Genomic DNA, 144,179 nt, shown 5'->3' on the forward strand with positions numbered 1-144,179 from the left:
CGGGACTTCCACACAGACTGCAGGGGAGCCATTTTGCAGGCACTTTATAGGCGCTATTTTTAGCCCAAAAGCGCCTGAAAAACGCCCCAATGGGAAAGGTGTGTTAGATCAAGGGGGATAAAAAAAAAAATAATAATAATAAATAAAAAAGGAAAAAAATAAATAAATAAAATAAAATCGGTCTAACATATCGGCCCAAAAAAAGTCGGCATCATATATCGGCTATCGGCCGCCATGATTTCTAAATATCGGCATCGGCCAGAGAAAAACCCATATCGGTCGACCTCTACTTCTAAGGAAGGGGGTGGGGGGGTTGTTGGAGGAGGGGCCCGGGGGCCTGAAGGGCCTCAAGGTCGGCTCCTGGGGGTGCGATTAGGCCACTGATTGACAGCCGTGTAAGGATCCAGCGACCGGGGATGACGTCACAAACCGGGTGGAAGAGGATACTTGTGGTGCACAAGCTGTGGGCAACACTGGGATGGAAGTCAAGCCGAGTGTGCCCAAGAAAAGTAAAAAGCCAGCTGCAAAGACTAGATGTTTTGGGGCAAAAAGACCCTTCTTCAGGTCTTAGGATGCTGGCAAAACGTAAATTGGTGGTTTAAATAGTAAAAAGGAGACTAAAGGGGAGGAGGGGCAGAAGCCGTGTCACTCATGCTGAACAGCCCTCCCCAGGTGGAATACTGCATTTAAAAAAAAAAAAGGGACACTACCAGGCAATTATGTCCATAACGTCTTAAGGTCATGACAAACAATAGTCGAATACTGTAAAGGAAAATAAAGAATACCTATATGTATTTCAATGTGTTCCTAAAATGTGTCCTCCATATGCATATATTGAGATATATTGTTGAGATGTATTTTTCTCCATAGGTATTCTTTTCTTTATTCAACCATTGCTTACTTGTCATTATGTTTGTTATGACCTTAAGAGGTTTTAGACATAAAATTGTCTGGTAGTATCCCAATAAATGTATTATTCCACCTAAAGAGGTCTGTTCGGCATGAGTGACAGTCCTCCTTCCCCCCCCTTCCTTTGGTGTCCCCAGGCAGCAGATTTGCACACCCAGGAGCCGACCTTGCCATAAGCCCTTCCAACAGGCCATTGGCCTGGGACACAGACCTCTATCTCCTCCTCGGGAGTCTGGCTGTGCACTCTCCATCTGACAGCCCAAGCTGGTTGCTTGCAATACGAGGAGCCCCCCGGTCACTCTTGCAGCTCCCACGTCCAGGTACTTTAATTGGGTTGGCAATGCTGCATGCAGCTATCCCTTGCCTCTGTATGCCCCGGTTCATTTAATAAAACGTATCTTTCTAATGAGGAAAGATTTTCACTGGCCCTTGTCTGACATGTTTTACTTCGACCTTGCGGCCCTTCCCATATGCGCTAGATGGATTTAACGATGGCCACTCATTTCGCGGCACCTGCATGTCTCTTAACAGAACGACATCTTCTTGAATGTTCTGTTTGATGGCTTGCCGTTTGCGACTTTCCTGAAGTGTCAAAGTTATTTGCACCTCTAACAGTCCCAAAAGGTGCTAGCGAGGCGCCGCACCTGTCTCCATTGGCGTTTATACATGTTTTTTTTTAAATTTAAAGCGGAGGTCCATCCTAAAGTGGACCTTCCGCTCATTGGAACCCCCCCCCCCTCCAGCACCACAAATTGGCACCTTTCAGGGGGGAGGGGGGTGCAGGTACCTGTACAGTACAGGTATCTGCACCCACTTCCGGGATAGATTCTGCAGAAGGTACGCCCCTTTCCGCAGAATCTACGCCCCTTTCCGAAAGTCCCCCGATCCCAGAGACAGCGGGGACCATCCTTATTGCGCAGCGCGACTCGCGCATGCGCAGTAGGGAACCGGGAAATGAAGCCGAAAGGCTCCACTTCCTGATTCCCATACCCAAGATGGCGGCTGCAGCACCCGAGAGACGATCGAGAGATCGGCTTCGGGTGCCGACATCGCGGGCACGCTGGGCGGGTAAGTGTCACTATTTTAAAAGTCAGCAGCTGCAGTATTTGTAGCTGCTGGCTTTTAAAAAAAATAAAAACGCAGAACTCCAGGTGGACTCCCGCTTTAAGTTCCCGACTGGAGTGGGAATGTCTCCCATCTTCTGTGAGAGGAGCATTGCTGGGGGTCAGAATGCTTGGCGATTCTGGAATCAAAGGCCTTGCGTTGACAATGGCTGACACTTCAGCCATAAATGTGAGGCAAGTCGAGCTAAAACTAGTAGATTTACTTTCTGCCTGAAACGGCTACGCTCAGCTGTGAATGGGAAGTCTCGTTTTCAGGCAGAAAGCCGTGCGTTTTAGGCCACGATTTTGTACAGGTCAAATGGTCACCAATGTAAAAAGAAAAAACATGCCTGTAAAGCTGCCTAAAAAAAAGCTCCAGAACTTGTTTGAGCTTCAGGCGTTTTGGAGTGGGGATGTGCGCCATCTCCATAGACAATACATTCTCTCCTCCTCCGACCCCTCTCCAGCGTTTTGTAGCTTCAGGCTTGCAGCTGCAAAAACGCTCAGGTGTGAATGGGGCCTTATACTGTATAAAATGTTACACATCGGATCAAACTTACTCTGGTTTCTATATCTGTCCACTCCGATTCTGTGCTCTCTGCCAGTTGAGGCCGATTTGTTTCAGAGGATCTCCTCTTGTGACTGTAAAACAAGTTACAAAAAAATAAAAAAAATTTACTAAAAAGCTCAAGAGCGGTTAATGCCTGTAATTCTAGAGCCATCAGAAGATCGCCAACAGAATGCTATAGTTCTTTGTAGATCGCAATCCACAACGTCTGCATGGTGACTGCAGCATACCCATTTCCAGGAGGAGATTCCTGCCTGAGCGTTTCAACGTCTGTGAACTGTACAGACTGACCGCCACCTCGAGTCCGGAAGACGTCACCCTGAAAACAGATTTATACACGGTTAGCCACAAACATAAAACACAGACCGTCACAGACATCATAAAAAAGGTGCTCACCGAATGTGCAGGATAGGACAGGTGTAAAAAAAATACAAATAAAACCACAAACACACCCCACCAAAAATTGACCACATTATAGAATAAAAGTTAAAGATTGCATGCAATACATATTGCTCCTCACATTACTTGCTAGGGCAGTTTTAGATTTTAAAGCATTCTCTTCTTCATACAAAAAAGGAATAATAATAATAATAACAATAACCCACACACTCCTCCTCTTCCCCCCCCCCCCCCCCCACCACCACTTTGAATATCTGTTACCTTAATAAGTTTAGTTTCCATCTCCCCATCCGAGGCCAGCTGCTGGTGCGTCAGCTTGTACTTGTCACACTTGGCCAACGCCTTTTCGCTAGCCACAGATACTTTGATGGCATTGGGGACATGAGGCTGCATAACCGTCTCGGTCTCCACACTACCAGATGGCTTATGGTCTACCCATCTCTCCCCTGCGGAGCGAGAGCGGCGGTGCCTCGTGTGCACCGGGGGAATAGTCTAAGCAGGACCAGAAAAATCAAGATCAAAGACGAACAGAAGAAAAATCAGTCAATAAAAAATTATTCAACATGCAAATGTAGGTGCAGTTGTTACCGGCCTCAAAATGTGAATTAAGAGAGCCGATGATTGTAGACGCGATGAGATAAGGTGATCAGCTTGGCGTGGACTGCAAAGAATCACACAAACAGCATGAGATATGACCACTGACTTTATGGCTGGAAGTAGTTTAATTTCCAGTCACATGGTGTGTGGCCTTATATAGACTCTGTTTGTGTACCTTCTCTGCCATCTACTGGTTATTAATAGAATAGAAGGGACATGTTTAGAAATATAAAAAAAAATGAATATGTACTTTGCTTTGGGGTGTCTGTTTTGTGACCATATAAACCCCAGTCCGTCACACAGTCATCAGGCCTGGTACAGGTCATTGAAAAGGACAGGAAGTTGTGTGTACAGGGGAACCCAGAGTCCAATGTGCTGGAACTGGCTTTGTGGGGGTTGTAGAAGCTCCATTCTCAGTGGTGAAAATTGCACCAAGTGAACAAAACTGGTACTACACCCCCCCCCCCACCCCCACCGGTATACAAGACCTTAACGTGACAAAAATGTACCCATCTGGGTTCAGAATGATACTTTGAACTCATTGTCATCTTGCTTAAAAACAAAAAAACTCCTCACTGCATTTATTACAAAATGAAGCAGAGATCAAAATAACTAGTATGGGTTCCAGTTTCCATCACTCCAGTAATGCATTTCAGCAGTTAAAAAGGACAATGGCATCTAGCTGCGGTGTGGGACCTGGTCATAAGAATACATTCCTGCTCATCACTATATTGGAATAGTAGGGCCCCCTTCACACGGCCAACTAGGCCGGATTCACACCGGTGTTTTGTCAGATTGGACGACCCGTCAGATTTTGTAAGGGAAAGGACGTTCCATCGCCACCATCTTGCTACACCCCGCACTCATCCACAGTAATGATACTGTGAGATGGCGGCAAGCGAACATCTTGTTACACCCACTGGAGTCTTGCAATTCACACTTATTTTTAACAGTAAGCTCAGCTTATATGGTGAAATACAGTATTTAAAAATCTGTTTAGATTTAGAATTTTAAAAGCAGCAAACCTGATCTCAGAGGTTTAATATGACAGACCACTGCTTTGAAAAAAAATAAAAATATAGATCATCAAAACAGTGAAGGATTTCTCAATACTGAATTTCTCAGTTTAATGTTAAAAAGAAGAAGTGTGAAATGCAAGACTCCGGAGGGTGTAACAAGATGTCCGCTTGCCGCCTACTCACTGTATCCTTACTGTGGACGAGTGTGGGGTGTAGCAAGTTAACGGCGATGGAACAAAAATCTGACAATAGTGGGCTTCGATTTTGTGAGCACGTTGTGTGTAAATCAATGGCTATGAGAGATGTCTTGTTGGACCAACTTTGAAAAAGGTTCCTGAACTACTTTGGTCCTACTTTAGCCCACTGAATATCACTGAAGTCGGATCCTTGTCCTCACCATCCAACTTGTGCCATCAGACATGATTACAGTAGCAGTAAAAAGGAATTTGTCACACCAAGATTGTTTTGATTGGTCAAAAAGGACAATTTGGATTATGTCAAAGTTGGAGGAAAATATTATCCTGTTCATTCAAGTCGGATGAAAGTAGGACCGATGTTGCAGGGCAGTCTCGTTGTACCAGTGTGAACCCGGCCTAAACCACATACCAGTTGACTCTTGTGGCTGGACTGACAAGTGCATAAGAATAGTGGCATGTTTCACGTGTAGCTGCACACCACAGGGGGTGGGGTCTACCTGCAGTTGGGGACATCAGTTCTTAAATGCTTGGTGTGTGGCTACATGCAAAGGGTGGCAGCCGATCTCAGCCCTGTCTTTAGTTTATATAGTCCCGGGGTCTCCAAACCTAAACAAAAAAGGGCCAGGTTACTGTACTTTAAGACTTGAGGGTGCCAGACAGTGGCCACTGGGAGTAGAAATGGTCTTGTGTCAGTGCGAGGAACCGTGCCTCATCACCGACATCAGTGCGAGGAACCGTGCCCCATCACCGACATCAGTGCGAGGATCCGTGCCCCATCACCGACATCAGTGCGAGGAACCGTGCCCCATCACCGACATCAGTGCGAGGAACCGTGCCCCATCACCGACATCAGTACGAGGAACCGTGCCCCATCGCCGACATCAGTGCGAGGATCCGTGCCCCATCACCGACATCAGTACGAGGAACCGTGCCCCATCGCCGACATCAGTACGAGGAACCGTGCCCCATCGCCGACATCAGTGCGAGGATCCGTGCCCCATCACCGACATCAGTACGAGGAACCGTGCCCCATCGCCGACATCAGTGCGAGGAACCGTGCCCCATCACCGACATCAGTGCGAGGATCCGTGCCCCATCACCGACATCAGTGCGAGGATCCGTGCCCCATCACCGACATCAGTGCGAGGAACCGTGCCCCATCACCGACATCAGTGCGAGGATCCGTGCCCCATCACCGACATCAGTGCGAGGAACCGTGCCCCATCACCGACATCAGTATGAGGAACCGTGCCCCATCGCCGACATCAGTGCGAGGATCCGTGCCCCATCACCGACATCAGTACGAGGAACCGTGCCCCATCGCCGGCATCAGTGCGAGGAACCGTGCCCCATCACCGACATCAGTACGAGGAACCGTGCCCCATCGCCGACATCAGTGCGAGGAACCGTGCCCCATCACCGACATCAGTGCGAGGATCCGTGCCCCATCACCGACATCAGCGCGAGGATACGTGCCCCATCACCGACATCAGTACGAGGAACCGTGCCCCATCGCCGACATCAGTGCGAGGAACCGTGCCCCATCACCGACATCAGTGCGAGGATCCGTGCCCCATCATTGGCATTGCTGTGGGGTGGTTTTGGGGGACAGTGCCCCCCGACATTGGTATTACGGGGGGGGGACACAAATAGTGCCCCATCATTGGTATTACTGAAGGGGGGGTTGTGGGGTGTGGGTGGACAAATAGTACCCCATCATTGGCATTAGTGTGAGAAATCATGCTTTGTTGATGCAACAGGAATTAAATCCCATCGTTGGTGTCAGTGGAAGGAAACGTGCCCCAAGGGCAGAATTCAAGGCAAACAAAGGGCCGCAGTTTGGAGACCACTGATCTAGACTGAGCGGCCATCGCTATTTGCAGGCACCCGTCATACCAGCTGCAATACTCTGCTGATCCTTGCCGCTGGAATTCAGTTCAAGTGGCTAAATGGCTGTGTGAAGGAGGCCATAAAGTACCAGAAACAGACAGCTGAACTCCAGGCAAACAGCTGAACATACACCTGAAAGGTCACAGGTGTGTGTATTGTTTATCTACTGTGCTAAAAAATAAAAAAATAAAAATAAAATAATCCTGTTCAACCAGGTACCCACAGCAGGCAGCATAGCCAGGTCCTTGGAATCTGCTGTATAATACTGCAGCTGAGAGACACCACCTGGTCTATATGTCTCAATCTGTAACTGTAGAGTAAAATAAGCAGCAATAGAAGCCAAAAGGTCTGCTTGCACTTTCTACTCCTTGGCATTAAAATGACAGGTGTACTATACCAACCCACCCTTTCTTGTCCTGAATCTACACTACAAGCTCCCACCCCAAGCTGCTTATTCGTCTACTCCATGTCTTCATCCTCTGTCACTGGCTGTGACCAGTGGTGAACCGAAATGAAAATTCCAATGCCAAAAACGAAGATTTAGGATGCAGTTGGCCGAAACTGAAAACCGACAGTTAAAAAAAAAAAAATAATAATAATTGAAATGACTGAGGCGGGTGTAATGTTGCATTGAAATCAATGGAATGCGGTTTTACATTGAAGTCAATGGGAGGCAGCATGCCGTTATCAGCACTTCTTTCTCTTCTATCTGCAAAAACGGTGATAACCCCCATTTTTTGTGGAGGCAATGATTTTCGGTGGCCGATATTATCAGTGCATCCCTAGGTGCAACTATTCCACAGACTTTTATAGGTCCATAGTCTAAGATGTTCAGAATAAGGCCCCAATACAAGTCTGATGACTTAATTTGCAGACAGAGCCCACAATGTGGACTATTTTGGCCTGGACAGGATGAAGACAAAGCCGCAGGGGGTGGGGAGTTTTTGGTACATATTTCAGGAGGGCGAGGGATTAAAAAAAAAGGTGTTTTATCTGCCTGGAGTCCAGATATGTCCATTCAATTGGGCTGATTTACTTAGGACCCTTTACACCAGGCATATGCAATTAGTGGACCTCCAGCTGTTGCAAAACTACAAGTCCCATCATGCTTCTGCCTCTGGGTGTCATGCTTGTGGCTGTCAGAGTCTTGCTATGCCTCATGGGACTTGTAGTTCAGCCACAGCTGGAGGTCAGCTAATTGCATATCCCTGCTTTACACGAACGGACAGGCAGACCCGATCAGAACCTCCATGAAGCGGCAGGAGTGAAACGGACACGTGTTAGTCAACGCCCACCCACATCCATTCCAATCAGCCAAAAACAGAAGGATGGGGATAGCAGTCGGGTATAAGAAATGGATAGGAAGTCCATTTACATCCGATCGCCCATAGAGAGGGGGGCGCTGTCTGCTCTGCATAAAAACGGAGAAGGACCTGCCACCCTCCTGCTGAGTAGTGATCAGCGGACCGACCCCCTGCTGGCCGCAGGCGGATTCCACCCAGTGTGAAAAAGGGGCCTAAAGAATTTGAGAATCATCATAACTGCGTAATTATTCGCTTTGGTTATTCAGTCATTCAAAAATCAAAAATTCCAGCTCACTTTGAATACCCAATTGTGAAGATGGAATAAATAGAAAGGGGGTTTGGTTTGGGTGACTGAAGTGAATATTTACAAATGTAATTTGAAATTCTCAATTCCTCTAGTAAGCCAGCCTCATTGCGTGGACAACAGTCTTATAATGCTATTAAAAAAAAATAAAAAAAATAAAAAGTGTAACCAACATTACCAGGCCTAATGAACAGCAACCATACAAAGATTTACATTACATTTTTAAAATAAAAAAAATCATTAATAATCATATTTAGTGACATGCAGCATAATTGAAAGCTAAAGCAACAAGCCGGGTCCTCAAATGAAAGCAGCTCAACCCCCCACCACAGCTCACCCATCAAATAAAGAAAAGCAGAATTTGCTTATTGATCTTTTCAGTATTATGTTAAACAGGATTGATGTACAGATAAGCACACGGTCCCTATGAGTTTTACATCAACAGCCAATGTCCCATATAAATAAATAGGTTTGTTGGATGTTACACACTAGTAAAAACATTAGAGGACACTTTTGTAACTGACATTAATGCAGGAAAAAAAAAAAACACTAGTCCTTTTGGTTTTCAAAAGAGGGCGGCAGTTGGGCAGAGTGAGAGGTCGGCAGTTGGGCAGAATGAGAGGTCGGCAGTTGGGCAGAGTGAGAGGTTGGCAGTTGGGCAGAGTGAGAGGTCGGCAGTTGGGCAGAGTGAGAGGTCGGCAGTTGGGCACAGTGAGAGGTCGGCAGTTGGGCAGAGTGAGAGGTCGGCAGTTGGGCACAGTGAGAGGTCGGCAGTTGGGCAGAGTGAGAGGTCGGCAGTTGGGCAGAGTGAGAGGTCGGCAGTTGGTCCCCAACTCCCCTATATATTCAGCGGCTGGGGCAGAAGGCATCAGAAGTTGACTGACCACTGACCAGTGAGCAGCTTGGCTTTGATCTCTCCTGAGAGATACCTTGTGATATTATTGGATTTGATTTCGGTCAATTCAATTTCATTGCAATTTCTATTGTCATACATTTAAAGCGAGTTTCTTTATTCTTAATAATGAACCGATTTAAATGTAATCAGATTCTTTCTCTGAAAAACACCAAAGAGAAACCCAGCAAAGGAAGGGCCATGGTAGGAGGTATTAGTGAGCAGCCTGCAGATACCCCAACCAAAAAGCCCTCCAAGATGAAGAGGACCCGAGCGTTTGTGCGCGGCTGTTTCAGAGCTGTCGTTGGATGTTTTGGTAAAGCCAATAGACATCGCCGGGATACAGACACTGAGATTGGTAAGTGTTTTTTTCAAAGATTATTTATTTTTTATTTTTTTTCATAAATTTATTTTTTTTCCCCCAAAATTTTTTTTTTCAATTTTTTTTCAAAGTATATTATTTTTTTAAATGTTTTTTTTTTCAAAAAAACATTTTTTTTCATAATTTTTTTTTTCAAAAAAAGATTTTTTTCATAATTTTTTTTTTTTTTCAAAAAATGTTTTGGGGTCACATTCCCATAGGTACAAATGTTTTTTTTAATATTTTTTAAATCAAGTCCTTTTTATGACATTTTTTAGTTACAATCAACATAAGACATACACCAGGGCTCCACAAACCCCAGGCTCCGGGTCGCCAATGCTACCGGAAATCACAACCTGGCGCCTAAGCTGCCACCAGCCCACTCACTATTGATGCCCCAGACATGCAGAGCATTAACACTGACTGCCGTCCTCCTCCCTCCTCCGGCCGGGGTGGGCGGGACCCGGCAGCTATCAAACACCAGCCAATGGAATCTGGGCGGGCCGCTACGTGTATGTGGCCGCGCCTCTTTTCTTAAGCAGCCCAATCGTTGGCCGGTGTTTGATAGCTGCTGAGTCCCGCCCTACCCCGGCCGGGTCCCGCCCCCTACCCCGACATATCCACTGTAGTGTCATATTTTGCTCCCATCATAGAATGCTCCAGAAGGGACGTTGCGGCTAGAAATTTTGCACTGCGCATGCGCGATGCATTCCAGAGGATTTCCGACAATGTAGTTCAGTGAAACCGTCAGATAATGTCACGGGAGTGAGGGGAGGTAATCGTGACATTAACTTTAGACAGAGCAGAGAGCGGCGGAGAGAGAGCGGGTAACTGTGGCTCAGGGAGGGGATTACCTCCCCTCACTTCTCTGACATTATCTGACGGTTTCACTGGTCTGCATTGTGGCAAATCATTTGGAACGCATGGCGCAAGTGTTGGGAACGCATGGCGCATGCGCAGTGCTAAATTTCTGGCCGCAGCGCCACTTCCGGAGCATTCTATGATGGGGAGCAAAATATGACACTACACCGCCTCTCTGTTACTTGTCAGTTTCACACCCCGGCCGAGTCCCGCCCATTCCGACATTAAAGCGGGAGTCCGCCGTTTTTTTTTTTTTAAAAGCCAGCAACTACAAATACTGCAGCTGCTGACTTTTAAAATAAGGACACTTACCCGCCCAGCACGCCCGCAATGTCGGCACCCGAAGCCGATCTCTCGATCGTCTCTCAAGTGCTGCCGCCGCCATCTTGGGTATGGGAATCAGGAAGTGGAGCCTTTCGGCTTAATTTCCTGGTTCCCTACTGCGCATGTGCGAGTCACGCTGCGCAATAAGGATGGTCCCCGCTGTCTCTGGGATCCGTGTGTTTCCCAGCAGGCAGCGGGGGACCTTCGGAAAGGGGCGTGGATTCTGCGGAAAGGGGCGTAGCTTCTGCAGAATCTACGCCGGAAGTGGGTGCAGATACCTGTACTGTACAGGTACCTGCAACCCCTCCCCCCTGAAAGGTGCCAATTGTGGCACCGGAGGGGGGGAGGGTTCCAATGAGCGGAAGGTCCACTTTAGGGTGGAGCTCCGCTTTAAGCTCAATTCTCACAGCTCCTCTGTTACATTTCAGTAACAGAGTGCTCCACATGAAACCTGCCAGTGCCACCGCCAATCAGTGCCACCTGCTGGTGCCAACCAGTGCCACCGCCAATCAATACCACCTGCATCCACCAACCAGTGCCACCTGCCACTACCAATCAGTGCCACCTGCCAGTGCCACCGCCAATCAGTGCCAACTAGTGCCACGCCAACCAGTGCCACCTGCCAACACCAACCAGTGCCACCACCAATCAGTGCCATCTGCCAGTGACAACTAGTGCCACCGCCAACCAGGGCCACCTGCCACTTCCAAACCAGTGCCACCTGCCAATCAGTGCCAGTGCCAATAGTGCTACCTGCCAGTGCCAATATTGCCACCTGCCAGTTCCAAACCAGTGTCACCTGCCAGTTCCAAACCAGTGCCACCTATCGATGCCCACCAGTGCCACCTATCGATGCCCACCAGTGGTGCTAATCATTGACACCTAGAAGTGCTGCCTATCAGTGTAACTGATCAGTGCCCATCACTGACACCCATCGGTGCCCATCAGTGCCACCTCATCAGCGTACATCAATGACAGACAAAAATTACCCGTTATAACATTTAAAAAAAATGTAAAAAAATATGGTTTTAATTCAGTCTTTTTATATTTAAAAAAATAAAAACCGCTGAGGAGATGAAATACCACCAAAGGAAATCTCTATTTGGGGGAACAAATGATACAAATGTCATTTGGGTACAGTGTTGTATGACCGTGTAATTGTCACTCAAAGTGCGACAGCGCTGAAAGCTGAGGATTGGTGTGGATAGGAGGGGGAGGGGGGTTTAAGTGGCCGGTAAGCAAGGGGTTAAACATGACAGCATTTTCTACACATATGAGATGGCTGTGTGCTGTGCAGGTTTTATGCCCCTTACACTGTTAGGAAAATGTTGTCACCCACTCATTTCTTCACAGAGCACACCACCTCCTTTTCCTCTGCTGGCTGAATGTGATGTGGGGGGCGCAGGCTCAGGCCCTGGCTCTTATAGGTGGTAGGGGGCCCAGTCATGTAAGCTGATTTCTAGCAGCGGTCCTGGGTGTGGGCGAATGGCCCTGAATGCAGACAGTGCATGTCATATTAGGAGAAGTGGCTGCGTGCGTGCAGCTGTGCGTTTCTACTCATTGTCAATGGACTGCCTGCATGCAGCACCTGGAAGATACAGATGTTGTAGAAACGTCCCGTTCATGTTATATGGGCCTCATCACCCTTGTAAACAAGGCCAGACAGACGGACAAAACCAACACAAATAAAACCGCACTAATTCATTATCCATCAGCATTTTAAAGAGGAAGTAAACCCCTACAAACAACTTTGACCTACAGGTAAGCCTAGATTAAGGCTTACCTGTAGGTCCAAGAAATATCTCCTAAACCTATATGTAGACAGCGGCGCGCAGGCGCACTAAAGGCGGCAGTTCCAAGAATGGAGATGCCGCATTTGTCGACTCCCGTGCGCTTGCGCGGGAGTGACATCATCGCGGCTTCGCCGAATGACAGCGGCGGAGCTGCGAGACGCCGCTCCCGTGCGTATGCGCGGGTGTGACGTCATCGCGGCTTCGCCGCTGTCATTCGGCGGAGCTGCGAGACGCCACAAGCAAGATGGATGCTGCGGACTACAGGGGACAGCGGTGACTTCGCTGGCTCCTGTGTCAGGTAAGTGACACATAGTAGTCCATTATGCTTTACCTTTGCAGGGAAAAAAAGAGGAAGTAAACTCATCAGGGTTTACTTCCTCTTTAATATGCACTATGCCTTTACCCCAAGTGTTGTCATTAGAAGTGTCTGCGCTCCTAAAGCCGGCCATAGACACTTCCAATCTCACCCGGCTAAGCAAGGACCAGCCAAGATTCTAACCATGTATGGGCAGGCTGATTACGGGCTGGGTACAACCAGCCCCTCTGATTTTTCATGCCATTATTGCCAGCCAGTGGGTCGGGATGAGTGGCAGGCAACCAGCATTTTTATACAAAGTACAACATTAGTCCTCCTTGTGTCCCTGTCCTGTAGAGTTTATTCATGGTCTCTGGCACCAGCGTTTTCATCTCTTCTCTCCATAATTTGATGTTCTACAAAGAAAAATATATGAAATGTAGGTGAAGGTGCTAAATCTAATTCCTCTCTTTTTTTATTGTAGGTGTACGCGGTATTGACTGCGACCAATTCGTGTCCGCTCCTCCAGAGTGCGACCGATTCGTGTCCGCTCCTCCAGAGTGCGACCGATTCGTGTCCGCTCCTCCAGAGTGTGACCGATTCGTGTCCGCTCCTCCAGAGTGCGACCGATTCATGTCCGCTCCTCCAGAGTGCGACCAATTCGTGTCCGCTCCTCCAGAGTGCGACCCGGACGTGTCCGCTCCTCCAGAGTGCGACCCGGACGCGTCCGCTCCTCCAGAGTGCGACCCGGACGTGTCCGCTCCTCCAGAGTGCGACCGATTCATGGCCACTCCACCAGAGTGCGACCCGGACGTGGCCACTCCACCAGAGTGCGACCCGGACGTGGCCACTCCACCAGAGTGCGACCCGGACGTGGCCACTCCACCAGAGTGCGACCCGGACGTGGCCACTCCACCAGAGTGTGCCCAAGACGTGGCCACTCCACCAGAGTGTGCCCAAGATGTGGCCACTCCACCAGAGTGTGCCCAAGACGTGGCCACTCCACCAGAGTGCGACCCGGACGTGTCCACTCCACCAGAGTGCGACCCGGACGTGTCCACTCCACCAGAGTGCGACCTAGACGTGTCCACTCCACCAGACTTTGACCTACATGTGTCCACTCCACCAGAGTGCGACCAAGACATGGCCACTCTACCAGAGTGCGACCAAGACATGGCCACTACACCAACATGCCAGGGGAACGTCTCCAGTGAACATAGGGGCAAGGTTACAAGACAGGATAGGCACATACTAGTGGTAGGGGATTCAGTTATTGGAGGGATACAGAAGGCATTCTGTCACCAATCCCCTTATCGCAAAACAGTATGTTGTTTACCGGGCGCCCGGGTTCGGAATATTGTAGATTGCATTGACGGCTTATTGGATGGGGCTGGGGAGGACCCAGCTGTCATAGTACATATTGGAACCAATGACAACATTAGAAGAAAATGGAGCGCCCTACAAAATGATTTCAGGGACTTAGGGGCTATACTAAAGAAAAGGACCTCCAAGGCAGTATTTTCAGAAATACTGCCTGTACCTCGAGCCACACCAAGGAGGCAGCAGGAGCTTAGAGAGCTTAGCAGGTGGCTGAAGAACTGGTGCAGGAAGGAGGGGTTCGGCTTCATGGAGACTTGGACCGACTTTTCAATTGGTAACTTTCTCTACAACAAGGATGGATTGCACTTAAATGAGCAGGGTGCAAATCTGCTGGGCAAGAAAATAACCAAAAAGTTGGAAAAAATGACAAATCAACCAAGTGTCATTCACATCGAGACCCCTCCAGCATGCAACGACGTGTCCACTCCACCAGAGTGCGACCCGGACGTGTCCACTCCACCAGAGACGGTAACACAAGCAGTGTGAGACGGTAACACAAGCAGTACTGAGTGAGATAATTTGGCACACTGGCAATGATCTCCCTACACCATACATAGAACCATACATAGAATGTATACATAGGGCCATACATACCACCATACTCAGCATGCCCACCTAGTACCAAACATACCACTATACATACCACCATCAGGGCCACCAATAAGGGGGTACCACTGGTTCTCCTGTAGGGGGCTGGGCACAGAAAACATGAGGAATCGGTGCGGCGGGCGGATGCACTGATCAGTGGGGGAGGCACTGATCTGTGCGGATGCTCAATGCATATATTCTGAATGATCCCCAAATATGATTGTAAACAAGCAGGTAGGTGTGTTTTATTGCATACATACCTGCGTATATAGCACCATGCATACCATCATACACAGCATGTCTACATACCACCACCAGGGCCACCAATAACGGGGTACCACCAGTCCTCCTGTAGGGGGCTGGGCACAAAAAACATAAGGTGCGGAGGCACTGATCAGTGTGGGGGCGCTGATCTGTGCGGATGCTCAATGCATATATTCTGAATGAGCCCCAAAGATGATTGTGAGCAAGCAGGTAGGTGTGTTTTATTGCATACATACCTGCAATACATATGTTCTGTATGGTTCTATGTATGGTTTTTTTCTCTATATGAGATGAACTGGGCACCCTAGACTGATGATTCAGGGACAATCCGATCGCCTTAGGGGGTCAGGAAGGAATTTTTCCCCCCCTTGGAGCCCTTGGTGGGTTTTCGCCTTCCTCTGAATCATCTTAAGGTTTAGGCTTAGTGTAAAAAGGCCCTGCCTTTGAGGAGTCCTAGGACAACCGTCACTGATCTCCGATGTTCTCCGAAGCCCGACAATCATTTCCATCTATAGATTTATCTCCAATAAAGATTGGTCGTACCTTAATTGTCTTTGTATGTGTTTTTTTTTCTTCTTTTTTCTAAGAAATATAATGAGGAATGGCAGCAGGGTGAGGAATCTTGCCCCATACTTCACCACTAGGGATGAGCTTCGATTTCAAGAGGAAGATCGAACATTATGGTCCGTTCGTGCCAAATTAGAGCGGCGTGTCACCGCCCATAATGCACTGCGTCATAGCAGTGTATTGCTGGCTGATGATTGGCCAAGCATGCACGATGACCCGCATGCTTTGGCCAATCACAGCTCTGTCAGCGAAGAGAGCCATTATTGGTCACAGGCCAATTTTTGATGCAATACTTTGCAGCAGGGCTCATTCCTGCGCCCCAACTAGAGGATCTGTAAGGGGTTGCAGTGTTGTGGCACCAGTGCCTAAGGCCCAATTTTTCTGCCCCTGTTCAACAGAGGCATGTAATTACAATTCTTGATCTAATATTTCACAGCAGGGCCCATTCCTGCGCCCACCCAGAGTAACTGTGAGGGATTACAGTGTTGTGGCAACACCAACACCTAAGGCCCACATTTTTGCGTTTATATTTTGAGTATATAGGGCAGGCCCCTACTTTCAAACATCCAACTTACAAACAACTCCTACTTTCAAACAGAAGGAGACAACAGGAAGTGAGAGGAAATCTACCCCTAGGAAGGGAAATTCTCTCCTGTAAGAGTTCCTTGTTTCACAAAAAAACACAAATTTTAACAATCCAATTGTCATTGGGACAGAAAGTGAGGTGAAATCTTCTGAACAGGTGCGCACAGACAGCAAAACAAATTATACAGGGGTGATAACCCTTCCCTATGTTTTACAAAAAGCTTAAAAATAGATTTTTGGGCTGGAGCGACACTTTAAAAATGTACCAGTTAAAAATTACAAACAGATTCTACTTAATAACAAACCTACACAGTCCCTGTCTTGTTTGGACCGCCTGTATACTGCTGTTCTGAGTATATAGGGCCTGGGGGCCTCAGGCCTTTCCTTTTTATAATTTGGGTGTGCGGTTCTCCTTAATGTCCATACAAGACCCAAAGGGGCTGGTAATGGGCTTGGGGGCGGGGTACCCATGCCTTTGTTCTCAATGATTTTCATCCATATTGCCGGGACCAGACATTACATTAAAGCCGTAAACAGTTTTAAATGACTTTTATTCCTTTAGAAATGTCATTTTGTGCAGGGACAGTTCTAAACACGGGAAACACAGGCCACTTTACAGGCATACTATAGACACCCCCCAGGCATGATATTTAAAGGAATGTTTCACTTTTATTTTTTCACTTTAAGCATCATTAAAATCACTGCTCCTGAAAAAACAGCAGTTTTTAAAAATTTTGCATTAATACATGTACCCTGGGGCAGGACCCGGGTCCTCAAACCCTTTTTTAGGACAATAACTTGCATATTAGCCACTTCACACTTTTGATTTCTCACGTTCGAGTCCCATAGACTGTAACGGGGTTTGAAAGTTTGCGCAAACTATCGGTCCGTTTGCAAGTTCTGGTGCAAACAGAACCGGGGGGTGTTTGGCTCATCCCTATTCACCACCCTTCAGCCATGGGATAGCGATAGGAAACACCCCAAGTCTAGACTCTGTAAATGAGTCATATTATGACAGCAGGTATAATGTTTGCAGGTACAGGCTGTGTATATATATATACACACATGGAGTGTAGTCTGGGGCCTGATTGTCAGGGCTGGTCAGCCCTTCCTTCTCTGAGCTGGCCGCTCAGCTGTCAGATAATTGGCAGTTCTCATCTCTCTCCACAATTTAGCAGCTGTTGTGGATGTGCTCGTTAGTCCCGCCTACTTAACCACTACAATACAGGACACTTTCGCCCCCTTCCTTCCCAGCCCAATTTTCAGCTTTCATCGCTCTAGCGCTTTCAGTGACAATTGCGCGGTCATGCTACACTGTACCCAAATTAAATTTTTATCATTTTGTTCGCACAAATAGAGATTTATTTTGGTGGTATTTATTCACGTACGCAAATGATCATGTACATATGTGTGCAGGTGATCACGTACATATGTGTGCACATAATCATTGGGACAAGTGATTTTAGTGGGACATATGTGGGGGACATGTTTTTATTATTAGGGACATGTGTTTTTATTTTTGGGGACATGTATGTTTTGGGGACATGTGTGTTATGGGGACATATGTGGGACTGTGTTTACACTGTGTGGTGTGTTGTGTGTTTACACTAGACTGAAGATCAGTGAGTAAAAAGCTGTAAAAAACAGCTCATACTCACTGATCAACAGCCGGCTGCAGCGATCTGCTCTCCTCTCCTCAGCGATGACTTCTGTGTGAGGAGAGGAGGAGCCGATTGCCTAGCAACCGGCTGTTTGTTTACATCACATGACGGCCGTGATTGGACACGGCCGTCATGTGATCAGGAGGGCCAATCACAGAGCCCTCCTGCCGATCTGAGATGCGCCGTGTCCCGGTGACACGGGCGCATCGGGATCGCGCCGCTGCGCGGGCACGCTCGTGCGCGATCCCGCTCCTCCTGATGGACGTTCCTGAACGTCCTATCAGGAGTAGATGGCTCCCACCCGGCCGTATATGTGCATTGGCCGGGTGGGAAGTGGTTAAAGATCTGCAGGTCTCTTCATTCCTGCCTTCGCCTTGGTCACATCACAAGAAACCATCTCCTGCGTTCCTGTTTAACCACTTAACAACCGGCCCATAGCCAAATGACGGCTACAGGGCGGTTGTTTAACTCTGGGAGGCCGTCATATGACGTCCTCCCAGAATTCCGCTCTCGCTTGCGACCCCTGGGGCACGCACTCCAGAGCACCCGCGACCGCCGGGTCCTGTATCACGGATCACGGTAAATGGCCGCTCATCGCGTCAAATGACGGAGTGATCACTTGTAAACAAACCGGCGTCATGTTATGACGCCGGTTCCTCCCTCCCCCTCTCTGTACCGATCGGTACAGAGAGGGGGAAGAGATCGGTGTCAGCAGCGCTGTGGGCTGCATCTGCAGTGCCCACATCGCTGCTCACCGAACTGTAACCCCTCAATTCCCTGCCAATACTCTGCAATACCCGCCAATACGCCAATACTCTGCAATACCCGCTGTGAGGGGGTTCGCTCGGTAGCGGGTGTGTGTGACCCCCTGGATGGGTTCACAACACAAAGTCAGGCACAGCAGACAGCGGTGTAGGTGCAAAAAACAAAAGATCCGGTTTATTTAGGCTACATGCAGTGATACATATAACAGCCAAACAAAATAAAACAAGAAAATAAATCCTGGTCAGCTTGACCTCTAACTACACACGTAGACTCCCTGTCTAACAACTGGGTGCAGCCTTGTGCTGCCCCAGTCCCTGTCTCTATTGTAGGGGTTTGCCACACAGGCGTTAACTCACCGCACAGAACAGATCTCAGACTCCCCAGTCTATACACACAAAACTGGTTCCAGGATGGAGCATCTCCCTATGCATGCTGGGGTTTTTTGTAGAGGTCTTAATGAGCCCACTTACTACAGCTGGGCTCATTAACTCTTCCCCTCTAATTGTAAAAGTCTGCATAAAGCCTGAATCTAGGACACACATATTTCCCATCCTGAATACAACCAGGTGATTTTACCTGCGTGCTGCCACATACCCCCCCCCTCTTGTTTCAACCTTGGGGTTGTAACACAAGCAGCCAGACACGCATGTATCCGAGACAAAGCATCCACATTCCCCATTTTAACACCAGGGCGATGCTTAACTGTAAAGTTAAATTCCTGTAGGGCCAGGAACCACCTATTTACCCTTCTATTGGTCTCCTTGTTTTGAGCCATCCACTTTAAAGGAGCGTGATCAGTCACCAGGTCAAAGTGCCTACCTAGCAGATAGTACCGAAGGGAATCTAGAGCCCACTTCACTGCTAAACATTCCTTCTCAATCGTGGAGTAATTTACCTCATGGGACTTTAACTTCCTGCTGAGGTAAATGACTGGGTGCTCTTCCCCGTTCCAGACCTGGGATAACACTGCTCCTAACCCAACGTCTGATGCATCAGTTTGTACAACAAAGTCCTTAGAGAAGTCTGGTGAGTACAACACTGGCTGGCTACATAAGGCTGTTTTTAAGGACTAAAATGCTTCCTCAGCCTCTGGGGACCATTTAACCATAACCGACTCTTTCCCTTTTGTCAGGTTGGTGAGGGGCACAGCCTGAGAAGCAAAATGGGGAATGAATCGTCGATAATAGCCAGCGATTCCCAGAAAGGCTCGTACCTGTCTCTTGCTGTTGGGACGTGGCCAACTCTGTATGGCCTCGACTTTATTGACTTGGGGTTTTATCACCCCCCTCCCAATAGTGTACCCAAGATATTTGGCCTCCTCCTGTCCAATGGTACACTTCTTTGGATTGGCCGTAAACCCAGCTTCCAGGATAGAGTCTAGGACTGCTTGTACTTTTGGCAAATGTGAGACCCAGTCTGTGCTATGGATAATCACATCATCCAGGTAAGCTGCAGCATATTTATGATGGGGCCTCAGAATCTTATCCATTTTCCGCTGGAATGTTGCCGGTGCATTCTGTAACCCAAAGGGCATTCTCTTATATTGGAATGCCCCATCTGGGGTTACAAACGCAGTTTTCTCCTTGGCCGACTCGGCCAGGGGAATTTGCCAATACCCTTTGGTGAGATCAAGAGTTGTCATATATCGGGCTGTTCCCAGCCGGTCAACCAACTCATCTATACGTGGCATGGGGTAGGTGTCAAATTTTGTAACTTTATTTAATTGTCTAAAATCGTTACAAAAGCGCCAGCTCCCATCAGGTTTGGGCACTAGTACAATAGGACTGGACCAGTCACTCTGGGACTCCTCTATCACACCCAATTCCAGCATCCTTTGAACCTCCCCACGTATTGCCTCCCGTCGGGCCTCTGGTATTCTATAAGGTTTTAGTTTTACCCTTTCTCCTGGCGGGGTGATAATGTCATGCTCTACGCCAGATGTTTGTTCCGGAAGCTCAGAGAAAATCTCTTTGTTACGAAGTACAAACTCTTTAACCTCCTGTTGTTGGGGTTTCGATAAGGTGTCTGCTATTCCAACCTCAGGAACTAAGCAATCAGGCTGTACTTGTGACAAAGTCTCTGCGACTAGGGATTCCCTATCCCTCCAGGCTTTCAGCAGATTGACGTGATAGATCTGCTCCGGCTTTCGCCTTCCTGGCTGTCTAACCCTGTAGTTCACCTCACTAATTTTTTCAATTACTTCATATGGACCTTGCCATTTGGCCAGAAATTTGCTTTCAACCGTAGGGACTAGCACCAAGACCCTATCCCCCGGGGAAAAAGTACGGGTCTTGGCCCCACGGTTGTACACTCTCTGCTGTGCTAACTGCGCTTGGGTTAAATGTTCCTTTACAATTGGCATTACCTGTGCAATTCTATCTTGCATCAGGGCGACATGCTCAATCACACTCCTGTGAGGAGAACTCTCATTTTCCCAAGTTTCCTTGGTGATATCCAGCAGCCCTCTTGGGTGTCTCCCATAGAGCAACTCGAAGGGTGAGAAACCCGTAGAGGATTGGGGTACCTCCTTAATGGCAAACATCAGATAGGGTATTAGACAATCCCAATTCTTTCCATCTCTATCCACCACCTTCTTTAACATTTGTTTTAGGGTTTTATTGAATCTTTCAACCAACCCATCTGTTTGGGGGTGATACACAGATGTACGCAATTGCTTCACTTTGTACAACTTGCATAATTCTTTCATAACCCGGGACATAAAGGGTGTACCTTGGTCCGTAAGCAGTTCCTTACAAATACCCACGCGGCTAAAAACAGGGGATAGCTCTTTGGCTATGGTTTTGGCCGAGGTATTTCGGAGAGGAATTGCTTCCGGATAACGGGTGGCATAGTCCAATATAACCAAAATGTACTGATGCCCCCTAGCGGACTTCATTATCGGAGCTACCAAATCCATTGCGATCCTCTCAAAGGGGACCTCAATGATAGGAAGAGGTACCAGTGGGTTACGGAAATGTGGCATAGGTGCCGACTTCTGACACACAGGGCAGGAGGAACAATACTTTTCTATTTCCTTCATGACCCCAGGCCAATAGAATCTCTGCAGTACCCTCTCTCTGGTTTTCTCTGTCCCCAGATGACCTCCCAGAATGTGTCCATGAGCCAATTCTAACACCAACTTCCTGTAAGGTTTGGGCACCACAAGTTGCTCAATGGTTTCTTCTGCCCTTTGAGCCACTCGATATAGCAGGTCCCTTTCCATAGTGAAGTAAGGATAAGGGCAAGTCTTATCTGGGTTCACTAACTCGCCATCTATTTTCACCACATTTTCCCGTGCTTTTATTAGGGTGGGGTCTTTTAACTGTTCTGTGGCAAAATTTTCCCTGTGAACCTCAAGATCCGAAAACTCCACAGACGGCATGTTTTCATCTGAGGATGTTGGCTCCTCCCCAGTTTCTCGAGTTTCCCCCGCCAATACCGACAAGGGAAATTCAGGAGAGTCCTCACCACTCCCAGAGGAATTCTGGTCATCTTCCTGGTTTATAGGGGCACCAATGGGGGCCTCAGGACAATCCCAGAGTTCCCAGAATTTTGGAAAATCCCTTCCCACAATAGCATCATGTGGTAACTGAGACACTAACCACACCTGATGAGAGAGGTTACCTTTGGGGGTCTCAAAAAACACTGAAGTTACAGGATACTCTCGGGTGTCCCCATGCACACAAATAACAGCCACCCTGTTCTTCCCAGAGACCTCTGTAGTAACTAATTCAGCTTTTATCAATGTTACCAGGCTACCTGAATCTAGCAACCCATCAACATGTCTACCATTAATACACATTTTACATAAATGTTTCTCAGGTCCCCGAATGGCAGTGCATGCAACTGTCGCAAACAGCGACTGACGTCTCTCCCTTATAAAGTCACATTGCATAGGCTCATCCACAACTGGGCAATTGGCTGCAATATGTCCCTCTTGCCGGCAGCGGTAGCAAATAATTTTTTTCGCTGCCTCTTGCAGCATGGGCTTCCTGGGCTGCTCCCGCCAGACCTTAGGTAGAACTCCCACCCTCTCACTCTCTCCACCCTCACCCCTTGGAGTCATCTTACCCGCCACTGGGGATGATCTGGTCTTAGGGGGGAAAGTCCGTGAGTCCCTGGAAGAGGTGGTCAGGTTCTCTGTAGCCAAGTACCTCTCAACCAGATCCACAAGTTTATCTGCATTTTCTGGGTCTCCATGGCTTACCCATTTTTGGATGGCAGTAGGAAGAGCTCTCAGGAAACGATCCATAACAACACGTTCCACAATGTTTGGTGCGGTCAAAATCTCTGGCTGCAGCCACTTCCTGCTCAGGTGAATGAGATCATACATTTGAGACCTGGGAGGTTTTCCAACCTGAAAAGTCCAGTTATGCACACGCTGAGCCCGGACTGCCAGGGTGACACCCAGCCGTGCCAATATTTCTGCTTTTAGCACCACATAGTCTTTTGCTTGGTCAGGCTCTAGGTCATAATAAGCTTTCTGCGATTCCCCAGTTAACAGAGGGGCCACCAGTCCAGCCCATTGCTCCTTAGGCCACTTTTCCCTTTCAGCAGTCCTTTCAAATGTGGTCAAAAACACCTTCGGATCATCCTCTCCAGTCATTTTTGTCAGTAAACGGCTCACACCAAAGGTTGCGGTATTATTGTACCCACTTGCTTCATTGGTCTGCGGACGTTGCTGTATCAATGTCTCTATTTGCTGTTGAAAACTCTGCTCTTGCTTCTGCAACAGGTCTATGAAGCGGGCTTCAGATCGCTGCTGGGCTTGTTGCTGAGCTTCCAAACTCTGCTGCAAAGTTGCATTTGTCTGCTGCTGATTTGCATTTGCCTGCTGCTGGGCTTGTTGTTGAGCTGCAAGGCTCTTTTGTAAAGCTGCATTTGTTTGCTGCTGGTTTGCATTTGCTAGAGCCAGCTGTCTCAGTATCTCCTCCATGCTGGCCTTAACAAAAAAAAAAAAAAAAACTGCCAAAATTATCCACCAACTGTGAGGGGGTTCGCTCGGTAGCGGGTGTGTGTGTGACTCCCTGGATGGGTTCACAACACAAAGTCAGGCACAGCAGACAGCGGTGTAGGTACAAAAAACAAAAGATCCGGTTTATTTAGGCTACATGCAGTGATACATATAACAGCCAAACAAAATAAAACAAGAAAATAAATCCTGGTCAGCTTGACCTCTAACTACACACGTAGACTCCCTGTCTAACAACTGGGTGCAGCCTTGTGCTGCCCCAGTCCCTGTCTCTATTGTAGGGGTTTGCCACACAGGCGTTAACTCACCGCACAGAACAGATCTCAGACTCCCCAGTCTATACACACAAAACTGGTTCCAGGATGGAGCATCTCCCTATGCATGCTGGGGTTTTTTGTAGAGGTCTTAATGAGCCCACTTACTACAGCTGGGCTCATTAACTCTTCCCCTCTAATTGTAAAAGTCTGCATAAAGCCTAAATCTAGGACACACATATTTCCCATCCTGAATACAACCAGGTGATTTTACCTGCGTGCTGCCACACCGCCAATACTCTGCAATACCCGCAAATACTCGGCAACACCCGCAAATACTCCGCAACACCCGCAAATACCCTGCAGTACCAGCAAAAACTCTGCAATACCCGCCAATACTCTGCAATACCCGCCAATACTCTGCAACACCCGCCAATACTCTGCAACACCCGCCAATACTCTGCAACACCCGCCAATACTCTGCAACACCCGTCAATACTCTGCAATACCAGCCAATACTCTGCAATACCAGCTAATACTCTGTACTACCCTCCAATACTCTGCAGTACCCGCCAATACTCTGCAATACCCTGCCATAAATTGCCATACTCGGAGATACCCAGCCATACTCAGATATACCCAGCTATACCCAGCCATAGTCGGAGATACCCTGCAATACCCAGCCATAGACATCCCCCCCTCCCGCCGCCCTCCGTTGCTTCTACCGACTCGCCAATACGATCAAAGCCAGAATCTTTTTTTTTTTTTTTTTTTCAGGCTTTCCAGCCTAGAGGTGAGATGTGGGGTCTTATTGACCCCATATCTCACTGTAAAGAGGACCTGTCATGCCATATTCCTATTACAAGGGATGTTTACATTACTTGTAATAGGAGTAAAAGTGATCAAAAAATGTATTTTTGGGGAAAAAAATGTCAAACTAAAATAAATAAAGTAAAACGAACAATAACATTTTTTTTTTAAAGCGCCCCTGTCCTCATGTGCCCCCCCCGGGGGCCGGGCGGTTGCGGGTCCCCCCCCCGGGGGCCGGGCGGTTGCGGGTCTCCTCCATGTCGGCGATCGGAGAGGAAGAACGAGGAGATGACAGAACACCGATCCATCTCTGTGATCAGTGACGTGTCACACACAGCCCCTCCCCCCACAGTTAGAATCACTCCCTAGGACACACTTAACCCCTTCATCACCCCCTAGTAATTAACCCCTTCCCTGCCAGTCACATTTATCCAGTAATCAGTGCATTTGTATAGCGCTGATCGCTGTATAAATGACAATGATCCCAAAATGGAGTCAAAAGTGTCTGATGTGTCCGCCGTAATGTCGCAGTCCCGATAAAAATCGCTGATGGCCGCCATTACTAGTAAGTCCATAAATCTCTCCTGTATTTTGTAGACAATGTAACGTTTCCACAGACCGATCAATAATCACTTATTGGGATTTATATATTTATTACCAGAAATCTGTAGAAGAAAACGTGTCGCCTGAACTGAGGAAATGATTTTATATTTTATTACAGCAAAAAGTAAAAAATCAAATCCCACCAATAGAGATCTCTGTGTGGGGGAAGGGCGTCCGCTGTGATTGGGAGCCGCGTCACACCACCGCGCAATTGTCAGCTAAAGCGACGCCGCGCCGAATCACAAAAACTGCTCTGGTCTTTGGGCAGCCAAATAGTCGGGGGATGAAGGGGTTAATACAAAGCCCCGCCTCTTATGATGGACAGAACAGTCGTCCAATGGCAGCCCAGGAAGGGGGACTTCTTATGAGATGTGTCCATTTATGAAGCGCAGTAGATCTCTTCTCCTCCGAGTGCCAGTTTATGAAGAGCAGTACATCTCTTCTCCTCCGAGTGCCAGTTTATGAACCAGAGATCTCCTCCAATCATCGTACAGAAGAGAGAAGAGAAGATTGTACGAGGTGACGGTCTATGGAGGAGACATCTCTACCCCCCCCTCTACACCACTTCGATCACTCTATAGCCGCCATCTTCCTCCTCCCATACCACTTCCGGGATCTCACCTCCACCGGAAATACATCACCGGCTGGAACTTCCTGTCACCCTCAGCCGCCATTTTCCTCCTCCCATACCACTGCCGGTGTTCTAAAATTTCCTGCGACTTGTGAAAAACACTCATCCCGTCACTTCTGATGCGGCTCCGTCACTGTAACAGCTGACCGCGGGCCGTTAATGCGCATGCACCAAGTCCGTGATATTAACGGCGCATGCGCAACATCTTTATTTAAGCGGTGGTTAAAAATTATACACTCAAGTGGGCGGAGACTTGCGGGTGGGCGGGCGGAGCTGAACAGATGCTTAGAACGTCAGCAGCAGCCCCGCCCACCCCACTAACATGCCCCTGAATCGCTGGATGTTTGTTTATGGGTCGAGAAAATTTATGGCTTCAGCTGCTATTAACAGCAATCGCGCATGCGCGGGATCTTTGTTTACTGACCAGAAAAATTATGCACTCAAGCACATTCTTATTGGTGATGAAAATTGATAGACTCGGGCGGGCGATGGCTTTATTATATCATCGGCAGCACCAATATGTATAGTATTTATTAAAGCGGGACTCCGCCGGGACTCCGCGTTTTTGTTTTTTTTAAAAGCCAGCAGCTACAAATACTGCAGCTGCTGACTTTTAAAATAGTGACACTTACCCGCCCAGATCGTCTCTCGGGGTGCTGCCGCCGCCATCTTGGGTATGGGAATCAGGAGGTGGAGCCTTTGCGGCTCCATTTCCCGGTTCCCTACTGCGCATGCGCGAGTCGCGCTGCGCAATAAGGACGGTCCCCGCTGTCTCTGGGACCCGTGTGTTTCCCAGCAGGCAGCGGGGGACTTTCGGAAAGGGGCGTAATCTACGCCCCTTTCCGCAGAGAGCTATCCCGGAAGTGGGTGCAGATACCTGTACTGTACAGGTACCTGCACCCCCCTCCCCCCTGAAAGGTGCCAATTGTGGCGCCGGAGGGGGGAGGATTCCAATGAGCGGAAGGTCCACTTTAGGGTGGAGCTCCGCTTTAAATCAGCAGAATATGCAGAGTGAATACACTAGGGGGGGGGGACTCTGGTGACCAGAGACCACCTTCCGCAGACTGAATACACTAGGGGGGGGGGGGTGTTACTGAGATGATGGGAAACCTTTATATGAGTGCCCTCTTGTCACTGACCTCCTCTCCAGTGCAGGGCTCAGTTAGACGGCTCCAGGTTGGTGCTTCTGGTTTTTATTCTATAGTCTCTTCTCCACAGTCCATACACATCTGACTCCTCGCGTAATCCCAATCCCGGCGGTGCTCTCACTCTTGATTCCTCTCCAGACTCCCCCTAAGAGACTGCAGACATGTTAAAAGACAAGAGATAGTGAGAGATTGCAGACAGGACACAGGAGGTGGCTAGAGGCTACAGACAGGACACAGGAGGTGGCTAGAGGCTACAGACATGGTACAAGAGGGGGTCGGAACATGTGCACAGGATACAGGAGGCAGTCAGTGGATGTGAAAATGGTACAGGGAGTGGTCAGAGTATGCAGACATGTAGAGGGAGCAAACAGAGGGGTTCCCTGTGTAAGTTTTGGACACAGAGGGATCAGTCATGTAGGGGGATCACACAGTGGGGTGAAGTCCTTATAAGAGCTGTCACAGGAGGGCCCTCACACAGGACACATGGCTGGCAGGGCAGTGAGGTTGGCGCACACAGGGTGATCAGGTTCCTGTTCTTAGGGGAGGTGGGGTCCTGATCCCCAGGGCAGATGGGGTCCCTAGGTGAGATGAAGTCCCCTTTCCCAGGGGAGATGGAGTTCCTGTCTCCAGGAGAGAAAGGGGTCCCTGTCCCCAGGAGAGAAGGGGTTCCCTGTCCCCAGGAGAGAAGGGGGCCCCTGTCCCCAGGAGAGAAGGGGGTCCCTGTCCAAGAGAGAAAGGGGTCCCTGTCTCCAGGAGAGAAGGGGGTCCCTGTCCCCAGGAGAGAAGGGGGTCCCTGTCCCCAGGAGAGAAGGGGGTCCCTGTCCCCTGGAGAGAAGGGGGTCCCTGTCCCCAAGAGAGAAAGGGGTCCCTGTCCCCAGGAGAGAAGGGGGCCCCTGTCCCCAGGAGAGAAGGGGGTCCCTGTCCCCAGGAGAGAAGGGGGCCCCTGTCCCCAGGAGAGAAGGGGGTCCCTGTCCCCAGGAGAGAAGGGAGTCCCTGTCCCCAGGAGAGAAGGGGGTCCCTGTCCCCAAGAGAGAAAGGGGTCCCTGTCCCCAGGAGAGAAGGGGGTCCCTGTCCTCAGGGGGGAGAAGGGGGTCTCTGTCTTGGGGGGAGGGGGTCCTCAGAGGGGGGGGTTCCCTCTCCTGGGGGGGGGGGGTTGGAAGGGGGTCCCTGTTCTGGGGAAAGATGGAGTGGGATATGGGATGGTCTCACTTACCATGACATGCAGGTCCCTCATTTATGCCCGTCTGGGCTCCCTCCAGCAGCACAGATGGGTGATCAGCATAACCCCAGGGAGCACAGCTACGGCTTGACAATCTGGCAGCAATTGATGGGTACAGTGGCTGTGTTTGATAGCACAGTGGTGGCAATTTATGGGCACAGTGGTTGCGTTTGAAGGGCACAGTGGGCCAGGGTTTGCTGGGCACGGTGAGGCGGTGTTTGCTGGGCGCAGTGAGGCATATTTATTGGCAGAACAATGTACTGTATATGTAGTCAGTGCTATGCGCGGGGCCCCGCCCCCCTCTCCAAGTCCCGCCCCCCTTTCTAAGCTCCGCTCTATCTCTCCCTCCCAGCAAGTCTCCGCCCGCTTGAGTCCATAATTTTGGTCGACCGCTGAACAAATATCCCGCGCATGCGCTAATACAGCTTGAAGCCATAATTTTTCTTGACCAGTGAAGAAAATCTTGGGGTGGGCGGGGCTGCTGCTGACGCCCGCTTACCCGCAAGTCTCCGCCCACTGGAGGCTGGAACGCAGGCATTGTGCCGCAAACGCACACACTGTCCCCAAACGCAGGCATTGTGCCCCAAACGTACACACTGTCCCCAAACGCAGACATTGTGCCCCATACACTGCATATTCTTCTGATTTAATAAATACTATACATATTGGTGCTGCCGATGATATAATAAAGCCATCGCCAGTCTATCAATTTTCATCACCAATAAGAATGTGCTTGAGTGCATAATTTTTCTGGTCAGTAAACAAAGATCCCACGCATGCGCGATTGCTGTTAATAGCAGCTGAAGCCATAAATTTTCTCGACCATAAACAAATATCCAGCGATTCAGGGGCATGTTAGTGGGGTGGGCGGGGCTGCTGCTGACGTTCTAAGCATCTGTTCAGCTCCGCCCGCCCACCCGCAAGTCTCCGCCCACTTGAGTGTATAATTTTCAACCACCGCTTAAATAAAGATCTTGCGCATGTGCCGTTGATATCACGGACTTGGCGCATGCGCAGTAAAGGCCCGCCTTCAGCTGTTACAGTGACGGAGCCGCACCGGAAGTGACGGGGTGAGGGTTTTTCATAAGTCGCAGGAAATTTTACCACACCGGAACTTCCTGTCACCCTCAGCCGCCATTTTCCTGGAGATTTATTCTTCCTCTGTAATGACACATTCAGCGACCAGGCGCCCTTTGCTACGGAAGTGACGTTCCGGTGTAGTAAATTTTCTGCGACGCATGCAGAAAACATGCGCGGGAGCTGATCCAGAAATAGTATGCTCTCACGCTGCGAACTGCACATGCGCGAAACGTATGTACGTACAGGGTCCAGAAAAATTATGGACTGGAGGGGGAGGGCGGAGAGTTGGTTGGAGAGGGGGCGGGGCCCCATGCATAGCACTGAGTACATGTACAGTACATTGTTCTGCCAATAAATACGCCTCACTGTGCCCAGCAAACGCCTCCATTTCAGCCATGGGACTGTAAGGGTTAAATCTCATTCACAATAACATGTTCTCCCAGGAGCCGTATATCCCTATTACATCCGTATACCCATCCTACAGGCTGAATTCACAAAGCTCACAAATAAGGACGTGGCCCTTTAAGAAAAATCGCCAGTTAATTTTTTTTAAAAAAAGGATGTGGCCCCTTTAAGAAAAATTGTCAGTTATTTTTTTTAGAAAAAGGACGTGGCTCCTTTAAGAAAAATTGTCTGTTAATTTTTTCAAAAAAAGGACGTGGCTCCTTTAAGAAAAATCGTCAGTTAATTTAAAAAAAAAGTCACATGATTTCATTGGCTGAGTCACTGTGATTTCATTGGCTGAGCCAAAGTCACTGTGATTGGCTGAGCCAAAGTCACTGATTTCATTGGCTGAGCCAAGAAAAAAAAACAGCTGAGTCCCCTATATATATTCAGCGGCTGGGACAGAAGGCATCAGAAGCTGACTGACCACTGACCAGTGAGCAGCTTGGCTTTTATCTCTCCTGAGAGATACCTTGTGATATTATTGGATTTGATTTCGGTCGATTCAATTTCATTGCAATATCTATTCTCATACATTTAAAGCGAGTCTCTTTATTCTTAATAAGGAACCGATTTAAATGTAATCAGATTCTTTCTCTGAAAAACACCAAAGAGAAACCCAGCAAAGGAAGGGCCATGGTAGGAGGTATTAGTGAGCAGCCTGCAGATACCCCAACCAAAAAGCCCTCCAAGATGAAGAGGACCGGAGCGTTTGTGCGTGGCTGTTTCAGAACCGTTGTTGGATGTTTCGGTAAAGTCAATAGACATCGCCGAAATACAGACACTGAGATTGGTAAGTGTTTTTTTTCAAAGATTATTTTTTTTTTTCATAGATTTTTTATTTTTATTTTTTCAAAATTTTTGTTTTTTTTCAACATTTTTTTTTTTCAATTTTTGTTTTTTTTTCAAAAAATGTTTTGGGGTCACATTCCCATAGGTACAAATGTTTTTTTTTTATATTTTTTAAATCAAGTCCTTTTTTATGACATTTTTTAGTTACAATCAACACAAGACATACACCAGGGCTCCACAAACCCCAGGTGCCAGGTCGCCAATGCCACCAGAAATCACAACCTGGCGCCTAAGCTGACACCAGCCCACTCACTATGTGGAATCAGGAAGTGGAGCCTTTTCGGCTTCATTTCCCGGTTCCCTACTGCGCATGCGCGAGTGGCGCTGCGCAATAAGGATGGTCCCCGCTGTCTCTGGGATCCGTGTGTTTCCCAGCAGGCAGCGGGGGACTTTCGGAAAGGGGCGTGGATTCTGCTGAATCTATGCCTGAAGTGGGTGCAGATACCTGTACTGTACAGGTACCTGCACCTCCCTCCCCCCTGAAAGGTGGCAATTGTGGCGCCGGAGGGGGAGAGAGTTCCAATGAGCGGAAGGTGCACTTTAGGGTGGAGCTCCGCTTTAAGCTCAATTCTGACAGCTCCTCTGTTACATTTCAGTAACAGAGTGCTCCACGTGAAACCTGCCAGTGCCACCTGCCAGCGCCAACCAGTGGCATCTGCCAGTGCCACCGCCAATCAGTGCCACGTGCTAGTGCCAACCAGGGCCACGGCCAATCAGTGCCACCTGCCACCACCAATCAGTGTTGTATGACCGTGTAATTGTCACTCAAAGTGCGACAGCGCTGAGGATTGGTGTGGATAGGAGGGGGAGGGGGGTTTAAGTGGCCGGTAAGCAAGGGGTTAAACATGACAGCATTTTCTACACATATGAGATGGCTGTGTGCTGTGCAGGTTTTATGCCCCTTACACTGTTAGGAAAATGTTGTCACCCCCTCATTTCTTCACAGAGCACACCACCTCCTTTTCCTCTGCTGGCTGAATATGATGTGGGGGGCGCAGGCTCAGGCCCTGGCTCTTATAGGTGGTAGGGGGCCCAGTCATGTAAGCTGATTTCTAGCAGCGGTCCTGGGTGTGGGCGAATGGCCCTGAATGCAGACAGTGCATGTCATATTAGGAGAAGTGGCTGCGTGCGTGCAGCTGTGCGTTCTACTCATTGTCAATGGACTGCCTGCATGCAGCACCTGGAAGATACAGATGTTGTAGAAACGTCCTGTTCATGTTATATGGGCCTCATCACCCTTGTAAACAAGGCCAGACAGACGGACAAAACCGACACAAATAAAACCGCACTAATTCATTATCCATCAGCATTTTAATATGCACTATGCCTTTACCCCAAGTGCTGTCATTAGAAGTGTCTGCGCTCCTAAAGCCGGCCATAGACACTTCCAATCTCACCCGGCTAAGCAAGGACCAGCCAAGATTCTAACCATGTATGGGCAGGCTGATTACGGGCTGGGTACAACCAGCCCCTCTGATTTTTCATGCCATTATTGCCAGCCAGTGGGTCGGGATGCGTGGCAGGCAACCAGCATTTTTATACAAAGTACAACATTAGTCCTCCTTGTGTCCCTGTCCTGTAGAGTTTATTCATGGTCTCTGGCACCAGCGTTTTCATCTGTTCTCTCCATAATTTGATGTTCTACAAAGAAAAATATATGAAATGTAGGTGAAGGTGCTAAATCTAATTCCTCTCTTTTTTTATTGTAGGTGTACGCGGTATTGACTGCAATCAATACGTGTCCGCTCCTCCAGAGTGCGACCAATTCGTGTCCGCTCCTCCAGAGTGCGACCAATTTGTGTCCGCTCCTCCAGAGTGCGACCAATTCGTGTCCGCTCCTCCAGAGTGCGACCGATTCGTGTCCGCTCCTCCAGAGTGCGACCAATTCGTGTCCGCTCCTCCAGAGTGCGACCCGGACGTGTCCGCTCCTCCAGAGTGCGACCAATTTGTGTCCGCTCCTCCAGAGTGCGACCAATTCGTGTCCGCTCCTCCAGAGTGCGACCAATTCGTGTCCGCTCCTCCAGAGTGCGACCCGGACGTGTCCGCTCCTCCAGAGTGCGACCCGGACGTGTCCGCTCCTCCAGAGTGCGACCCGGACGTGTCCGCTCCACCAGAGTGCGCCCAAGACGTGGCGGCTCCACCAACATGCCAGGGGAACGTCTCCAGTGAACATGGGGGCAAGGTTACAAAAAAGGATAGACACATACTAGTGGTAGGGGATTCAGTTATTGGAGGGATACAGAAGGCATTCTGTCACCAATCCCCTTATCACAAAACAGTATGTTGTTTACCGAGCGCCCGGGTTCGGAACATTGTAGATTGCATTGACGGATTATTGGATGGGGCTGGGGAGGACCCAGCTGTCATGATACATATTGGAACCAACGACAACATTAGAAGAAAATGGAGCGCCCTACAAAATGATTTCAGGGACTTAGGGGCTATATTGAAGAAAAGGACCTCCAAGGCAGTATTTTCAGAAATACTGCCTGTACCTCGAGCCACCCCAAGGAGGCAGCAGGAGCTTAGAGAGCTTAGCAGGTGGCTGAAGAACTGGTGCAGGAAGGAGGGGTTCGGCTTCATGGAGACTTGGACCGACTTTTCAATTGGTAACTTGCTCTACAACAAGGATGGATTGCACTTAAATGAGCAGGGTGCAAATCTGCTGGGCAAGAAAATAACCAAAAAGTTGGAAAAAATGACAAATCAACCAAGTGTCATTCACATCGAGACCCCTCCAGCATGCAATGATTCTGTTGAGACTCGGGCAGAATGTAACGTTCCCACTAAGACACCGGCAGATTGTTTCCTTACCACTGAGACTGAAGAGAGAATCTTCAATTAAAGCCCATCACCAAAATCCACCATGTCATCAATCTCTTGAAAGATTCTCATCAGCAGCTTCTGAATCACAAACTATCATTGGAATTGGACAAACAAAACAATTGGCCCTCCATTTTTGTTTTTGGAACTTCTAAATCACCATCGATGTAGCGGGACAAACAAGACAATTGCCTGTTCCTAGAAGAAGACTCAACAAAAAGTCTGAGGAACCTTCAAACAAATCACATTCTAAAAGGGAAAGTTAGAACAAAGGGAGTATGGAAGAGGGAGAGAGGGAGGAAAAGGGGGGGAGGGAAGGTTGGAGGAAGAAGGGGGATGAGGGTTGGGGGGAACCCCCACACCCCTTCCTTACCCCCAATCTCCCACCCCCTCCTTTCCTCCCTCTCTTCCTCTTCCATACACCCCCTCCCCCTTATACCTTTCCCAAGTTTGGAGGCTGATAGGCTTTTGAGGCATGTGCTGGACCGCCAATGGGGGGAGGTTGGAGGCCGGTATGTTTTTGAGGTGTGTGTTGGACCGGCTAAAGGGGAGGTTGGAGGCCGGTATTTTTTTAGGGTGTATGAATCTGTAACCCATGTGGGGGCTGTGTTTACCCTAAAAAGGACACCCATGCGGGTGAAGTTGCCCGAACGCGGGCCGTGCACTGGCACCCACACAGATGTCACATTGGGTACAGCCGCTACACCCCAGTTGACAGCAATGGGACTGCCTACACAGGATGCTGCGAACACCTGTGCATCCGTCTTTCCGGTAAACGCAGCCCTCACACGGGGTACAGATTCATACCCTCCATGTAAATAAGACCTAAGTGTGAATGGAATAATTTGCTCCATTGTTTTACCTTGACAACCCTTTGGATTTTTTCCAGAGGTGCTTTGAGTGGACATAACTGATGTACTCTGCTCAGCGGGGGAGGGCCTTAGAGAACAGAGGAAGCATGTGGGCAGCACAGAGGCTTAGGGGTTAGTCTTGCAGCACTGGGGTCCTTGTTCCAGATTCTGACCAGGACACTATCTGCATGGAGTTTGCATGTTCTCCCTGTACTCGCATGAGTTTCCTCCAGGTACTCCGGTTTCCTTCCACAATACAAAGACACGCTACCTTGCGTTGGTGGTGCAGTGGTGAGCATAGCTGCCTTTCAAGCAGCTGACCCGGGTTCGATTCCCGGCCAACGCCATCTCCAATACTTGGAGTCCTCAGAGAGGAAAGCGCTATACAAGGTCAATGCGGGTTATATATTAGCGGTGGAATAAAGAGCGAATGTGTGGAATGTTTGAGGAAGAATCTATAGAAGGTGAACCCAACAACTGATAGAAGACGCTTAGGCTGCAATCACACCTAGGCCTTCCGGATCGCGGGCGCAATTACTGATTGTGATCCCATTACTTTCAATGGCATCCCAATCACGGGACAATATTGTCACCTGACAAATCACACCAACAAAATCCTGGGCCGCCTGTTTACCAGAAGAAATCCTGTCATTTTGTTGCAATTTGTCAGGGGACAATCACGGCAAAATCACCCCTCAATTGGGGCAATATTGAAATTAAAGGGATTTCAAGTGTGTGCCATGTGACCAGATCCTCGCCGTGTCCATCAGACAAAGAACTTCCTACCCAGATGCCCCCCCAACATGAATATTACACCCATACCCCCCAACATGAATATTACACCCATACCCCCCCAACATGGATATTACACCCATACCCCCCAACATGAATATTACACCAATACCCCCCCAACATGAATATTACACCAATACCCCCCCAACATGAATATTACACCCATACCCCCAACATGAATATTACACCCATACCCCCCCAACGGGAATATTACACCCATACCCCCCCCCCCCCAACATGAATATTTCACCCATACCCCCCCAACATGAATATTACACCCATACCCCCAACATGAATATTACACCCATACCCCCCAACATGAATATTACACCCATACCCCCCCAACATACATATTACAACCACACCCCCCAACATGAATATTACACCCATACCCCCCCAACATGAATATTACACCCATACCCCCCCCAATATGAATATTACACCCATACCCCCCCAACATGAATATTACACCCATACACCCCAACATGAATATTACACCCATACCCCCCCCCAACATGAATATTACACCCATAGCCCCAACATGAATATTACACCCATACCCCCCCAACATGAATATTACACCCATACCCCCCCAACATGAATATTACACCCATACCCCCCCAACATGAATATTACACCCATACCCCCCAACATGAATATTACACCCATACCCCCCCCCCAACATGAATATTACACCCATACCCCCCAACATGAATATTACACCAATACCCCCCCAGCAGAAATATTACACCCATACCCCCTGAAAGGTTATGTTAAGCATCCATCTTGTTTCTGTCAGCCATCTTAATATTCACAAACTTCCATTTTACAATATGTACAGTTTGAACACCCCTTTAACTTCTCAGATAACTGTCTCAACATGAGATTCTTCTAACTCATGTGTTCTCACACACTTATCTATAACCTTCACACTGTTTCTCAGGCCGCGTACACACGCGGGGACTGTTCGCTCGTGTGTGGGCTTTCAGCGGACAGTTTCAGCGGACAGTCTGCTAAACAAAGTTTTTCGGAAATTCCGAAAAACTGTCCGCTGAAACTTTGTTTCAGCGAACAGTCCCCTCGTGTGTAGGCTTGTTCGTCAAACTAAGTTCCGCGCATGCTCAGAAAGGATTTACACGCCGAAGTTTGCATTGCAGTGTATAGGACGTCGTTTTCTAGTCCCGTCGTACGTGCCGTTCACGTCATCGCGCACGGTTTCAGCGGACTGTTCGTTCGTCGTGTGTGGGCAAGTCCGTCCATGCTAATTTTGAGCGGACTGTCCGCTGAAACTGTTTGACGGACAAAGTTGGGCGAACAGTCCCCGCGTGTGTACGCGGCCTCAGCATTCTTTAGCTACAGAAGGAATTATGTATCTTTTCTTATATTAATTCAGCTAGCTTAGAACAAAGAACAATAGCGTTTTTGTCTTGACCAGCTGTAATCGTCTTGATGTCTACTGCGCATGTTTTATTCTGTATGACGTGAAATATACTATATCAACTGCTTTGTAATAACTCAATACAATTAGTTATCGAAGGACGCCATGGTGTGTGTGTGGTTTTATTTGTCCTTTGAGAATTGATTCCAGAGCGCTCTGAATTTATACAATACATTGGATCTAAGGTCTGAGAGGTTGAAGGGACCACCCTAGACACAGGATTAACCCTTTCAGAACTGGGGGCTTGTCCCCGGATGGATGTTTATTTACCCTTAACGGACGTGGAAAGCTCGGTAAGTGAATTCTATTCTTATTGAGTGAAATTGACTTGCCGGGGTCCGGGTGTCAGGTGTGTGACTTGGCTTCCATCCCACAGAGATTGCTGTTGGGTTATAGAACCTCTTATAAGTATACATAAGTTGACCGGTCATGACCTTGGGGGTCATATAGTGTTTTGGGGACACTTGTAAAGATTTTGGTAATCTTAAAAGAATAGGTTTTGGGACCTAGAAAAATTTACAGAGTACTCTAGAGTTTTAGTTCTGTTCGGGACAGAACTGGTGACTGATGATCAATGTATTGTGTAAACTTTGTGTATGATTGTATAACTGCTTCGCTTTAAAAGTATCACGCTGAATGAATTGCGCTGAGTGTGTATATGTGGACTGCTATTTTGTTTCCAGAACCAAAAGGCATACTTGGTGAGTAGTATTCCCGGAGGTTATAAAGTTATAATTTGGGTAAAGTTATTTTGTGAAAGGTAAACAGATTCATGTACATTGCAAGTTAAATTCATCTGTGGTTTAAATTTGTCTGAAACAAAACAGCAGCTCCATGAGCAAGATTGTGCGTTTATTGTATGTCTGAAATACTCTTGAACTTGTTCCAAATTTATTCTGTTGCAGTCTTGAAGTGATTGTAGCTGTATTAGTATAAAAAAAGTATCACGGACAGTACTGATTTCTTTTTGTTAAAGGAATCTAAGTTGAGTTATTGTCTGATTGATTCACACCGTTGTCTGATTGTCTGCACCGTTAGGTGGCAGTCAAGCATGGTAAATTGTTTTGTTTTCATAGGAAAATTAAATGTGCGGAGCAATGCCTAGTTAACCCTTGGGTGGATCATATGGCAGGATGGACAGAAAGCCGGTTTGGGTGTTCTGACAATTTTGGATCCATTATTGATCCAGACTTTCCTGAGTAATCTCAAACCCCATTTAGTGGTCCCAGTCAAACAAATGATTACTGAATGGTCAACACTTTCTAGAACTGACTTTGGCAAAGCTCTTTCACAGAAAGATGCAGCACAACATTTCCAAGGGAATACGAAGGGGAACTTTAGAGGCAGAGGAAATTTTAGAGGCAGATTTAAAGGCAGAAATGGAAGAGGGATGAGTCGCTCTAGAAACAATGGATGTTTCAATTGCGGGGCTGAGGATCACTGGGTGAGTCAGTGTCCTCACCCCACCCCTTCTCAGACTCCCGATTCCAGCTCTGTCCCTAACCAGACACAACAACCACAGGCATCCATCCAACAAGGTCCAACATTTCCAATCAAATAGGGAAATCAACAACAATGATGGGGTCCGGAGGGTAGTGTCCCAGCTTTTCCTTTTGTCTCAGATGATTTCACTGACAGTCCAATGGTTGCTATTTCAATAAATGGGATACTCCTCCCCTATCTCGTTGATAGCGGGGCCACTAGGAGTACTATTTGTGAAGATCATTTCAGAGGCAAGTGGGAACCAGCGGAACCCTCTTTGGGAATTAATGGGATACTGACAAAAACATATAGGACTCCACCCCTACCAATAGAAGATGATGAAGGGTACACCATATGCACACATTCTTTCAGGATAATACAAAGGTGTCCTGTAAATTTGTTGGGAAGAGACTTGTTTGGGCCACTAGGAATCACAATTAGAACCAACTCAGAAGGAGGTCTAGACATTTCCTCAGATAAAATCACTATAGTAGCATGCAAACCAGGTTTTTTTGATGCTGTCACAAGAAAATAGTGAAGAAGATTTTGAGGATATAGACCCCCAGGTCTGGTCTACATCAGATCTGGATGTAGGACTTGTTTCATGCACACCATACAGGGCCACTCTCAAAGAAGGTGCATTTCCTATCTATTACAAACAGTATCCACTTTCTAAAGAAAAAATGGATGGCATAGTGCCAATGGTGAAAAGGTTTCTGCAGGATGGAATCCTGGAAGAAATTATTTCTCCATACAACACACCTGTTAACCCTGTAAAGAAGCCGGATGGCTCCTTCAGATTTGTACAGGACTTGAGGGCCATAAATGACCTCATAGTCCCAATAGCACCCATTGTACCTGATGTTCCATCTCTACTGTCCTCCATTCCAGCAACAGCCAAATGTTTTACTGTAATTGATTTAAAGAATGCTTTTTTTCTCTGTCCTTGTAGACAAGGAGACAAGGCCACTCTTTGCTTTTACTGTGTCGATTGACCAACACAATCGCCAGTTTACCTGGTGTAGAATGCCCCAGGGATATATAGACTCACCTGTGGTCTATTCTATAGTACTCCAAGCCACCCTCAGGCCTTGGACTGCCCCTCATGGTTCTGTACTGTTGCAATATGTTGATGATCTTTTGATTTGTAGTTCTTCAGAGGAGGACTGCCGAGCTGATAGCCTATCCTTATTGAAATGGTTACATACGTGTGGTCACAAAGTGTCTAAGAAAAAATTACAATGGTGTAAACAGGAGGTTGAGTACCTAGAGTTTGTGCTGTCTCCGGGAGTTAGGAAAGTCAGTCACAAAAGAACTGTTGCTATAGTGGGTCTGCCCCGCCCACTTACCAAGAAAGACCTGCTAACCTTTCTTGGAATGATTGGTTACTGCCGCCAATGGATACCTGACTGTTCTTTCTATGACAATATATTGAGACAAGCAACCCTCTCTGAAATGTCTGATATTGTAAAATGGTCTGATGAAATGTTAAATGCTTTTACCATGTTGAAAAGTGCAATGGTTACCAGCCCGAGCCTCGGCCTCCCTGATTTTAGCAAAATCTTTCACTTGTTTGCTAGGGAAAATTGCAGAACCATGGCGGGAGTACTGGCCCAGGAACATGGTGGGAGACTGCGCCCTGTAGCTTTTTTCTCAAAGGTGGTTCCAGTACAGGTGCAAGGCATGCCTGCTTGTCTCGTTGAAGCTTGAAGCGTTGGCTTCTTGTTCTATGGTTGTAGAGTTGGCAGCACCATTTACCTTGGGCCATAACACTACTTTACACACCTCACACAACGTTACCACACTCCTCAAAACTCAGCATATGTCAGCACAAAGATTGAGTGGGTATGAAGTCATCCTCCTGTCCATTCCAAACCTGAAAATAAAAAGTTCAAACATAAACTCTGGCCCAGCTCCAATTTTGAATGCCTTATTAGGTCTTAAAGGAGAACAGGATGACTTACCACCACCTCATGACTGTATACAATCAATACATCAGGACACTTCACCTAGAGCAGATATGCTTTCAGTACCAATTCCTACTGCACAAACTGTTTTTGTTGATGGCTCTTGCAGCAGACCAAGTGATAATGTCTATCATGCAGGATATGCTGTTGTCCAACTGCCGGATACTGTCCTCAAGGCCAATCCAATACCCTATCAGTCTGCACAAGCTGCTGAATTGATAGCATTAACCCGTGCATGCCAGCTGTTTGCAGGAAAAGAGGTAAACATTTACACTGATTCCAGGTATGCTCATGGTGTGGTTTGAGACCATGGTGTAATATGGCTTCGCAGAGGATATGTGGCAGCAGATGGAAAGAGCATCTCACACTCTGACCTAGTCACAGCATTACTAGATGCAATTCAGTTGCCTCCAAAACTAGCTATCATGCACTGTAAGGCACATACAGGCCAAATGACTGATATAGCCAAAGGTAATGCACTAGCTGACAGAATAGCTAAAGAAGCTGCATCTACACAAAAGGCAAACATTCAAATGCCCATGCTAACACCTCAGCCATGTTCCCTGAAAGAGACACATTGGCTCACGGAACTACAGGCTTTTGCCACCCCTGATGATATTGCGCAATGGAACTGTGATGGGATGGTACAAAAGGATCCTAAAACAGGATTAATCTGCAAAGAGGGGAAGCCCTGTATTCCTGTTGCTAGCGCCCCCCTGTTCATTGCACAATACCATGGACTGGGTCACAAGGGATGGCAGGCCACATGTGAACTTCTAGATGCAGATTTTTTCATTGCAGGATTACCTAATCTAGTCAAAGCTTTTGTAAGGGGATGTGTCACTTGCATTAGGAACAATCCAACAAACCCAAAGAAATCAAAGCATGAACATCTTGAGTACCCAACAACACCGTTTACCCATTTACAGATAGACTTTACACATATGCCCAAAGAAGGAAAGAAACAACAATATCTTTTGGTCATAGTGGACATAATGTCACGCTGACCAAAAAATCTTTGTCACCAACAATGAAAACGCACAAACTGTAGCGAAGATCAGGGCCGGATTAACATAGGGGCTGATGGAGCTGCAGCACCAAGCCCCTGCCTTAAAATAGGCCCACCCAGCCAGCAGCATAAGCCCGATTTTTTTTTTTTTCCTGTCCATAAACTTCTATGGGACAGGAGAAGTGTGTGTAAATGTAGGGGTGTCTGGCTGCATCTGTGTTTGCTCACTGTGGTTATTACAATGTCACAGTGCACAGTTCCCCCCCTACACAAATGGGAGAGGCTGAGTCGGCTCTGCCTTTCCCCTCCCCCTCTGTGAAGTCTATGCAGTGAAGGAGCCGTGTGGGTGGGAAACACCGGCAGATAGAAGGTGAACAGGATATCTCTGAGTGAGGAGCCTCCAGGGACCGTCCACATGTGAGCTCAGTGACTGGTTTCTTATATCCCTTTCCCTCGTTTTTAACTTTTTTCTCCAGCAGTAGCTGTTAGAACTGCAGCCAAAGTGTTTAGAATTGTGTCATCAGCCTGTGGCAGTGCTTGGTGGCCCCTTGTGCTTTTAGGTGGTTCACACTGATTTGCTGTGTTTTGGCCCATTGCTGGTGTATCCACAGTTTTCCTGCGTTTTACCCCCAGTCCTATAGATTTCTATTAGGTTGTTTGTTTTTTCTGCATTTTCTGAAAGCGCACCAAAATTCCTGCATGCTGCATCTTTGGCACACTGTCAGAAAATGCAGCAAAAACCTGCAACCTGATATAAATCAATAGGACTGCAGCTAAAACTGCAGATACATGAGCAGTGCAGCCAACTGCAGCACACCAGTGTGAGCCCAAAAGCTTGCACACACAACCCTGTACAACTTGGTCTAAACAAAAGTCCTGGCATACAGCCATACCATCCCAGCTCAGGAGGGGTGGGGGCTCCAGGGATTTGATTGACTATGCAGGCCCTGTCTCTTCTATCCAATTGGGGAGAGTCTTGGAGGCAGTGGCAGGCTGCTGGTGGTAAGTGGCACACTGTATCTGGTGACAGGCTGTGGGTGGCGAGTGGCACACTGTATCTGGTTGCATGCTGGTGGCAAGTGGCACACTGTATCTGGTGGCAGGCTGCTGATGGCAAGTAGCACACTATCTTGTGGAAGGCTGCTGGTTGCACACTGCTGCTGGTGGCAAGTAGCACACTATCTGGTGGAAGGCTGCTGATGGCACACTGCTGGTGGCAAGTGGCACACTGTATCTGGTGGCACACTGCTGGTGGCAAGTGGCACACTGTATCTGGTGACAGGCTGCTGGTGGTAAGTGGCACACTGTATCTGGTGACATTCTGCTGGTGGCAAGTGGCACATGCTGCTGGTGGCAAGTGGCACACTGTATCTGATGGCAGGCTGCTTGTGGCAAATGGCACACTGTATCTGATGGCAGGCTGCTTGTGGCAAATGGCACACTGTATCTGGTGGCATGTTGCTTGTGTCAAGTGGTACACTGTATCTGGCATGCTGCTTGTGGCAAGTGGCATGCTGCTTGTGGCAAGTGGCACACTGTATCTGGTGGTACACTGCTGCTGGTGGCAGGCTGCTGATGGCAAGTAGCACACTGTATCTGGTGGCAGGCTGCTGATGGCAAGTAGCACACTGTATCTGGTGGCAGGCTGCTTGTGGCAAGTAGCACACTGTATCTGGTGGCAGGCTGCTTGTGGCAAGTGGCACACTGTATCTGGTGGAAGGCGGCTTGTGGCAAGTGGCACACTGTATCTGGTGGAAGGCGGCTTGTGGCAAGTGGCACACTGTATCTGGTGGAAGGCTGCTTGTGGCAAGTGGCACACTGTATCTGGTGACATGCTGCTGGTGGCAAGTGTCACACTGTATCTGGCATGCTGCTGGTGGCAAGTGTCACACTGTATCTGGCATGCTGCTTGTGGCAAGTGGCACACTATATCTGGCAGGCTGCTTGTGGCAAGTGGCACACTGTAACTGGTGGCAGGCTGCTTGTGGCAAGTGGCACACTGTAACTGGTGGCAGGCTGCTTGTGGCAAGTGGCACACTGTAACTGGTGGCAGGCTGCTTGTGGCAAGTGGCACACTGTAACTGGTGGCAGGCTGCTGTTGGCAAGTGGCACACTGTATCTGGTGGCATGCTGCTGGTAGCAAGGGGCACACTATCTGGCATGCTGCTTGTGACAAGTGGCACACTGTAACTGGTGGCAGGCTGCTGTTGGCAAGTGGCACACTGTATCTGGTGGCATGCTGCTGGTAGCAAGTGGCACACTATCTGGCATGCTGCTTGTGACAAGTGGCACACCGTATCTGGTGGCATGCTGCTGGTGGCAAGTGGCATGCTGCTGGTGGCAAGTGGCACACTGCTTGTGACAAGTGGTACACTGTATCTGGTGGCAGACTGCTGGTGGCAAGTGGCACACTTAAAGAGGGATTCCGCCCAAAAAAAAATATTAAAAGCCAGCAGCTATAAATACTACAGCTGCTGACTTTTAATAAATGGACACTCACCTGTCCCGGGTTCCAGCGATGCCGAGGCCGATCGACCGCTCGTGCCTCGGCTGCTGCCGCCACCATTCTAGGTGAGGGAATCAGGAAGTAAAGCGAATCGGCTTCACTTCCCGGTTCCCTACTGCGCGAGCTGCGCCGCGCAATAGGAAATCTCCGCGCTGTCACTGGGACCCGTGTGTGTCCCAGCAGACAGCGCGGCAGGGCAGGAAATGGCGTAGACTCCCGTGGGAGTCTATGCCCGGAAGTGGGTGAAAATACCCCCCTCCCCCCTGAAAGGTGTCAATTGTGACACCGGATGGGGGGGGGGGTTCCGATCAGCGGAGGTTCCACTTTAGGGTGGAATCCCGCTTTAATCTGGTGGCATGCTGCTGGTAGCAAGTGGCACACTATCTGGCATGCTGCTTGTGACAAGTGGCACACCGTATCTGGTGTCAGGTTGCTAGTGGCAAGTGGCACACTGTATCTGGTGGCAAGTGGCACACTGTATCTGGTGGCAGGCTGCTAGTGGCACTGTATCTGGTGGCACACTGTATCTGGTGGCAAGTGGCACACTGTATCTGGTGGCAGGCTGCCAGTGGCACACTGTATCTGGTGACAGGCTGCTGGTGGCAAGTGGCACACTGTATCTGGTGGCATGCTGGTGGCAAGTGGCACACTGTATCTGGTGGCAGGCTGCGGGTGGCATCTGGCAGCAGGCAATGGTGGCAAGCGACACACTGCATCTGGTGGGAAGTGACAAGCTCAGGTTCCCACTGATAATGCATCATGGTGAGTTGAACTATTTCACTATATATTACAATGTAGTAATAGAAATAATGGAATTTGATCATCCCGATGCCATATCAAGCATAGCGTCAGGATGATTTTAAGTGCTAAGTGCCATTTGCCTGAAAAATCACCCCCCGCCACCTATTTCCCCATCAACCCGAGACTACATCCCCCCTCTTTTTTTTTTTGGAAAGGGGGGGATCTCCCTGAATGGCAGTTTGGAAATGTGGTCTCCTATGTTGCTGCTGTTGAGAGACCGCATAGCAGGTGGTATTGGGGGTGTTCCTGCTGCTCAAAGGCTGCACGGCCGATATTACTGGTGAAAGTATATTTAATTTGTTTTAGCAAAACATTTTTGCATTTTCATTTTGTTTCCGTAAAAAAGGCCCACCAAAATCCTCAGCACCAGGCCCATGATGCTGTTAATCTGGCCCTGGCGAAGATCCTCACACAGGAAATTATTCCTAGATGGGGATGTCCATTGCAAATAAATTCAGACAATGGCCCAGCTTTCACAGCTAAAATTTGCCAAGATCTTGTAAAAGTACTAAAAATAGACTGGAAATTTCACCTCCCCTACCATCCACAGAGTTCAGGAATTGTAGAGAGAATGAATAGAACAATTAAAGACAGGATAAGGAAAGCTACGGGTGGGAATTTTGGCAAGTGGAAAAAAGTTCTCCCAGCTGTATTAGCTGAAATCAGAATGACCCCTCACAGTGTGACGGGTTATTCCCCCTTTGAGGTACTCATGGGTAGGCCATTCCCCACACCGTGGGCTAATCATCCCTTGATGGTAGAGAAAGGTGATTTGGAACAAATACTGGAGGAATATGTAAAAAAACTGATTGAAACTCTTGATATTGTTGAAAGAAGAGTTGCTCGCACCTCTCCTTCTTCTTCACAGGTACCAACCCACCCGTTCCAGGTCGGTGATCAAGTTGTGGTCCAGAGGCTTCAGAAAGGTCGAAAGCCGCAAGAGGTTCCATTCGGACCAGTGACCAAAGTGGTAGCCGTCACCAGGACCGCCATCCTTACAGAGGAAAGTCCTACTTGGATCCATGCCAGCAGAGTAAAGAAGGTTGATCTAAGCCCAGGAATTCAAGAAAGGCTGAAAAGAGGTGAAGCAGGTGTTTTAAGTCCTCAAAAGACAAGCACAGACATAAAGGACAGTGATGTCACTCATTTCACCACAGACTTCTGGGAAGGCCTTTTGCCTTCTGGTGATGTTTCTACTTCTGATCTTTGTCCCAGTGTGGATAATAACTAACTGTATCTTTCATCCTGAAGACTTAGGTGCCTTGAAACTCATATGTGGTAAAAGCGAAATACACACCAACCATACTGACTTTCACCTCAGAAATCGCAGTAAAAGAGATGTCTCTAATGAATTGATCAAAGAAACAAGTTTTTTCTGAAAAAATGTTACTGTTAAAATTTAAATATGCTTATGCTAGAAAGTCAGGATATGAAAAATGCTGGATTTGTAGTAAGTTGCACCCAGAAACTGCTGTCCCTCTGAACCTCAAGTCATTATTGGAAAATACTCTAGTCTTAAGTATTAAGAATGTCTCGGAAGGGTACCACAATCAGAGTATTATGTTTTACACTTTAGGAAAGACACATGAACCTGAGTGGTGTGTTCAGTTAGGCAATACATCCAACGGAATAGATATGTGTTCCAAGTCTGTATTTAACATTTCAAAGGGTATTCCCTTCCACACCAGTAACATTATCATAGGTCATATGTGTAGTTACAAAAATCAATCCCTTAACAACACCATTAGTGAACTTACTACATACAGGAACACAACATCTGGGATACTTGTGAGTAAACTTGTAAGTGCTGCATTTGAGGCTGGAACTGAGCCCCAACGTAGTTCTCTAAGAAGTTTTTCATTGGGAAACAATACATACGTATGCTGTGCTAAAATTTGTTACCCATGGATCCCCGCAGGAGTGAAAGGATGGTGTTATTTAGCACAGTTGGTACCAGTCATGTCAGCCCTAGGCCAGAATCAGGAACATCACATACAAGTTACTTCAAGTCCAGTACATAGGTTAACTTATAAATACAAGAGAGAAACCCCACCTATGTTTTCTACTTCAGATAAGTCATGGACATGGTTTCCATCCTGGACAGGATGGGGCATAACCATGATGGACAAATTAAATAACTACACTAGTTTAATAAATGATGTTATGGAAAAAAACTCCCAAGATATAGGACTACTCAATGTCGAGCTCAAAGCAATTAGAAGACAACTAGAGTTACACGAATTGGCTATTGAAAGCTGAGTGCAGCTCTGACAGGTTTATGCGAAATGACCCAAGATTATGAATGTTGTACATGGTTTCACAATACCAGCCTGGAAATTCCAGACTACTATGATGTTATTAGTCAACACCGAACACAGGTAAATGAATTAATGAAACAAGCAAGGGACATAGGTAATTATGGTTGGAACCCCTTTTCTAGTTTGGGTTTAGGTGGAATGTTTTCATGGTTAAAGGACATAGTGATTATGATTATCATAGTACTATTGTTAGGATTGATAGGCTACCTGATTTTCAAGCTTATTCTACTTTGTATTAGCAAGTGTACTACACCAGACCAACCTTCTCACGCATATACACAATATCTGCAGCTTTATGTAAATGAATATAACAAACGTAGCAAGAACCGTAGATTTCAGGTGGCTGCGGATCTGTAGAAGTCATTCCATGACTTAAGAGGGGGTTGAAAGGTTATGTTAAGCATCCATCTTGTTTCTGTCAGCCATCTTAATATTCACAAACTTCCATTTTACAATATGTACAGTTTGAACACCCCTTTAACTTCTCAGATAACTGTCTCAACATGAGATTCTTCTAACTCATGTGTTCTCACACACTTATCTATAACCTTCACACTGTTTCTCAGCATTCTTTTAGCTACAGAAGGAATTATGTATCTTTTCTTATATTAATTCAGCTAGCTTAGAACAAAGAACAATAGCGTTTTTGTCTTGACCAGCTGTAATCGTCTTGATGTCTACTGCGCATGTTTTATTCTGTATGACGTGAAATATACTATATCAACCGCTTTGTAATAACTCAATACAATTAGTTCTCGAAGGACGCCATGGTGTGTGTGTGGTTTTATTTGTCCTTTGAGAATTGATTCCAGAGCGCTCTGAATTTATACAATACATTGGATCTAAGGTCTGAGAGGTTGAAGGGACCACCCTAGACACAGGATTAACCCTTTCACCCCCCATCAGGTATATATGGGAGATATAGTATATAGAGATATATACATAGGACAGTGGATATATAATATATATCCCTTTCATGACTAAGCCTATTTTTGACATTTGATGTTTACAAGTTAAAATACATATTTTTTGCTATAAAATTACTTGGAACCCCCAAACATTATCTACATTTTTTTAGCAGAGACTCTAGAGAATAAAACGGCGATTGTTGCAATATTTTATGTCACATGGTATTTGCGCAGCGGTGTTTTAAACACAACTTTTTGGGAAAAGGGACACTTTCATGAATTAAAAAAAATTAAACAGTAAAATTAGCCCAATTTTTTTGCATAATGTGAAAGATAATGTTACACCGAGTAAATAGATACCAAACATGTCACACTTTACACCTAAAAATCTCAATAGGCGATGCTTTAAAAAAAAATTCTGGTTACCAGGTTACAGTTACAGAGGAGGTCTAGTGCTAGAATTATTGCTCTCGCTCTGACGATCGTGGCGATACCTCACATGTGTGATTTGAACACCGTTTACATATGTGGGCGGGACTGAATGTAGAAGAATGTAAACATCCCTTGTGACAGTAATAGGTGGTGACAGGCACTCTTTATGGAGAGATTGGGGATCTAAAAGACCTACATATGACATTAAAGACATATGCCGCGTACACACGAGCGGATTGTATGGCGTACTTAGTTCGTCATACAATCCGACGGACAGTCCGTCGTACTTTCCACTGAACGGACTTGACCACACACGGATGCACAAACAGTCTGTCGAAAGCTTGCGCGATGACGTGTACAGCACGTACGACGGGACTAGAAATAGGAAGTCCAAGACACAGCAAAGCACCCTTCCGCCGTGTAAATCCTTTCTGGGCATGCGCCATTCTTAGTCCGTCGAACTAGCATACTGACGACCGTACTGTCCGCTGAAACCAAAGTACGATGGACAGTATTTCGGAAAAACCGAAATTCTTAGTACTCCGGACTGCACGCTGAAAAGTCCGCTGAAGCCCACACACGAGCGGATTGTCCGCTGAAATGTGTTTCGAAGGACTAAGTACGCCATACAATCCGCTCGTGTGTACGCGGCATAAGTCTAAGTTCACACTTATATATACCCCTATTCCTGAGCACCCTCATACCACCCCCAGAGCCCCATCCCCTTTATACTGCAGGGGAGAAAAGCCCACGTCTGCTGTCAACTGGCCCTAGAAATCACAGCGATCGAGATGTTGCGGAAGGTCATCTTCCGAGGTCCTGGCTGCCCGTCACATTTCCATACAAGTGTATAGACCCCTGGTGCCAAACCTGCATCCTGAGGGCAACATGTGGCCCTTGGGTACTTTGTGTGTCCCTCAGGGCCCCTCCAGATACTAACCCGTGTTTTCCTATAGCAATGGTTATAGTTTTGATTTCTAGCAGCCTGCCCCAACGCGCGCCCCCGACCCAGCCTGCCCCAACGAGCGTCCCCGACCCAGCCTGCCCCAACGAGCGCCCCTGACCCAGCCTGCCCCAATGCGCGCCCCCAACCCAGCCTGCCCCAACGAGCGCCCCTGACCCAGCCTGCCCCAACGCGCGCCCCCGACCCAGCCTGCCCCAACGAGCGTCCCCGACCCAGCCTGCCCCAACGAGCGCCCCTGACCCAGCCTGCCCCAACGAGCGCCCCCGACCCAGCCTGCCCCAACGAGCGCCCCCGACCCAGCCTGCCCCAACGAGCGTCCCCGACCCAGCCTGCCCCAACGAGCGCCCCCGACCCAGCCTGCCCCAACGAGCGTCCCCGACCCAGCCTGCCCCAACGAGCGTCCCCGACCCAGCCTCTGAACATCTTACACCATGTCTGCACTTGAGGTCCCCCATATCAAGAAAGTTGACCATCACTGGTGTAGACAGACTTGCTTCTATTGGCCAACTCTGACGACAGTAAATTTAACAATGGTGCCAATTATGATCGCTATAAGCTTCTTTAGCAATTGAGGTACATAAAAAAAAAAAAAAAACACAAAAAAAAAAAAACACACACACCACACAACCATAAAAGATATTCAGTCATCCTGAACCAGTTTCCACATATCAAAAACGGAAAGATTTAGATAGCTGCAATGATTTTCTTTCACCGCCCCTTTGAGTTTTGGCCTGGGTTCACACTAGACTGTGGTGCCAGAAACTTGCACTTCATTCAAAATTGCACCGCCCTTGTGATCCGCAGCAAGTGACAATGCAATCCTGACACCCCAAACACAGATAAAGGGTTTGCATGCACCGTTCACATGGTCCAAATCAAATGCTGTGGTCAGTGGCGGCTGGTGAAGTTTTTGGATGGGGGGGCGCAAGACCCCGCCCATCATGACCCCGTCCATCATTTTGGCCCCTCCCACTTCTCACAAACCACGCCCCTTATGTAATCCACCTAATCCGTCCCCTGTATTCCACTTCCTTCCACCCATAGTGTCACGAGTATACAGCTCAGATCACAGGACAGAGTATACAGCCCCAGAATCACAGGACAGATTATATATCTGGATAAAATATTGAAAATGTCAATGTTTAAACCAACTGTTAAAGAATGCAATAAAGGTACCACGAATCAGTGATTTTTTTTTACAACAGAAAACAAACTTTATTGTACAACAAACAACAAAAAGACTCAGAGTAAAGGTGACTGAATACAAATTCACTTTAGCAACAGTCCAACTATTTGAAAATAAATTTTGCTCTCCTTTCTTTCTGGCTTGCAAATTTCTCAATGACCTTCTGGTTGAAGTCAGTCATCTCTGTCACCACTCTCTTTTCCATTGACAGCATGGCCAATGCATTCAGCCTTTCCTGGGTCATGCTATTTCTCAGAAAAGTCTTTATTCTTTTTAAGGTTGAGAAGCACCTCTCAGCTTCTGCTGTGGTCATGGGTGTGGTGATGAGGATCTTTAGCAAAGTCACAGTCTCTCTAAATACATGAGCAAGATTGTTGTCCACAAACAGCTGGAATAGGTCCAAAGCACCATTACACTTTTTGAACTCTTGTGTGCGGTAGATGAGACCAAGCTCTGTCTTTAACTTATTTTTATTCAGAACTGGATAGGCCTTCAAAGTCTCACTCAGTGCATCCTCGGGAAACTCCACTGCGTACTGTTCAAACCTGTCTGCTTGAAGCAAAGTGGCACTAACAAGGTGTTTTGTGAAGGAGAAACGTTGCATGGTGTGCAATAGTATGGTATCACAGACCTATAGAGTGAAGGATAAAAACAAAAATTAGGCAGTGATGTCAATTAGGGGTGTCAATGTCATCTCTGTTAGCTCCCTGACCATCATAAATGCATGCAACCTGACATATTTACTAAGAATTTCTTGTCCATGTGTATGGAGTCATAACTTAAAACTGGTCATTTTAAAATGTTCACTTTAAAGTTATAAAGGGAGATCAGTTTCAGTGGTTTGGAATCCATAATTTCTCAGCACTCCATACACATGGACATTGGACAACAAGACATTCTTAGTAAATATGTCAAGTTTCATGCATTTCTGATGTTCAGGCAGCTAACACAGATGAAGGTTGTAATACTAATGTTATCCACTAGAGGGAATAACAAATCCTTTTAGATCACATCATTTTTATATGACTATTGTAAGAAAAATATTTTTCTTTCCAATCTTCATATCTATAAGGGAGCTATCAAAAAGACAAATATTGCAACAAATAAACACTCACCTCAGATGCAATGCGTTTATGGTCTCCTGGATTCAGTGAGCCCCGCCTCTTCGGATGAGAACCACCTTGCTTTCGTCAACCAGGGATGGGATAGAATCTCTGCAAAATGTATGAGCAATAATAATTAAAAAAATAATAATAATAACAACAACAACAACACATGGAAAAAAGGAGGATTACGGCTGCTACCTGATCATCTGTATGTCCCGCTGGAACTGCTGGATGCTCCCCTTAATGTGGACTGAATCTATGTCCTTCTTCTGGAGTTTGGCATAAAGGAGGTCAACATGCGGCATAATGTTGTGGAAAAGCGCAAGAAAATATTTAAAATCCTGATCCTCCAGCAGCACGGCAAAGCCTGCTGCTTCTCTCATGGTAACTGAGTCAAAATCACCTGAGTCTCTCATGGTTTCAAAACAGCAGATGAGGTCCTCTCTGTGCTCAAACACTGTATTGACGGCACGGCTGTGGAAGTTCCATCTAACACTGCTTGATGTTGGTAGTCTATGGGCAACTACTTTATCAAGTACATCTGTGCGCTTGGGTGATCTGGCAAAAAAGCTGGCAAATCCTCCAAGGTTTGCAAAAAAAAGTCTCACTTTGGGCATTTGAGAAGTGGCCTGTTGCATTATCAGATTGAGCTGATGTGCATAGCAGTGGATGTAATGGGCATTTGGGTAAATATCCTGAATCTTCTTTTGAACCCCTGAAGTGGCACCCCTCATCACGCTGGCTCCATCATATGCTTGGGAGATGAGCTTATGTTTCTGATCCCCTGGAAGGATGACAGCAAGGCGCTCTTGTAGTGCTGTAGCAATGGAATCTGCATTAGCGGAATGTAGAGGAATAAACTCAAAAAACCTCTCTTGTACATTGTTTTTGTCATCTATGTAGCGCAGTACAAGCACAAGTTGGCAATGGGTGGCAATATCAGTGGTCTCATCGGCCTGGATTGAGATGAAATTGCTGCTCTGTGCTTCTTGGATAATGTGCTCCTTCACTACAGACAGCATACAGTCCAACAGCTCGTTCTGCACAGTTTTTGAAGTGCCCTTAAAAACAGTGACATTCTCAAGGTGCTCTTTCAAAACTCCATCAAGAGAAGCAACAAAATCAACCAAGCCACGGAATATCCCACGATTTTCGGAGCTCTCACTCTCATCATGACCACGCAAAGCCAGCTCAAATGCACCACAAAATTTCACACAGTCTATTATCCTAGACAGGATGTGTCGATTTTTTGTGACCTCTTCATTGTGTCTTCTAATGGAAATTCTGTAGCCTGCATCTAGCTGTTCACCAATGCTATGCTTTCCAAAAAACTCAAGCCTCATAACATTGTCAAGATGGCTTTGGGTAGTTTCATGCCGCTTGCATTTTTCAGTGAGATGCTTTAGGTCGTTAACCCCTGTTGATATCCACAGCGTGTCGGTGCCATGACTTTGGAATAGCAAACATGGAAAACAATAATATGCATGAGTCACATCACATCCAGCTAGCCAACTCCATTTATTATAAGAAGTGGTGGAAAAGCTTCGCGTGTAAACTCGACCACGATCACTTGACCTCTGCTGAATTTGCAGTTTGGGTTGATATGGTCCAAGCTCCTTTAACCTCATTTTTTCCTCATCTGTACGGCTTGTGAAGGGAAATAGTTTCAAAGATGGAACCGAATTTTTCAGTCATTTTGAAAATAAATTGCACAATGTTCAATACCTATGAGTCAAATGAAAGTATGGGTAAGTTTAAAAGAGAGATTATGGCGCTGCCAAATGCAAGTGTCTATTTCATCAAATGCAGCCTCACCTTGCCCATCAATTGCAGCCTCACTGTGCCCATAATGAGGGGTTCCCACCATGGCTGTGCTGAGTTCCCGGGCCTGTACAACTGCTGGCTGCTGTGCCCATTATAAGTGGTTCCCCCCATCCCTGTGCTGAGTTCCCGGGCCTGTACAGCTGCTGGCTGCTGTGCCCATTATAAGGGGTTCCCCCCATCCCTGTGCTAAGTTCCTGGCTGGCTTTTATACAGTGGCAATAGACTTCAGAGGACTAGTGTACAGGGTACATAATGTAGGTTCAATCTGATCACAACATTTTTCCTGCTGTTCTGGATGCATATTTATTCAATATTGCCATGTGAAAAACACAGCCAGAAATTTGAAGTTTATCTTGGAAAAACAATAGCTATCAGTTATTATTATACACCATACCAGGCTCTACATTATACACAGGACCCTGCACATCATATATAGATTTGTGGGTCCAGCCTTTTGCATCGGAAGTTCATCCTTTTACATAAAAATAAATAAATACATAAATAAATAAAAAAGCTTTAATATTGATTGGACCCTGGGCAAAAATTTGTATTTGGTATGATATACATATGAATGGCCACTCTATTATTTACATATCAATGCCACCAGTCCGCCGCTATTTACATATGAATGCCTGTATTTACATGTAAACACAGGGTCTGCACTCTGCAGGTGAGTTATCTGTACACAACAATAGGGCTGGGCAGCTTTAGTAACAGAACTTCACACTGAGATATTGGGACATAGCACAGGACTAAAACCTCAAGGGACAAGGGAATTTAAACTGGGATAGTTTGCAAGTATGAGTCAGCTGCTTGGGGACATACAACAATGCCAGGGCCCAGGGCAGCTGCCCTTTTTTCCCTTTTTTTTTCTAACACCCTAGAGAATAAAATTGCGGTCATTGCAATACTTACTGTCATACTGTATTTGCACAACGGTCTTACAAGCGCACTTTATTATGAAAAAAAATAATTTTTTTAAATAAAAAAATAAGATAACAGTAAAGTTACCCCAATTTTTAGATATATTCCGAAAGATAATGTTACGCCGAGTAAATTGATACCCAACATGTCACGCTTCTAAATTGCGCCCGCTCATGGAATGGCGTCAAACTTTTACCCTCAAAAATCTCCATAGGCAACGTTTAAAAAATTCTACAGGTTGCATCTTTTAAGTTATAGAGGAGATCTAGGGCTAGAATTATTGAGCTCAGTCTAACGATCGCGGCGATACCTCACATGTGTGGTTTGACCGCCGTTTTCATATGCGGGCGGCCGGGCGCAGTACTCACGTATGCGTTCGTTTATGCACGCGAGATCGTCGGGACTAGGTGCTTTAAAAAACATTTTTTTCACAGTTTTAAAAAATAAATGGTGTCACTTTTATTCCTATTACAAGGAATGTAAACATTCCTTGTAATAGAAAAAAGCATGACAGGTCCTCTCAAATATGAGATCTGGGTCAAACAGTCCCCAGATCTCACATTTACACTAAAATACAAAAAAGGTTTATAAAATGTCTTTGCCAGCAAATTAACTGTGAGTAACAACAAGCAACAGAGCATCAGCAGACCATTACTTTTTGCACTTTGCTGAATAAGAATACCGCATTGAGGCTGGGTTCACACTGGAGCGATGCGGGAACGCCGCGAATCCGCAGCGTTTTCCCGCATCGCATGCCTCCCACCGGCAGTTCACACTGCCCTATGCGGATTGCTGGGAGTGTCAGTGAAATGTTAATGACACCCCCAGATCAGTTCGCATATCGCAGTGCGATCTGCAAACTCGGACAGGAATCGGATCGCATGGTCTGAACACCCATGCGATCCGATTCTGCTGCGGAGCAAAAAAAGGGTCCCGTGCGAGTTTGCGGCGGGTGCGATGCAAATTCAGCCATACTATCTGTATGGCTGAACTCGCATCGCACAGAGATCGCATGTGATTTGCACTGCAGTGCGGTGCGAATAACATCCGGTTCTCGCTGCCGCAGCGGTGACAACCCAGCCTCAGAGGGAACTATTAGGGGATTTAGAGCTGGAGGGACCCAATACAGCTAGACTGCTCCCCCTGTGTATGGGATTTCCCATGTCATGCTGCAAAGCAGGAACAGCACTCAGGTCAGGAGAATATAAGGCAAGTTCTTGAGTACTCCTAAATGGGATGCATGTAGCAGGAGAGCTTTAGGTGACATGGGTGACTAGGCCACTAGCAGTATTAGTAAGGACTAGCAAAGGTTAAAATGTATATTTCGTGTGATTAGGAGCAGTGGCAAGAAGGGAGGCCAGGAGTCCTGACTGAAGACATTTTTTTTAAAACAGTAAAAACTTTCTTCAGTGGAAAAAAGGTGTCTATAGTATTTTATTATCTTAAATTTCAATGTGGTATACAAAAGATTCTTCAACCTCTGTGCAAAAAATGTTCTAGACAAGCAGATCATGAGATACCAGTTTTCTAAAGCGATTAATTTCCACCCATGACCTTGGACACACACCATAAGGCTCGATTCTCACAGGGGCGACTGCGATCCGACTTCAGGTCACCCCTAAAAGGGGAACTCCACGCCAAATTTCTGAAAAAAAAATTGGCGTGGGTTCCCCCTCCGAGAGCATACCAGGCCCTTAGGTCTGGTATGGATTCCAAGGGGAACCCCCTACGCCGAAAAAACGGCGTGGGGGTCCCCCCCAGATCCACACCAGACCCTTATCCGAGCACGCTACCCGGCCGGCCAGGAAGGGGGTGGGGACGAGCGGGCGCCCCCCCCCCCTGAGCCGTACCAGGCCGCGCGTCCTCAACATGGGGGGGTGCCTTGGGGGAGGGGGGGCGTGCGGCCCCCCCACCCCAAAGCACCTTGTCCCCATGTCGATGAGGACAAGGGCCTCTTCCCGACAACCCTGGCCGTTGGTTGTCGGGGTCTGCGGGCGGGGGGCTTATCGGAATCCAGGAGCCCCCTTTAATAAGGGGGCCCCCGGATATCGGCCCCCCACCCTATGTGAATGAGTATGGGGTACAATGTACCCCACCCATTCACCTGTGAAAAAAAAGTACAAAAAAAAAACACAACACAGGGTTAAAATATTTTATTGCACAGCTCCGGGGGTCTTCCGTCTTCGGGGGTCTTCTCGCCAGACTCCTCCGCTATCTTCTTGTAGCTCTTTTGCTAGCGGAGGAGTCCGGCTTTCTTCCTCCCCGCCGGGAGGCGCGGTGGCCCGGCAGAAGAACCGAAGAGGGGGACAAGACCCCCGAAGTCGGAAGAAGAGGCCGGCGGGGAGGAAGAAAGCCGGACTCCTCCGCTAGCAAAAGAGCTACAAGAAGATAGTGGAGGAGTCCGGCGAGAAGACCCCCGAAGACGGAAGACCCCCGGAGCTGTGCAATAAAATATTTTAACCCTGTGTTGTGTTTTTTTTTTGTACTTTTTTTCACAGGTGAATGGGTAGGGGTACATTGTACCCCATACTCATTCACATAGGGTGGGGGGCCGGTATCCGGGGGCCCCCTTATTAAAGGGGGCTCCCGGATTCCGATAAGCCCCCTGCCCGCAGACCCCGACAACCAACGGCCAGGGTTGTCGGGAATAGGCCCTTGTCCTCATCGACATGGGGACAAGATGCTTTGGGGTGGGGGGGCCGCACGCCCCCCCTCCCCCAAGGCACCCCCCCATGTTGAGGGCACGCGGCCTGGTACGGCTCAGGAGGGGGGGGCGCCCGCTCGTCCCCACCCCCCTTCCTGGCCGGCCGGGTAGCGTGCTCGGATAAGGGTCTGGTGTGGATCTGGGGGGGACCCCCACGCCGTTTTTTCGGCGTAGGGGGTTCCCCTTGGAATCCATACCAGACCTAAGGGCCTGGTATGCTCTCGGAGGGGGAACCCACGCCAATTTTTTTTCAGAAATTTGGCGAGGAGTTTCCCTTTCAGAGCTCATTCTCTGATTGGCCACGGCAAAAGTCGCCTGGCCTGGGGAAACCTTTCTGGCTGTGAAGTGTGAAAGCTTTTTTTCCATTCATTCAGCTAAATGCATGAACATTTAACAAAGTAGAAACTATAAGGTCTTTATGCGGTGACTTGACTCACCTCCTGCCTGTCTTGCAGCTCCACTCGGGCTGAGGAACGGAGCTGCCGATGTCACTTCCGGGTTTCGTAAAGCAGCCGAAAGCCGGAAGTGACGTGCCTGTCTAAGAATGACAATGCTACCGCCCGTAGAATCACAGTGATTTTACGGGCGGAAGCCAGTCGGCGTTCTGCAGTGCGCCGCAAGGCGGGTTTTTAACCCGCAAATGAAGCGCCATGGATGCAATCTTGTGATTGCATCGACGTGGCGCTTCTCATAGTGCACTGTGACCGGCGCCACAGTACACTATGTCAAATTGTTAAATGACATTTTTTTTTTTTAAATGTCTTAAAGGGCCCGTTTTTATTTTTTTATTTATTTTATTTTTTTAAACTTTTTTTAAACTTTTTATTTTTTTTTTTACTTTTTATTTTTTTACACCTGGGGGAGGGGGGGCGGCGCCCGGGCGCCCCCTATGGGCGGGCCGCCACTGGCTGTGGTAATTGTTGGAATATTTGCTACACCTTAAAAATGAAACAAGCAGAATTTCTTTGGACTGGGGAGGAGACAAGCACCGTCACATTTACTCCATGCATCTCATCTCCATTTAGCAGGGAATGGAGCTTACGGTTTTATTGACTTACTTCGGACTAGCGTGATGCTGATATCCGGGCCCCAGATTAGAGCCGGCTCTCATCTCCATAGCAACAGAGCACTGCAAGGGAAAGAAATACAGTAAGATATCGATTGCTAGAATGTTTTTTTTTTTTGGGAGGGTACGTGTGATGTGATTGGCACAGGGCCAATTAGCACTGTCCAGTCAGGATAATGAAAACTCCTCCTACAAGCTTAGTTTAAGCAGACACTAACAGAAGTCACAAGACTGCTATATACTGCTGCTGAGAAAAAAGGTATTTAGCAGTTTATATTTACTAAAAATAATTGCATTTCCATGTTCTGTGTACTGTAGGAGACGAGATATAATGCATGCAGGCTCCTGGGTTTAGTAGCACTTTAAAAAAAAAACACACACAAAAAGTCCAGGCACACGAGTCACTGTTCAAAATGGAAAAATGCATTAACTGAAGGTTGCTGCTGTCCTAATATTCATAACCATTGAGATCGATAGAAAAAAACAAAAAATTTGAAAAAAAGTGCTGACCACAGAAGAGGAGTTATGCTGTTCCTCACTAAAAGCATAAACGTTTATCAATAAATCAATGCATACAGAGGCAAGAGATGGCTGCATGCAGCATCGTCAACCCAATTGAAGTACCTGGAAGCGGGGGCTGGAAGCGTGACCGGGTGGATCCGTGTACCAGCTTGGGCTATCAGATGGAAAGTGTGCACAGCCAGACTTCTAAGGAAGGGGGTGGGGGGGTTGTTGGAGGAGGGGCCCGGGGGCCTGAAGGGCCTCAAGGTCGGCTCCTGGGGGTGCGATTAGGCCACTGATTGACAGCCGTGTAAGGATCCAGCGACCGGGGATGACATCACAAACCGGGTGGAAGAGGATACTTGTGGTGCACAAGCTGTGGGCAACACTGGGATGGAAGTCAAGCCGAGTGTGCCCAAGAAAAGTAAAAAGCCAGCTGCAAAGACTAGATGTTTTGGGGCAAAAAGACCCTTCTTCAGGTCTTAGGATGCTGGCAAAACGTAAATTGGTGGTTTAAATAGTAAAAAGGAGACTAAAGGGGAGGAGGGGCAGAAGCCGTCTCACTCATGCTGAACAGCCCTCCCCAGGTGGAATACTGCATTAAAAAAAAAAAGGGACACTACCAGGCAATTATGTCCATAACGTCTTAAGGTCATGACAAACAATAGTCGAATACTGTAAAGGAAAATAAAGAATACCTATATGTATTTCAATGTGTTCCTAAAATGTGTCCTCCATATGCATATATTGAGATATATTGTTGAGATGTATTTTTCTCCATAGGTATTCTTTTCTTTATTCAACCATTGCTTACTTGTCATTATGTTTGTTATGACCTTAAGAGGTTTTAGACATAAAATTGTCTGGTAGTATCCCAATAAATGTAGTATTCCACCTAAAGAGGTCTGTTCGGCATGAGTGGCAGTCCTCCTTCCCCCCCCCCCCTTCCTTTGGTGTCCCCAGGCAGCAGATTTGCACACCCAGGAGCCGACCTTGCCATAAGCCCTTCCAACAGGCCATTGGCCTGGGACACAGACCTCTATCTCCTCCTCGGGAGTCTGGCTGTGCACTCTCCATCTGACAGCCCAAGCTGGTTGCTTGCAATACGAGGAGCTCCCCGGTCACTCTTGCAGCTCCCACGTCCAGGTACTTTAATTGGGTTGGCAATGCTGCATGCAGCTATCCCTTGCCTCTGTATGCCCCGGTTCATTTAATAAAACTTATCTTTCTAATGAGGAAAGATTTTCACTGGCCCTTGTCTGACATGATAGTAAAAATAAAAATATAGAAGAACCGCGCTATTCAACAACAGGAGTAGCTTAAGCCAGATCAGTATAAAACCTCTGTATAAATATAGTATACCTGTATGTAAAACACTATATAGGCTGCTGCCCCCCGGAAAAAAAGGGAATCCCAAACTACATATACAACCTAATGCGATTATAAATCAAGTCGCAGAAATGCGAAAAAAATGCAAAAAAAATTGTCACTCAATGGTAAACCTGCTACCAACAATACCATAGGTCCCCTATACCAATGTAAAGTGATAAAGGTATATATGTATATTTAATGTAACGTTCATTAATAGTCAACCTAGAATCACATAGGTATACTCAAACAGTGTTTAGTGACAAAAAATATATATATATCAGCCTAAAACAGTGTTTATGTTAAACCAGTGTTTAGTGACAAAAAAAAATATATATAGACCTAATAACTAAATATAAGGAATATGTAAACACTTCACAAACCAGAACCCATGGCAATTATAAATAAGAAATGTGTGTGTATTGGTGCACACAAGGGGTGAAAGATACGATAATAAAAAACCTTTTAGCGATAAAAGCTAAAAAAATTCTCTAAACCATAAAAAATATGTGAAAAGTGCATATACACATAAAAAAGTGAAAAAATAACACTAAAAATAAAAATAAAAAATATAAAAATAAAGTGCAGAAAAATACAAAAAAATATATATATATGAAGTATACAGGACAAAAAATATATATATAAAATAAGTCCCAAATAAAAGTTCAATGGTGCTAATCCAGAAAAATCCTTAAAAATCCTTAAAGTGACTTTTGTGCTTCCTATGCAGTCTTCACTGTGACTTCTCTGCTCCCCACCAGGAATCCTACTCACCAGAAGTAAATACCCCTGCAGGGGTTGTACGCCTTAAAGATCAATCTCCAGATATCCCGTTCTTTACTTTGTAATAGATGACTGAGCATGTATCAGCATGGATTCCATAAGTCCTCATGAGAAAAAAATGGAAGCCTCCATAGTGTAATCCGTATAAAAATGATTTATTGGAACAGTAAATATAAAAATATATATGTAAAAAACAACCATAAGAGGCAAAAAAACAGCACAACAAAAAAATCAAAACAAGAAAAAACAAAAAATACTAAAAAATGGCCACAACTCTCATAAAGTGAGTTATATTGTGAGACCACAGTTCATCAGGGGGTTGGTGTAATAATCTCCCCAAAAAATTCCGGATTGACCCCAGAAAATACCATAAAAAATATATATAATATTGCTACGAACATAAACGTAAAGTGGAGTCACTATCTAGGGAAACCAGAACAAACCTCCCTATAGAGGTGATGGATCTCAGCTGTGTTCCCCCTGGGATAGAGTCCTTTCCGTAGTGTTCAAAACCAAAGCACAATTCTTCCTCGGGAACCGTATGATGGATACGCGGTTTGCGCTCCACCTGCGTACCAAACACCGACGGCAACCCGGAAGTGACGTAAAAGCGTAGCTCAGTCGGACGCGTTTCGTCATAGACGTCTTCAGCGGCGGTGCCACGCTACCACGTCCCATACGTTATATAGAAAAAATTCCAGATGATCTAATTGGCCATTGCTCAGGTACAAGGTCCAATCAGGCACCAGCGGGGAAAACCTAGTATACGAGCGGGCAAGCAATCTTTCCACACAAATGGCAGTAAGCTCATACAGGAGAACAGTCTTACCCCCCTGGAGAGCGAACGGGCCCGGTGCATATTCCCGATCCGACCCAATAAAAACTTTCGCTCCTACGGTTTCGAAGGAATAATGGAGCCTATTCCATGAACTCCTAATTAAAAATAATAAAAAAATAAAAATAAAAATAAAAATAGATTTGGCCAACTCATATATGGTAATGAGTAAAAGAGTAAAAGAAAACCGTGTCAAAGTCAAATGCAATTTATCATATTAGAACACCATTCAGGTCTATCGACCCAAAGGGTGATCTATCCCAAGGGGGAATACAGCACCAATTTTACTACACCTTTCTTATAAACCATAAAGGCCCTTGGTTGTTTTATAAAAGTTTTATGAAACTGAATAATTTAACTAAGTAAATTACCGGCCATTTTACGAATAACCTCAAAAAGGGTTCAGTATTCCAGGAATGTTTAAACGGAAAACTTATATCTATCTAATTACAGTTAACCTATTATGCAATAAAGATGTTAGTACATGTTAAACAAACACCTTCTAGGAGTAATTCCCAAAAAATTGTTTCCTCATTACGACTAAAGGAATTTCTTTAAAAAGTGATGATTAATTAAAAAGAGTACTATATGCGACACAATACAGGACAGCTATTAAGCGATAATCCTCACCAACTGCAGGTTAGTCAATATTTGCGTCATATTGTACAGGACACAACTAAATACTTCACAATGGACATTTTCGTCCACACCATGCAGAATCTGCATTATACACTTACACTATACGTGCAAAAAATTATTATTATTTATATGCAGACTGGCATTTCCTCTCTCTGCACATAAAAACCGTATATTTCTCTCCATACCATGTGAACTTGGAGTAGCAAACGGAAAACAAAAATAAAGGTGTGGCACTTAATGTCCGAAATTTTTTTTTAACAGAAATATCTATATGAAAAACCATGGGAGCTCGCTATGCTCCTAGTGTGGTGAATCTCATGATGAACATGTGGGAGGAGGAGTATATCTATGGTAGGAATTTACCTCAGTTGAGGTTCTACCGTAGATATATAGATGACCTCATCATATTATGGGATGGCACCCCAGCAGATCTTGATGTATTCCTGAACAATCTTGATAACAACGTTTATGGATTGACCTTCACTGGCAAATATAACAAGCATAGTGTTGATTACCTAGACCTTCAAATCTCAAAGAAGGACGGGATTTTTTATACCAAGACCTTTTTCAAAACAACCGATAGAAATAGCTATATCCCAGTTACCAGTTGCCATCACCCTAAATGGAAAAACAACATTCCGAAGGGTCAGCTGCTAAGACTGAGAAGAAATTGTCACAGAAGATTACCATCGGCAAGCAGATTTGATCATAGAGAGATTTCAAGAGAAAGGATATAAGTTGGAACCCCTCCTACAACTAAAGAACAACATCGGAGATTTAGAGAGGAATTCGTTACTTGAGAAACAAAAGAAGAAAGAGGAAAAGAGGGAACTAGCATTTATTACTGGGTTTAATACTCAATACAGAGATCTAGAAAAAATTATTAAAAAATACTGGCCCATACTTCAAGAAGATAAAGTATTATCTAAGGTTCTTCCCAAAAAGCCTCTTTTTGTATACAAAAGGGCCCCTACCTTACGCTCTTTCTTAGTACATAATGCTATTGATCCACCAAGACAAATAAAAATATCGAATGATCTGAAGGGTTTTTATAGATGCCAGAAATGTCTTCCATGTAAAGTCAGCAAGAAACAGCCGCGGAGGAAAGAAACTTTTAAAGCAAAGACAGATTTTAAGGAGTACAGAATAAAAGAATTAATCACTTGCCGGAGCACACATGTAACATATGTTATAGAATGCCCATGTAATTTACAGTATGTGGGCAGGACCACACGCCCCCTTTTCGTTAGGATTAGGGAACATATTAATAATATCAAGAAAGGGTTTCCAAATCATAACCTTTCTCGTCACTTTGATGAATTCCATAAAAGAGACCCGTCTGGTCTAATATTCTATGGGATAGATTGTGTGAAAGGCAATTGGAGGGGAGGGAACAAAACCACCCTCATCTCGCAGAACGAAACCGCTTGGATATACAGGTTGGGTTCTCTGGTGCCGCGGGGCCTCAACCTGGATATAGACCTGAACTGTTTCATAGCCAACCCATAGTTTGTTCTGGTTTCTTTCCTTTTAAGGGGGTTCCCACATTATTGTAAGTTACGCCCCTTAATCAGTCTTATTTTATTTTATTTATTTCTATCTTTCAATCTTTATACCTTGACATTATGGTGTATGGTGTTGCAGGTGTTGAGTAATGGCATTTTGGTCCATTGCATTCTAGAACACACTAATCTTGTTCATTTGCTTTTTTCCGTGATAGGTTTTGACTATGCGTATGTTTGGGTCATATCTTCCTCTTCTGTTCCTCCTCTGTGTGATGCATGAATTTTCCCATGCACATTTATACATGTATATGCATTAGTATATATATATATATATATGCATGCACTTTTTGACGTATAGTTCTACAGATATGAGCATTGATGGTTATGTTTCTGGGTCTCCAACCCCCTGGTTTTTCATATAGATATTTCTGTTAAAAAAAAATTTCGGACATTAAGTGCCACACCTTCGTTTTCCGTTTGCTACTCCAAGTTCATATGGTATGGAGAGAAATATACGGTTTTTATGTGCAGAGAGAGGAAATGCCAGTCTGCATATAAATAATAATAATTTTTTGCACGTATAGTGTAAGTGTATAATGCAGATTCTGCATGGTGTGGACGAAAATGTCCATTGTGAAGTATTTAGTTGTGTCCTGTACAATATGACGCAAATATTGACTAACCTGCAGTTGGTGAGGATTATCGCTTAATAGCTGTCCTGTATTGTGTCGCATATAGTACTCTTTTTAATTAATCATCACTTTTTAAAGAAATTCCTTTAGTCGTAATGAGGAAACAATTTTTTGGGAATTACTCCTAGAAGGTGTTTGTTTAACATGTACTAACATCTTTATTGCATAATAGGTTAACTGTAATTAGATAGATATAAGTTTTCCGTTTAAACATTCCTGGAATACTGAACCCTTTTTGAGGTTATTCGTAAAATGGCCGGTAATTTACTTAGTTAAATTATTCAGTTTCATAAAACTTTTATAAAACAACCAAGGGCCTTTATAGTTTATAAGAAAGGTGTAGTAAAATTGGTGCTGTATTCCCCCTTGGGATAGATCACACTTTGGGTCGATAGACCTGAATGGTGTTCTAATATGATAAATTGCATTTGACTTTGACACGGTTTTCTTTTACTCTTTTACTCATTACCATATATGAGTTGGCCAAATCTATTTTTATTTTTATTTTTATTTTTATTTTTTTATTATTTTTATTTTGGAGTGCATGGAATAGGCTCCATTATTCCTTCGAAACCGTAGGAGCGAAAGTTTTTATTGGGTCGGATCGGGAATATGCACCGGGCCCGTTCGCTCTCCAGGGGGGTAAGACTGTTCTCCTGTATGAGCTTACTGCCATTTGTGTGGAAAGATTGCTTGCCCACTCGTATACTAGGTTTTCCCCGCTGGTGCCTGATTGGACCTTGTACCTGAGCAATGGCCAATTAGATCATCTGGAATTTTTTCTATATAACGTATGGGACGTGGTAGCGTGGCACCGCCGCTGAAGACGTCTATGACGAAACGCGTCCGACTGAGCTACGCTTTTACGTCACTTCCGGGTTGCCGTCGGTGTTTGGTACGCAGGTGGAGCGCAAACCGCGTATCCATCATACGGTTCCCGAGGAAGAATTGTGCTTTGGTTTTGAACACTACGGAAAGGACTCTATCCCAGGGGGAACACAGTTGAGATCCATCACCTCTATAGGGAGGTTTGTTCTGGTTTCCCTAGATAGTGACTCCACTTTACGTTTATGTTCGTAGCAATATTATATATATTTTTTATGGTATTTTCTGGGGTCAATCCGGAATTTTTTGGGGAGATTATTACACCAACCCCCTGATGAACTGTGGTCTCACAATATAACTCACTTTATGAGAGTTGTGGCCATTTTTTAGTATTTTTTGTTTTTTCTTGTTTTGATTTTTTTGTTGTGCTGTTTTTTTGCCTCTTATGGTTGTTTTTTATATATATATTTTTATATTTACTGTTCCAATAAATCATTTTTATATGGATTACACTATGGAGGCTTCCATTTTTTTCTCATGAGGACTTATGGAATCCATGCTGATACATGCTCAGTCATCTATTACAAAGTAAATAACGGGATATCTGGAGATTGATCTTTAAGGCGTACAACCCCTGCAGGGGTATTTACTTCTGGTGAGTAGGATTCCTGGTGGGGAGCAGAGAAGTCACAGTGAAGACTGCATAGGAAGCACAAAAGTCACTTTAAGGATTTTTAAGGATTTTTCTGGATTAGCACCATTGAACTTTTATTTGGGACTTATTTTATATATATATTTTTTGTCCTGTATACTTCATATATATATTTTTTTGTATTTTTCTGCACTTTATTTTTATATTTTTTATTTTTATTTTTAGTGTTATTTTTTCACTTTTTTATGTGTATATGCACTTTTCACATATTTTTTATGGTTTAGAGAATTTTTTTAGCTTTTATCGCTAAAAGGTTTTTTATTATCGTATCTTTCACCCCTTGTGTGCACCAATACACACACATTTCTTATTTATAATTGCCATGGGTTCTGGTTTGTGAAGTGTTTACATATTCCTTATATTTAGTTATTAGGTCTATATATATTTTTTTTTGTCACTAAACACTGGTTTAACATAAACACTGTTTTAGGCTGATATATATATATTTTTTGTCACTAAACACTGTTTGAGTATACCTATGTGATTCTAGGTTGACTATTAATGAACGTTACATTAAATATACATATATACCTTTATCACTTTACACTGGTATAGGGGACCTATGGTATTGTTGGTAGCAGGTTTACCATTGAGTGACAATTTTTTTTGCATTTTTTTCACATTTCTGCGACTTGATTTATAATCGCATTAGGTTGTATATGTAGTTTGGTACACGTGGTTTTCAGGTTTTTGGCCTAAACTTATAATTTATTTGAGATTGAGGGTTTGATTATATTTTGTAAGGATGTATTCGGGCCTGTTCCAACATCATCAGTTCCTGATATTTCCGCTGCTTTGGAGACTTAATATGTAATGGGTTTGATTATTAGTCCCCGATATTAGAATTCTATGTTTTGTGACCACTGTCCCTGGTGGCCTATAGATTTATTACACTCACTGTTTGATATAATCTTCTCTGGGTGAAGCTGATGTTCTTTCTGTTTTCCTGAGTTTATCAACATAGAGTTTAATTAGTATTAGGCTGAGGGAGACTATTGGGTTCTTTGGAAAAAAGACCTTGGCCTTTATTGCTATCTATTTATCCTCTACGAGTCCACTTTGGAATGGAAACCTGTTTTTAGGTAGCGCCACTTAACCCGATACCATTTCAGTTATTCCTTGTCTGACATGTTTTACTTCGACCTTGCGGCCCTTCCCATATGCGCTAGATGGATTTAACGATGGCCACTCATTTCGCGGCACGTGCATGTCTCTTAACAGAACGACATCTTCTTGAATGTTCTGTTTGATGGCTTGCCATTTGCGACGTTCCTGAAGTGTCAAAGTTATTTGCACCTCTAAAGCCCCGTACACACGAGAGGACTTATGTCCGACAGACTTCCGAAGGAGTCCTGCCGGAGTTCCGACAGAGTTCTGACGGACTTTTCGACTGAGCGGACTTGGCCACACACAATCACACTAAACTCCGACGGATTGGAACGTGATGACGTACGACTGGACTCGAATAAGGAAGTTCATAGCCAGTAGCCAATAGCTGCCCTAGCGTCGGTTTTAGTCTGTCGGAATAGCACACACACGAGCGAATTTTTCGAAGGGACTGGGTCCGGCGGAGTTCCCTCGGAAAAATTTGAAGCATGTTCCATTTTCTAAAGTCCGTCGGACTTTTGCGAATCAAAAGTCCGTTGCAGCCCACACACGATCGAATAGTCTGACGGAATCATTCCGTCGGACTTTGGATGTTGAAAAGTCCGCTCGTGTGTACGTGGCATAACAGTCCCAAAATGTGCTAGCGAGGCGCCGCATCTGTCTCCATTGGCGTTTATACATGTTTTTTTTTAAATTTAAAGCGGAGGTCCATCCTAAAGTGGACCTTCCGCTCATTGGAACCCTCCCCCCCCTCCGGCACCACAAATTGGCACCTTTCAGGGGGGAGGGGGGTGCAGGTACCTGTACAGTACAGGTATCTGCACCCACTTCCGTTGTAGATTCTGCAGAAGGTACGCCCCTTTCCGCAGAATCTACGCCCCTTTCCGAAAGTCCCCCGATCCCAGAGACAGCGGGGACCATCCTTATTGCGCAGCGCGACTCGCGCATGCACAGTAGGGAACCGGGAAATGAAGCCGAAAGGCTCCACTTCCTGATTCCCATATCCAAGATGGCGGCTGCAGCACCCGAGAGACGATCGAGAGATCGGCTTCGGGTGCCGACATCGCGGGCACGCTGGGCGGGTAAGTGTCACTATTTTAAAAGTCAGCAGCTGCAGTATTTGTAGCTGCTGGCTTTTAAAAAAAAAAATAAAAAAAAAATAAAAAAAACGCAGAACTCCTGGCGGACTCCCACTTTAAGTTCCCGACTGTCTCCCATCTTCTGTGAGAGGAGCATTGCTGGGGGTCAGAATGCTTGGCGATTCTGGAATCAAAGGCCTTGCGTTGACAATGGCTGACACTTCAGCCATAAATGTGAGGCAAGTCGAGCTAAAACTAGTAGATTTACTTTCTGCCTGAAACGGCTACGCTCAGCTGTGAATGGGAAGTCTCGTTTTCAGGCAGAAAGCCGTGCGTTTTAGGCCACGATTTTGTACAGGTCAAATGGTCACCAATGTAAAAAGAAAAAACATGCCTGTAAAGCTGCCTAAAAAAAAGCTCCAGAACTTGTTTGAGCTTCATGACATCTATAGGACTAAGCCCAGTGTATTATAAACCTTTTACTCCTCCAAATACCTTTAACCACTTCCCGTGACCCACCTTAAACAAACAACTGGACTACATATGGATTAAATGGCCAATTAAATGTTATTTAACAAATCTGTTTCATAAATAACATAAATAACTTTAAATAAACGTAAACCTTCCCAGCCTCTAAACGGGTCATGGGTACTAGCATAATAACATACTGGTCACTGCAAACGACTTTTGAACTTTGACCTCTTGACCTCCAGATGGAAACCCCTGTCTCGGAGGCTATACCTAAATCGTCGCAGTGACCTACCCCTTTTAACCCTTCCAGGTTAACCCCTCGTAACCTGGAAGTACCAATAAACCACCCCCATCCATGGATGGGTACAACAGTTCACTACCCGTACCTCCCATTATTACTTTAAAACTGCCAAAGAACCGCCTGTCTCCCCTTGTATCATTAACAAACCTCCCAACAAAAGGACCCTCATTCCACAACCAGGGAGGGTGGGTGGGGATCACTTCCTCCTCCGCTCGTGTGACTGAGCGCAGCACGTCCTGACTCACGGAGCTACGCGCTAGGCTCCGCCCCTGGCTCCGCCCACCTGGCCTCCTTAAAGCAGCCCTGCTCTACACTAAAGACGGCGACTGTGCAGTCCAGCACATGTCATGCCGTCCCTACGCCCACCCCCTGCGGCTGCTAGCTCCGGGACTCTCTGGCGTTTTGGAGTGGGGATGTGCGCCATCTCCATAGACAATACATTCTCTCCTCCTCCGACCCCTCTCCAGCGTTTTGTAGCTTCAGGCTTGCAGCTGCAAAAACGCTCAGGTGTGAATGGGGCCTTATACTGTATAAAATGTTACACATCGTATCAAACTTACTCTGGTTTCTACATCTGTCCACTCCGATTCTGTGCTCTCTGCCAGTTGAGGCCGATTTGTTTCAGAGGATCTCCTCTTGTGACTGTAAAACAAGTTACAAAAAAATAAAAAAAATTTACTAAAAAGCTCAAGAGCGGTTAATGCCTGTAATTCTAGAGCCATCAGAAGATCGCCAACAGAATGCTATAGTTCTTTGTAGATCGCAATCCACAACGTCTGCATGGTGACTGCAGCATACCCATTTCCAGGAGGAGATTCCTGCCTGAGCGTTTCAACGTCTGTGAACTGTACAGACTGACCGCCACCTCGAGTCCGGAAGACGTCACCCTGAAAACAGATTTATACACGGTTAGCCACAAACATAAAACACAGACCGTCACAGACATCATAAAAAAGGTGCTCACCGAATGTGCAGGATAGGACAGGTGTAAAAAAAATACAAATAAAACCACAAACACACCCCACCAAAAATTGACCACATTATAGAATAAAAGTTAAAGATTGCATGCAATACATATTGCTCCTCACATTACTTGCTAGGGCAGTTTTAGATTTTAAAGCATTCTCTTCTTCATACAAAAAAGGAATAATAATAATAATAACAATAACCCACACACTCCTCCTCTTCCCCCCCCACCACCACTTTGAATATCTGTTATCTTAATAAGTTTAGTTTCCATCTCCCCATCCGAGGCCAGCTGCTGGTGCGTCAGCTTGTACTTGTCACACTTGGCCAACGCCTTTTCGCTAGCCACAGATACTTTGATGGCATTGGGGACATGAGGCTGCATAACCGTCTCGGTCTCCACACTACCAGATGGCTTATGGTCTACCCATCTCTCCCCTGCGGAGCGAGAGCGGCGGTGCCTCGTGTGCACCGGGGGAATAGTCTAAGCAGGACCAGAAAAATCAAGATCAAAGACAAACAGAAGAAAAATCAGTCAATAAAAAATTATTCAACATGCAAATGTAGGTGCAGTTGTTACCGGCCTCAAAATGTGAATTAAGAGAGCCGATGATTGTAGACGCGATGAGATAAGGTGATCAGCTTGGCGTGGACTGCAAAGAATCACACAAACAGCATGAGATATGACCACTGACTTTATGGCTGGAAGTAGTTTAATTTCCAGTCACATGGTGTGTGGCCTTATATAGACTCTGTTTGTGTACCTTCTCTGCCATCTACTGGTTATTAATAGAATAGAAGGGACATGTTTAGAAATATAAAAAAAAATGAATATGTACTTTGCTTTGGGGTGTCTGTTTTGTGACCATATAAACCCCAGTCCGTCACACAGTCATCGGGCCTGGTACAGGTCATTGAAAAGGACAGGAAGTTGTGTGTACAGGGGAACCCAGAGTCCAATGTGCTGGAACTGGCTTTGTGGGGGTGTAGAAGCTCCATTCTCAGTGGTGAAAATTGCACCAAGTGAACAAAACTGGTACTACACCCCCTCCCCCCCCCCACCCCCACCGGTATACAAGACCTTAACGTGACAAAAATGTACCCATCTGGGTTCAGAATGATACTTTGAACTCATTGTCATCTTGCTTAAAAACAAAAAAACTCCTCACTGCATTTATTACAAAATGAAGCAGAGATCAAAATAACTAGTATGGGTTCCAGTTTCCATCACTCCAGTAATGCATTTCAGCAGTTAAAAAGGAAAAATGGCAACTAGCTGCGGTGTGGGACCTGGTCATAAGAATACATTCCTGCTCATCACTATATTGGAATAGTAGGGCCCCCTTCACACGGCCAACTAGGCCGGATTCACACCGGTGTTTTGTCAGATTGGACGACCCGTCAGATTTTGTAAGTTAAAGGACGTTCCATCGCCACCATCTTGCTACACCCCGCACTCATCCACAGTAATGATACTGTGAGATGGCGGCAAGCGAACATCTTGTTACACCCACTGGAGTCTTGCAATTCACACTTATTTTTAACAGTAAGCTCAGCTTATATGGTGAAATACAGTATTTAAAAATCTGTTTAGATTTAGAATTTTAAAAGCAGCAAACCTGATCTCAGAGGTTTAATATGACAGACCACTGCTTTGAAAAAAAATAAAAATATAGATCATCAAAACAGTGAAGGATTTCTCAATACTGAATTTCTCAGTTTAATGTTAAAAAGAAGAAGTGTGAAATGCAAGACTCCGGAGGGTGTAACAAGATGTCCGCTTGCCGCCTACTCACTGTATCCTTACTGTGGACGAGTGTGGGGTGTAGCAAGTTAACGGCGATGGAACAAAAATCTGACAATAGTGGGCTTCGATTTTGTGAGCACGTTGTGTGTAAATCAATGGCTATGAGAGATGTCTTGTTGGACCAACTTTGAAAAAGGTTCCTGAACTACTTTGGTCCTACTTTAGCCCACTGAATATCACTGAAGTCGGATCCTTGTCCTCACCATCCAACTTGTGCCATCAGACATGATTACAGTAGCAGTAAAAAGGAATTTGTCACACCAAGATTGTTTTGATTGGTCAAAAGGACAATTTGGATTATCTCAAAGTTGTAGGAAAATATTATCCTGTTCATTCAAGTCGGATGGAAGTAGGACCGATGTTGCAGGGCAGTCTCGTTGTACCAGTATGAACCCGGCCTAAACCACATACCAGTTGCAAGGATCGATTGACTCTTGTGGCTGGACTGACAAGTGCATAAGAATAGTGGCATGTTTCACGTGTAGCTGCACACCACAGGGGGTGGGGTCTACCTGCAGTTGGGGACATCAGTTCTTAAATGCTTGGTGTGTGGCTACATGCAAAAGGTGGCAGCCGATCTCAGCCCTGTCTTTAGTTTATATAGTCCCGGGGTCTCCAAACCTAAACAAAAAAGGGCCAGGTTACTGTACTTTAAGACTTGAGGGTGCCAGACAGTGGCCACTGGGAGTAGAAATGGTCTTGTGTCAGTGCGAGGAACCGTGCCTCATCACCGACATCAGTGCGAGGAACCGTGCCCCATCACCGACATCAGTGCGAGGATCCGTGCCCCATCACCGACATCAGTGCGAGGAACCGTGCCCCATCACCGACATCAGTGCGAGGAACCGTGCCCCATCACCGACATCAGTACGAGGAACCGTGCCCCATCGCCGACATCAGTACGAGGAACCGTGCCCCATCGCCGACATCAGTGCGAGGAACCGTGCCCCATCACCGACATCAGTGCGAGGATCCGTGCCCCATCACCGACATCAGTGCGAGGATCCGTGCCCCATCACCGACATCAGTGCGAGGATCCGTGCCCCATCACCGACATCAGTGCGAGGATACGTGCCCCATCACCGACATCAGTGCGAGGAACCGTGCCCCATCACCGACATCAGTGCGAGGAACCGTGCCCCATCACCGACATCAGTGCGAGGAACCGTGCCCCATCACCGACATCAGTGCGAGGATCCGTGCCCCATCACCGACATCAGTGCGAGGATCCATGCCCCATCACCGGCATTAGTGCGAGGATCCGTGCCCCATCACCGACATCAGTGCGAGGATCCGTGCCCCATCACCGACATCAGTACGAGGAACCGTGCCCCATCGCCGACATCAGTGCGAGGAACCGTGCCCCATCACCGACATCAGTGCGAGGATCCGTGCCCCATCATTGGCATTGCTGTGGGGTGGTTTTGGGGGACAGTGCCCCGACATTGGTATTACGGGGGGGACACAAATAGTGCCCCATCATTGGTATTACTGAAGGGGGGGTTGTGGGGTGTGGGTGGACAAATAGTACCCCATCATTGGCATTAGTGTGAGAAATCATGCTTTGTTGATGCAACAGGAATTAAATCCCATCGTTGGTGTCAGTGGGAGGAAACGTGCCCCAAGGGCAGAATTCAAGGCAAACAAAGGGCCGCAGTTTGGAGACCACTGATCTAGACTGAGCGGCCATCGCTATTTGCAGGCACCCGTCATACCAGCTGCAATACTCTGCTGATCCTTGCCGCTGGAATTCAGTTCAAGTGGCTAAATGGCTGTGTGAAGGAGGCCATAAAGTACCAGAAACAGACAGCTGAACTCCAGGCAAACAGCTGAACATACACCTGAAGGGTCACAGGTGTGTGTATTGTTTATCTACTGTGCTAAAAAATAAAAAAATAAAAATAAAATAATCCTGTTCAACCAGGTACCCACAGCAGGCAGCATAGCCAGGTCCTTGGAATCTGCTGTATAATACTGCAGCCGAGAGACACCACCTGGTCTATATGTCTCAATCTGTAACTGTAGAGTAAAATAAGCAGCAATAGAAGCCAAAAGGTCTGCTTGCACTTTCTACTCCTTGGCATTAAAATGACAGGTGTACTATACCAACCCACCCTTTCTTGTCCTGAATCTACACTACAAGCTCCCACCCCAAGCTGCTTATTCGTCTACTCCATGTCTTCATCCTCTGTCACTGGCTGTGACCAGTGGTGAACCGAAATGAAAATTCCAATGCCAAAAACGAAGATTTAGGATGCAGTTGGCCAAAACTGAAAACCGACAGTTAAAAAAAAAAAAAAAATTGAAATGACTGAGGCGGGTGTAATGTTGCATTGAAATCAATGGAATGCGGTTTTACATTGAAGTCAATGGGAGGCAGCATGCCGTTATCAGCACTTCTTTTTCTTCTATCTGCAAAAACGGTGATAACCCCCATTTTTTTTGGAGGCGATGATTTTCGGTGGCCGATATTATCAGTGCATCCCTAGGTGCAACTATTCCACAGACTTTTATAGGTCCATAGTCTAAGATGTTCAGAATAAGGCCCCAATACAAGTCTGATGACTCAATTTGCAGACAGAGCCCACAATGTGGACTATTTTGGCCTGGACAGGATGAAGACAAAGCCGCAGGGGGTGGGGAGTTTTTGGTACATATTTCAGGAGGGCGAGGGATTCAAAAAAAAGGTGTTTTATCTGCCTGGAGTCCAGATATGTCCATTCAATTGGGCTGATTTACTTAGGACCCTTTACACCAGGCATATGCAATTAGTGGACCTCCAGCTGTTGCAAAACTACAAGTCCCATCATGCTTCTGCCTCTGGGTGTCATGCTTGTGGCTGTCAGAGTCTTGCTATGCCTCATGGGACTTGTAGTTCAGCCACAGCTGGAGGTCAGCTAATTGCATATCCCTGCTTTACACGAACGGACAGGCAGACCCGATCAGAACCTCCATGAAGCGGCGGGAGTAAAACGGACACGTGTTAGTCAACGCCCACCCACATCCATTCCAATCAGCCAAAAACAGAAGGATGGGGATAGCAGTCGGGTATAAGAAATGGATAGGAAGTCCATTTACATCCGATCGCCCATAGAGAGGGGGGCGCTGTCTGCTCTGCATAAAAACGGAGAAGGACCTGCCACCCTCCTGCTGAGTAGTGATCAGCGGACCGACCCCCTGCTGGCCGCAGGCGGATTCCACCCAGTGTGAAAAAGGGGCCTAAAGAATTTGAGAATCATCATAACTGCGTAATTATTCGCTTTGGTTATTCAGTCATTCAAAAATCAAAAATTCCAGCTCACTTTGAATACCCAATTGTGCAGATGGAATAAATAGAAAGGGGGTTTGGTTTGGGTGACTGAAGTGAATATTTACAAATGTAATTTGAAATTCTCAATTCCTCTAGTAAGCCAGCCTCATTGCGTGGACAACAGTCTTATAATGCTATTAAAAAAAAATAAAAAAAATAAAAAGTGTAACCAACATTACCAGGCCTAATGAACAGCAACCATACAAAGATTTACATTACATTTTTAAAATAAAAAAAATCATTAATAATCATATTTAGTGACATGCAGCATAATTGAAAGCTAAAGCAACAAGCCGGGTCCTCAAATGAAAGCAGCTCAACCCCCCACCACAGCTCACCCATCAAATAAAGAAAAAGCAGAATTTGCTTATTGATCTTTTCAGTATTATGTTAAACAGGATTGATGTACAGATAAGCACACGGTCCCTATGAGTTTTACATCAACAGCCAATGTCCCATATAAATAAATAGGTTTGTTGGATGTTACACACTAGTAAAAACATTAGAGGACACTTTTGTAACTGACATTAATGCAGGAAAAAAAAAAAACACTAGTCCTTTTGGTTTTCAAAAGAGGGCGGCAGTTGGGCAGAGTGAGAGGTCGGCAGTTGGGCAGAATGAGAGGTCGGCAGTTGGGCAGAGTGAGAGGTCGGCAGTTGGGCAGAGTGAGAGGTCGGCAGTTGGGCAGAGTGAGAGGTCGGCAGTTGGGCAGAGTGAGAGGTCGGCAGTTGGGCAGAATGAGAGGTCGGCAGTTGGGCAGAGTGAGAGGTCGGCAGTTGGGCAGAGTGAGAGGTCGGCAGTTGGGCAGAGTGAGAGGTCGGCAGTTGGGCAGAGTGAGAGGTCGGCAGTTGGGCAGAGTGAGAGGTCGGCAGTTGGTCCCCAACTCCCCTATATATTCAGCGGCTGGGGCAGAAGGCATCAGAAGTTGACTGACCACTGACCAGTGAGCAGCTTGGCTTTGATCTCTCCTGAGAGATACCTTGTGATATTATTGGATTTGATTTCGGTCAATTCAATTTCATTGCAATTTCTATTGTCATACATTTAAAGCGAGTTTCTTTATTCTTAATAATGAACCGATTTAAATGTAATCAGATTCTTTCTCTGAAAAACACCAAAGAGAAACCCAGCAAAGGAAGGGCCATGGTAGGAGGTATTAGTGAGCAGCCTGCAGATACCCCAACCAAAAAGCCCTCCAAGATGAAGAGGACCCAAGCGTTTGTGCGCGGCTGTTTCAGAGCCGTCGTTGGATGTTTTGGTAAAGCCAATAGACATCGCCGGGATACAGACACTGAGATTGGTAAGTGTTTTTTTCAAAGATTATTTATTTTTTATTTTTTTTCATAAATTTTTTTTTTTTTTCCCAAAAATTATTTTTTTCAATTTTTTTTCAAAGTATATTATTTTTTTAAATGTTTTTTTTTTTCAAAAAAAAAATTTCTTTTCATAATTTTTTTTTTTCAAAAAAATTTTTTTTTCATAATTTTTTTTTTTTTTCAAAAAATTTTTTGGGGTCACATTCCCATAGGTACAAATGTTTTTTTTAATATTTTTTAAATCAAGTCCTTTTTTATGACATTTTTTAGTTACAATCAACACAAGACATACACCAGGGCTCCACAAACCCCAGGCTCCGGGTCGCCAATGCTACCGGAAATCACAACCTGGCGCCTAAGCTGCCACCAGCCCACTCACTATTGATGCCCCAGACATGCAGAGCATTAACACTGACTGCCATCCTCCTCCCTCCTCCGGCCGGGGTGGGCGGGACCCGGCAGCTATCAAACACCAGCCAATGGAATCTGGGCAGGCCGATACGTGTATGTGGCCGCGCCTCTTTTCTTAAGCAGCCCAATCGTTGGCCGGTGTTTGATAGCTGCTGAGTCCCGCCCTACCCCGGCCGGGTCCCGCCCCCTACCCCGACATATCCGCTGTAGTGTCATATTTTGCTCCCATCATAGAATGCTCCAGAAGGGACGTTGCGGCTAGAAATTTTGCACTGCGCATGCGCGATGCGTTCCAGAGGATTTCCGACAATGTAGTTCAGTGAAACCGTCAGATAATGTCACGGGAGTGAGGGGAGGTAATCGTGACATTAACTTTAGACAGAGCAGAGAGCGGCGGAGAGAGAGCGGGTAACTGTGGCTCAGGGAGGGGATTACCTCCCCTCACTTCTCTGCCATTATCTGACGGTTTCACTGGTCTGCATTGTGGCAAATCATTTGGAACGCATGGCGCAAGTGTTGGGAACGCATGGCGCATGCGCAGTGCTAAATTTCTGGCCGCAGCGCCACTTCCGGAGCATTCTATGATGGGGAGCAAAATATGACACTACACCGCCTCTCTGTTACTTGTCAGTTTCACACCCCGGCCGAGTCCCGCCCATTCCGACATTAAAGCGGGAGTCCGCCGTTTTTTTTTTAAAAGCCAGCAACTACAAATACTGCAGCTGCTGACTTTTAAAATAAGGACACTTACCCGCCCAGCACGCCCGCGATGTCGGCACCCGAAGCCGATCTCTCGATCGTCTCTCAAGTGCTGCCGCCGCCATCTTGGGTATGGGAATCAGGAAGTGGAGCCTTTCGGCTTCATTTCCTGGTTCCCTACTGCGCATGTGCGAGTCGCGCTGCGCAATAAGGATGGTCCCCGCTGTCTCTGGGATCCATGTGTTTCCCAGCAGGCAGCGGGGGACCTTCGGAAAGGGGCGTGGATTCTGCGGAAAGGGGCGTAGCTTCTGCAGAATCTACGCCGGAAGTGAGTGCAGATACCTGTACTGTACAGGTTCCTGCAACCCCTCCCCCCTGAAAGGTGCCAATTGTGGCGCAGGAGGGGGGGAGGGTTCCAATGAGCGGAAGGTCCACTTTAGGGTGGAGCTCCGCTTTAAGCTCAATTCTCACAACTCCTCTGTTACAATTCAGTAACAGAGTGCTCCACATGAAACCTGCCAGTGCCACCGCCAATCAGTGCCACCTACTGGTGCCAACCAGTGCCACCGCAATCAATACCACCTGCATCCACCAACCAGTGCCACCTGCCACTACCAATCAGTGCCACCTGCCAGTGCCACCTGCCAGTGCCACCGCCAATCAGTGCCAACTAGTGCCACGCCAACCAGTGCCACCTGCCAACACCAACCAGTGCCACCACCAATCAGTGCCATCTGCCAGTGACAACTAGTGCCACCGCCAACCAGGGCCACCTGCCACTTCCAAACCAGTGCCACCTGCCAATCAGTGCCAGTGCCAATAGTGCTACCTGCCAGTGCCAATATTGCCACCTGTCAGTTCCAAATCAGTGTCACCTGCCAGTTCCAAACCAGTGCCACCTATCGATGCCCACCAGTGCCACCTATCGATGCCCACCAGTGGTGCTAATCATTGACACCTAGAAGTGCTGCCTATCAGTGTAACTGATCAGTGCCCATCACTGCCACCCATCGGTGCCCATCAGTGCCACCTCATCAGCGTACATCAATGACAGACAAAAATTACCCGTTATAACATTTAAAAAAAATGTAAAAAAATATGGTTTTAATTCGGTCTTTTTATATTTAAAAAAATAAAAACCGCTGAGGAGATGAAATACCACCAAAGGAAATCTCTATTTGGGGGAACAAATGATACAAATGTCATTTGGGTACAGTGTTGTATGACCGTGTAATTGTCACTCAAAGTGCGACAGCGCTGAAAGCTGAGGATTGGTGTGGATAGGAGGGGGAGGGGGGTTTAAGTGGCCGGTAAGCAAGGGGTTAAACATGACAGCATTTTCTACACATATGAGATGGCTGTGTGCTGTGCAGGTTTTATGCCCCTTACACTGTTAGGAAAATGTTGTCACCCCCTCATTTCTTCACAGAACACACCACCTCCTTTTCCTCTGCTGGCTGAATGTGATGTGGGGGGCGCAGGCTCAGGCCCTGGCTCTTATAGGTGGTAGGGGGCCCAGTCATGTAAGCTGATTTCTAGCAGAGCGGTCCTGGGTGTGGGCGAATGGCCCTGAATGCAGACAGTGCATGTCATATTAGGAGAAGTGGCTGCGTGCGTGCAGCTGTGCGTTCTACTCATTGTCAATGGACTGCCTGCATGCAGCACCTGGAAGATACAGATGTTGTAGAAACGTCCCGTTCATGTTATATGGGCCTCATCACCCTTGTAAACAAGGCCAGACAGACGGACAAAACCAAGACAAATAAAACCGCACTAATTCATTATCCATCAGCATTTTAAAGAGGAAGTAAACCCCTACAAACAACTTTGACCTACAGGTAAGCCTAGATTAAGGCTTACCTGTAGGTCCAAGAAATATCTCCTAAACCTATATGTAGACAGCGGCGCGCAGGCGCACTAAAGGCGGCAGTTCCAAGAATGGACCTGCCGCATTTGTCGACTCCCGTGCGCATGCGCGGGAGTGACGTCATCGCGGCTTCGCCGAATGACAGCGGCGGAGCTGCGAGACGCCGCTCCCGTGCGCATGCGCGGGTGTGACGTCATCGCGGCTTCGCCGCTGTCATTCGGCGGAGCTGCGAGACGCCACAAGCAAGATGGATGCGGCGGACTACAGGCGACAGCGGCGACTTCGCTGGCTCCTGTGTCAGGTAAGTGACACATAGTAGTCCATTATGCTTTACCTTTGCAGGGAAAAAAAGAGGAAGTAAACTCATCAGGGTTTACTTCCTCTTTAATATGCACTATGCCTTTACCCCAAGTGTTTTCATTAGAAGTGTCTGCGCTCCTAAAGCCGGCCATAGACACTTCCAATCTCACCCGGCTAAGCAAGGACCAGCCAAGATTTTAACCATGTATGGGCAGGCTGATTACGGGCTGGGTACAACCAGCCCCTCTGATTTTTCATGCCATTATTGCCAGCCAGTGGGTCGGGATGAGTGGCAGGCAACCAGCATTTTTATACAAAGTACAACATTAGTCCTCCTTGTGTCCCTGTCCTGTAGAGTTTATTCATGGTCTCTGGCACCAGCGTTTTCATCTCTTCTCTCCATAATTTGATGTTCTACAAAGAAAAATATATGAAATGTAGGTGAAGGTGCTAAATCTAATTCCTCTCTTTTTTTATTGTAGGTGTACGCGGTATTGACTGCGACCAATTCGTGTCCGCTCCTCCAGAGTGCGACCGATTCGTGTCCGCTCCTCCAGAGTGCGACCGATTCGTGTCCGCTCCTCCAGAGTGCGACCGATTCGTGTCCGCTCCTCCAGAGTGCGACCCGGACGTGTCCGCTCCTCCAGAGTGCGACCGATTCGTGTCCGCTCCCCCAGAGTGCGACCGATTCGTGTCCGCTCCTCCAGAGTGCGACCCGGACGTGTCCGCTCCTCCAGAGTGCGACCCGGACGTGTCCGCTCCTCCAGAGTGCGACCCGGACGTGTCCGCTCCTCCAGAGTGCGACCGATTCGTGGCCACTCCACCAGAGTGCGACCCGGACGTGGCCACTCCACCAGAGTGCGACCCGGACATGGCCACTCCACCAGAGTGCGACCCGGACGTGGCCACTCCACCAGAGTGCGACCCGGACGTGGCCACTCCACCAGAGTGTGCCCAGGATGTGGCCACTCCACCAGAGTGTGCCCAAGACGTGGCCACTCCACCAGAGTGTGCCCAAGACGTGGCCACTCCACCAGAGTGCGACCCGGACGTGTCCACTCCACCAGAGTGCGACCCGGACGTGTCCACTCCACCAGAGTGCGACCTAGACGTGTCCACTCCACCAGACTTTGACCTACATGTGTCCACTCCACCAGAGTGCGACCAAGACATGGCCACTCTACCAGAGTGCGACCAAGACATGGCCACTACACCAACATGCCAGGGGAACGTCTCCAGTGAACATAGGGGCAAGGTTACAAGACAGGATAGGCACATACTAGTGGTAGGGGATTCAGTTATTGGAGGGATACAGAAGGCATTCTGTCACCAATCCCCTTATCGCAAAACAGTATGTTGTTTACCGGGCGCCCGGATTCGCAATATTGTAGATTGCATTGACGGCTTATTGGATGGGGCTGGGGAGGACCCAGCTGTCATAGTACATATTGGAACCAATGACAACATTAGAAGAAAATGGAGCGCCCTACAAAATGATTTCAGGGACTTAGGGGCTATACTAAAGAAAAGGACCTCCAAGGCAGTATTTTCAGAAATACTGCCTGTACCTCGAGCCACACCAAGGAGGCAGCAGGAGCTTAGAGAGCTTAGCAGGTGGCTGAAGAACTGGTGCAGGAAGGAGGGGTTCGGCTTCATGGAGACTTGGACCGACTTTTCAATTGGTAACTTTCTCTACAACAAGGATGGATTGCACTTAAATGAGCAGGGTGCAAATCTGCTGGGCAAGAAAATAACCAAAAAGTTGGAAAAAATGACAAATCAACCAAGTGTCATTCACATCGAGACCCCTCCAGCATGCAACGACGTGTCCACTCCACCAGAGTGCGACCCGGACGTGTCCACTCCACCAGAGACGGTAACACAAGCAGTGTGAGACGGTAACACAAGCAGTACTGAGTGAGATAATTTGGCACACTGGCAATGATCTCCCTACACCATACATAGAACCATACATAGAATGTATACATAGGGCCATACATACCACCATACTCAGCATGCCCACCTAGGACCAAACATACCACTATACATACCACCATCAGGGCCACCAATAAGGGGGTACCACCAGTCCTCCTGTAGGGGGCTGGGCACAGAAAACATGAGGAATCGGTGCGGCGGGCGGATGCACTGATCAGTGGGGGAGGCACTGATCTGTGCGGATGCTCAATGCATATATTCTGAATGATCCCCAAATATGATTGTAAACAAGCAGGTAGGTGTGTTTTATTGCATACATACCTGCATATATAGCTCCATGCATACCATCATACACAGCATGTCTACATACCACCACCAGGGCCACCAATAACGGGGTACCACCTGTCCTCCTGTAGGGGGCTGGGCACAAAAAACATAAGGAATTGGTGCGGCGGGCGGAGGCACTGATCAGTGTGGGGGCGCTGATCTGTGCGGATGCTCAATGCATATATTCTGAATGAGCCCCAAAGTTGTGAACAAGCAGGTAGGTGTGTTTTATTGCATACATACCTGCAATACATATGTTCTGTATGGTTCTATGTATGTTTTTTTTCTCTATATGAGATGAACTGGGCACCCTAGACTGATGATTCAGGGACAATCCGATCGCCTTAGGGGGTCAGGAAGGAATTTTTCCCCCCCTTGGAGCCCATCTGGCCGGGGGGGTTTTCGCCTTCCTCTGAATCATCTTAAGGTTTAGGCTTAGTGTAAAAAGGCCCTGCCTTTGAGGAGTCCTAGGACAACCGTCACTGATCTCCGATGTTCTCCGAAGCCCGACAATCATTTCCATATATAGATTTATCTCCAATAAAGATTGGTCGTACCTTAATTGTCTTTGTATGTGTTTTTTTTTTCTTCTTTTTTCTAAGAAATATAATGAGGAATGGCAGCAGGGTGAGGAATCTTGCCCCATACTTCACCACTAGGGATGAGCTTCGATTTCAAGAGGAAGATCGAACATTATGGTCCGTTCGTGCCAAATTAGAGCGGCGTGTCACTGCCCATAATGCACTGCGTCATAGCAGTGTATTGCTGGCTGATGATTGGCCAAGCATGCACGATGACCCGCATGCTTTGGCCAATCACAGCTCCGTCAGCGAAGAGAGCCATAATTGGTCACAGGCCAATTTTTGATGCAATACTTTGCAGCAGGGCTCATTCCTGCGCCCCAACTAGAGGATCTGTAAGGGGTTGCAGTGTTGTGGCACCAGTGCCTAAGGCCCAATTTTTATGCCCCTGTTCAACAGAGGCATGTAATTACAATTCTTGATCTAATATTTCACAGCAGGGACCGTTCCTGCGCCCACCCAGAGTAACTGTGAGGGATTACAGTGTTGTGGCAACACCAACACCTAAGGCCCACATTTTTGCGTTTATATTTTGAGTATATAGGGCAGGCCCCTACTTTCAAACATCCAACTTACAAACAACTCCTACTTTCAAACAGAAGGAGACAACAGGAAGTGAGAGGAAATCTACCCCTAGGAAGGGAAATTCTCTCCTGTAAGAGTTCCTCGTTTCACAAAAAAACACAAATTTTAACAATCCAATTGTCATTGGGATAGAAAGTGAGGTGAAATCTTCTGAACAGGTGCGCACAGACAGCAAAACAAATTATACAGGGGTGATAACCCTTCCCTATGTTTTCCAAAAAGCTTAAAAATAGATTTTTGGGCTGGAGCGACACTTTAAAAATGTACCAGTTAAAAATTACAAACAGATTCTACTTAATAACAAACCTACACAGTTCCTGTCTTGTTTGGACCGCCTGTATACTGCTGTTCTGAGTATATAGGGCCTGGGGGCCTCAGGCCTTTCCTTTTTATAATTTGGGTGCGCGGTTCTCCTTAATGTCCATACAAGACCCAAAGGGGCTGGTAATGGGCTTGGGGGCGGGGTACCCATGCCTTTGTTCTCAATGATTTTCATCCATATTGCCGGGACCAGACATTACATTAAAGCCGTAAACAGTTTTAAATGACTTTTATTCCTTTAGAAATGTCATTTTGTGCAGGGACAGTTCTAAACACGGGAAACACAGGCCACTTTACAGGCATACTATAGACACCCCCCAGGCATGATATTTAAAGGAATGTTTCACTTTTATTTTTTCACTTTAAGCATCATTAAAATCACTGCTCCTGAAAAAACAGCAGTTTTTAAAAATTTTGCATTAATACATGTACCCTGGGGCAGGACCCGGGTCCTCAAACCCTTTTTTAGGACAATAACTTGCATATTAGCCACTTCACACTTTTGATTTCTCACATTCGAGTCCCATAGACTGTAACGGGGTTTGAAAGTTTACGCAAACTATCGGTCCGTTTGCAAGTTCTGGTGCAAACAGAACCAGGGGGGTGTTTGGCTCATCCCTATTCACCACCCTTCAGCCATGGGATAGCGATAGGAAACACCCCAAGTCTAGTCTCTGTAAATGAGTCATATTATGACAGCAGGTATAATGTTTGCAGGTACAGGCTGTGTATATATATATACACACATGGAGTGTAGTCTGGGGCCTGATTGTCAGGGCTGGTCAGCCCTTCCTTCTCTGAGCTGGCCGCTCAGCTGTCAGATAATTGGCAGCTCTCATCTCTCTCCACAATTTACCAGCTGTTGTGGATGTGCTCGTCAGTCCCGCCTACTTAACCACTACAATACCGGGCACTTTCGCCCCCTTCCTTCCCAGCCCAATTTTCAGCTTTCATCGCTCTCGCGCTTTCAGTGACAATTGCGCGGTCATGCTACACTGTACCCAAATAAAATTTTTATCATTTTGTTCGCACAAATAGAGATTTATTTTGGTGGTATTTATTCACAACTCCGTTTTTTATTTTTTGCGATATAAGCGCAAAAAAGCGGAAATTTGGAAAAAAAACAATATTTTCTTTTTTCTATTTTAAAAGAAATCCAATAAAATCAAATTTTGTCATAAATTTAAGCCAAAATGTATTCTGCTACATGTTTTTGGTAAAAAAAATTCCGTTAAGTGTATAATAATTGGTTTGTGTGATCACGGACATATGTACGCAAATGATCATGTACATATGTGTGCAGGTGATCACGTACATACGTGTGCAGATAATCATTGGGACAAGTGATTTTAGTGGGACATATGTGGGGGACATGTTTTTATTATTAGGGACATGTGTTTTTATTTTTGGGGACATGTATGTTTTGGGGACATGTGTGTTATGGGGACATATGTGGGGACTGTGTTTACACTGTGTGGTGTGTTGTGTGTGTTTACACTAGACTGAAAATCAAAAGCTGTAAAAAACAGCTCATACTCACTGATCAACAGCCGGCTGCAGCGATCTGCTCTCCTCTCCTCAGCGATGACTTCTGTGTGAGGAGAGGAGGAGCCGATTGCCTAGCAACCAGCTGTTTGTTTACATCACATGACGGCCGTGATTGGACACGGCCGTCATGTGATCAGGAGGGCCAATCACAGAGCCCTCCTGCCGATCTGAGATGCGCCGTGTCCCGGTGACACGGGCGCATCGGGATCGCGCCACTGCGCGGGCACACGCGTGCGCGATCCCGCTCCTCCTGATGGACGTTCCTGAACGTCCTATCAGGAGTAGACGGCTCCCACCCGGCCGTATATGTGCATTGGCCGGGTGGGAAGTGGTTAAAGATCTGCAGGTCTCTTCATTCCTGCCTTCGCCTTGGTCACATCACAAGAAACCATCTCCTGCGTTCCTGTTTAACCACTTAACAACCGGCCCATAGCCAAATGACGGCTACAGGGCGGTTGTTTAACTCTGGGAGGCCGTCGTATGACGTCCTCCCAGAATTCCGCTCTCGCTTGCGACCCCTGGGGCACGCACTCCAGAGCACCCGCGACCGCCGGGTCCTGTATCATGGATCACGGTAAATGGCCGCTCATCGCGTCAAATGACGGAGTGATCACTTGTAAACAAACCGGCGTCATGTTATGACGCCGGTTCCTCCCTCCCCCTCTCTGTACCGATCGGTACAGAGAGGGGGAAGAGATCGGTGTCAGCAGCGCTGTGGGCTGCATCTGCAGTGCCCACATCGCTGCTCACCGAAATGTAACCCCTCAATTCCCTGCCAATACTCTGCAATACCCGCCAATACGCCAATACTCTGCAATACCCGCCAATACTCTGCAATACCCGCAAATACTCGGCAACACCCGCAAATACTCGGCAACACCCGCAAATACTCTGCAGTACCAGCAAAAACTCTGCAATACCCGCCAATACTCTGCAATACCCGCCAATACTCTGCAACAACCCGCCAATACTCTGCAACACCCGCCAATACTCTGCAACACCCGTCAATACTCTGCAATACCAGCCAATACTCTGCAATACCAGCTAATACTCTATACTACCCTCCAATACTCTGCAGTACCCGCCAATACTCTGCAATACCCTGCCATAAATTGCCATACTCGGAGATACCCAGCCATACTCAGATATACCCAGCTATACCCAGCCATAGTCAGAGATACCCTGCAATACCCAGCCATAGACATCCCCCCCCTCCCGCCGCCCTCCGTTGCTTCTACCGACTCGCCAATACGATCAAAGCCAGAATCTTTTTTTTTTTTTTTGACCCCATATCTCACTGTAAAGAGGACCTGTCATGCCATATTCCTATTACAAGGGATGTTTACATTACTTGTAATAGGAGTAAAAGTGATCAAAAAATGTATTTTTGGGGAAAAAAATGTCAAACTAAAATAAATAAAGTAAAACGAACAATAACATTTTTTTTTTTTTTAAGCGCCCCTGTCCTCATGTGCCCCCCCCCCCCCCCCGAGGGCCGGGCGGTTGCGGGTCCCCCCCCCGGGGGCCGGGCGGTTGCGGGTCCCCTCCATGTCGGCGATCGGAGAGGAAGAACGAGGAGATGACAGAACACCGATCCATCTCTGTGATCAGTGACGTGTCACACACAGCCCCTCCCCCCACAGTTAGAATCACTCCCTAGGACACACTTAACCCCTTCATCACCCCCTAGTAATTAACCCCTTCCCTGCCAGTCACATTTATCCAGTAATCAGTGCATTTGTATAGCGCTGATCGCTGTATAAATGACAATGATCCCAAAATGGAGTCAAAAGTGTCTGATGTGTCCGCCGTAATGTCGCAGTCCCGATAAAAATCGCTGATGGCCGCCATTACTAGTAAGTCCATAAATCTCTCCTGTATTTTGTAGACAATGTAACGTTTCCACAGACCGATCAATAATCACTTATTGGGATTTATATATTTATTACCAGAAATCTGTAGAAGAAAACGTGTCGCCTGAACTGAGGAAATGATTTTATATTTTATTACAGCAAAAAGTAAAAAATCAAATCCCACCAATAGAGATCTCTGTGTGGGGGAAGGGCGTCCGCTGTGATTGGGAGCCGCGTCACACCACCGCGCAATTGTCAGCTAAAGCGACGCCGCGCCGAATCACAAAAACTGCTCTGGTCTTTGGGCAGCCAAATAGTCGGGGGATGAAGGGGTTAATACAAAGCCCCGCCTCTTATGATGGACAGAACAGTCGTCCAATGGCAGCCCAGGAAGGGGGACTTCTTATGAGATGTGTCCATTTATGAAGCGCAGTAGATCTTTTCTCCTCCGAGTGCCAGTTTATGAAGAGCAGTACATCTCTTCTCCTCCGAGTGCCAGTTTATGAAGAGCAGTACATCTCTTCTCCTCCGAATGCCAGTTTATGAACCAGAGATCTCCTCCAATCATCGTACAGAAGAGAGAAGAGAAGATTGTACGAGGTGACGGTCTAAGGAGACATCTCTACCCTCCCCCCTCTACACCACTTCGATCACTCTATAGCCGCCATCTTCCTCCTCCCATACCACTTCCGGGATCTCACCTCCACCGGAAATACATCACCGGCTGGAACTTCCTGTCACCCTCAGCCGCCATTTTCCTCCTCCCATACCACTGCCGGTGTTCTAAAATTTCCTGCGACTTGTGAAAAACACTCATCCCGTCACTTCCGGTGCGGCTCCGTCACTGTAACAGCTGACGGCGGCCCGTTAATGCGCATGCACCAAGTCCGTGATATTAACGGCGCATGCGCAACATCTTTATTTAAGCGGTGGTTAAAAATTATACACTCAAGTGGGCGGAGACTTGCGGGTGGGCGGGCGGAGCTGAACAGATGCTTAGAACGTCAGCAGCAGCCCCACCCACCCCACTAACATGCCCCTGAATCGCTGGATGTTTGTTTATGGGTCGAGAAAATTTATGGCTTCAGCTGCTATTAACAGCAATCGCGCATGCGCGGGATCTTTGTTTACTGACCAGAAAAATTATGCACTCAAGCACATTCTTATTGGTGATGAAAATTGATAGACTCGGGCGGGCGATGGCTTTATTATATCATCGGCAGCACCAATATGTATAGTATTTATTAAAGCGGGACTCCGCCGGGACTCCGCGTTTTTGTTTTTTTTAAAAGCCAGCAGCTACAAATACTGCAGCTGCTGACTTTTAAAATAGTGACACTTACCCGCCCAGATCGTCTCTCGGGGTGCTGCCGCCGCCATCTTGGGTATGGGAATCAGGAGGTGGAGCCTTTGCGGCTTCATTTCCCGGTTCCCTACTGCGCATGCGCGAGTCGCGCTGCGCAATAAGGACGGTCCCCGCTGTCTCTGGGACCCGTGTGTTTCCCAGCAGGCAGCGGGGGACTTTCGGAAAGGGGCGTAATCTACGCCCCTTTCCGCAGAGAGCTATCCCGGAAGTGGGTGCAGATACCTGTACTGTACAGGTACCTGCACCCCCCTCCCCCTGAAAGGTGCCAATTGTGGCGCCGGAGGGGGGGGGGAGGATTCCAATGAGCGGAAGGTCCACTTTAGGGTGGAGCTCCGCTTTAAATCAGCAGAATATGCAGAGTGAATACACTAGGGGGGGGACTCTGGTGACCAGAGACCACCTTCCGCAGAGTGAATACACTAGGGGGGGGGGTGTTACTGAGATGATGGGAAACCTTTATATGAGTGCCCTCTTGTCACTGACCTCCTCTCCAGTGCAGGGCTCAGTTAGACGGCTCCAGGTTGGTGCTTCTGGTTTTTATTCTATAGTCTCTTCTCCACAGTCCATACACATCTGACTCCTCGCGTAATCCCAATCCCGGCGGTGCTCTCACTCTTGATTCCTCTCCAGACTCCCCCTAAGAGACTGCAGACATGTTAAAAGACAAGAGATAGTCAGAGATTGCAGACAGGACACAGGAGGTGGCTAGAGGCTACAGACAGGACACAGGAGGTGGCTAGAGGCTACAGACATGGTACAAGAGGGGGTCGGAACATGTGCACAGGATACAGGAGGCAGTCAGTGGATGTGAAAATGGTACAGGGAGTGGTCAGAGTATGTAGACATGTAGAGGGAGCAAACAGAGGGGTTCCCTGTGTAAGTTTTGGACACAGAGGGATCAGTCATGTAGGGGGATCACACAGTGGGGTGAAGTCCTTATAAGAGCTGTCACAGGAGGGCCCTCACACAGGACACATGGCTGGCAGGGCAGTGAGGTTGGCGCACACAGGGTGATCAGGTTCCTGTTCTTAGGGGAGGTGGGGTCCTGATCCCCAGGGCAGATGGGGTCCCTAGGTGAGATGAAGTCCCCATTTCCAGGGGAGATGGAGTTCCTGTCTCCAGAAGAGAAAGGGGTCCCTGTCCCCAGGAGAGAAGGGGTTCCCTGTCCCCAGGAGAGAAGGGGGCCCCTGTCCCCAGGAGAGAAGGGGGTCCCTGTCCCCAGGAGAGAAGGGGGTCCCTGTCCAAGAGAGAAAGGGGTCCCTGTCCCCAGGAGAGAAGGGGGTCCCTGTCCCCAGGAGAGAAGGGGGTCCCTGTCCCCAGGAGAGAAGGGGGTCCCTGTCCCCTGGAGAGAAGGGGGTCCCTGTCCCCAAGAGAGAAAGGGGTCCCTGTCCCCAGGAGAGAAGGGGGCCCCTGTCCCCAGGAGAGAAGGGGGTCCCTGTCCCCAGGAGAGAAGGGGGCCCCTGTCCCCAGGAGAGAAGGGGGTCCCTGTCCCCAGGAGAGAAGGGAGTCCCTGTCCCCAGGAGAGAAGGGGGTCCCTGTCCCCAAGAGAGAAAGGGGTCCCTGTCCCCAGGAGAGAAGGGGGTCCCTGTCCTCAGGGGGGAGAAGGGGGTCTCTGTCTTGGGGGGAGGGGGTCCTCAGAGGGGGGGTTCCCTCTCCTGGGGGGGTTGGAAGGGGGTCCCTGTTCTGGGGAAAGATGGAGTGGGATATGGGATGGTCTCACTTACCATGACATGCAGGTCCCTCATTTATGCCCGTCTGGGCTCCCTCCAGCAGCACAGATGGGTGATCAGCATATCCCCAGGGAGCACAGCTACGGCTTGACAATCTGGCAGCAATTGATGGGTACAGTGGCTGTGTTTGATAGCACAGTGGCGGCAATTTATGGGCACAGTGGTTGCGTTTGAAGGGCACAGTGGGCCAGGGTTTGCTGGGCACGGTGAGGCGGTGTTTGCTGGGCGCAGTGAGGCGTATTTATTGGCAGAACAATGTACTGTATATGTAGTCAGTGCTATGCACGGGGCCCCGCCCCCCTCTCCAAGTCCCACCCCCCTTTCTAAGCTCTGCTCTATCTCTCCCTCCCAGCAAGTCTCCGCCCGCTTGAGTCCATAATTTTGGTCGACCGCTGAACAAATATCCCGCGCATGCGCTAATACAGCTTGAAGCCATAATTTTTCTTGACCAGTGAAGAAAATCTTGGGGTGGGCGGGGCTGCTGCTGACGTTCTAAGCATCTGTTCAGCTCCGCCCGCTTACCCGCAAGTCTCCGCCCACTGGAGGCTGGAACGCAGGCATTGTGCCGCAAACGCACACACTGTCCCCAAACGCAGGCATTGTGCCCCAAACGTACACACTGTCCCCAAACGCAGACATTGTGCCCCATACACTGCATATTCTTCTGATTTAATAAATACTATACATATTGGTGCTGCCGATGATATAATAAAGCCATCGCCCGCCCGAGTCTATCAATTTTCATCACCAATAAGAATGTGCTTGAGTGCATAATTTTTCTGGTCAGTAAACAAAGATCCCACGCATGCGCGATTGCTGTTAATAGCAGCTGAAGCCATAAATTTTCTCGACCATAAACAAATATCCAGCGATTCAGGGGCATGTTAGTGGGGTGGGCGGGGCTGCTGCTGACGTTCTAAGCAGCTGTTCAGCTCCGCCCGCCCACCCGCAAGTCTCCGCCCACTTGAGTGTATAATTTTCAACCACCGCTTAAATAAAGATCTTGCGCATGTGCCGTTGATATCACGGACTTGGCGCATGCGCAGGAAAGGCCCGCCTTCAGCTGTTACAGTGACGGAGCCGCACCGGAAGTGACGGGGTGAGGGTTTTTCATAAGTCGCAGGAAATTTTACCACACCGGAACTTCCTGTCACCCTCAGCCGCCATTTTCCTGGAGATTTATTCTTCCTCTGTAATGACACATTCAGCGACCAGGCGCCCTTTGCTACGGAAGTGACGTTCCGGTGTAGTAAATTTTCTGCGACGCATGCAGAAAACATGCGCGGGAGCTGATCCAGAAATAGTATGCTCTCACGCTGCGAACTGCACATGCGCGAAACGTATGCACGTACAGGGTCCAGAAAAATTATGGACTGGAGGGGGAGGGCGGAGAGTTGGTTGGAGAGGGGGCGGGGCCCCATGCATAGCACTGAGTACATGTACAGTACATTGTTCTGCCAATAAATACGCCTCACTGTGCCCAGCAAACGCCTCCATTTCAGCCATGGGACTGTAAGGGTTAAATCTCATTCACAATAACATGTTCTCCCAGGAGCCGTATATCCCTATTACATCCGCATACCCATCCTACAGGCTGAATTCACAAAGCTCACAAATAAGGACGTGGCCCCTTTAAGAAAAATCGCCAGTTAATTTTTTTTAAAAAAGGACGTGGCCCCTTTAAGAAAAATTGTCAGTTATTTTTTTTAGAAAAAGGACGTGGCTCCTTTAAGAAAAAATGCCCGTTAATTTTTTCTAAAAAAGGACGTGGCTCCTTTAAGAAAAATCGTCAGTTAATTTTTTTAAAAAAAGTCACATGATTTCATTGGCTGAGTCACTGTGATTTCATTGGCTGAGCCAAAGTCACTGTGATTGGCTGAGCCAAAGTCACTGATTTCATTGGCTGAGCCAAGAAAAAAAAACAGCTGAGTCCCCTATATATATTCAGCGGCTGGGACAGAAGGCATCAGAAGCTGACTGACCACTGACCAGTGAGCAGCTTGGCTTTTATCTCTCCTGAGAGATACCTTGTGATATTATTGGATTTGATTTCGGTCGATTCAATTTCATTGCAATATCTATTCTCATACATTTAAAGCGAGTTTCTTTATTCTTAATAAGGAACCGATTTAAATGTAATCAGATTCTTTCTCTGAAAAACACCAAAGAGAAACCCAGCAAAGGAAGGGCCATGGTAGGAGGTATTAGTGAGCAGCCTGCAGATACCCCAACCAAAAAGCCCTCCAAGATGAAGAGGACCCGAGCGTTTGTGCGTGGCTGTTTCAGAGCCGTTGTTGGATGTTTCGGTAAAGTCAATAGACATCGCCGGAATACAGACACTGAGATTGGTAAGTGTTTTTTTTCAAAGATTATTTATTTTTTTCATAGATTTTTTATTTATTTTTTTTCAAAATTTTTGTTTTTTTTCAACATTTTTTTTTTTCAATTTTTTTTTTTTTTTTCAAAAAATGTTTTGGGGTCACATTCCCATAGGTACAAATGTTTTTTTTTTATATTTTTTAAATCAAGTCCTTTTTTATGACATTTTTTAGTTACAATCAACACAAGACATACACCAGGGCTCCACAAACCCCAGGTGCCAGGTCGCCAATGCCACCAGAAATCACAACCTGGCGCCTAAGCTGCCACCAGCCCACTCACTATGTGGAATCAGGAAGTGGAGCCTTTTCGGCTTCATTTCCCGGTTCCCTACTGCGCATGCGCGAGTGGCGCTGCGCAATAAGGATGGTCCCCGCTGTCTCTGGGATCCGTGTGTTTCCCAGCAGGCAGTGGGGGACTTTCGGAAAGGGGCGTGGATTCTGCTGAATCTATGCCTGAAGTGGGTGCAGATACCTGTACTGTACAGGTACCTGCACCTCCCTCCCCCCTGAAAGGTGGCAATTGTGGCGCCGGAGGGGGAGAGAGTTCCAATGAGCGGAAGGTGCACTTTAGGGTGGAGCTCCGCTTTAAGCTCAATTCTGACAGCTCCTCTGTTACATTTCAGTAACAGAGTGCTCCACGTGAAACCTGCCAGTGCCACCTGCCAGCGCCAACCAGTGGCATCTGCCAGTGCCACCGCCAATCAGTGCCACGTGCTAGTGCCAACCAGGGCCACGGCCAATCAGTGCCACCTGCCACCACCAATCAGTGTTGTATGACCGTGTAATTGCCACTCAAAGTGCGATAGCGCTGAGGATTGGTGTGGATAGGAGGGGGAGGGGGGTTTAAGTGGCCGGTAAGCAAGGGGTTAAACATGACAGCATTTTCTACACATATGAGATGGCTGTGTGCTGTGCAGGTTTTATGCCCCTTACACTGTTAGGAAAATGTTGTCACCCCCTCATTTCTTCACAGAGCACACCACCTCCTTTTCCTCTGCTGGCTGAATGTGATGTGGGGGGGCGCAGGCTCAGGCCCTGGCTCTTATAGGTGGTAGGGGGCCCAGTCATGTAAGCTGATTTCTAGCAGCGGTCCTGGGTGTGGGCGAATGGCCCTGAATGCAGACAGTGCATGTCATATTAGGAGAAGTGGCTGCGTGCGTGCAGCTGTGCGTTCTACTCATTGTCAATGGACTGCCTGCATGCAGCACCTGGAAGATACAGATGTTGTAGAAACGTCCCGTTCATGTTATATGGGCCTCATCACCCTTGTAATCAAGGCCAGACAGACGGACAAAACCAACACAAATAAAACCGCACTAATTCATTATCCATCAGCATTTTAATATGCACTATGCCTTTACCCCAAGTGCTGTCATTAGAAGTGTCTGCGCTCCTAAAGCCGGCCATAGACACTTCCAATCTCACCCGGCTAAGCAAGGACCAGCCAAGATTCTAACCATGTATGGGCAGGCTGATTACGGGCTGGGTACAACCAGCCCCTCTGATTTTTCATGCCATTATTGCCAGCCAGTGGGTCGGGATGCGTGGCAGGCAACCAGCATTTTTATACAAAGTACAACATTAGTCCTCCTTGTGTCCCTGTCCTGTAGAGTTTATTCATGGTCTCTGGCACCAGCGTTTTCATCTCTTCTCTCCATAATTTGATGTTCTACAAAGAAAAATATATGAAATGTAGGTGAAGGTGCTAAATCTAATTCCTCTCTTTTTTTATTGTAGGTGTACGCGGTATTGACTGCAACCAATACGTGTCCACTCCTCCAGAGTGCGACCGATTCGTGTCTGCTCCTCCAGAGTGCGACCAATTTGTGTCCGCTCCTCCAGAGTGCGACCGATTTGTGTCCGCTCCTCCAGAGTGCGACCAATTCGTGTCCGCTCCTCCAGAGTGCGACCCGGACGTGTCCGCTCCTCCAGAGTGCGACCAATTTGTGTCCGCTCCTCCAGAGTGCGACCAATTTGTGTCCGCTCCTCCAGAGTGCGACCAATTCGTGTCCGCTCCTCCAGAGTGCGACCTGGACGTGTCCGCTCCTCCAGAGTGCGACCCGGACGTGTCCGCTCCTCCAGAGTGCGACCCGGACGTGTCCGCTCCACCAGAGTGCGCCCAAGACGTGGCGGCTCCACCAACATGCCAGGGGAACGTCTCCAGTGAACATGGGGGCAAGGTTACAAAAAAGGATAGACACATACTAGTGGTAGGGGATTCAGTTATTGGAGGGATACAGAAGGCATTCTGTCACCAATCCCCTTATCACAAAACAGTATGTTGTTTACCGAGCGCCCGGGTTCGGAACATTGTAGATTGCATTGACGGATTATTGGATGGGGCTGGGGAGGACCCAGCTGTCATGATACATATTGGAACCAACGACAACATTAGAAGAAAATGGAGCGCCCTACAAAATGATTTCAGGGACTTAGGGGCTATATTGAAGAAATGGACCTCCAAGGCAGTATTTTCAGAAATACTGCCTGTACCTCGAGCCACCCCAAGGAGGCAGCAGGAGCTTAGAGAGCTTAGCAGGTGGCTGAAGAACTGGTGCAGGAAGGAGGGGTTCGGCTTCATGGAGACTTGGACCGACTTTTCAATTGGTAACTTGCTCTACAACAAGGATGGATTGCACTTAAATGAGCAGGGTGCAAATCTGCTGAGAAAGAAAATAACCAAAAAGTTGGAAAAAATTACAAATCAACCAAGTGTCATTCACATCGAGACCCCTCCAGCATGCAATGATTCTGTTGAGACTCGGGCAGAATGTAACGTTCCCACTAAGACACCGGCAGATTGTTTCCTTACCACTGAGACTGAAGAGAGAATCTTCAATTAAAGCCCATCACCAAAATCCACCATGTCATCAATCTCTTGAAAGATTCTCATCAGCAGCTTCTGAATCACAAACTATCATTGGAATTGGACAAACAAAACAATTGGCCCTCCATTTTTGTTTTTGGAACTTCTAAATCACCATCGATGTAGCGGGACAAACAAGACAATTGCCTGTTCCTAGAAGAAGACTCAACAAAAAGTCTGAGGAACCTTCAAACAAATCACATTCTAAAAGTGAAAGTTAGAACAAAGGGAGTATGGAAGAGGGAGAGAGGGAGGAAAAGGGGGGGAGGGAAGGTTGGAGGAAGAAGGGGGATGAGGGTTGGGGGGAACCCCCACACCCCTTCCTTACCCCCAATCTCCCACCCCCCTCCTTTCCTCCCTCTCTTCCTCTTCCATACACCCCCTCCCCCTTATACCTTTCCCAAGTTTGGAGGCTGATAGGCTTTTGAGGCATGTGCTGGACCGCCAATGGGGGGAGGTTGGAGGCCGGTATGTTTTTGAGGTGTGTGTTGGACCGGCTAAAGGGGAGGTTGGAGGCCGGTATTTTTTTAGGGTGTATGAATCTGTAACCCATGTGGGGGCTGTGTTTACCCTAAAAAGGACACCCATGCGGGTGAAGTTGCCCGAACGCGGGCCGTGCACTGGCACCCACACAGATGTCACATTGGGTACAGCCGCTACACCCCAGTTGACAGCAATAGGACTGCCTACACAGGATGCTGCGAACACCTGTGCATCTGTCTTTCCGGTAAACGCAGCCCTCACACGGGGTACAGATTCATACCCTCCATGTAAATAAGACCTAAGTGTGAATGGAATAATTTGCTCCATTGTTTTACCTTGACAACCCCTTTGGATTTTTTCCAGAGGTGCTTTGAGTGGACATAACTGATGTACTCTGCTCAGCGGGGGAGGGCCTTAGAGAACAGAGGAAGCATGTGGGCAGCACAGAGGCTTAGGGGTTAGTCTTGCAGCACTGGGGTCCTTGTTCCAGATTCTGACCAGGACACTATCTGCATGGAGTTTGCATGTTCTCCCTGTACTCGCGTGAGTTTCCTCCAGGTACTCCGGTTTCCTTCCACAATACAAAGACACGCTACCTTGCGTTGGTGGTGCAGTGGTGAGCATAGCTGCCTTTCAAGCAGCTGACCCGGGTTCGATTCCCGGCCAACGCCATCTCCAATACTTGGAGTCCTCAGAGAGGAAAGCGCTATACAAGGTCAATGCGGATTATATATTAGCGGTGGAATAAAGAGTGAATGTGTGGAATGTTTGAGGAAGAATCTATAGAAGGTGAACCCAACAACTGATAGAAGACGCTTAGGCTGCAATCACACCTAGGCCTTCCGGATCGCGGGCGCAATTACTGATTGTGATCCCGTTACTTTCAATGGCATCCCAATCACGGGACAATATTGTCACCTGACAAATCACACCAACAAAATCCTGGGCCGCCTGTTTACCAGAAGAAATCCTGTCATTTTGTTGCAATTTGTCAGGTGACAATCACGGCAAAATCACCCCTCAATTGGGGCAATATTGAAATTAAAGGGATTTCAAGTGTGTGCCATGTGACCAGATCCTCGCCGTGTCCATCAGACAAAGAACTTCCTACCCAGATGCCCCCCCAACATGAATATTACACCCATACCCCCCAACATGAATATTACACCCATACCCCCTACCCAACATGAATATTACAACCATACCCCCCCAACATGAATATTACACCCATACCCCCCAACATGAATATTACACCAATACCCCCCCAACATGAATATTACACCCATACCCCCAACATGAATATTACACCCATACCCCCCCAACGGGAATATTACACCCATACCCCCCCAACATGAATATTACACCCATACCCCCCCAACATGAATATTACACCCATACCCCCAACATGAATATTACACCCATACCCCCCCAACATGAATATTACACCCATACCCCCCCAACATGAATATTACAACCATACCCCCCAACATGAATATTACACCCATACCCCCCCAACATGAATATTACACCCATACCCCCCCCCCAATATGAATATTACACCCATACCCCCCCAACATGAATATTACACCCATACACCCCAACATGAATATTACACCCATACCCCCCCCCAACATGAATATTACACCCATACCCCCAACATGAATATTACACCCATACCCCCCCAACATGAATATTACACCCATACCCCCCCAACATGAATATTACACCCATACCCCCCCAACATGAATATTACACCCATACCCCCCAACATGAATATTACACCCATACCCCCCCCCCCAACATGAATATTACACCCATACCCCCCAACATGAATATTACACCAATACCCCCCCAGCAGAAATATTACACCCATACCCCCTGAAAGGTTATGTTAAGCATCCATCTTGTTTCTGTCAGCCATCTTAATATTCACAAACTTCCATTTTACAATATGTACAGTTTGAACACCCCTTTAACTTCTCAGATAACTGTCTCAACATGAGATTCTTCTAACTCATGTGTTCTCACACACTTATCTATAACCTTCACACTGTTTCTCAGGCCGCGTACACACGCGGGGACTGTTCGCTCAACTTTGTCCGCTGAACAGTGTTTCGGCGGACAGTCCGCTCGTGTGTGGGCTTTCAGCGGACAGTTTCAGCGGACAGTCTGCTGAACAAAGTTTTTCGGAAATTCCGAAAAACTGTCCGCTGAAACTTTGTTTCAGCGAACAGTCCCCTCGTGTGTAGGCTTGTTCGTCAAACTAAGTTCCGTGCATGCTCAGAAAGGATTTACACGCCGAAGTTTGCATTGCAGTGTATAGGACGTCGTTTTCTAGTCCCGTCGTACGTGCCGTTCACGTCATCGCGCACGGTTTCAGCGGACTGTTCGTTCGTCGTGTGTGGGCAAGTCCGTCCATGCTAATTTTGAGCGGACTGTCCGCTGAAACTGTTTGACGGACAAAGTTGGGCGAACAGTCCCCGCGTGTGTACGCGGCCTCAGCATTCTTTAGCTACAGAAGGAATTATGTATCTTTTCTTATATTAATTCAGCTAGCTTAGAACAAAGAACAATAGCGTTTTTGTCTTGACCAGCTGTAATCGTCTTGATGTCTACTGCGCATGTTTTATTCTGTATGACGTGAAATATACTATATCAACCGCTTTGTAATAACTCAATACAATTAGTTCTCGAAGGACGCCATGGTGTGTGTGTGGTTTTATTTGTCCTTTGAGAATTGATTCCAGAGCGCTCTGAATTTATACAATACATTGGATCTAAGGTCTGAGAGGTTGAAGGGACCACCCTAGACACAGGATTAACCCTTTCACCCCCCATCAGGTATATATGGGAGATATAGTATATAGAGATATATACATAGGACAGTGGATATATAATATATATCCCTTTCATGACTAAGCCTATTTTTGACATTTGATGTTTACAAGTTAAAATACATATTTTTTGCTAGAAAATTACTTGGAACCCCCAAACATTATCTACATTTTTTTAGCAGAGACTCTAGAGAATAAAACTGCGATTGTTGCAATATTTTATGTCACATGGTATTTGCGCAGCGGTGTTTTAAACACAACTTTTTGGGAAAAGGGACACTTTCATGAATTAAAAAAAATTAAACAGTAAAATTAGCCCAATTTTTTTGCATAATGTGAAAGATAATGTTACACCGAGTAAATAGATACCAAACATGTCACACTTTACACCTAAAAATCTCAATAGGCGATGCTTTAAAAAAAAATTCTGGTTACCAGGTTACAGTTACAGAGGAGGTCTAGTGCTAGAATTATTGCTCTCGCTCTGACGATCGTGGTGATACCTCACATGTGTGATTTGAACACCGTTTACATATGTGGGCGGGACTGAATGTAGAAGAATGTAAACATCCCTTGTGACAGTAATAGGTGGTGACAGGTACTCTTTATGGAGAGATTGGGGATCTAAAAGACCTACATATGACATTAAAGACATATGCCGCGTACACACGAGCGGATTGTATGGCGTACTTAGTTCGTCATACAATCCGACGGACAGTCCGTCGTACTTTCCACTGAACGGACTTGACCACACACGGATGCACAAACAGTCTGTCGAAAGCTTGCGCGATGACGTGTACAGCACGTACGACGGGACTAGAAATAGGAAGTCCAAGACACAGCAAAGCACCCTTCCGCCGTGTAAATCCTTTCTGGGCATGCGCCATTCTTAGTCCGTCGAACTAGCATACTGACGACCGTACTGTCCGCTGAAACCAAAGTACGACGGACAGTATTTCGGAAAAACCGAAATTCTTAGTACTCCGGACTGCACGCTGAAAAGTCCGCTGAAGCCCACACACGAGCGGATTGTCCGCTGAAATGTGTTTCGACGGACTAAGTACACCATACAATCCGCTCGTGTGTACGCGGCATAAGTCTAAGTTCACACTTATATATACCCCTATTCCTGAGCACCCTCATACCACCCCCAGAGCCCCATCCCCTTTATACTGCAGGGGAGAAAAGCCCACGTCTGCTGTCAACTGGCCCTAGAAATCACAGCGATCGAGATGTTGCGGAAGGTCATCTTCCGAGGTCCTGGCTGCCCGTCACATTTCCATACAAGTGTATAGACCCCTGGTGCCAAACCTGCATCCTGAGGGCAACATGTGGCCCTTGGGTACTTTGTGTGTCCCTCAGGGCCCCTCCAGATACTAACCCGTGTTTTCCTATAGCGATGGTTATAGTTTTGATTTCTAGCAGCCTGCCCCAACGCGCGCCCCCGACCCAGCCTGCCCCAACGAGCGTCCCCGACCCAGCCTGCCCCAACGAGCGTCCCCGACCCAGCCTCTGAACATCTTACACCATGTCTGCACTTGAGGTCCCCCATATCAAGAAAGTTGACCATCACTGGTGTAGACAGACTTGCTTCTATTGGCCAACTCTGACGACAGTAAATTTAACAATGGTGCCAATTACGATCGCTATAAGCTTCTTTAGCAATTGAGGTACATAAAAAAAAAAAACACACACACCACACAACCATAAAAGATATTCAGTCATCCTGAACCAGTTTCCACATATCAAAAACGGAAAGATTTAGATAGCTGCAATGATTTTCTTTCACCGCCCCTTTGAGTTTTGGCCTGGGTTCACACTAGACTGTGGTGCCAGAAACTTGCACTTCATTCAAAATTGCACCGCCCTTGTGATCCGCAGCAAGTGACAATGCAATCCTGACACCCCAAACACAGATAAAGGGTTTGCATGCACCGTTCACATGGTCCAAATCAAATGCTGTGGTCAGTGGCGGCTGGTGAAGTTTTTGGATGGGGGGGCGCAAGACCCCGCCCATCATGACCCCGCCCATCATTTTGGCCCCTCCCACTTCTCACAAACCACGCCCCTTATGTAATCCACCTAATCCGTCCCCTGTATTCCACTTCCTTCCACCCATAGTGTCACGAGTATACAGCTCAGATCACAGGACAGAGTATACAGCCCCAGAATCACAGGACAGATTATATATCTGGATAAAATATTGAAAATGTTAATGTTTAAACCAACTGTTAAAGAATGCAATAAAGGTACCACGAATCAGTGATTTTTTTTTACAACAGAAAACAAACTTTATTGTACAACAAACAACAAAAAGACTCAGAGTAAAGGTGACTGAATACAAATTCACTTTAGCAACAGTCCAACTATTTGAAAATAAATTTTGCTCTCCTTTCTTTCTGGCTTGCAAATTTCTCAATGACCTTCTGGTTGAAGTCAGTCATCTCTGTCACCACTCTCTTTTCCATTGACAGCATGGCCAATGCATTCAGCCTTTCCTGGGTCATGCTATTTCTCAGAAAAGTCTTTATTCTTTTTAAGGTTGAGAAGCACCTCTCAGCTTCTGCTGTGGTCATGGGTGTGGTGATGAGGATCTTTAGCAAAGTCACAGTCTCTCTAAATACATGAGCAAGATTGTTGTCCACAAACAGCTGGAATAGGTCCAAAGCACCATTACACTTTTTGAACTCTTGTGTGCGGTAGATGAGACCAAGCTCTGTCTTTAACTTATTTTTATTCAGAACTGGATAGGCCTTCAAAGTCTCACTCAGTGCATCCTCGAGAAACTCCACTGCGTACTGTTCAAACCTGTCTGCTTGAAGCAAAGTGGCACTAACAAGGTGTTTTGTGAAGGAGAAACGTCGCATGGTGTGCAATAGTATGGTATCACAGACCTATAGAGTGAAGGATAAAAACAAAAATTAGGCAGTGATGTCAATTAGGGGTGTCAATGTCATCTCTGTTAGCTCCCTGACCATCATAAATGCATGCAACCTGACATATTTACTAAGAATTTCTTGTCCATGTGTATGGAGTCATAACTTAAAACTGGTCATTTTAAAATGTTCACTTTAAAGTTATAAAGGGAGATCAGTTTCAGTGGTTTGGAATCCATAATTTCTCAGCACTCCATACACATGGACATTGGACAACAAGACATTCTTAGTAAATATGTCAAGTTTCATGCATTTCTGATGTTCAGGCAGCTAACACAGATGAAGGTTGTAATACTAATGTTATCCACTAGAGGGAATAACAAATCCTTTTAGATCACATCATTTTTATATGACTATTGTAAGAAAAATATTTTTCTTTCCAATCTTCATATCTATAAGGGAGCTATCAAAAAGACAAATATTGCAACAAATAAACACTCACCTCAGATGCAATGCGTTTATGGTCTCCTGGATTCAGTGAGCCCCGCCTCTTCGGATGAGAACCACCTTGACTGCTTTCGTCAACCAGGGATGGGATAGAATCTCTGCAAAATGTATGAGCAATAATAATTAAAAAAATAATAATAATAACAACAACAACACATGGAAAAAAGGAGGATTACGGCTGCTACCTGATCATCTGTATGTCCCGCTGGAACTGCTGGATGCTCCCCTTAATGTGGACTGAATCTATGTCCTTCTTCTGGAGTTTGGCATAAAGGAGGTCAACATGCGGCATAATGTTGTGGAAAAGCGCAAGAAAATATTTAAAATCCTGATCCTCCAGCAGCACGGCAAAGCCTGCTGCTTCTCTCATGGTAACTGAGTCAAAATCACCTGAGTCTCTCATGGTTTCAAAACAGCAGATGAGGTCCTCTCTGTGCTCAAACACTGTATTGACGGCACGGCTGTGGAAGTTCCATCTAACACTGCTTGATGTTGGTAGTCTATGGGCAACTACTTTATCAAGTACATCTGTGCGCTTGGGTGATCTGGCAAAAAAGCTGGCAAATCCTCCAAGGTTTGCAAAAAAAAGTCTCACTTTGGGCATTTGAGAAGTGGCCTGTTGCATTATCAGATTGAGCTGATGTGCATAGCAGTGGATGTAATGGGCATTTGGGTAAATATCCTGAATCTTCTTTTGAACCCCTGAAGTGGCACCCCTCATCACGCTGGCTCCATCATATGCTTGGGAGATGAGCTTATGTTTCTGATCCCCTGGAAGGATGACAGCAAGGCGCTCTTGTAGTGCTGTAGCAATGGAATCTGCATTAGCGGAATGTAGAGGAATAAACTCAAAAAACCTCTCTTGTACATTGTTTTTGTCATCTATGTAGCGCAGTACAAGCACAAGTTGGCAATGGGTGGCAATATCAGTGGTCTCATCGGCCTGGATTGAGATGAAATTGCTGCTCTGTGCTTCTTGGATAATGTGCTCCTTCACTACAGACAGCATACAGTCCAACAGCTCGTTCTGCACAGTTTTTGAAGTGCCCTTAAAAACAGTGACATTCTCAAGGTGCTCTTTCAAAACTCCATCAAGAGAAGCAACAAAATCAACCAAGCCACGGAATATCCCACGATTTTCGGAGCTCTCACTCTCATCATGACCACGCAAAGCCAGCTCAAATGCACCACAAAATTTCACACAGTCTATTATCCTAGACAGGATGTGTCGATTTTTTGTGACCTCTTCATTGTGTCTTCTAATGGAAATTCTGTAGCCTGCATCTAGCTGTTCACCAATGCTACGCTTTCCAAAAAACTCAAGCCTCATAACATTGTCAAGATGGCTTTGGGTAGTTTCATGCCGCTTGCATTTTTCAGTGAGATGCTTTAGGTCGTTAACCCCTGTTGATATCCACAGCGTGTCGGTGCCATGACTTTGGAATAGCAAACATGGAAAACAATAATATGCATGATTCACATCACATCCAGCTAGCCAACTCCATTTATTATAAGAAGTGGTGGAAAAGCTTCGCGTGTAAACTCGACCACGATCACTTGACCTCTGCTGAATTTGCAGTTTGGGTTGATATGGTCCAAGCTCCTTTAACCTCATTTTTTCCTCATCTGTACGGCTTGTGAAGGGAAATAGTTTCAAAGATGGAACCGAATTTTTCAGTCATTTTGAAAATAAATTGCACAATGTTCAATACCTATGAGTCAAATGAAAGTATGGGTAAGTTTAAAAGAGAGATTATGGCGCTGCCAAATGCAAGTGTCTATTTCATCAAATGCAGCCTCACCTTGCCCATCAATTGCAGCCTCACTGTGCCCATAATGAGGGGTTCCCACCATGGCTGTGCTGAGTTCCCGGGCCTGTACAACTGCTGGCTGCTGTGCCCATTATAAGTGGTTCCCCCCATCCCTGTGCTGAGTTCCCGGGCCTGTACAGCTGCTGGCTGCTGTGCCCATTATAAGGGGTTCCCCCCATCCCTGTGCTAAGTTCCTGGCTGGCTTTTATACAGTGGCAATAGACTTCAGAGGACTAGTGTACAGGGTACATAATGTAGGTTCAATCTGATCACAACATTTTTCCTGCTGTTCTGGATGCATGTTTATTCAATATTGCCATGTGAAAAACACAGCCAGAAATTTGAAGTTTATCTTGGAAAAACAATAGCTATCAGTTATTATTATACACCATACCAGGCTCTACATTATACACAGGACCCTGCACATCATATATAGATTTGTGGGTTCAGCCTTTTGCATCGGAAGTTCATCCTTTTACATAAAAATAAATAAATACATAAATAAATAAAAAAGCTTTAATATTGATTGGACCCTGGGCAAAAATTTGTATTTGGTATGATATACATATGAATGGCCACTCTATTATTTACATATCAATGCCACCAGTCCGCCACTATTTACATATGAATGCCTGTATTTACATGTAAACACAGGGTCTGCACTCTGCAGGTGAGTTATCTGTACACAACAATAGGGCTGGGCAGCTTTAGTAACAGAACTTCACACTGAGATATTGGGACATAGCACAGGACTAAAACCTCAAGGGACAAGGGAATTTAAACTGAGATAGTTTGCAAGTATGAGTCAGCTGCTTGGGGACATACAACAATGCCAGGGCCCAGGGCAGCTGCCCCTTTTTCCCTTTTTTTTTTCTAACACCCTAGAGAATAAAATTGCGGTCATTGCAATACTTACTGTCATACTGTATTTGCACAACGGTCTTACAAGCGCACTTTATTATGAAAAAAAATTATTTTTTTAAATAAAAAAATAAGATAACAGTAAAGTTACCCCAATTTTTAGATATATTCCGAAAGATAATGTTACGCCGAGTAAATTGATACCCAACATGTCACGCTTCTAAATTGCGCCCGCTCATGGAATGGCGTCAAACTTTTACCCTCAAAAATCTCCATAGGCAACGTTTAAAAAATTCTACAGGTTGCATCTTTTAAGTTATAGAGGAGGTCTAGGGCTAGAATTATTGAGCTCAGTCTAACGATCGCGGCGATACCTCACATGTGTGGTTTGACCGCCGTTTTCATATGCGGGCGGCCGGGCGCAGTACTCACGTATGCGTTCGTTTATGCACGCGAGATCGTCGGGACTAGGTGCTTTAAAAAACATTTTTTTCACAGTTTTAAAAAATAAATGGTGTCACTTTTATTCCTATTACAAGGAATGTAAACATTCCTTGTAATAGAAAAAAGCATGACAGGTCCTCTCAAATATGAGATCTGGGTCAAAAAGTCCCCAGATCTCACATTTACACTAAAATACAAAAAAGGTTTATAAAATGTCTTTGCCAGTAAATTAACTGTGAGTAACAACAAGCAACAGAGCATCAGCAGACCATTACTTTTTGCACTTTGCTGAATAAGAATACCGCATTGAGGCTGGGTTCACACTGGAGCGATGCGGGAACGCCGCGAATCCGCAGCGTTTTCCCGCATCGCATGCCTCCCACCGGCAGTTCACACTGCCCTATGCGGACTGCTGGGAGTGTCAGTGAAATGTTAATGACACCCCCAGATCAGTTCGCATATCGCAGTGCGATCTGCAAACTCGGACAGGAATCGGATCGCATGGTCTGAACACCCATGCGATCCGATTCTGCTGCGGAGCAAAAAAAGGGTCCCGTGCGAGTTTGCGGCAGGTGCGATGCAAATTCAGCCATACTATCTGTATGGCTGAACTCGCATCGCACAGAGATCGCATGTGATTTGCACTGCAGTGCGGTGCGAATCACATCCGGTTCTCGCTGCCGCAGCGGTGACAACCCAGCCTCAGAGGGAACTATTAGGGGATTTAGAGCTGGAGGGACCCAATACAGCTAGACTGCTCCCCCTGTGTATGGGATTTCCCATGTCATGCTGCAAAGCAGGAACAGCACTCAGGTCAGGAGAATATAAGGCAAGTTCTTGAGTACTCCTAAATGGGATGCATGTAGCAGGAGAGCTTTAGGTGACATGGGTGACTAGGCCACTAGCAGTATTAGTAAGGACTAGCAAAGGTTAAAATGTATATTTCGTGTGATTAGGAGCAGTGGCAAGAAGGGAGGCCAGGAGTCCTGACTGAAGACATTTTTTTTAAAACAGTAAAAACTTTCTTCAGTGGAAAAAAGGTGTCTATAGTATTTTATTATCTTAAATTTCAATGTGGTATACAAAAGATTCTTCAACCTCTGTGCAAAAAATGTTCTAGACAAGCAGATCATGAGATACCAGTTTTCTAAAGCGATTAATTTCCACCCATGACCTTGGACACACACCATAAGGCTCGATTCTCACAGGGGCGACTGCGATCCGACTTCAGGTCACCCCTAAAAGGGGAACTCCACGCCAAATTTCTGAAAAAAAAATTGGCGTGGGTTCCCCCTCCGAGAGCATACCAGGCCCTTAGGTCTGGTATGGATTCCAAGGTGAACCCCCTACGCCGAAAAAACCTTGGACACACACCATAAGGCTCGATTCTCACAGGGGCGACTGCGATCCGACTTCAGGTCACCCCTAAAAGGGGAACTCCACGCCAAATTTCTGAAAAAAAAATTGCCGTGGGTTCCCCCTCCGAGAGCATACCAGGCCCTTAGGTCTGGTATGGATTCCAAGGTGAACCCCCTACGCCGAAAAAACGGCGTGGGGGTCCCCCCCAGATCCACACCAGACCCTTATCCGAGCACGCTACCCGGCCGGCCAGGAAAGGGGGTGGGGACGAGCGGGCGCCCCCCCCCTCCTGAGCCGTACCAGGCCGCGTGCCCTCAACATGGGGGGGTGCCTTGGGGGAGGGGGGGCGTGCGGCCCCCCCACCCCAAAGCACCTTGTCCCCATGTCGATGAGGACAAGGGCCTCTTCCTGACAACCCTGGCCGTTGGTTGTCGGGGTCTGCGGGCGGGGGGCTTATCGGAATCCAGGAGCCCCCTTTAATAAGGGGGCCCCCGGATACCGGCCCCCCACCCTATGTGAATGAGTATGGGGTACAATGTACCCCTACCCATTCACCTGTGAAAAAAAGTACAAAAAAAAAAACACAACACAGGGTTAAAATATTTTATTGCACAGCTCCGGGGGTCTTCCGTCTTCGGGGGTCTTCTCGCCGGACTCCTTCGCTATCTTCTTGTAGCTCTTTTGCTAGCGGAGGAGTCCGGCTTTCTTCCTCCCCACCGGCCTCTTCTTCCGACTTCGGGGGTCTTGTCCCCCTCTTCGGTTTTTCTGCCGGGCCACCGCGCCTTCTTATAGCTCTTTTACAGGCGGTGGCCCGGTCTTCTGTCGCTGCCGCCGCCGCCGCCTTCCATTCTTCTTCTTCTTCTTCTCCTCCAGGAGATGTTGACTCGACGAGCTCTCCGGCCGCAATGCCAGAGCCGCGCTGTGCTGCCACTTATATAGGGACAATGGGGCGGTGTCACATGGGTTGATGTCACATGGGTTGATGTCACATGGACTGTCGCCATGTGACATAAACCCATGTGACCAACCCATGTGACATCAACCCATGTGACACCGCCCATTGTCACTATATAAGTGGCAGCGCAGCGTGGCTCTGGCATTGCGGCTGGAGAGCTCGTCGAGTCAACATCTCCTGGAGGAGAAGAAGAAGAAGAAGAAGAACAAGAAGAAGAAGAAGAAGAACGGAAGGCGGTGGCGGCGGCGGTGACAGAAGACCGGGCCACCGCCTGTAAAAGAGCTATAAGAAGGCGCGGTGGCCCGGCAGAAGAACCGAAGAGGGGGACAAGACCCCCGAAGTCGGAAGAAGAGGCCGGCGGGGAGGAAGAAAGCCGGACTCCTCCGCTAGCAAAAGAGCTACAAGAAGATAGCGGAGGAGTCCGGCGAGAAGACTCCCGAAGACGGAAGACCCCCGGAACTGTGCAATAAAATATTTTAACCCTGTGTTGTGTTTTTTTTTGTACTTTTTTTCACAGGTGAATGGGTAGGGGTACATTGTACCCCATACTCATTCACATAGGGTGGGGGGCCGGTATCCGGGGGCCCCCTTATTAAAGGGGGCTCCCGGATTCCGATAAGCCCCCCGCCCGCAGACCCCGACAACCAACGGCCAGGGTTGTCGGGAAGAGGCCCTTGTCCTCATCGACATGGGGACAAGGTGCTTTGGGGTGGGGGGGCCGCACGCCCCCCTCCCCCAAGGCACCCCCCCATGTTGAGGGCACGCGGCCTGGTACGGCTCAGGAGGGGGGCACCCGCTCGTCCCCACCCCCCTTCCTGGCCGGCCGGGTAGCGTGCTCGGATAAGGGTCTGGTGTGGATCTGGGGGGGACCCCCACGCCGTTTTTTCGGCGTAGGGGGTTCCCCTTGGAATCCATACCAGACCTAAGGGCCTGGTATGCTCTCGGAGGGGGAACCCACGCCAATTTTTTTTCAGAAATTTGGCGAGGAGTTTCCCTTTCAGAGCTCATTCTCTGATTGGCCACGGCAAAAGTCGCCTGGCCTGGGGAAACCTTTCTGGCTGTGAAGTGTGAAAGCTTTTTTTCCATTCATTCAGCTAAATGCATGAACATTTAACAAAGTAAAAACTATAAGGTCTTTATGCGGTGACTTGACTCACCTCCTGCCTGTCTTGCAGCTCCGCTCGGGCTGAGGAACGGAGCTGCCGAAGTGACGTGCCTGTCTAAGAATGACAATGCTACCGCCCGTAGAATCACAGTGATTTTACGGGCGGAAGCCAGTCGGCGTTCTGCAGTGCGCCGCAAGACGGGTTTTTAACCCGCAAATGAAGCGCCATGGATGCAATCTTGTGATTGCATCGACGTGGCGTTTCTCATAGTGCACTGTGACCGGCGCCACAGTACACTATGTCAAATTGTTAAATGACATTTTTTTTTTAAATGTCTTAAAGGGCCCGTTTTTATTTTTTTATTTATTTATTTTTTTTAAACTTTTTTTAAACTTTTTTTTTTTTTTTTCCTTTTTTTTTTTTACACCTGGGGGAGGGGGGGCGGCGCCCGGGCGCCCCCTATGGGCGGGCCGCCACTGGCTGTGGTAATTGTTGGAATATTTGCTACACCTTAAAAATGAAACAAGCAGAATTTCTTTGGACTGGGGAGGAGACAAGCACCGTCACATTTACTCCATGCATCTCATCTCCATTTAGCAGGGAATGGAGCTTACGGTTTTATTGACTTACTTCGGACTAGCGTGATGCTGATATCCGGGCCCCAGATTAGAGCCGGCTCTCATCTCCATAGCAACAGAGCACTGCAAGGGAAAGAAATACAGTAAGATATCGATTACCAAACCTGAACAGGTTATGTAGAGTATGCAAGGGGGTACCAGATGAACATTGCTGGAAAACATTTATAAAAAAGGCAAAGTATGGTGGGGGGGTCCTCCTTCAGAGCAATGCGTTTTACATTTTTTTGTCCCCAGCCAGTGGTAATCCCATATAGAGCCATTGACTCCCTTCAGTGTTGCTAGCAGCATTTCTCAGCATATTTGATGGCTTCCTCTGTAGAGGTTGCAATGTAGCTAATGGCGGGTACGATTGATTCATCATTGTCTTGTTTAGTCTTAGGCAGTAACGCATGCTTGTTATACTCACTGTGGAACCTAAGGGGGTTAATCCTCTACATTATGTAACAAGGCCGTTTGATCCTGTTATCCGATCCTCCCCTTTTTCTGTCCCCAATCCATCTCCTGATAGAATAAAGCCTTGGGGGGCATTCTGCACATGCTCAGTTTAGTGTGTATTGCTAGAATGTTTTTTTTTTTTTGGGAGGGTACGTGTGATGTGATTGGCACAGGGCCAATTAGCACTGTCCAGTCAGGATAATGAAAACTCCTCCTACAAGCTTAGTTTAAGCAGACACTAACAGAAGTCACAAGACTGCTATATACTGCTGCTGAGAAAAAAGGTATTTAGCAGTTTATATTTACTAAAAATAATTGCATTTCCATGTTCTGTGTACTGTGGGAGACGAGATATAATGCATGCAGGCTCCTGGGTTTAGTAGCACTTTAAAAAAAAAACACACACAAAAAGTCCAGGCACACGAGTCACTGTTCAAAATGGAAAAATGCATTAACTGAAGGTTGCTGCTGTCCTAATATTCATAACCATTGAGATCGATAGAAAAAAACAAAAAAATTTGAAAAAAAGTGCTGACCACAGAAGAGGAGTTATGCTGTTCCTCACTAAAAGCATAAACGTTTATCAATGAACCAATGCATACAGAGGCAAGAGATGGCTGCATGCAGCATCGTCAACCCAATTGAAGTACCTGGAAGCGGGGGCTGGAAGCGTGACCGGGTGGATCCGTGTACCAGCTTGGGCTATCAGATGGAAAGTGTGCACAGCCAGACTTCTAAGGAAGGGGGTGGGGGGGTTGTTGGAGGAGGGGCCCGGGGGCCTGAAGGGCCTCAAGGTCGGCTCCTGGGGGTGCGATTAGGCCACTGATTGACAGCCGTGTAAGGATCCAGCGACCGGGGATGACGTCACAAACCGGGTGGAAGAGGATACTTGTGGTGCACAAGCTGTGGGCAACACTGGGATGGAAGTCAAGCCGAGTGTGCCCAAGAAAAGTAAAAAGCCAGCTGCAAAGACTAGATGTTTTGGGGCAAAAAGACCCTTCTTCAGGTCTTAGGATGCTGGCAAAACGTAAATTGGTGGTTTAAATAATAAAAAGGAGACTAAAGGGGAGGAGGGGCAGTAGCCGTGTCACTCATGCTGAACAGCCCTCCCCAGGTGGAATACTGCATTAAAAAAAAAAAAGGGACACTACCAGGCAATTATGTCCATAACGTCTTAAGGTCATGACAAACAATAGTCGAATACTGTAAAGGAAAATAAAGAATACCTATATGTATTTCAATGTGTTCCTAAAATGTGTCCTCCATATGCATATATTGAGATATATTGTTGAGATGTATTTTTCTCCATAGGTATTCTTTTCTTTATTCAACCATTGCTTACTTGTCATTATGTTTGTTATGACCTTAAGAGGTTTTAGACGTAAAATTGTCTGGTAGTATCCCAATAAATGTATTATTCCACCTAAAGAGGTCTGTTCGGCATGAGTGACAGTCCTCCTTCCCCCCCCCCCCCTTCCTTTGGTGTCCCCAGGCAGCAGATTTGCACACCCAGGAGCCGACCTTGCCATAAGCCCTTCCAACAGGCCATTGGCCTGGGACACAGACCTCTATCTCCTCCTCGGGCGTCTGGCTGTGCACTCTCCATCTGACAGCCCAAGCTGGTTGCTTGCAATACGAGGAGCCCCCCGGTCACTCTTGCAGCTCCCACGTCCAGGTACTTTAATTGGGTTGGCAATGCTGCATGCAGCTATCCCTTGCCTCTGTATGCCCCGGTTCATTTAATAAAACTTATCTTTCTAATGAGGAAAGATTTTCACTGGCCCTTGTCTGACATGTTTTACTTCGACCTTGCGGCCCTTCCCATATGCGCTAGATGGATTTAACGATGGCCACTCATTTCGCGGCACGTGCATGTCTCTTAACAGAACGACATCTTCTTGAATGTTCTGTTTGATGGCTTGCCATTTGCGACGTTCCTGAAGTGTCAAAGTTATTTGCACCTCTAAAGCCCCGTACACACGAGAGGACTTATGTCCGACAGACTTCCGAAGGAGTCCTGCCGGAGTTCCGACAGAGTTCTGACGGACTTTTCGACTGAGCGGACTTGGCCACACACAATCACACTAAACTCCGATGGATTGGAACGTGATGACGTACGACTGGACTCGAATAAGGAAGTTCATAGCCAGTAGCCAATAGCTGCCCTAGCGTCGGTTTTAGTCCGTCGGAATAGCACACACACGAGCAAATTTTTCGAAGGGACTGGGTCCGGCGGAGTTCCCTCGGAAAAATTTGAAGCATGTTCCATTTTCTAAAGTCCGTCGGACTTTTGCGAATCAAAAGTCCGTTGCAGCCCACACACGATCGAATAGTCTGACGGAATCATTCCGTCGGACTTTGGATGTTGAAAAGTCCGCTCGTGTGTACGTGGCATAACAGTCCCAAAATGTGCTAGCGAGGCGCCGCACCTGTCTCCATTGGCGTTTATACATGTTTTTTTTTTAAATTTAAAGCGGAGGTCCATCCTAAAGTGGACCTTCCGCTCATTGGAACCCTCCCCCCCTCCGGCACCACAAATTGGCACCTTTCAGGGGGGAGGGGGGTGCAGGTACCTGTACAGTACAGGTATCTGCACCCACTTCCGGTGTAGATTCTGCAGAAGGTACGCCCCTTTCCGCAGAATCTACGCCCCTTTCCGAAAGTCCCCCGATCCCAGAGACAGCGGGGACCACCCTTATTGCGCAGCGCGACTCGCGCATGCGCAGTAGGGAACCGGGAAATGAAGCCGAAAGGCTCCACTTCCTGATTCCCATACCCAAGATGGCGGCTGCAGCACCCGAGAGACGATCGAGAGATCGGCTTCGGGTGCAGACATCGCGGGCACGCTGGGCGGGTAAGTGTCACTATTTTAAAAGTCAGCAGCTGCAGTATTTGTAGCTGCTGGCTTTTAAAAAAAAAAAAAAAAAAAAAAAAAAAAACGCAGAACTCCCGGCGGAGTCCCGCTTTAAGTTCCCGACTGGAGTGGGAATGTCTCCCATCTTCTGTGAGAGGAGCATTGCTGGGGGTCAGAATGCTTGGCGATTCTGGAATCAAAGGCCTTGCGTTGACAATGGCTGACACTTCAGCCATAAATGTGAGGCAAGTCGAGCTAAAACTAGTAGATTTACTTTCTGCCTGAAACGGCTACGCTCAGCTGTGAATGGGAAGTCTCGTTTTCAGGCAGAAAGCCGTGCGTTTTAGGCCACGATTTTGTACAGGTCAAATGGTCACCAATGTAAAAAGAAAAAACATGCCTGTAAAGCTGCCTAAAAAAAAGCTCCAGAACTTGTTTGAGCTTCATGACATCTATAGGACTAAGCCCAGTGTATTATAAACCTTTTACTCCTCCAAATACCTTTAACCACTTCCCGTGACCCACCTTAAACAAACAACTGGACTACATATGGATTAAATGGCCATCCGGCCGTATTTTATTTAACAAATCTGTTTCATAAATAACATAAATAACTTTAAATAACCGTAAACCTTCCCAGCCTCTAAACGGGTCATGGGTACTAGCATAATAACATACTGGTCACTGCAAACGACTTTTGAACTTTGACCTCTTGACCTCCAGACGGAAACCCCTGTCTCGGAGGCTATACCTAAATCGTCGCAGTGACCTACCCCTTTTAACCCTTCCAGGTTAACCCCTCGTAACCTGGAAGTACCAATAAACCACCCCCATCCATGGATGGGTACAACAGTTTACTACCCGTACCTCCCATTATTACTTTAAAACTGCCAAAGAACCGCCTGTCTCCCCTTGTATCATTAACAAACCTCCCAACAAAAGGACCATCATTCCACAACCAGGGAGGGTGGGTGGGGATCACTTCCTCCTCCGCTCGTGTGACTGAGCGCAGCACGTCCTGACTCACGGAGCTACGCGCTAGGCTCCGCCCCTGGCTCCGCCCACCTGGCCTCCTTAAAGCGGCCCTGATCTACACTAAAGACGGCGACTGTGCAGTCCAGCACATGTCATGCCGTCCCTACGCCCACCCCCTGCGGCTGCTAGCTCCGGGACTCTCTGGCGTTTTGGAGTGGGGATGTGCGCCATCTCCATAGACAATACATTCTCTCCTCCTCCGACCCCTCTCCAGCGTTTTGTAGCTTCAGGCTTGCAGCTGCAAAAACGCTCAGGTGTGAATGGGGCCTTATACTGTATAAAATGTTACACATCGGATCAAACTTACTCTGGTTTCTACATCTGTCCACTCCGATTCTGTGCTCTCTGCCAGTTGAGGCCGATTTGTTTCAGAGGATCTCCTCTTGTGACTGTAAAACAAGTTACAAAAAAATAAAAAAAATTTACTAAAAAGCTCAAGAGCGGTTAATGCCTGTAATTCTAGAGCCATCAGAAGATCGCCAACAGAATGCTATAGTTCTTTGTAGATCGCAATCCACAACGTCTGCATGGTGACTGCAGCATACCCATTTCCAGGAGGAGATTCCTGCCTGAGCGTTTCAACGTCTGTGAACTGTACAGACTGACCGCCACCTCGAGTCCGGAAGACGTCACCCTGAAAACAGATTTATACACGGTTAGCCACAAACATAAAACACAGACCGTCACAGACATCATAAAAAAGGTGCTCACCGAATGTGCAGGATAGGACAGGTGTAAAAAAAATACAAATAAAACCACAAACACACCCCACCAAAAATTGACCACATTATAGAATAAAAGTTAAAGATTGCATGCAATACATATTGCTCCTCACATTACTTGCTAGGGCAGTTTTAGATTTTAAAGCATTCTCTTCTTCATACAAAAAACGAAGAATAATAATAATAATAACAATAACCCACACACTCCTCCTCTTCCCCCCCCACCACCACTTTGAATATCTGTTACCTTAATAAGTTTAGTTTCCATCTCCCCATCCGAGGCCAGCTGCTGGTGCGTCAGCTTGTACTTGTCACACTTGGCCAACGCCTTTTCGCTAGCCACAGATACTTTGATGGCATTGGGGACATGAGGCTGCATAACCGTCTCGGTCTCCACACTACCAGATGGCTTATGGTCTACCCATCTCTCCCCTGCGGAGCGAGAGTGGCGGTGCCTCGTGTGCACCGGGGGAATAGTCTAAGCAGGACCAGAAAAATCAAGATCAAAGACAAACAGAAGAAAAATCAGTCAATAAAAAATTATTCAACATGCAAATGTAGGTGCAGTTGTTACCGGCCTCAAAATGTGAATTAAGAGAGCCAATGATTGTAGACGCGATGAGATAAGGTGATCAGCTTGGCGTAGACTGCAAAGAATCACACAAACAGCATGAGATATGACCACTGACTTTATGGCTGGAAGTAGTTTAATTTCCAGTCACATGGTGTGTGGCCTTATATAGACTCTGTTTGTGTACCTTCTCTGCCATCTACTGGTTATTAATAGAATAGAAGGGACATGTTTAGAAATATAAAAAAAAAATGAATATGTACTTTGCTTTGGGGTGTCTGTTTTGTGACCATATAAACCCCAGTCCGTCACACAGTCATCAGGCCTGGTACAGGTCATTGAAAAGGACAGGAAGTTGTGTGTATGTTACCGGCCTCAAAATGTGAATTAAGAGAGCCGATGATTGTAGACACGATGAGATAAGGTGATCAGCTTGGCGTGGACTGCAAAGAATCACACAAACAGACTGAGATATGACCACTGACTTTATGGCTGGAAGTAGTTTCATTTTTACATAACAATACATCTTTTACATTTTTATAGTCACATGTTTATAACCATTAACAATATATATAATACCGATTTTAACTAAAGTATTTTAAAACGTAGTTATAACAATGAACATTACTAAATTTAATAACATATATATCCCTGTTATTCAGTGTTATAGATAATTATCTTTATCTCTCTGGTACACTTTAAGTGTGCAATAATCATACTAGCAATGCATTGCTTTAATACAAATATTTTCATGGTAGTACTCTTTTTTAACCACTAGATGGTGCACATTGCATGTCTGTATGATGCAATGCATAAGCTTTACATACAATAGGTTTTTCTATATTAAATAACAGAAAACATGTGCTTCTATAAATCTATGCCATTTCCAATAAATCAGGTTTAAACATACCTATTTAGAAAGGTTTAGTGTTTATCATAGACATTTGTTCTGACTAATGCAGTATTTTCATGTTCTTATGCACTTTTCACTTGTTTCTGACACATGCTGTTCTAAACTTCTAATTACAGCAAAACTATAGCATAAAATCTGCTGAGACTTTTTCTGCATCTGCTCAAGATGTTTAGAAATCTTTCTATCACAGGTTAATACAGATTAGGAACGATTTAGAGTACATACCTACAAAGAATCACACAAACAGACTGAGATATGACCACTGACTTTATGGCTGGAAGTAGTTTAATTTCCAGTCACATGGTGTGTGGCCTTATATAGACTCTGTTTGTGTACCTTCTCTGCCATCTACTGGTTATTAATAGAATAGAAGGGAGATGTTTAGAAATATAAAAAAAAAATGAATATGTACTTTGCTTTGGGGTGTCTGTTTTGTGACCATATAAACCCCAGTCCATCACACTCTCCCCTCCTTCAGTTAATGGCTCCCGACATTAAACTCAATTGGTATCTGAACACTATTTAGTGATTTAAGTAACCCAAATAGGTACTTGTTGCCACCAAGGAGCTACGTTAACTACCTGGCATGTCATGGGAGTAGCTAGCATTGTAGGAGTTTGTATGGTGTGAACCTGACTTGGTCTGTATCTTGGCTGACCTAGTGTGTCATATGTAAAGATCTCTTTAGGCTTAACTTGTCTGGTAGATCTTCTGACAGGAGTTGAGTCTTCTCCATCAACATCATTTTCCATTTGCATATCTTGGTTCACAGGTAAGTCTTGACTTAATGAGGGTAATTCTGCAGTGTCTAGTCCCACCATATCTGTAGCCCAGATTTGGTCGCCAACTACTGTTCCATCATTTTGTTCTTATTCAAGATTGGGTGTGGTAGTTGTAGGATAGAACTCTTCAGCAGAAACTCTTAATGGGATTTTCTGTACGTTTTGAGAGTTTTGTTGAGACACAACACGATCATGACTTTCTGTAGTCTCTGGTATATAAGGATAATACCATCTTTCTTCATCTGAACATTCCTCCTCCTGGTCCAGATCCATTCTGGTATCCTTTCTGTTACTTGATTGTCTTTGTTTCATCGGTACTCTTGGAATGTGTCCTTCAATTGGTAGGTCATTTACTGGTAGTAAAAGATTTCTGTGCAGTACTCGAATAGTCTTTTTACCACTTTCAGGCTGAATTTTGTACACAGGCCCATCTTTGATTCTTTCTACCACTTTGTGTACTGATTCTTCCCAGTATGAACAAAGTTTACCAGGTCCTGCTCTTTCAGAGAGATTTCGTACTAAGACCCGATCACCCGGTTGAAGAGGTGCTCCTTTTATCTTTTTGTCATAGTACTTCTTCCCTTTAGCAGATGATTTTTTGCTATTCTCGGATGCGATTTTGTAAGCTTCTTGCATTCTAGATGCCCATTTCTGAGTAAATGTTGGTTGACTTTCTGATTCCTTTTCCAAATTTAGGTTGAGCATTAGGTCAATTGGCAAACGAGGAGATCTTCCATACAATAGAAAGAATGGCGAGTATCCTGTGGCTTCATGCCTGGTGCAATTATATGCATGAACCATATGTGGAAGATGTTCTTTCCAATCTGACTTTTTCTCTTCCTCTAAGGTGCGAAGCATCTGTAACAAAGTACGGTTCAGTCTCTCCACTGGGTTACCCTGTGGATGGTATGGAGTAGTTCTTGAATGAGAAATCCCTGCCAATCGTTGCAATGTCTGAAATAAGTTGTTTTCAAATTCTCTTCCTTGGTCATGGTGGAGTTTCTCTGGATAGCCAAAACGTGGTATGAAATCTTGAAAGATCTTTTCTGCCACCGTTTTTCCAGATTTGTTCTTAGTTGGATACGCTTGTGCAAAGCGTGTGAAATGGTCAACTATTACAAGTATATACTCATATTCTCCTTTGCTTTTCTCCAAGTGAAGATAATCAATGGATACTAACTCCAAAGGTGAACTGGTAGTAATCGAACCCATAGGTGCTCTTTCGGTGATATTTGGACGCTTTTGTTTGATGCAGCTGCACTTCTTCAGCACATATTCATCAATGTCTTTTTGCATAAATGGCCAGTAAAATCGTTCACATGCTAGGTGGGCTACCTTCTCAGTACCAATGTGACCCATGTCATCATGAAGATTTCTTAAGACCAATGGTTTTAACTTTTCTGGTAGAACTAGCTGTTTTTGGGTTCCAGAGTGTCGGTAGAGGATTCCTTCATCGACTCTGAGTTTATTCCATTCATGTATCAAACGTCTTGTTTTGCTGGTCATACTCTCCTTTTCTTTGTGGTTTGGAATCCAGTCGTTCTCCTTAAGCCAGACCACTTCTCTAATGTTGGTATCGTCTTGTTGTAATGCTCTGATATTCTCCTGAGTCATTGGGAAGATTGTCTGTCCTTTCAGCAATTCTTCGGCCACATCACTTTCTGAGTGAAGAGTCAATAAAGCCACCCATAATGCCTCTTCTTCGTCAACAGCTTTGCTCCTTTGCCACATAGCTGACACAACCTCAGATGGTACAAGCTCTGTGTACTCACTCAGATTCTTTGTGAGTTCCACCGGAAATCGTGACAGTGTATCTGCGTCTGCATTCTGTTTACCTGGCCTGTACTTGATATCGAAGTGGAAATCAGCCAACTCGCCAACCCAGCGATGACCCACATCATTCAGTCTGGCAGTACTCAATACATATGTCAATGGGTTGTTGTCTGTGTAAACGGTGAATGTTGGAGCGTAGTACAAGTAATCTCTGAATTTGTCACAGACTGCCCACTTGAGAGCTAAAAACTCAAGTTTACCAGAGTGAAGATGGTAATTGCGCTCTGCTGGAGTCAATGTTCTGGAGCCAAACCCAATAACACGAAGTTTTTCTCCTTGTCGTTGGTATAGTACAGCACCTAGGCCTTCATTGGAAGCATCAGTGTGTAGGACGAAGGGTAAGTCAAAATCAGGGTATGCTAGAATTGGTGGATTGGTTAGCATGTCCACCAGTCTGGATACTACAGCTTGATGTTTGGGTGTCCATTGAATCAGTGTTTTAGATGGCACTTGTGCTTTGTTCCCGTTTTTCTTTGTAGATTCCCTCCGATTGTTTTTGGGGATGGATGTAGCAGATTCTTTCTCAGTGTTCTGCAAAAGTTCATACAGTGGTTTAGCAAGTCGAGAGAAATCTTGAATGAAGGACCTGTAGTAGCTCAGGAATCCTAACAAAGATCTGACCCCTCCCACTGTTTTGGGTTCTTTCCTTTTCAAATGTAATACCGCTTCAAGATCTTTTGGGTCAATTTTTATGCCTTCTTCTGACACCATTCGTCCAAGGTATCGAATCTGTCGTTTAACCACTTGCCGACCGCCGCACGACGATATACGTCGGCAGAATGGCACGGGCAGGCATATGGGCGTATATATAAGTCCCTGCCTGCCCGCGGGTGGGGGGCCCGATCGGGCCCTCCCCCGGTGCCTGCGGCGGTCGGCATTCCTTCGAGAGCGATCCGGGATGAGGGGGCGGCCATTCATTCATGGCCACCCCCTCGCGATCGCTCTCGACGAATGGAAATCCCCCGTGACATCACTTCCTCTCCTGTAATGTAAACACAGGAGAGGAAGTGATGTATTCTCTCCTCCGTGTCGGTATTTTTCGTTCCGACACGGAGGAGAGCGGATCGGTGAGTTGCACCAACACTCTACACACACAGTAGAACATGCCAGGCACACTCACACCCCCCCTTTACCCCCCGATCACCCCCCCAATTACCCCTGCCCCCCAGTCACAGTGACACCAATGTCATTTTTTTTTTTTTTTTTTTTTTGCATTGGTGTCATTTGTGACTGTAATAACTGTTAGGGCAGTTAGAGTTAGCCCCCTTTAGTTCTAATGTACCCCCCTAACCCCCCCAATAAAGGTTTAACCCCGTGATCACCCCCCGTCGCCAGTGTCACTAAGGCTGGGTTCACATTGCAGCGGTTTATGAGAACGAATGTGATTCGCACCGCACTGCAGTGCAAATCACATCCGATCTCTGTGCGATTCGAGTTCAGCCATTCGCCGCACCCGCCGCACCCGCCACACCCGCCGCACCCGCCGCAAATTCGCACGGGACCCTTTTTTTGGCCCGCAGCAGAATCGGATCGCATGGGTGTTCACACCATGCGATCCGAGTTTGCAGATCGCACTGCGATATGCGAACTGATCTGGGGGTGTCAGTAACATTTCACTGACACTCCCAGCAGTTCGCATAGGGCAGTGTGAACTGCCGCCGGGAGGCATGCGATGCGGGAACCCGCCGCGGATTCGCGGCGTTTCCGCATCGCTCCAGTGTGAACCCAGCCTAATAAGCGATCATTTTTCTGATCGCCGTATTAGTGTCACAGGTGACGCTAGTTAGGCAGGTAGGTATTTAGGTTCGCCGCAGCTTTTTATAGCGCCAGGGACCCCCATATACTACCGCATAAAGCCCCCTGATTGCCCCCTAGTTAACCCTTTCACCTGTGATCACCATATAACTGTTACAGGTGACGCTGGTTGGTTAGTTATTTTTTTATAGTTTCAGGGCACCCGCCATTTATTACCTAATAAAGGTTTAACCCCCTGATCACCCGGCGGGTGTCATTTGTGACTAATAACTGTTAGGGCAGTTAGGGTTAGCCCCCTTTAGTTCTAAGGTACCCCCCTAACCCCCCCAATAAAGGTTTAACCCCGTGATCACCCCCCGTCGCCAGTGTCACTAAGGCTGGGTTCACATTGCAGCGGTTTGAGAACGGATGTGATTCGCACCGCACTGCAGTGCAAATCACATCCGATCTCTGTGCGATTCGAGTTCAGCCATTCGCCGCACCCGCCGCACCCGCCGCAAATTCGCACGGGACCCTTTTTTTGGCCCGCAGCAGAATCGAATCGCATGGGTGTTCACACCATGCGATCCGAGTTTGCAGATCGCACTGCGATATGCGAACTGATCTGGGGGTGTCAGTAACATTTCACTGACACTCCCAGCAGTTCGCATAGGGCAGTGTGAACTGCCGCCGGGAGGCATGCGATGCGGGAACCCGCCGCGCATTCGTGGCGTTCCCGCATCGCTCCAGTGTGAACCCAGCCTAATAAGCGATCATTTTTCTGATCGCTGTATTAGTGTCACAGGTGACGCTAGTTAGGCAGGTAGGTATTTAGGTTCGCCGCAGCTTTTTATAGCGCCAGGGACCCCCATATACTACCGCATAAAGCCCCCTGATTGCCCCCTAGTTAACCCTTTCACCAGTGATCACCATATAACTGTTACAGGTGACGCTGGTTGGTTAGTTATTTTTTTATAGTTTCAGGGCACCCGCCATTTATTACCTAGTCTCACTAGTGTACCCCTAAATTTAGGGGTGTCTACTTTCCAAAATGGGGTCATTTGGGGGGGGGTTTGTGCCATCTTGGCATTTTATGGCCTTCAAAACTGTAACGCCCTTAGAAAGCCTGAAGGCGGTGCTTGGTTTTCGGGGCCCCGTACGCGGCTAGGCTCCCAAAAAGTCCCACATATGTGGTATCCCCGTACTCAGGAGAAGCAGCAGAATTTATTTTGGGGTGTCATTTCACATATGCCCATGGCATGCGTGAGCAATATATCATTTAGTGACAACTTTGTGAAAAAAAAAAAAAAAAAAAAAAGTTTGTAATTTTCCCGCAACTTGTGGCAAAATATAAAATATTCCATGGACTCAACATGCCTCTCAGCAAATAGCTTGGGGTGTCTACTTTCTAAAATGGGGTCATTTGTGGGGGTTTTGTGCGATCTTGGCATTTTATGGCCTTCAAAACTGTAATAGGTAGTGAGAAGTGAACTCAAAAATTTACGCCCTTAGAAAGCCTGAAGGCGGTGCTTGGTTTTCGGGGCCCCGTACGCGGCTAGGCTCCCAAAAAGTCCCACATATGTGGTATCCCCGTACTCAGGAGAAGCAGCAGAATTTATTTTGGGGTGTCATTTCACATATGCCCATGGCATGCGTGAGCAATATATCATTTAGTGACAACTTTGTGAAAAAAAAAAAAAAAAAAAAAAAGTTTGTAATTTTCCCGCAACTTGTGGCAAAATATAAAATATTCCATGGACTCAACATGCCTCTCAGCAAATAGCTTGGGGTGTCTACTTTCTAAAATGGGGTCATTTGTGGGGGTTTTGTGCCATCTTGGCATTTTATGGCCTTCAAAACTGTAATAGGTAGTGAGAAGTGAACTCAAAAATTTACGCCCTTAGAAAGCCTGAAGGCGGTGCTTGGTTTTCGGGGCCCCGTACGCGGCTAGGCTCCCAAAAAGTCCCACATATGTGGTATCCCCGTACTCAGGAGAAGCAGCAGAATTTATTTTGGGGTGTCATTTCACATATGCCCATGGCATGTGTGAGCAATATATCATTTAGTGACAACTTTGTGGAAAAAAAAAAAAAAAAAAAAAAAGTTTGTAATTTTCCCGCAACTTGTGGCAAAATATAAAATATTCCATGAACTCAACATGCCTCTCAGCAAATAGCTTGGGGTGTCTACTTTCTAAAATGGGGTCATTTGTGGTGGTTTTGTGCCATCTTGGCATTTTATGGCCTTCAAAACTGTAATAGGTAGTGAGAAGTGAACTCAAAAATTTACGCCCTTAGAAAGCCTGAAGGCGGTGCTTGGTTTTCGGGGCCCCGTACGCGGCTAGGCTCCCAAAAAGTCCCACATATGTGGTATCCCCGTACTCAGGAGAAGCAGCAGAATTTATTTTGGGGTGTCATTTCACATATGCCCATGGCATGTGTGAGCAATATATCATTTAGTGACAACTTTGTGGAAAAAAAAAAAAAAAAAAAAAAGTTTGTAATTTTCCCGCAACTTGTGGCAAAATATAAAATATTCCATGAACTCAACATGCCTCTCAGCAAATAGCTTGGGGTGTCTACTTTCTAAAATGGGGTCATTTGTGGGGGTTTTGTGCCATCTTGGCATTTTATGGCCTTCAAAACTGTAATAGGTAGTGAGAAGTGAACTCAAAAATTTACGCCCTTAGAAAGCCTGAAGGCGGTGCTTGGTTTTCGGGGCCCCGTACGCGGCTAGGCTCCCAAAAAGTCCCACATATGTGGTATCCCCGTACTCAGGAGAAGCAGCAGAATTTATTTTGGGGTGTCATTTCACATATGCCCATAGCATGTGTGAGCAATATATCATTTAGTGACAACTTTGTTTAAAAAAAAAAAAAAAAATTTTTTTTTGTCATTATTCAATCGCTTGAGGCAAAAAAATAAAATATTCAATGGGCTCAACATGCCTCTTATCAATTTCCTTAGGGGGTCTACTTTCCAAAATGGGGTCATTTGGGGGGGTTTTGTACTGCCCTGCCATTTTAGCACCTCAAGAAATGAGATAGGCAGTCGTAAACTAAAAGCTGCGTAAATTCCAGAAAACGTACCTTAGTTTGTAGATGTGACAACTTTTGCGCAAACCAATAAATATACAATTATTGACTTTTTTTTTACCAAAGACATGTGGCTGAATACATTTTGGCCTAAATGTATGACTAAAATTGAGTTTATTGGATTTTTCTAATAACAAAAAGTAGAAAATATCATTTTTTTTCAAAATTTGCGGTCTTTTTACGTTTATATCGCAAAAAATAAAAATCGCAGAGGCAATCAAATACCATCAAAAGAAAGCTCTATTTGTGGGAAGAAAAGGACGCAAATTTTGTTTGGGTACAACATTGCATGACCGCGCAATTACCAGTTAAAGCAGCGCAGTGCCAAAGTGTAAAAAGACCTCTGGTCATTTACCAGCAAAATGGTCCGGTCTGAAAGTGGTTAAAGAGTTCACACTTCTTCGGTCTAAGTTTGATACCATGCTCACGCATTCGACTAAGCACTTGCCTAATATCATTGACATGCTCCTGAAAAGTTTTGGAGTAACAAAGTACGTCATCCAAGTATGGAGAACAACATTTGTCTCTGATGCCCTCTAATACATTCTCCATGCATCTCTGAAAAGCTGCTGGGGCATTCGTTAATCCAAATGGAATACGGTTCCACTCCAGGAGTCCCCAGGGGGTGCTGAAAGCCGTCAGATGTCTGGAGTCTTCATGCACAAAGCCTTGATGATACGCACTACCCTGGTCCAGGATTGAGAACCACGTAAATCCTCCTAAGCTATCCAGCAGATCTTGTATTCTGGGTAGTGGATGTCTATCTGGGATAGTCTTTCGGTTTAACTCCCTAAAGTCAACACATAGTCGTAGGCTACTGTCCTTCTTTCGAACACAAACAACTGGTGATGAGTATGCTGAAGAAGATTTTGTTACCCAACCTCGGTCAAGAAGGTTTTGGATATATTCTTTCACTTCTTTGTATAGGGGTTTCGGTATCGAATTGTAGCGTTTCTGGACAGGAGTTTCATCTTTCAGATTTATCCTCAGTTTCAGGTTAGGGATGCATCCTATGTCTCCCTCATCTCGAGCAAAGACATCTGATTCATCATATAACATTTGTCTCGCTATCTCCTGTTCTTCTTCTGAGAGATCTTCCAAATTGACAGGTGGGTGCCACTTAACAGATTTGTTAGTGGGTAGCTGATTTCCAGTGTCCACTTGATTCAACTGGTTTACATGAAACACCCTTTTCTTCTGGTCAATTCCCTTTCCATTGTCTTTGTTTGGAGACAATGGTAGAATCTCAGCTGCTGGAGAAATGGTACCCAATACTGTTCTGGGTGGAAGGTAGATGTCATGTTGAGCACGGTTCAGTATAGGTATCTTCACCAGTTTAGAGAACCCATTTGGCACATCTACCACTGAAGGAAATAGTTCAAGTCCTTCCTCAACTGGATATTCGGGAAGTGGTTCAAATGGCATGATTCCTCCTTTCGGCCATGCTCTAATTCTGCATTTGACTTCACAGAACTCGCCTCCTTTAATCTGGAGTCCCTTCTTCCCCACTTTGACCATACGACTATCGAATATTTCTCCTGGGTCAGTTACTTGACTGACAGCATTGACAATGTTATTCGCTACACTCTGTCTTACTTTCATAGCTTCACTCAGCAAGATAGTCAGGTTTTGGGTGCTGTTTGGTCGGTCACGGTTTTCTCTGATCAATTCTTCGATAACATTAAACCCAAGAATTGGATTGTCATTACAGCAGTCACTCACCAGCATTGGCACATAAATGGCTAAGTTTCCATGTCCACTACTTTCGAATTCCAGGCACACTTCAATCCATCCGATGAATGGAATGATAGAACCATTTGCAGCTGTAATGGATAAGTTGTCATCACAAAGTAAATCTTGTATATGCCTAATGGAGACGCTAGGTAGAAACTTTTCTAACCATGTCTTCCCGACAATGCTGACCTGAGCTCCTGTATCCATCAACATGTCAACCGGTACACCATTCATCTGACATGACAGTAGGCATTTTCCTCCAATTAATTGTGCTACGTGTTGTTTGGAGAATCCATTCTCTTTTGGGAGTGTTCTAGTTGACCGGTGGGTGAATACCCTGTTTACCTTAGCATGGGACAGATCATTTGAGGTGGTCACTGATTGTCCCTTTCCCAGTGACCGTCTGTCGTTTCCCGACTGCCTTCTTTTCTTCAAGCAATCAACCGCTCTGTGTCCTGTCCAACCACAGTAGAAACAATGGTAGCAGTTCTGACTCTCTCGTTTAATGCAATCATCACACCTGGGCTTGCAGTGAGTTGTATCTGGAACTTGAACATTGGTTAGTGGCTTAGTCATTTGGTTTCCAACAATAGGAGTTAGCTTCATCATCTTTTCCAGGTTCTTTGTGAGAGCAGAGACCTGTGTTGTTAGTTCCATTAATGCAGTGTGATTTGCTTTAACATCTCCCTCAACTCTCTTTTGCAAGGTGTCTTTTTCGCTATTCCCTGGTGTCTGGGATGAATGAACAGTAAGAGGTTTATGTTTAGGTGCACTGTTTAAGCGTCTCTGCCTTTCTGTTTCCTCATCAACTGATCTGGTGACTTGCTCTATGATAAAGTCATCCGTTACTGTCAAATCAGACACATAAGGCTTGATATCTCGTCTAACATTAGAATTTTTCTCATTTAGGCCCTGATACAGTATATGAAGGAATATGCCTTGCACCAGTTTTTTGTCATAGTTAAGCTCTCGCCTATCATGTTGTGATGTAGACAGAACTTTTTGTTTTAACCCCACTAGCCTGTAAACAAATTGTTGTGCTGTTTCTCTTTCTTGCTGGGTAGCATTGCTAAGGTCCTGAAATAACTCATTACCACTTCGATCTCATATGTGACTTCAAAAACCTTTTCAATTCAGCAACAGTAAGATCATCTTTGTCAGTCAACATATCTTTAAAATTACCAGGTTTGATTATTCTCAACACTGTGCGTATAATTTCAGATTCAGGGAATTTTTCTGTTAGACCCTCGTCAATTTGTCTGCACACGCTACTGTAACTCATGTCCGAACCATGATCTGAAATTACACCACCATGCATTTTAAATTCTCTACGTGGCAATAAAGCAACAACATCAGTTAATCTCACCACCTCCGATACCTGTTCAGTCCTTGCAGTCCCACTACTTATTTTTTTTGCAGCGGTTGCAATGTCCACAGTTGGTGTACTTTCCTTGTTAAGTTTTAGTTCATTGATCTTGTCTTGGATGATGAGTAGGTGAGACATACCTTGATCTTCCAACTTTTCCAGCTGATCACTTCTCAAGTAGTCTTCAATAAATTCAACAAGTTCCATTTCGTTGGTACCAGTCACTGATGGAACGTCCACGTCTCTTTCATCTTCCAGCGTAATAGCGAGGCTATGCAGCTGTTCTTCATTAAGCAGATGAATTTGTTTCTGGATATCCCACATCAGCGCACGACGAGGAGACGCCATCTCTGTTGCAATCTGAAGACTTGCACTCACGAGGCAGACGACTCTCACGACTCTCCTTGTAGCTCTGTAGCAGGCTCACGCTTCCCTCTCACTGGTAACACAACGAATCCCGGCACACGAGCCCCCAAAATGTTACCGGCCTCAAAATGTGAATTAAGAGAGCCAATGATTGTAGACACGATGAGATAAGGTGATCAGCTTGGCGTGGACTGCAAAGAATCACACAAACAGACTGAGATATGACCACTGACTTTATGGCTGGAAGTAGTTTCATTTTTACATAACAATACATCTTTTACATTTTTATAGTCACATGTTTATAACCATTAACAATATATATAATACCGATTTTAACTAAAGTATTTTAAAACGTAGTTATAACAATGAACATTACTAAATTTAATAACATATATATCCCTGTTATTCAGTGTTATAGATAATTATCTTTATCTCTCTGGTACACTTTAAGTGTGCAATAATCATACTAGCAATGCATTGCTTTAATACAAATATTTTCATGGTAGTACTCTTTTTTAACCACTAGATGGTGCATAGCATTGCATGTCTGTATGATGCAATGCATAAGCTTTACATACAATAGGTTTTTCTATATTAAATAACAGAAAACATGTGCTTCTATAAATCTATGCCATTTCCAATAAATCAGGTTTAAACATACCTATTTAGAAAGGTTTAGTGTTTATCATAGACATTTGTTCTGACTAATGCAGTATTTTCATGTTTTTATGCACTTTTCACTTGTTTCTGACACATGCTGTTCTAAACTTCTAATTACAGCAAAACTATAGCATAAAATCTGCTGAGACTTTTTCTGCATCTGCTCAAGATGTTTAGAAATCTTTCTATCACAGGTTAATACAGATTAGGAACGATTTAGAGTACATACCTGCAAAGAATCACACAAACAGACTGAGATATGACCACTGACTTTATGGCTGGAAGTAGTTTAATTTCCAGTCACATGGTGTGTGGCCTTATATAGACTCTGTTTGTGTACCTTCTCTGCCATCTACTGGTTATTAATAGAATAGAAGGGAGATGTTTAGAAATATAAAAAAAAAAAATGAATATGTACTTTGCTTTGGGGTGTCTGTTTTGTGACCATATAAACCCCAGTCCGTCACATGTACAGGGGAACCCAGAGTCCAATGTGCTGGAACTGGCTTTGTGGGGGTTGTAGAAGCTCCATTCTCAGTGGTGAAAATTGCACCAAGTGAACAAAACTGGTACTACACCCCCCCCCCACCCCCACCCCCACCGGTATACAAGACCTTAACGTGACAAAAATGTACCCATCTGGGTTCAGAATGATACTTTGAACTCATTGTCATCTTGCTTAAAAACAAAAAAACTCCTCACTGCATTTATTACAAAATGAAGCAGAGATCAAAATAACTAGTATGGGTTCCAGTTTCCATCACTCCAGTAATGCATTTCAGCAGTTAAAAAGGACAATGGCAACTAGCTGCGGTGTGGGACCTGGTCATAAGAATACATTCCTGCTCATCACTATATTGGAATAGTAGGGCCCCCTTCACACGGCCAACTAGGCCGGATTCACACCGGTGTTTTGTCAGATTGGATGACCCGTCAGATTTTGTAAGGGAAAGGACGTTCCATCGCCACCATCTTGCTACACCCCGCACTCATCCACAGTAATGATACTGTGAGATGGCGGCAAGCGAACATCTTGTTACACCCACTGGAGTCTTGCAATTCACACTTATTTTTAACAGTAAGCTCAGCTTATATGGTGAAATACAGTATTTAAAAATCTGTTTAGATTTAGAATTTTAAAAGCAGCAAACCTGATCTCAGAGGTTTAATATGACAGACCACTGCTTTGAAAAAAAATAAAAATATAGATCATCAAAACAGTGAAGGATTTCTCAATACTGAATTTCTCAGTTTAATGTTAAAAAGAAGAAGTGTGAAATGCAAGACTCCGGAGGGTGTAACAAGATGTCCGCTTGCCGCCTACTCACTGTATCCTTACTGTGGACGAGTGTGGGGTGTAGCAAGTTAACGGCGATGGAACAAAAATCTGACAATAGTGGGCTTCGATTTTGTGAGCACGTTGTGTGTAAATCAATGGCTATGAGAGATGTCTTGTTGGACCAACTTTGAAAAAGGTTCCTGAACTACTTTGGTCCTACTTTAGCCCACTGAATATCACTGAAGTCGGATCCTTGTCCTCACCATCCAACTTGTGCCATCAGACATGATTACAGTAGCAGTAAAAAGGAATTTGTCACACCAAGATTGTTTTGATTGGTCAAAAGGACAATTTGGATTATCTCAAAGTTGGAGGAAAATATTATCCTGTTCATTCAAGTCAGATGGAAGTAGGACCGATGTTGCAGGGCAGTCTCGTTGTACCAGTGTGAACCCGGCCTAAACCACATACCAGTTGACTCTTGTGGCTGGACTGACAAGTGCATAAGAATAGTGGCATGTTTCACGTGTAGCTGCACACCACAGGGGGTGGGGTCTACCTGCAGTTGGGGACATCAGTTCTTAAATGCTTGGTGTGTGGCTACATGCAAAGGGTGGCAGCCGATCTCAGCCCTGTCTTTAGTTTATATAGTCCCGGGGTCTCCAAACCTAAACCAGGTTACTGTACTTTAAGACTTGAGGGTGCCAGACAGTGGCCACTGGGAGTAGAAATGGTCTTGTGTCAGTGCGAGGAACCGTGCCTCATCACCGACATCAGTGCGAGGATCCGTGCCCCATCACCGACATCAGTGCGAGGATCCGTGCCCCATCACCGACATCAGTGCGAGGAACCGTGCCCCATCACCGACATCAGTGCGAGGATCTGTGCCCCATCACCGACATCAGTGCGAGGATCCGTGCCCCATCACCGACATCAGTGCGAGGAACCGTGCCCCATCACCGACATCAGTGCGAGGAACCGTGCCTCATCACCGACATCAGTGCGAGGAACCGTGCCCCATCACCAACATCAGTGCGAGGATCCGTGCCCCATCACCGACATCAGTGCGAGGAACCGTGCCCCATCACCGACATCAGTGTGAGGAACCGTGCCCCATCACCGACATCAGTGCGAGGAACCGTGCCCCATCACCGACATCAGTACGAGGAACCGTGCCCCATCGCCGACATCAGTGCGAGGATCCGTGCCCCATCACCGACATCAGTACGAGGAACCGTGCCCCATCGCCGACATCAGTGCGAGGAACCGTGCCCCATCGCCGACATCAGTGCGAGGATCCGTGCCCCATCACCGACATCAGTGCGAGGATCCGTGCCCCATCAACGACATCAGTGCGAGGATCCGTGCCCCATCACCGACATCAGTGCGAGGATCCATGCCCCATCACCGACATCAGTGCGAGGATACGTGCCCCATCACTGACATCAGTGCGAGGAACCGTGCCTCATCCCCGACATCAGTGCGAGGAACCGTGCCCCATCACCGACATCAGTGCGAGGATCCGTGCCCCATCACCGACATCAGTACGAGGAACCGTGCCCCATCGCCGACATCAGTGCGAGGAACCGTGCCCCATCACCGACATCAGTGCGAGGAACCGTGCCCCATCACCGACATCAGTGCGAGGAACCGTGCCCCATCACCGACATCAGTGCGAGGATCCGTGCCCCATCACCGACATCAGTGCGAGGATCCGTGCCCCATCACCGACATCAGTGCGAGGAACCGTGCCCCATCACCGACATCAGTGCGAGGAACCGTGCCCCATCACCGACATCAGTGCGAGGATCCGTGCCCCATCACCGACATCAGTGCGAGGATCCGTGCCCCATCACTGACATCAGTGCGAGGAACCGTGCCTCATCACCGACATCAGTGCGAGGAACCGTGCCCCATCACCGACATCAGTGCGGGGATCCGTGCCCCATCACCGACATCAGTGCGAGGATCCGTGCCCCATCACCGACATCAGTGCGAGGAACCGTGCCCCATCATCGACATCAGTGCGAGGAACCGTGCCCCATCACCGACATAAGTACAAGGAACCGCGCCCCATCGCCGACATCAGTGCGAGGATCCGTGCCCCATCGCCGACATCAGTGCGAGGAACCGCGCCCCATCACCGACATCAGTACGAGGAACCGTGCCCCATCGCCGACATCAGTGCGAGGAACCGTGCCCCATCACCGACATCAGTGCGAGGAACCGTGCCCCATCACCGACATCAGTGCGAGGATCCGTGCCCCATCATTGGCATTGCTGTGGGGTGGTTTTGGGGGACAGTGCCCCGACATTGGTATTACGGGGGGGACACAAATAGTGCCCCATCATTGGTATTACTGAAGGGGGGGTTGTGGGGTGTGGGTGGACAAATAGTACCCCATCATTGGCATTAGTGTGAGAAATCATGCTTTGTTGATGCAACAGGAATTAAATCCCATCGTTGGTGTCAGTGGGAGGAAACGTGCCCCAAGGGCAGAATTCAAGGCAAACAAAGGGCCGCAGTTTGGAGACCACTGATCTAGACTGAGCGGCCATCGCTATTTGCAGGCACCCGTCATACCAGCTGCAATACTCTGATGATCCTTGCCGCTGGAATTCAGTTCATGTGGCTAAATGGCTGTGTGAAGGAGGCCATAAAGTACCAGAAACAGACAGCTGAACTCCAGGCAAACAGCTGAACATACACCTGAAGGGTCACAGGTGTGTGTATTGTTTATCTACTGTGCTAAAAAATAAAAAAATAAAAATAAAATAATCCTGTTCAACCAGGTACCCACAGCAGGCAGCATAGCCAGGTCCCTGGAATCTGCTGTATAATACTGCAGCCGAGAGACACCACCTGGTCTATATGTCTCAATCTGTAACTGTAGAGTAAAATAAGCAGCAATAGAAGCCAAAAGGTCTGCTTGCACTTTCTACTCCTTGGCATTAAAATGACAGGTGTACTATACCAACCCACCCTTTCTTGTCCTGAATCTACACTACAAGCTCCCACCCCAAGCTGCTTATTCGTCTACTCCATGTCTTCATCCTCTGTCACTGGCTGTGACCAGTGGTGAACCGAAATGAAAATTCCAATGCCAAAAATGAAGATTTAGGATGCAGTTGGCCGAAACTGAAAACCGACAGTTAAAAAAAAAAAAAAAAAAATAATTGAAATGACTGAGGCGGGTGTAATGTTGCATTGAAATCAATGGAATGCGGTTTTACATTGAAGTCAATGGGAGGCAGCATGCCGTTATCAGCACTTCTTTTTCTTCTATCTGCAAAAACGGTGATAACCCCCATTTTTTTTGGAGGCGATGATTTTCGGTGGCCGATATTATCAGTGCATCCCAGGTGCAACTATTCCACAGACTTTTATAGGTCCATAGTCTAAGATGTTCAGAATAAGGCCCCAATACAAGTCTGATGACTCAATTTGCAGACAGAGCCCACAATGTGGACTATTTTGGCCTGGACAGGATGAAGACAAAGCCGCAGGGGGTGGGGAGTTTTTGGTACATATTTCAGGAGGGCGAGGGATTAAAAAAAAAGGTGTTTTATCTGCCTGGAGTCCCGATATGTCCATTCAATTGGGCTGATTTACTTAGGACCCTTTACACCAGGCATATGCAATTAGTGGACCTCCAGCTGTTGCAAAACTACAAGTCCCATCATGCTTCTGCCTCTGGGTGTCATGCTTGTGGCTGTCAGAGTCTTGCTATGCCTCATGGGACTTGTAGTTCAGCCACAGCTGGAGGTCAGCTAATTGCATATCCCTGCTTTACACGAACGGACAGGCAGACCCGATCAGAACCTCCATGAAGCGGCGGGAGTAAAACGGACACGTGTTAGTCAACGCCCACCCACATCCATTCCAATCAGCCAAAAACAGAAGGATGGGGATAGCAGTCGGGTATAAGAAATGGATAGGAAGTCCATTTACATCCGATCGCCCATAGAGAGGGGGGCGCTGTCTGCTCTGCATAAAAACGGAGAAGGACCTGCCACCCTCCTGCTGAGTAGTGATCAGCGGACCGACCCCCTGCTGGCCGCAGGCGGATTCCACCCAGTGTGAAAAAGGGGCCTAAAGAATTTGAGAATCATCATAACTGCGTAATTATTCGCTTTGGTTATTCAGTCATTCAAAAATCAAAAATTCCAGCTCACTTTGAATACCCAATTGTGAAGATGGAATAAATAGAAAGGGGGTTTGGTTTGGGTGACTGAAGTGAATATTTACAAATGTAATTTGAAATTCTCAATTCCTCTAGTAAGCCAGCCTCATTGCGTGGACAACAGTCTTATAATGCTATTAAAAAAAAATAAAAAAAATAAAAAGTGTAACCAACATTACCAGGCCTAATGAACAGCAACCATACAAAGATTTACATTTTTAAAATAAAAAAAATCATTAATTATCATATTTAGTGACATGCAGCATAATTGAAAGCTAAAGCAACAAGCCGGGTCCTCAAATGAAAGCAGCTCAACCCCCCACCACAGCTCACCCATCAAATAAAGAAAAAGCAGAATTTGCTTATTGATCTTTTCAGTATTATGTTAAACAGGATTGATGTACAGATAAGCACACGGTCCCTATGAGTTTTACATCAACAGCCAATGTCCCATATAAATAAATAGGTTTGTTGGATGTTACACACTAGTAAAAACATTAGAGGACACTTTTGTAACTGACATTAATGCAGGAAAAAAAAACACACTAGTCCTTTTGGTTTTCAAAAGAGGGCGGCAGTTGGGCAGAGTGAGAGGTCGGCAGTTGGGCAGAATGAGAGGTCGGCAGTTGGGCAGAGTGAGAGGTCGGCAGTTGGGCAGAGTGAGAGGTCGGCAGTTGGGCAGAGTGAGAGGTCGGCAGTTGGGCAGAGTGAGAGGTCGGCAGTTGGGCACAGTGAGAGGTCGGCAGTTGGGCAGAGTGAGAGGTCGGCAGTTGGGCAGAGTGAGAGGTCGGCAGTTGGGCACAGTGAGAGGTCGGCAGTTGGGCAGAGTGAGAGGTCGGCAGTTGGTCCCCAACTCCCCTATATATTCAGCGGCTGGGGCAGAAGGCATCAGAAGTTGACTGACCACTGACCAGTGAGCAGCTTGGCTTTGATCTCTCCTGAGAGATACCTTGTGATATTATTGGATTTGATTTCGGTCAATTCAATTTCATTGCAATTTCTATTGTCATACATTTAAAGTGAGTTTCTTTATTCTTAATAATGAACCGATTTAAATGTAATCAGATTCTTTCTCTGAAAAACACCAAAGAGAAACCCAGCAAAGGAAGGGCCATGGTAGGAGGTATTAGTGAGCAGCCTGCAGATACCCCAACCAAAAAGCCCTCCAAGATGAAGAGGACCCAAGCGTTTGTGCGCGGCTGTTTCAGAGCCGTCGTTGGATGTTTTGGTAAAGCCAATAGACATCGCCGGGATACAGACACTGAGATTGGTAAGTGTTTTTTTCAAAGATTATTTATTTTTTATTTTTTTCCCCAAAAATTTTTTTTTCAATTTTTTTTCAAAGTATATTATTTTTTTTAATGTTTTTTTTTTTCAAAAAAAATTTTTTTTTCATAATTTATTTTTTTCAAAAAAAAATTTTTTTCATAATTTTTTTTTTTTTCAAAAAATGTTTTGGGGTCACATTCCCATAGGTACAAATGTTTTTTTTAATATTTTTTAAATCAAGTCCTTTTTTATGACATTTTTTAGTTACAATCAACACAAGACATACACCAGGGCTCCACAAACCCCAGGCTCCGGGTCGCCAATGCTACCGGAAATCACAACTTGGCGCCTAAGCTGCCACCAGCCCACTCACTATTGATGCCCCAGACATGCAGAGCATTAACACTGACTGCCGTCCTCCTCCCTCCTCCGGCCGGGGTGGGCGGGACCCGGCAGCTATCAAACACCAGCCAATGGAATCTGGGCGGGCCGCTACGTGTATGTGGCCGCGCCTCTTTTCTTAAGCAGCCCAATCGTTGGCCGGTGTTTGATAGCTGCTGAGTCCCGCCCTACCCCGGCCGGGTCCCGCCCCCTACCCCGACATATCCGCTGTAGTGTCATATTTTGCTCCCATCATAGAATGCTCCAGAAGGGACGTTGCGGCTAGAAATTTTGCACTGCGCATGCGTGATGCGTTCCAGAGGATTTCCGACAATGTAGTTCAGTGAAACCATCAGATAATGTCACGGGAGTGAGGGGAGGTAATCGTGACATTAACTTTAGACAGAGCAGAGAGCGGCGGAGAGAGAGCGGGTAACTGTGGCTCAGGGAGGGGATTACCTCCCCTCACTTCTCTGACATTATCTGACGGTTTCACTGGTCTGCATTGTGGCAAATCATTTGGAACGCATGGTGCAAGTGTTGGGAACGCATGGCGCATGCGCAGTGCTAAATTTCTGGCCGCAGTGCCACTTCCGGAGCATTCTATGATGGGGAGCAAAATATGACACTACACCGCCTCTCTGTTACTTGTCAGTTTCACACCCCGGCCGAGTCCCGCCCATTCCGACATTAAAGCGGGAGTCCAGCCTTTTTTTTTTTTTTTAAAAGCCAGCAACTACAAATACTGCAGCTGCTGACTTTTAAAATAAGGACACTTACCCGCCCAGCACGCCCGCAATGTCGGCACCCGAACCCGATCTCTCGATCGTCTCTCAAGTGCTGCCGCCGCCATCTTGGGTATGGGAATCAGGAAGTGGAGCCTTTCGGCTTCATTTCCTGGTTCCCTACTGCGCATGTGCGAGTCGCGCTGCGCAATAAGGATGGTCCCCGCTGTCTCTGGGATCCGTGTGTTTCCCAGCAGGCAGCGGGGGACCTTCGGAAAGGGGCGTGGATTCTGCGGAAAGGGGCGTAGCTTCTGCAGAATCTACGCCGGAAGTGGGTGCAGATACCTGTACTGTACAGGTACCTGCAACCCCTCCCCCCTGAAAGGTGCCAATTGTGGCACCGGAGGGGGGGAGGGTTCCAATGAGCGGAAGGTCCACTTTAGGGTGGAGCTCCGCTTTAAGCTCAATTCTCACAGCTCCTCTGTTACATTTCAGTAACAGAGTGCTCCACATGAAATCTGCCAGTGCCACCGCCAATCAGTGCCACCTGCTGGTGCCAACCAGTGCCACCGCCAATCAATACCACCTGCATCCACCAACCAGTGCCACCTGCCACTACCAATCAGTGCCACCTGCCAGTGCCACCGCCAATCAGTGCCAACTAGTGCCACGCCAACCAGTGCCACCTGCCAACACCAACCAGTGCCACCACCAATCAGTGCCATCTGCCAGTGACAACTAGTGCCACCGCCAACCAGGGCCACCTGCCACTTCCAAACCAGTGCCACCTGCCAATCAGTGCCAGTGCCAATAGTGCTACCTGCCAGTGCCAATATTGCCACCTGCCAGTTCCAAACCAGTGTCACCTGCCAGTTCCAAACCAGTGCCACCTATCGATGCCCACCAGTGCCACCTATCGATGCCCACCAGTGGTGCTAATCATTGACACCTAGAAGTGCTGCCTATCAGTGTAACTGATCAGTGCCCATCACTGCCACCCATCTGTGCCCATCAGTGCCACCTCATCAGCGTACATCAATGACAGACAAAAATTACCCGTTATAACATTTAAAAAAAATGTAAAAAAATATGGTTTTAATTCGGTCTTTTTATATTTAAAAAAATAAAAACCGCTGAGGAGATGAAATACCACCAAAGGAAATCTCTATTTGGAGGAACAAATGATACAAATGTCATTTGGGTACAGTGTTGTATGACCGTGTAATTGTCACTCAAAGTGCGACAGCGCTGAAAGCTGAGGATTGGTGTGGATAGGAGGGGGAGGGGGGTTTAAGTGGCCTGTAAGCAAGGGGTTAAACATGACAGCATTTTCTACACATATGAGATGGCTGTGTGCTGTGCAGGTTTTATGCCCCTTAGGAAAATGTTGTCACCCCCTCATTTCTTCACAGAGCACACCACCTCCTTTTCCTCTGCTGGCTGAATGTGATGTGGGGGGCGTAGGCTCAGGCCCTGGCTCTTATAGGTGGTAGGGGGCCCAGTCATGTAAGCTGATTTCTAGCAGCGGTCCTGGGTGTGGGCGAATGGCCCTGAATGCAGACAGTGCATGTCATATTAGGAGAAGTGGCTGCGTGCGTGCAGCTGTGCGTTCTACTCATTGTCAATGGACTGCCTGCATGCAGCACCTGGAAGATACAGATGTTGTAGAAACGTCCCGTTCATGTTATATGGGCCTCATCACCCTTGTAAACAAGGCCAGACAGACGGACAAAACCAAGACAAATAAAACCGCACTAATTCATTATCCATCAGCATTTTAAAGAGGAAGTAAACCCCTACAAACAACTTTGACCTACAGGTAAGCCTAGATTAAGGCTTACCTGTAGGTCCAAGAAATATCTCCTAAACCTATATGTAGACAGCGGCGCGCAGGCGCACTAAAGGCGGCAGTTCCAAGAATGGAGCTGCCGCATTTGTCGACTCCCGTGCGCTTGCGCGGGAGTGTCGTCATCGCGGCTTCGCCGAATGACAGCGGCGGAGCTGCGAGACGCCGCTCCCGTGCGTATGCGCGGGTGTGACGTCATCGCGGCTTCGCCGCTGTCATTCGGCGGAGCTGCGAGACGCCACAAGCAAGATGGATGCGGCGGACTACAGGGGACAGCGGTGACTTCGCTGGCTCCTGTGTCAGGTAAGTGACACATAGTAGTCCATTATGCTTTACCTTTGCAGGGAAAAAAAGAGGAAGTAAACTCATCAGGGTTTACTTCCTCTTTAATATGCACTATGCCTTTACCCCAAGTGTTTTCATTAGAAGTGTCTGCGCTCCTAAAGCCGGCCATAGACACTTCCAATCTCACCCGGCTAAGCAAGGACCAGCCAAGATTCTAACCATGTATGGGCAGGCTGATTACGGGCTGGGTACAACCAGCCCCTCTGATTTTTCATGCCATTATTGCCAGCCAGTGGGTCGGGATGAGTGGCAGGCAACCAGCATTTTTATACAAAGTACAACATTAGTCCTCCTTGTGTCCCTGTCCTGTAGAGTTTATTCATGGTCTCTGGCACCAGCGTTTTCATCTCTTCTCTACATAATTTGATGTTCTACAAAGAAAAATATATGAAATGTAGGTGAAGGTGCTAAATCTAATTCCTCTCTTTTTTTATTGTAGGTGTACGCGGTATTGACTGCGACCAATTCGTGTCCGCTCCTCCAGAGTGCGACCGATTCGTGTCCGCTCCTCCAGAGTGCGACCGATTCGTGTCCGCTCCTCCAGAGTGCGACCGATTCGTGTCCGCTCCTCCAGAGTGCGACCGATTCGTGTCCGCTCCTCCAGAGTGCGACCCGGACGTGTCCGCTCCTCCAGAGTGCGACCGATTCGAGGCCACTCCACCAGAGTGTGACCCGGACGTGGCCACTCCACCAGAGTGCGACCCGGACGTGGCCACTCCACCAGAGTGCGACCCGGACGTGGCCACTCCACCAGAGTGCGACCCGGACGTGGCCACTCCACCAGAGTGCGACCCGGACGTGGCCACTCCACCAGAGTGCGACCCGGATGTGGCCACTCCACCAGAGTGTGCCCAAGACGTGGCCACTCCACCAGAGTGTGCCCAAGACGTGGCCACTCCACCAGAGTGTGCCCAAGACGTGGCCACTCCACCAGAGTGCGACCCGGACGTGTCCACTCCACCAGAGTGCGACCCGGACGTGTCCACTCCACCAGAGTGCGACCTAGACGTGTCCACTCCACCAGACTTTGACCTACATGTGTCCACTCCACCAGAGTGCGACCAAGACATGGCCACTCTACCAGAGTGCGACCAAGACATGGCCACTACACCAACATGCCAGGGGAACGTCTCCAGTGAATATAGGGGCAAGGTTACAAGACAGGATAGGCACATACTAGTGGTAGGGGATTCAGTTATTGGAGGGATACAGAAGGCATTCTGTCACCAATCCCCTTATCGCAAAACAGTATGTTGTTTACCGGGCGCCCGGGTTCGGAATATTGTAGATTGCATTGACGGCTTATTGGATGGGGCTGGGGAGGACCCAGCTGTCATAGTACATATTGGAACCAATGACAACATTAGAAGAAAATGGAGCGCCCTACAAAATGATTTCAGGGACTTAGGGGCTATACTAAAGAAAAGGACCTCCAAGGCAGTATTTTCAGAAATACTGCCTGTACCTCGAGCCACACCAAGGAGGCAGCAGGAGCTTAGAGAGCTTAGCAGGTGGCTGAAGAACTGGTGCAGGAAGGAGGGGTTCGGCTTCATGGAGACTTGGACCGACTTTTCAATTGGTAACTTTCTCTACAACAAGGATGGACTGCACTTAAATGAGCAGGGTGCAAATCTGCTGGGCAAGAAAATAACCAAAAAGTTGGAAAAAATGACAAATCAACCAAGTGTCATTCACATCGAGACCCCTCCAGCATGCAACGACGTGTCCACTCCACCAGAGTGCGACCCGGACGTGTCCACTCCACCAGAGACGGTAACACAAGCAGTGTGAGACGGTAACACAAGCAGTACTGAGTGAGATAATTTGGCACACTGGCAATGATCTCCCTACACCATACATAGAACCATACATAGAATGTATACATAGGGCCATACATACCACCATACTCAGCATGCCCACCTAGGACCAAACATACCACTATACATACCACCATCAGGGCCACCAATAAGGGGGTACCACCAGTCCTCCTGTAGGGGGCTGGGCACAGAAAACATGAGGAATCGGTGTGGCGGGCGGATGCACTGATCAGTGGGGGAGGCACTGATCTGTGCGGATGCTCAATGCATATATTCTGACTGATCCCCAAATATGATTGTAAACAAGCAGGTAGGTGTGTTTTATTGCATACATACCTGCGTATATAGCACCATGCATACCATCATACACAGCATGTCTACATACCACCACCAGGGCCACCAATAAGGGGGTACCACCAGTCCTCCTGTAGGGGGCTGGGCACAAAAAACATAAGGAATCGGTGCGGCGGGCGGAGGCACTGATCAGTGTGGGGGGCGCTGATCTGTGCGGATGCTCAATGCATATATTCTGAATGAGCCCCAAAGTTGTGAACAAGCAGGTAGGTGTGTTTTATTGCATACATACCTGCAATACATATGTTCTGTATGGTTCTATGTATGGTTTTTTTCTCTATATGAGATGAACTGGGCACCCTAGACTGATGATTCAGGGACAATCCGATCGCCTTAGGGGGTCAGGAAGGAATTTTTCCCCCCCTTGGAGCCCATCTGGCCGGGGGGGTTTTCGCCTTCCTCTGAATCATCTTAAGGTTTAGGCTTAGTGTAAAAAGGCCCTGCCTTTGAGGAGTCCTAGGACAACCGTCACTGATCTCCGATGTTCTCCGAAGCCCGACAATCATTTCCATCTATAGATTTATCTCCAATAAAGATTGGTCGTACCTTAATTGTCTTTGTATGTGTTTTTTTTTCTTCTTTTTTCTAAGAAATATAATGAGGAATGGCAGCAGGGTGAGGAATCTTGCCCCATACTTCACCACTAGGGATGAGCTTCCATTTCAAGAGGAAGATCGAACATTATGGTCCGTTTGTGCCAAATTAGAGCGGCGTGTCACCGCCCATAATGCACTGCGTCATAGCAGTGTATTGCTGGCTGATGATTGGCCAAGCATGCACGATGACCCGCATGCTTTGACCAATCACAGCTCCGTCAGCGAAGAGAGCCATAATTGGTCACAGGCCAATTTTTGATGCAATACTTTGCAGCAGGGCTCATTCCTGCGCCCCAACTAGAGGATCTGTAAGGGGTTGCAGTGTTGTGGCACCAGTGCCTAAGGCCCAATTTTTCTGCCCCTGTTCAACAGAGGCATGTAATTACAATTCTTGATCTAATATTTCACAGCAGGGCCCGTTCCTGCGCCCACCCAGAGTAACTGTGAGGGATTACAGTGTTGTGGCAACACCAACACCTAAGGCCCACATTTTTGCGTTTATATTTTGAGTATATAGGGCAGGCCCCTACTTTCAAACATCCAACTTACAAACAACTCCTACTTTCAAACAGAAGGAGACAACAGGAAGTGAGAGGAAATCTACCCCTAGGAAGGGAAATTCTCTCCTGTAAGAGTTCCTCGTTTCACAAAAAAACACAAATTTTAACAATCCAATTGTCATTGGGACAGAAAGTGAGGTGAAATCTTCTGAACAGGTGCGCACAGACAGCAAAACAAATTATACAGGGGTGATAACCCTTCCCTATGTTTTCCAAAAAGCTTAAAAATAGATTTTTGGGCTGGAGCGACACTTTAAAAATGTACCAGTTAAAAATTACAAACAGATTCTACTTAATAACAAACCTACACAGTCCCTGTCTTGTTTGGACCGCCTGTATACTGCTGTTCTGAGTATATAGGGCCTGGGGGCCTCAGGCCTTTCCTTTTTATAATTTGGGTGCGCGGTTCTCCTTAATGTCCATACAAGACCCAAAGGGGCTGGTAATGGGCTTGGGGGCGGGGTACCCATGCCTTTGTTCTCAATGATTTTCATCCATATTGCCGGGACCAGACATTACATTAAAGCCGTAAACAGTTTTAAATGACTTTTATTCCTTTAGAAATGTCATTTTGTGCAGGGACAGTTCTAAACACGGGAAACACAGGCCACTTTACAGGCATACTATAGACACCCCCCAGGCATGATATTTAAAGGAATGTTTCACTTTTATTTTTTCACTTTAAGCATCATTAAAATCACTGCTCCTGAAAAAACAGCAGTTTTTAAAAATTTTGCATTAATACATGTACCCTGGGGCAGGACCCGGGTCCTCAAACCCTTTTTTAGGACAATAACTTGCATATTAGCCACTTCACACTTTTGATTTCTCACGTTCGAGTCCCATAGACTGTAACGGGGTTTGAAAGTTTGCGCAAACTATCGGTCCGTTTGCAAGTTCTGGTGCAAACAGAACCGGGGGGTGTTTGGCTCATCCCTATTCACCACCCTTCAGCCATGGGATAGCGATAGGAAACACCCCAAGTCTAGTCTCTGTAAATGAGTCATATTATGACAGCAGGTATAATGTTTGCAGGTACAGGCTGTGTATATATATATACACACATGGAGTGTAGTCTGGGGCCTGATTGTCAGGGCTGGTCAGCCCTTCCTTCTCTGAGCTGGCCGCTCAGCTGTCAGATAATTGGCAGCTCTCATCTCTCTCCACAATTTACCAGCTGTTGTGGATGTGCTCGTCAGTCCCGCCTACTTAACCACTACAATACAGGGCACTTTCGCCCCCTTCCTTCCCAGCCCAATTTTCAGCTTTCATCGCTCTAGCGCTTTCAGTGACAATTACGCGGTCATGCTACACTGTACCCAAATTAAATTTTTATCATTTTGTTCGCACAAATAGAGATTTATTTTGGTGGTATTTATTCACGACTCCGTTTTTTATTTTTTGCGATATAAGCGCAAAAAAGCGGAAATTTGGAAAAAAAACAATATTTTCTTTTTTCTATTTTAAAAGAAATCCAATAAAATCAAATTTTGTCATAAATTTAAGCCAAAATGTATTCTGCTACATGTTTTTGGTAAAAAAAATTCCGTTAAGTGTATAATAATTGGTTTGTGTGATCACGGACATATGTACGCAAATGATCATGTACATATGTGTGCAGGTGATCACGTACATATGTGTGCACATAATCATTGGGACAAGTGATTTTAGTGGGACATATGTGGGGGACATGTTTTTATTATTAGGGACATGTGTTTTTATTTTTGGGGACATGTATGTTTTGGGGACATGTGTGTTATAGGGACATATGTGGGACTGTGTTTACACTGTGTGGTGTGTTGTGTGTTTACACTAGACTGAAGATCAGTGAGTAAAAAGCTGTAAAAAACAGCTCATACTCACTGATCAACAGCCGGCTGCAGCGATCTGCTCTCCTCTCCTCAGCGATGACTTCTGTGTGAGGAGAGGAGGAGCCGATTGCCTAGCAACCGGCTGTTTGTTTACATCACATGATGGCCGTGATTGGACACGGCCGTTATGTGATCAGGAGGGCCAATCACAGTGCCCTCCTGCCGATCTGAGATGCGCCGTGTCCCGGTGACACGGGCGCATCGGGATCGCGCCGCTGCGCGGGCACGCGCGTGCGCGATCCCGCTCCTCCTGATGGACGTTCCTGAACGTCCTATCAGGAGTAGACGGCTCCCACCCGGCCGTATATGTGCATTGGCCGGGTGGGAAGTGGTTAAAGATCTGCAGGTCTCTTCATTCCTGCCTTCGCCTTGGTCACATCACAAGAAACCATCTCCTGCGTTCCTGTTTAACCACTTAACAACCGGCCCATAGCCAAATGACGGCTACAGGGCGGTTGTTTAACTCTGGGAGGCCGTCATATGACGTCCTCCCAGAATTCCGCTCTCGCGTGCGACCCCTGGGGCACGCACTCCAGAGCACCCGCGACCGCCGGGTCCTGTATCACGGATCACGGTAAATGGCCGCTCATCGCGTCAAATGACGGAGTGATCACTTGTAAACAAACCGGCGTCATGTTATGACGCCGGTTCCTCCCTCCCCCTCTCTGTACCGATCGGTACAGAGAGGGGGAAGAGATCGGTGTCAGCAGCGCTGTGGGCTGCATCTGCAGTGCCCACATCGCTGCTCACCGAAATGTAACCCCTCAATTCCCTGCCAATACTCTGCAATACCCGCCAATACACCAATACCCTGCAGTACCAGCAAAAACTCTGCAATACCCGCCAATACTCTGCAACACCCGCCAATACTCTGCAACACCCGCCAATACTCTGCAATACCAGCCATTACTCTGCAATACCAGCTAATACTCTGTACTACCCTCCAATACTCTGCAGTACCAGCTAATACTCTGTACTACCCTCCAATACTCTGCAGTACCCGCCAATACTCTGCAACACCCTGCCATAAATTGCCATACTCGGAGATACCCAGCCATACCCAGCCATAGTCGGAGATACCCTGCAATACCCAGCCATAGACATCCCCCCCTCCCGCCGCCCTCCGATGCTTCTACCGACTCGCCAATACGATCAAAGCCAGAATCTTTTTGAATCAGAATCAAGGGATGTTTACATTACTTGTAATAGGAGTAAAAGTGATCAAAAAATGTATTTTTGGGGAAAAAAATGTCAAACTAAAATAAATAAAGTAAAACGAACAATAACATATTTTTTTTAAAGCGCCCCTGTCCTCATGTGCCCCCCCCGGGGGACCGGGCGGTTGCGGGTCCCCCCCCCCCCCGGGGCAGGCGGTTGCGGGTCCCCTCCATGTCGGCGATCGGAGAGGAAGAACGAGGAGATGACAGAACACTGATCCATCTCTGTGATCAGTGAGGTGTCACACACAGCCCCTCCCCCCACAGTTAGAATCACTCCCTAGGACACACTTAACCCCTTCATCACCCCCTAGTAATTAACCCCTTCCCTGCCAGTCACATTTATCCAGTAATCAGTGCATTTGTATAGCGCTGATCGCTGTATAAATGACAATGATCCCAAAATGGGGTCAAAAGTGTCTGATGTGTCCGCCGTAATGTCGCAGTCCCGATAAAAATCGCTGATGGCCGCCATTACTAGTAAGTCCATAAATCTCTCCTGTATTTTGTAGACAATGTAACGTTTCCACAGACCGATCAATAATCACTTATTGGGATTTATATATTTATTACCAGAAATCTGTAGAAGAAAACGTGTCGCCTGAACTGAGGAAATGATTTTATATTTTATTACAGCAAAAAGTAAAAAATCAAATCCCCCCAATAGAGATCTCTGTGTGGGGGAAGGGCGTCCGCTGTGATTGGGAGCCGCGTCACACCACCGCGCAATTGTCAGCTAAAGCGACGCCGCGCCGAATCACAAAAACTGCTCTGGTCTTTGGGCAGCCAAATAGTCGGGGGATGAAGGGGTTAATACAAAGCCCCGCCTCTTATGATGGACAGAACAGTCGTCCAATGGCAGCCCAGGAAGCGGGACTTCTTATGAGATGTGTCCATTTATGAAGCGCAGTAGATCTCTTCTCCTCCGAGTGCCAGTTTATGAAGAGCAGTACATCTCTTCTCCTCCGAGTGCCAGTTTATGAACCAGAGATCTCCTCCAATCATCGTACAGAAGAGAGAAGAGAAGATTGTACG

The 144,179-nt window shown here is 46.7% G+C and overlaps 2 protein-coding genes and 2 non-coding genes across 4 annotated transcripts; 2 read left to right on the forward strand and 2 right to left on the reverse strand.

Annotated features, from left to right (window-relative positions):
- Positions 1-717: 717 nt before the first annotated feature.
- On the reverse strand, positions 718-69,721 carry LOC143930026 (kinesin-like protein KIF23). The gene is made up of 7 exons (XM_077453928.1): positions 69,357-69,721; positions 69,119-69,200; positions 27,036-27,197; positions 3,241-3,471; positions 2,811-2,899; positions 2,573-2,654; positions 718-762 (listed from the first exon to the last, which is right to left on the reverse strand). Exons 4-7 carry the CDS (start codon positions 3,370-3,372, stop codon positions 718-720), a joined length of 348 nt encoding a protein of 115 aa, XP_077310054.1. The 5' UTR covers positions 3,373-3,471; positions 27,036-27,197; positions 69,119-69,200; positions 69,357-69,721.
- Positions 34,588-34,659, forward strand: TRNAE-UUC (transfer RNA glutamic acid (anticodon UUC)). Its single transcript has one exon. It is a non-coding gene; the product is annotated as a tRNA-Glu (tRNA).
- Positions 50,215-51,279, reverse strand: LOC143929918 (zinc finger MYM-type protein 1-like). Its single transcript, XM_077453855.1, has 2 exons — positions 51,232-51,279; positions 50,215-50,747 (listed from the first exon to the last, which is right to left on the reverse strand). The coding sequence occupies exon 2, from the start codon at positions 50,718-50,720 to the stop codon at positions 50,220-50,222; it is 501 nt and encodes a 166-aa protein (XP_077309981.1). The 5' UTR covers positions 50,721-50,747; positions 51,232-51,279; the 3' UTR covers positions 50,215-50,219.
- A 26,088-nt stretch (positions 69,722-95,809) lies between the features above and the next one.
- Positions 95,810-95,881, forward strand: TRNAE-UUC (transfer RNA glutamic acid (anticodon UUC)). The gene has a single exon. It is a non-coding gene; the product is annotated as a tRNA-Glu (tRNA).
- Positions 95,882-144,179: the final 48,298 nt, after the last annotated feature.

The sequence above is a fragment of the Lithobates pipiens genome, unplaced genomic scaffold (assembly GCF_037356315.1).
Source record: "Lithobates pipiens isolate NorthernLeopardFrog02 unplaced genomic scaffold, aLitPip1_a1.2 Scaffold_25, whole genome shotgun sequence".
Classification (NCBI taxonomy): Eukaryota; Metazoa; Chordata; class Amphibia; order Anura; family Ranidae; genus Lithobates; species Lithobates pipiens.

Bases quoted from the DNA above. Each gene is read 5' to 3' on its own strand.
- LOC143930026 (XM_077453928.1), bottom strand. From the start codon at position 3,372: ATGCAGCCTCATGTCCCCAATGCCATCAAAGTATCTGTGGCTAGCGAA. The intron at 2,900-3,240 runs GTAACAGATATT...ATCTGTTTTCAG, and splicing joins TGGAAACTAAACTTATTAAG to GGTGACGTCTTCCGGACTCG. The intron at 763-2,572 runs GTAAGTTTGATC...TTTCCTTTACAG, and splicing joins GGACAGATATAGAAACCAGA to TATTCGACTATTGTTTGTCA.
- LOC143929918 (XM_077453855.1), bottom strand. From the start codon at position 50,720: ATGCAACGTTTCTCCTTCACAAAACACCTTGTTAGTGCCACTTTGCTT.